This window comes from Xyrauchen texanus, chromosome 41, assembly GCF_025860055.1.
Source record: "Xyrauchen texanus isolate HMW12.3.18 chromosome 41, RBS_HiC_50CHRs, whole genome shotgun sequence".
NCBI classification, from domain to species: domain Eukaryota; kingdom Metazoa; phylum Chordata; class Actinopteri; order Cypriniformes; family Catostomidae; genus Xyrauchen; species Xyrauchen texanus.
In genome coordinates, this window is record NC_068316.1 from 34,312,543 (window position 1) to 34,456,721 (window position 144,179).

The following is a 144,179-nucleotide window of genomic DNA, read 5'->3' on the forward strand; positions in this document are numbered from 1 at the left end:
CCTCTCTTGCAGGAATAACAGCACTGACCTAACTGCGCACCTCTGTGGGTCTTCAGCAGGGAAGAACACCAATCTGCGAACAAGCGCCACTTCGGGGACATGTCTGGTCCCGTCCAGGGACCAGACATGAAGTTTCCAGAGGTCTAGATGCAGATGCCAGAGCGTGCCCTGCCCCTGAGAAAGAAGGTCCTTCCTCAGGGGAATGTTCCAGGGAGGGGCTGCCGCAAGGAGCACGAGGTCCGAGAACCAGGCCCGGTTGGGCCAATAGGGAGCCATTAGTGTGACTTGTTCCTCGTCCTCCCTGACCTTGCACAGCACCTGTGCAAGAAGGCTCACTGGGGGAAATGCATACTTGCATAGCCCCGCGGGCCAGCTGTGTGCCAGCGCGTCTGCCCCAAGGGGGAGCCTCTGTTCGGGCATACCAGAGCGGGCAATGGAAGGTCTCTCGGGAGGCAAGCAGGTCTACCTGGGGTCTGCCGAATCGTTCCCAAATCAGCTGGACCGACTGGGGGTGAAACCTCCACTCTCTGCTGGGCAAGCGTTGTTGTGACAGTGCGTCCGCTATCACATTGACATTGCCAGGGATGTGAGTGGCACCTGGCCAGTCGCTGCTGGCTTCAAAGGAGGAGACGACGGGCGAGTCGTGACATGTGGCGGGAGCGTACGCCGCCTTGGCGATTTATGTACGCTACCGCAGTGGTGCTGTCTGACCTGATTAGGACATATTTGTCTCGAATTAACGGGAGAAACTTCTGCAGGGCAAAGAAAACAGTCAACAACTCTAGGCAATTGATATGCCAGTGCAGTGGGGCCCCAACTTAATCTGGAGGTGTCGGTAGTGACCAGGACACGTTGGGACACCTGCTGCAGGGGCACTCCTGCCCGTAGAAAGCAGAGGTCTGTCCAGGGTTTTAGTGTTTTTTGGCAGGCGGGGGTGATTGTCACATGGTGCGTGTCGTTGCGCCATGGTCATCTCGGGACTTGAGTCTGAAGCCAGTGCTGAAGCGGTCTCATATGCATCAACCCCAGCGGCGTGGTTGCGGCAGAGGATGCTATATGCCCCAGGAGCCTCTGGAAGAGTTTTATAGGGACCGTTGTGCCCGGCCTGAATTTGGCGAGGCATCTCAGCACCGACTGCGCACGCTCGTTGGTGAGACGTGCGGACATTGAGACTGAGTCTAACTCCATGCCAAGAAAGGAGATGAACCGGGGTGAGCTTGCTCTTTTCTCGGTTGACCTGAAGCCCCAAGCAGCTGAGGTGCCTGAGCACCTGGTCTCTATGAGCGCATAGTAACTCTCGGGAGTGGGCCAGTATGAGCCAGTCGTCGAGGTAATTGAGTATGCGGGGGGCAGCTGAAGTGGCTTTCTCTCATGACAAAAGAAGCCGCGACCGCAATGCTGCCTCAGCTATGTTCTAGCACTGAGAACATAACCCGCTCATCTCGCTCATCCCGAGCTCGGACGGAAGCCAGCGAGCGTGCCGGAGAGGCGGGTGGTACGCGGGGATTTACCCATCGAACACAGCCCCTCATTGTCCCCAGATCGCCTTCATTTTCCGCGGCGCCTGCCCCAATCCCTTGGGAAAGAGGCGAGGTGCGGGGGGCGGCTGAAGTGGCTTTCTTTCTCTCAAAAGAAAGCCTGCGACCGCAATGCTGTCATAGCTATGTAAAAGCCCTGAAAACATAGACCATTCATAAAAACGCTGCCTGCGTGTAATCGCAACCCAGGTACGCCAGGCAGTTTTTATGACCATCAGAGGTGGGGAGAAATCAACCGCATCCAGAAACTACACAGAGGCGGAAACACGTTTTTAAAAAGATGCGTCCTGAAAAGGACGTTCAATGCCGCTGTGTATTGCTCTTTTAGAGAAAATCACTCTTTTAACTCTCTTAGAGTTTGGGTTTCTGCACTGTCGAAGCGCCCAGGGGCAATTTTCACTGCCGTGCAAGAAGGAGAAATTGCCGCTGTAATGCGCCCTCAATCCAACAGCATGCAGAGCGTCAGAGGAATACTGGAACTGGTGTGATTTCACACGAACAGCATCCAAAACCAACAGCTCAAACTCTAGTGTTTGCCTCGCCTTTGTACCCGTATGTCCGGAGGCGGGGTATGCAAATACTGACTGCCAACTTCTCATTGGCCTTTTTTCATTGATCAGAGGTATATTCGGTGCTCAAGAGAGACCCCTAGTGTCGCTTCTCCGACACAACGTCGAAGAGAGCGACAGACGGGGAACTTTATTTTGTATTTAATAAAATCCCTTTTATTTCTTCAACTCTGCATCTGAGTTCTGGATCTCTGACATCAGCTCCCTGTGGTATGAATAAGTTATGCAAATGACTACTTACTGTTTGCAGATTTTATTGTAAAATCTGCTGTTATTGTATCTGTTGTAACTTTTGTGATTATTCAGAGCTCATCTTATACTTAATATGTTGTCTTTGGTTGTCACCATTATTGTGATTTGTATGTCAAATAATGAGCAGATTTCCACAAAATAAAAACTGTCGCAAAGGCTTTACCTAACAGAGTTCCAATTCTGTTCAATTCAGTTGCACTCCATCTGTCGTGTGGGAATGTGGACATGGTTGTTGTACTTAAAGCTTAAATTTCTGTAATCTTAGGAAAATTCCTAATTATGAAAGATTGCATGACAAATTGCATTATTTATTTATACAGTAATGTGATGAATAAGAACATAATGAGAACAATACAGTTCTGAGAGTAAAAGTGTGACATTAGGGGACCTCACATAGATCAAATTCTATGACCTTTGTGTCGGTTACACTTGATTTATTTTACGTTCCTCGTCCTTCCTTCACACACATTCCAGACACATCAGTTGCTGATATCTCATACTATGGAATAAAGATGAACCTGTTGTTATGCAGACGTTCTTAGCAATTAAACAGCTTCTTTGGGCTAGCATTCCATCTGCTAGCATTCCTTCTACGGTTCATTGCTGAGGACAAATCAACAGTTCCATCAGTGCGACAGTTTCCTCTGAAAATAGCGTCTGATCAGATGTACGCTGTGAGAAATGTCAAACATCCTGTTTGTCATAGTCATGTTATCTTCAAATTGCCGGATTCATGAATCTTCACAAATCCTTCTCTAAGTTCTGCGTTTAACAGCACTTGTCTATAGCAGGGTTGTACATCACCATTCTTGTATGGATATTTTCTGTCGCTAAACTTTCAGTCTGCTAAACCGCAGAGGTGCATCGGCATCAAGGCTCTGTTTTTTGCTTGCACACAAGTGTCTGTAAAGAATTTGTGTACGTTTGTGAGAGTTTGGGTGAGATTGAGAGCGAGGGTGCTTTCTGCAAATATTTAAATATAGTTGTTTGTCATTCTTATCCAATGTAGTTTGCCGGTTTTATTTAGTTATTTTGCTGGAACTACTTAAGCCGTGTTTTTACTGAAAAATAATTGCACACCTTAGAATGTCCGTCAGCCAATCAGAATCAAGCATTTAACAGCCCTTAGTATAATTCATGTTATTTCATAATACAGTGACCCTTCTGTTTTAGGAGAAAATTCCAAACAACCATTTTGTTCATGTCAAAAACTACCTGGTAGAGCACAGTAGATACACCCTCCTGAGACCAAGACGAGATTTCTGCATGCATTCCAATTCCCTTTAAAATTTGTAACTAGTAGCACCTGATAACCAAACAATCAAAGCTATTTCAAATTGATCTTCTCATATGGGGACAACCGGTCTATGATTTGGAATTTTTAATACCAAGCTCTTGAAAGCCAGTTATGTATCAAATTGTTTAATGCAAAGTTTTCTTTATATTGCCAACAAAATATAAATTTTTTCCCTCTGCATTGTCAAACAAACAATTGGTAGCCATGGCGTTAGCATTTGAACAATCACAAATTAATTTCATCAGTCCTGAATGAAAGTAATGCTCCCCTTCTGTCACTCACTCGATGTTGTGTCGATTGTAGTGACACAAGGGGTCTCTTCTGAGAGCCTTGCGTACCTCTGAACTTGAGAAAAGGCCAATGTCAAGTTGGCAGACAGAATTTGCATGCCCCGCCCCCGGACATACGGGTATAAAGGGAGCGGGCAAGTGAATGCCAGACAGATTTTTTCTTCGGAACCGAACGGTTGTGTGATCAGCGAACTGTGTGTCATGACTGCTTCACCCACCTATGCAAGAGAGCTTTCTCCTCTCTGCACACTGTGCAGACTCTGTCCCTGGGCGCTTCGACAACGCTTCTCTCCTAAAAGAGTTTAACTTCTCTGAAAGAGTTTTATTTTCCTCTAAAATAGTTTGTTTTCTGGTAAAAGAGCAACATACACAAGCAAGCATTTAACATCCTTTTCAGGACACGTCTTTGTAAAGATGCCCTTCCGCAACTTTGTAGTTCCTGGATGTGGCTGGTATCTCTCCAGATCCGACGGTCATTGATGCTGCCTCGTGTGCCTGGGTAGCGATCACACCGAGGCAGCATTTGTGGATGATATACGTTCTTACTGCGAGGACATGACCATGGCAACGTTGTGGTCGCGGCTTTCATTTCCCAAAACGAACGCCACTCCAGTCTCCCCCCGTGTCGCTCCTTCTTCTCATGTGATTGAGAACAATCCGGCTGGTGATGGAGGCGATTTGGGGATAGCTGCGGGCTCTGTTTCACCGGGCACAGCCCCACGAACCACCCGCCCCCCAGCATGCTCATTTGCTTCCGTCCGTGTGAGGAATGATGGCGGCTCACTTCACAGCCAGTTTGCCTCATCCCTGGAGCCAGGTCTGGATGATTGCATCAGAGAGCGTTCAGGCATCTGAAGACCTGACCGGACTCCCAGTCAGAGTCTGAAGCGCAGATGGCCGACATAGTTTCCCGGCTGCTGTGAGCGTGGGGTTGGACTGGAACCCTCTCGGCTTGATGATTGGTACCTCAGCTCCGGGTGCCACTCTCAGCCATGCCCCCCCCCCACCTTGTAGTGCCCGAAACTGACCTTCTCGCTCATCCAATCTCGCTACCCTAGACGGCGGGGTACACGGAGGTCCCTCAGGTGGACAGGGCGGTTGCAATCCACCTGTGTCCCGAGAACGCCGCCACCTGGCGGGACCGCCCGGTACTCCCCTCCAAGGCCTGTAGGACAACGTCGCCGCAGTTTTGGCAGTGAGGAAACAGACGGAGGCCATCTCACACATCATACCGCACCGTTGCAGCGCAGGCAGCTCGCCGCGGGTGTCCCCCTGCGAAGAAACCTTCACCAGCTCTGCCTCAACCTAGGCCCAGCTCTAAGCCCCAGCAGACGACGCACCCAGGAAGCCAGACGTTTGCTCCGGAGATGGTAGCAAGATCACTCCATCCCCGGTGGAGGGCCGGGAGGAGAATCTTCAGTTCTCTATTTTCTTTCACTGCACCCCCTTTGGGCTGCGGTACACAAATTTTCAATAAAACTTCCTGGGTCATCAGACCCTGCGCCTTTCTCACGGCACCCCAGCACCAAAACCTTGCAGTCCCGGCTCACCAGACGTGGCCATCTCGCCTCTGGACCTACGACTACCCAGCCCCAGCAGGCCAGCGCTGATGAGTCTCAAGGACGTCCTTACAGGACCCCCTCCTCTGTCTACAAACCGCCCCCTGCCGGGTGCGCTGAGCAAGGTAAGTGTTTTGAGTTTTTTCTCAGCACCCAAGCCTCGGGACAAGTGTTTGCCTCCCGATGCACTATTACCTGCTCCCCCCCCACCGTGAGGCCCCACCCGGTACGTTCAAAACGATTAGTGCCCCTTGCACGGAGCTTAGACGCATGGCTTGCACTTCCCAGCCTGTTGAGTTGGCTGGCTAAGACGAGTTGCCAGGCTCCCGCCTCCCACTTTAAGAGCAGAGATTGCCACTCTGCTTCTCAAGGACGCAATAGAGCCTGTCCCTCCAGCCGAGATGAAGAAGGGTTTCTACAGCCCTTACTTCATCGTACCCAAAAAAGGTGGTGGGTTGAGGCCAATCTTGGACCTGCGAGTTCTCAACCGGACCTTACACAAACTCCCTTTCAAAATACTCATGCAGAGGTGAATTTTAACCTGCGTTCGGCATCAAGATTGGTTCGTGGCTGTAGACCTGAAGGACGCGTACTTCCACGTCTCCTTTCTGCCTCGACACCGACCCTTCTTATGGTTCACATTCGACGGCCAGATGTATCAGTACAAAGTCCTCCCCTTCGGCCTGTCCCTGTCCCCTCGCGTCTTAACCAAGGTCGCAGAGGCAGCCCTTGCCCCGCTGCGGGAAAGGGGCATCCGCATACTCAATTACCTCGATGACTGGGTCATCCTAGCACACTCTTGAGAGATACTATGCGCCCACAGGGACCAGGTGCTTGCGCACCTCAGCCGTTTAGTGCTTCAGGTCAACTGGGAAAAGAGCAAGCTCTCTCCGGTTCAGAGCATCAAAGGTCTTAATGGCAGTCAGTGCTTGCGTGCCTTTCTCGCTTCAAGCCAGGCACCGCGGTTCCACTTAAGCAGTTCCAGAGGCTCCTGGGCATATGGCATCCTTGGCCACGGTCGCACCACTCAAGTTGATGCATGTGAGACCGCTCCAGCACTGGCTTCAGACTCGAGTCCCGAGATGGGCATGGCGCCACAGCATATACCGTGTGTTTATCACCCCCTCCTGCCGTCAGACTCTCAACCCTTGGACAGACTTCTGTTTTATGCTGACAGGAGTCCCCCTACAGCAGGTTTCCAGATGTGTCGTGGTCACCACAGAAGCCTCTCAACTGGGTTGGGGCTTCGTGTACTATGAGCACGCAGCCTCTGGCTCCTGAACGGGGCCCCGCATGCATTGGCACATCATCTGCCTCGAGTTATTGGCTGTAATCCTTGCCCTGCGGAGGTTTCTTCCGCTGATTCGGGGCAAGCATGTCTTGATCCGTTCAGACAGCACCGCCATGGTAGCATACATAAATCGCCAAGGCAGCGTACGCTCCCATCACATATCACAACTCGCCCGCCATCTCCTCCTTTGGAGTCAGCTGCGACTCAGGTCGCTGCTCGACACTCACATCCCTGGTGACCGCAACACGACAGTGGACATGCTGTCACGACAGGTCTTGCTCAGTGGAGATTGGAGGCTCCACCCTCAGGTGGTCCAGCTGATTTGGGGCCGCTTCAGCAGGGCACAGATAGACCTCTTTGCTTCCCAAGACAACTCCCACTGCCCGGTCTGGTACTCCCTAACGGAGGCCCCTCTCGGCACAGATGCGCTGGCACACAGCTTGCCCCGGGGGCTGCGCAAATATGCATTTCCCCCAGTGAGCCTTCTTGCAGCGGTGCTGTGCAAGGTCAGGGAGGACGAGGAACAGGTTACTTTGGTGGCTTCTTATTGGCCCACCCAGACCTGGTTCTCGGATCTCACGCTCCTCGTGACAGCACCTCCCTGGCAAATTCCCCTGAGAATGGACCTTCTTTCTCAGGGACAGGGCACACTCTGGCACCCACCCCAGATCTCTGGAATCTCCACGTCTGGCCTCTGGACGGGACGTGGAAGACTTAAGCGGTCTACCACCTGCAGTTGTAGACACGATCAACCAAGCCAGAGCTCCTTCTACCAGGTAACTTTACACCCTAGAGTGGCGTCTGTTCCCAAATTGGTGTTCTTCCAGATCTTAAGACCCACAGAGATGTGCAGTTCAGTCAGTGCTTTCATTCCTGCAGGAGAGGCTGGAGGGGAGGCTGTCCCCCTCCACCTTGAAGGTGTATGTCGCTGCTATCGCAGCCCACCACGACGCAGTAGACGGCAAGACCCTAGGTAAGTATGACTTGATTATCAGGTTCCTTAGAGGCGCCCGGAGGTTCAACCCTTCCTGGCCAAGCCTGTTCCCCTCCTGGGATCTCTCAGTGGTCCTCTCAGGCCTTCAGATACCCCCCTTTGAGCCGCTTGAGTCAGTCGAGCTCAAAGCCCTCTCCTTGAAGATGGCCCTCCTGATCGCGCTTGCTTCCATCAAGAGGGTTGGGGACCTGCAAGCGTTCTCTGTCAGCGACACTTGTCTGGAGTTCGGTCCGGCTGATGCTCACGTCATCCTAAGACCACGACCGGGCTAGCATGCTTGAGTGTGCAAGCTCTCGCTCCACTGTGAAATATTATGCTGGTTTTCTGAAAACACTTTGAGTTTTGCGATGGGTTGACTTGTCCTAAATAGTGTTCACATGAAATTTACGCCACTGAGAGTAATGTAAATTTTCAAAAGCATCGTGCACTTTCAAAAATGGCCAAGAGAACAGTTCAAGAAAGTAGTTTGTCTTTCTTTAAAAAGAAGAGAACAGATGGTGAGATATTGCTATGATGCGTGTACAGTTTATGAAAAAATGTTCAGGGTTTCGCCCATAAAATAATTTTGTGTGTAGAAAATTTTTTTTTTACGCAACTGTTTTAGCATCCTTCAATGAAACAACCCAATCTTCCTTTACTAGATCAGTTATTGGAGTAGTGAAAAAATGTGTCAGTGGGTTAGCGATCTACAAAAAAACTTTATCATGATAATAACGTGGATTATTTACACAAGATTCATCATAAAATAGAATAAAAGAGGGTAACTGGTGCATATTATTGCCATGTGTCCTAAGGGTCAATGAAGTGATGATAATTTGTGTCCTGATCTATTACATTAAAAATACATAAAAAATACAGTTCACACAAACCCTTTACTTGAATACACCTCTTCTATGATGAGCATATTTTACATTTCTGAGTTTAAAGTCATATTGATATTTTTTTCTGGGGCTTTAAGTAAAAAAAATAAATGTTGGCACGACTTGTGCAGAATAATATTTTATTGTTAGTTCTTAAAAATGTTTTGTAGTGAAACAATTGTTTTAAAATATGATTCATATTTAAAAGTACTTAGTCCACCAAATCATAGTCATTGGGTGTAACCAACATGTAGGTAGCCATTTTGTTGTTTGTGTTGACCATAAAAACCATAAAACAAGACTGAGCGTGACATTTCACATTGTACGAAAAGGCACAATTTGGTCAAGTCATGTGGTGTAACCTGAGAAAACTTCTTGAACATTTTGCCTCATATTATTAATTCATAATTCATAATATTTATAAAATATATTTTTTACCTTGAAAAATATGTTTGAATTTTTTTTGGAAATGAATAATTAAGTTGTTTAAAATCATGTATTCAAGGTGACAGGAAAGTATTATAATACTTTTTACTTGATGGTTACACCACATGACAATTTTTACATTTGAATTTAATAGAAAATGCTATTAAGGGTTTTGTATGAAATGTATGAAACCAAATTGGACATAAATATTACATTTCTGAGAACATGACACAAGTGTTTTAAACTAGATTTTTTTTTTCTCAGTTTAACACCTTGGACAACTTTATTTGTCAATGACCCATAAGTATTAACTTGTTTTACTTATTCATTTATTTATTGTTGTGAAGAATCCAAAGGCATTTTGACCAAATAGATTTTTTTAATGATAAATTAAAATATTAAAATTAAAATGAATGTTTTTTTCTCTTAAATGGGTCAAAAATAACAGGAGGATAAATTAATGTAAACATACAGAATAACACTTTTAAAGTATATATTATATAATATATATATATATATATATATATATATATATATATATATATATATATATATATATATATATATATATTATACATTAACCAAGATGAATACATGCTGTAAAAGTATTCAGTTCATGTTATCTATTGCATATACTAATGTTATAACATGCTTTATACAAGCTCATTATAAAGTGTTAACAACAAAGGCAACTGATTTTAATTATTTGATTATCTTTGGAAATTAGATTTTCTGCAAACTGTTTGCACAATTAAAATTTTCATAACATGTATCAGAGAAAAGTTTCAAGAGCTTCTTAGATGTTTCACAAAACCCCTTCACTTTGCATATTGAGTATTTTACCAATGCTTTTCCCTTTTAATGTACTCCTATTTTAGAAACTTGCAAAGAGACTTTACCTCACTTTATAAGGTCAAAGAGACATAGATGCACTTTCAAAGGGTTTTACAGCACACAGTAGCACTCCAGCCGCTGGTCTGATTGACACGCTGAACAAAAAGAGTTGCTGCTGCTCTCAGTACTGCAGGTGGAGAGCATGAAGAGCAGCAGAGCTAATGGCTTCAATACAGGAACAATGGAGACAGTAAGAGGTCATTACTCAGACTGTCACAGCACACACCACCTGCGCTCTCTCCTGCTAATGCTTCACACAGACCGACAGAGAGACATATAAGACCACTTGTACATGTAAGACCCCTGTTGGGACTCTCAGATTTCATGGTAAATTAAAATTATATTGAACTCATCTCTTTAAATTTGCAACTTCATACTCATTTCTACTGTATCTGTGTAGATGATTTCAACAGTCCATGTGAATTTTAGTTGAAGCAACGTTAACCATTGGTAGGTAAAGGAAATGGAAGGACAATGGCACATACATGTATTGTCATAGATCTTTACAAAGAACCAGAGCATTCAGATTATTGTTAAATTATTGTCTACAACTAATCCATGTCTTCTAAAGCGATATGATTGCTTTAAGTCCTTATTCAATATATCTTGAGTAATGAGTAAATGGTGAGAGAATTATTATTTTGGACGAGCTATTATTTTAAAGTGTAAAAAAATGTTTAATTCGGCTGCCGGCACATTGCAGGAGTCTGTTTGTTTGTTTGTAGCTTGCTAGCCTGCTTAGCATTGCTTATTCCTCTACGCTCATCAATTTATTTGACCATATCTACCCCCGTATCTTTCTATTCTATATCTACATCTCGCTTTTCGACTGCATGCATTAATTTTCTCCTCTGTGTTTTACACTGATTATTGTATCAGTCTCAAACATCCACTGATCAGGAACTAATAAAACAACAGCAAACAATTGCATGAGGGATTCACATCGATCTAAAACCCTCACCGCTCAAGAACAACCTACAATCAACTACAAACAATTGCGGTAAGTCATGGCATCCGCTCATATTTGTTATGACGTTGTGGAAGTAGACACAGGACGAGGATCTAAACGCAGCAAGGTTTATTAAAATAAAAGGGTTCAAAATAACATGAACATCCACGATGGGACAAGGTAAACAAAACACGAAAGGCAAACAAAGGGTTAACATAACACGGAAGGTATACAGGGGGGTAACTGTGGCGAAAACAACGATGGAAACATGGGAAACCGGCATCTACATACAACAAAGACCAACAGGGGAAAGGAGAAACAGACAGGGTTAAATACACCAACACAATGAAGACTAAATGAGACACAGGTGAGAACAATGAAGAGTGCAGGCAGTGAGAGAGGCCAGGAATTGTGGGAATTGTAGTTTACACACGGACAGTGAGACTCAGGGCGGACAACAGGGAAAACGTGACATGGAACGGGATCGGTGACGGGTGAAACGGAAAACACGGAGCAGACAACACGGAAACATGACACAAACGTGATGGGTGAAACAGAGAACATATGGCAGACAACACAGGAACGTGACATAGCCCCCCCTCAAAATGACCGGATTCCAGACGGTCCTAAGAAAAGGAATAGAAAAAATAAACAAAGCTTCAAGGAGAGGGGGGCTGGACAAGGGGGAAAACAGACAGACCAAAGGGGCCACAAGGGACACAAAGACAGACTAAGGAGGCACAAGGGACACGGAGACAGACCAAGGAGGCACAAGGGACACGGAGACAGACCAAGGAGGCACAAGGAACAATTAGGCAGCCCATGGGGGAAAAAGGGGCAGTTAGGCAGTCCACGGGGGCACAAGGGGCAATTAGGCAGTCCACAGGGGAAAAGGGGGCAATTAGGTAGTCCACGGGGGCACAAGGGGCAATTAGGCAGTCCACGGGGGCACAAGGGGCAATTAGGCAGTCCCCGGGGCACAAGGCATTAGGCACACCAGGGAGGCCGAGAGGGCAAGCAAGCAGTCTCTGGGGATGTGTGAAGGGAACCGGGTCAGGTGGCCTGGGGGGCGTCCACCGGGTAGGGAAAGGTTTAGGAGGCCAGGGAGGTATCGACCGGGCAAGGTTTATATGGCCCGGGAGCTGGCCCCAAGGCAAGGGCCAGTTCTGGGGGCCTGGGAGGTGGCCACGGGACAGAGGCCGGTTTAGGTGGCCTGGGAGGCGACCACGCTATGGGGACAGGTTTGGGTGGCCCGGGAGCTGGCCACAAGGCAAGGGCCGGTTCAGGGGGCCTGGGAGGTGGCCACAGGACAGAGGCCGGTTTAGATGGCCCGGGAGCTGGCCACTTGACAAGGGCCGGCTCAGGGGACCTGGGAGGTGGCCACAGGACAGAGGCTGGTTGAGGTGGCCTAGGAGGTGGCCATAGGGCAAGGACCGGTTCGGGGTGCCTGGGAGGAGGCCATCGGACAGGGACAGATCCCGGAGGCGGAGCTGAGAGGGGCTCTGAAAGCTCAGGAGGCGGAGCTGAGGAAGGCCGGGCCGAGGCAGGGTCAGGAGGCGGAGCCGAGGAAGGCGGCGCCGTAGGAGGCTCTAGAGGCGGAGCCCTGGGTGGCTCGAGAGGCGGAGCCCAGGAAGGCTCGGGAGGCGGAGCCCTGGAAGGTTCGGGAGGCGGAGCCCTGGAAGGCTCGAGAGGTTTGAGAGGCGGAGCCCAGGAAGGCTCGAGAGGCTTGATAGGCGGACCCCTGGAAGACTCGAGAGGTTTGAGAGGCGGAGTCCTGGAGGGCTCGAGAGGTTTGAGAGGCGGAGCCCTGGAAGACTCGAGTGACTTGAGGGGCGGAGCCCTGGGAGGCTCGAGATGCTTGAAAGGCAGGGCCCTGGAAGGCTCAAGAGGCGGAGCCCTGGGAGGCTCGAGAGGCTTGAGGGGCGGAGCCCTGGGAGGCTCGAGATTCTTGAAAGGCGGGGCCCTGGAAGGCTCGAGAGGCGGAGCCTTGGAAGGCTCAAGAGGCTTGAGGGGCGGAGCCCTGGGAGGCTCGAGAGGCTTGAGGGGCGGAGCCCTGGAAGACTCGAGAGACCAGAGAGGTGGAGCCCTAGGAGGCTCGAGAGGCGGAGCCCTGGAAGGCTCGAGAGGCTTGATAGGCGGAGCCCTGGAAGGCTCGAGGGGTGCAGGCTCTTGGACGGTCCTGGCTACTGGCGCTGGCCCTTGGACGGTCATGGCTGCTGGCGCTGGCTCTGGGACGGTCATGGCTGCTGGCGCTAGCTCTGGGATGGTCATGGCTGCTGGCGCTGGCTCTTGGACAGTCATGGCTGTTGGCGCTGGCTCTGGGAAGGTCGAGGCTACAGGCGCTGGCTCAGGGACGGTCGAGGCTACACGGTCGAGGCTACAGGTGCTGGCTCAGGGATGGTCGAGGCTACAGGCGCTGGCTCAGGGACGGTTGAGGCTACAGGTGCTGGCTCAGGGACGGTCGAGGCTGGCAACGCTGGCTTGCTGACCGTGGCAGACGTGGGCGCTGGATCGCTGACTGTGGGAGGCGTAGGCGCTGGCTCGCTGACCGTGGCAGACGTGAGCTGGAGAGCAGAGGCTTTCCTTCTCCTCCTCCGGGCGGAAGTTGGCAGCGCTGGCTCATCGATCCGGGTAGGCAGGGGCTCAGGCTCGACAGCCGGAATCACGAGGGGTGGTTCCTCGGGCGCGAGGTTCCTCAGAACGATGCTCACTTACTCCCTCCATGGGAGCTCTCCAGGTATCGCCGCCACTCTCCACCGGGATGACGGTAACCCGACCCAGTAGATGGACTTCAGGGCGTCGTCGTTGAGCCCGGTGTGGATGGCGACCGTGGAGAAGAGTCGTGAGTACTTGCGGACGGGAAGATTTGCCCGGGACAGTTCGAGGAAAACCGCTGCTAGATCCATTTGGCGGTTGGTCTTTCTGTTATGACGTTGTGGAAGTAGACACAGGACGAGGATCTAATCGCAGCAAGGTTTATTAAAATAAAAGGGCAACACAAAATAACATGAACAAAAGGAAACATCCACGATGGGAAAAGGTAAACAAAACACGAAAGGCAAACAAAGGGTTAACATAACACGGAAGGTATACACGGGGATAACTGTGGCGAAAACAACGATGGAAACATGGGAAACCAGCATCTACATACAACAAAGTCCAACAGGGGAAAGGAGAAACAGACAGGGTTAAATACACCAACACAATGAAGACTAAACGAGACACAGGTGAGAACAATGAAGAGTGCAGGCAGTGAGAGAGGCCAGGATTTGTGGGAATTGTAGTTTACACACGGACAGTGAGACTCAGGGCGGACAACAGGGAAAACGTGACATGGAACGGGATCGGTGACGGGTGAAACGGAAAACACGGAGCAGACAACACGGAAACATGACACAAACATGATGGGTGAAACAGAGAACATAGGGCAGACAACACAGGAACGTGACAATATTATTGCTTCCTGCATTGCATGACACATGTTTACTATAGATTCTTCTGTAAGCAGTGAGGGGTTTCCATGTGATAAATATAAGGAATTAGTCAGGCTGATGGAAAAGTTTAATGAGTTAGAGGCAAACATCTGAATGCTAGTGTAGGTCACTGAGAAAGAGAATCCAGTTGATACTGTGGGATGCGGACAGTACAGTGAGCAACATACATTTGGTTCCGGCTGTAGAGCCTCCGCAGCAGGCCGTTTCTGTGACGTTTCGGCTGCATACTCGCTCAGCAAAGTGATACCACTCTCCCATTCCTGTTAGGGTTTCCAGTCGATTCTCCCCACTCAGTGATGCACCCACTGAGAATCATGTTGAAAGAGCCTTGGTTTTAGGTCTATTGTAGAGTCTATTGTAAGGAACATGGAAATAGGGACTCTAGCCACTATTGTTAAATGCTTTTCCGGTGCCAGTGCATCTAATATCAGATCAAATTTACAAATGTTGGCTAATGCTAAAACGTAGATTTTTTTAAATTGTTATTCATGTTGACACAACTGGCTTTGCCAGTTGGAGATCACTAAAGATAATATTAAAGAGGTGTGTTGCAAAAGGGATGTCAGACACTGTAATTTGCTCTGGTCCCCTCCGTGCACGTGGCATTGACGAGGTTTAAAGTATATTAGTATCACTGAATGGCTGGATGTCTGAGTAATGTCTGGAGAATAGAATGGGATTTATAGACAATTGGAAGAGTTTTTGGGGTAGACCTGACCTGCTAAAGAGAGACCCTCTATCCCTCTGGGAAAGTTGCCATTCTAGTAATTTAACTCGTAGTCTTAATAGTGATAGTATTTGATAGTCTGCTTCCCTGGTCAGGAAGCAGACAAACTGGCTAATCCGAACATCTGCAAACTGCCTTGAGATGTCCATCCATCCATCCATCTTCAACCGCTTATCCGAAGTTGGGTCGCGGGGGCAGTTGCTCCAGCAGGGGGCCCCAAACTTCCCTATCCCGAGCCACATTAACCAGCTCTGACTGGGGGACCCCGAGGCGTTCCCAGGCCAGTGTGGAGATGTAATCTCTCCACCTAATCCTGGGTCTCCGAGGCCTCCTCCAAGCTGGACATGCCTGAAACACCTCCCTTGGACATCTTACCAGATGCCCAAACCACATTAACTGATTCCTTTCGACGCAAAGAACAGCAGCTGTACTCCGAGATCCACATGGATGACTGAGCTCCTCACCCTATCTCTAAGGAAGAAGCCCGACACCCTTCTGAGGAAGCACATTTCGGCCGCTTGTACTCGCGACCCAGTCCTTTCGGTCATGACCCAGCCTTCATGACCATAGGTGAGTGCAAAATTTGACCGGTAGATCGAGAGCTTTGCCTTCCGGCTCAGCTCTCTTTTCTTGACAACGGTGCGTTGCCCCGATTCTCCGGCCAACCTACCACTCCATTGTCCCCTCACTCGTGAACAAGACCCTGAGGTACTTAAACTCCTTCACTTGGGGAAATACGTCCTTCCCTACCTGGAGTATGCACTCCATCGGTTTCCTGCTGAGAACCATGAGATGAGATGTCACACAGGTCAAATAAAAAACAACACATAGAGACTGTATCAACTAGATATCACACATAGACTGTGTCTGTTTCCCTAACTACCAAACACAAACTCCTCCCTAAATTATTTTGAAAATATTTTATTAAGGTAAAACTTGAAAAAAATAAATAAAATAGAAGATAAACATCATATAAAGGTAGGGCTACTAAAAATGAGATCTCTTTCAACCAAAGCACTAAATGTAAATGAAATTATTACAGATCATTGTTTGGATGCATTCTGTTTGACCGAAACTTGGCTTAAACTGGATGAATACATTGGGTTTAGCATTTATAGATAACTCTCTTGGAGTCAGACAAAATGTGACAGGCCATAATCATACGCTAGATTTAATTCTGTCATATGGAGTTGAGATTTAAACTATAGAATCACAGCATATTTTAGCAAACTCTTAAAAAATAACCACAACAATCCTAGGTGTTTATTCAGTACTGTGGCTAAATTGATTAGGAATAAAGCCTCGACTGAACCAGATATTCCGTCACTGCACAAGAGTAATGAATAAAATTTAAATGGTCAGAAATAAAATTCGAACTATGCAATCATCTGTCACAGCACCACAGAAAACAGTATTTCATAATTTTCCTCACTAGCTACCTCAATCCTTCGCTGTCATAGATCATGAAGAGCAAACAAAACTTTTCGAAACATCAAAAGTCACAACATTATGTTAGATCCAATACCAACTAAGCACCTAAGAGGTATTTCCTGTAATTTCAGAACCTCCTCTTAATATTAATAACTCTTGTCTATCCTTAGGACATGTCCCAAGAAACTTAAAAATGGTAGTTATCAAATCGTTTATTAAGAAGCCACAGCTTGATCCTGGAAAATTGGCTAATTATAGGCTAATTTTAAATCTCTCGTTTATGTCGAAAATACTACAAAAGGTTGTATCCTCCCAACTATGTTCATTTATACAGAGAAATAGTATATATGAACAATTTCAGTCAGGATTTAGGCCCCATCACCCTACAGAGACTGCACTTTTTTTTTACAAATTACTTGCTCTTATCATCTGATCGTGGCTGCATTTCTCTTCTAGAGCTTTTAGATCTTAGTGCTGCCTTCGACACCATAGATCGCAACATTCTCTTGAATAGGCCCTATATGTTGGCATTTGTGGACTTGCATTAGCATGGTTTAGGTCCTATTTAGCAGACTGCTACCACTTTGTCTGTGTAAACAAGGAATTGTCAAATCAAACAAAAGTTAAATATGGTGTGCCATATTTCTTAGAATATTATGAAATTTCACAATTATTCAAATTAGCAGAGTGTATCAGTGAAATCAAAGATTGGATGGCCAGAATTTTCCTTCTACTCAATTTTGACAAAACAGAGGTACTAATTATTGGACAAAAAATAAGCCACTAAAATAGAATTTGACTCTCTATGGATGTACTGTGACATCGTCTTCAAAAGCAAAGAACTTAGGTGTTATATTTTATTCCAATATGTCCTATGAATATCAAATTTCCAGTGTTTGTAGAACAGCGTTATTCCACCTCAGAAATATTGCTTAGTTTTGACACATGCTCTCTGTTGCTGATGCCAAAAAACATATTCATGCGTTCATGACCTTAAGACTATATTATTCTAATGCATTACTGGGAGGATGTCCAGCAAGTTCAATAAATAAACATCAGTTGGTTCAAAATGCAGCTGCCAGAGTGCTGACTAGAACCAAGAAATATGATCATATTACCCCGTTTTATCATTGTTACATTGGCTACCTGCTAAATTTTGCATGCATTTTTGCATTTTGTTAACTAAGTACAAAGCTTTGAATAGTCTAGCTCCGCAGTACTTAAGTGAGATTCGACCACGTTATATTCCATCATGTTCATTACGATAACAAAATTCTGGCCTAATAATTCCTAGAATATCAAAATCCACAAAAGGAGGTAGATCATTTTCCTATTTGGCTCCTAAACTATGGAATAGTCTTCCTAACACTGTTCGAGATGCAGACACATTCACTCAGTTTAAGTCTAGAATAAAGGCTCATCTGTTTAGCCAGGCTTACACCTAATTTATCCTTCAACTCACAATTATGCTGCTTTAGTTAGGTCTGCTGGAACCAGAAATATTTATCATGATCTATAACTTTGCAAAAAATTGAATGGCATCTACACTTATATTATTCTATTTGTTTCCCTGTCTCAAACTCAGAATCATACCAGAGCCTGTGAGATCCACCTCCGTTCCTGCTTTGTTTCGGACTCCACTGCTATCTGTCTCTGAGTGATGACGACTAAATGCTGCCAGTGCCAGCCAGACATCACTTCAGTCTATTTCGATGGACTTCAGGGGATGAACTGATGCCAACTCCAACCCTAAGACAAGGGACACTTCATATGCCACTGCCTGAACATTGGACTTAGGATAGACCTCACCGAAATGACCTGCTGGTTGAACTGCAATGCACCTCACTGATCTCTGCCTGCATTACCTCGGCCTAATGATGGACTACTCTCTTGAAATGGAATACATAGACTATCAATTATTTGTCAACAAAAGCCTTCATTTGCCAATTAACAAAGGACAGTGCATCAATGTGAACTTCTGCAGTTAATCCAGGCTGAACTTTATAGACATTAATCATTAATCTTACAGTTCATACAAAATCTTTGTTTAAACACTGGCCCTTAACACTTAATAAGTTTACACATTTTAAACCATGACCTGCAATTCACATAAATAACTAACATTGGCATTATATTCATGCTGGTTAGCCAGAGGGGAACTGGCCCCCACAGTGAGTCTGGTTTCTCCCAAGGTTATTTTTCTCCATTAACCAACATCTTATGGAGTTTTATGTTCCTTGCCACAGTCGCCTTCAACTTGCTCAATGGGGTTATAAATACAATTATTATTGAATTACTTATTTTTAAACACAATTCACAATCATATTTTATCAAACTACACAATGATGACTCTGAGACTTAATAGATATAGTTTAAATTTTCTGATAATGCATGATTTGCTTTGAAACGATGTGTGTTGTAAAAAGTGCTATACAAAGGAAAATTACTTGACTTGAATTTAAATTTGTATGTAAGAAAGTAGAATTAAAATAGAATGAAATTCAAATAAATTCATAAAACAACCCTACATAGGACAAGCGGCAATAGAAGATGGATGGATGGATGGATGAATTACTCAGAAGCAATAACACAATATATGGGTTATAAAATGGGGCTAAACAACATGAAATAGCTTACAAGATGGAAATCTTAAAAATAAATACATAGTAAAAATAGTTTTTGTAATTTTGAAAATGAAAATGAAAAATGTATACAGTTCAAAACAGTTCAGCTGTGCAGCTGCATTATGTCATTAAAAAAACAATAAATGTAATTTTACAGTTCTCGTGTGCACTGTCTATACATAATTATTCAAATGTATTGACCATTGCTTCTGGAAGGAACACTCGTGATGTAATTTAAGTCATCATGTGGCCTTTTGTTTTACCACCTATGTTACTAGTGTGATATGGTGACTTTTAGATGGTAACTAAAAATGCTAAGTTGATTACAGTATGTAATTTAATGATATACTGTATACAGTAGTGAATTGTAAAATGTACAGGCACCAATATAACATCTTTAATGCCTGAAACATGGTCACTGTACAGTATATTTTACAGTTAATTTCTGTCTACCACAGCAGCCTATTTTTTGTTTTGTTTTTTACTGTAAATTTAACAGGAATTTTTAACAATGCAGAACACCTAAGAAATGTTCTGTTGTTGCCACTGATCTATATATATATAGACCAATTACATTTCTCTGTTGACTAAGTTGAATTTATTTGAATCCACTTCCTGTCATAGCTATTTTAAATCCAAGTTAACATCCAGTAGGGTGTGGTCAATTCTATTGAATCCCCAACTCATATATATAAACGGCGACAATTCTTAAACTCTGATTTTTATTTATTTATTTTTGCCCAAACTTGATTAAGTTTCATACATTTACTGAAGTGTGTATCTCAAAAGGACCAAAGCAGATATGAAGTCCAGGCCTGTATCAAGCCCAGCGTGTCTCTGATCACTCATGGGTGTAGTGCCGCTCATGAAGGTGTCTTTGAAGTGCTCTATACCGCCACAGATTATCATGCAGCTGCCTTTGAGTCTGGCCCATCTCTATCTCACTGTTTACAAACATCTCTGCTTGAAGTTAGCTGCATATCATGAGGGCTACAGCAGAAATATAGAGGTGACAGAGATAGAGTGGCATCAGCCATACATTCACACATATTAGTGCAGCTAAACAGAAGGAAGAGTAGACAAAGAAGGTATCATCACCAACATTATTTGCCACTCCTGACAATGCTATGTAAATTTACAAAATGTACTAATAAATGTCACATTTCAAATTTCACATTGTCGCAATTCGAAGATAATTCCCATACTTCCATTTGTGTGTTTAGATTATACTATTCTAAAATGGGAAAATAGTAATGTTAAAGAATGAGTAGTTGAGTCTAAACTTTTGATAAGTGTATTTCCTATCAGCCATTTAGCCATTTTGCAATATAGTAAAAGATGTTTAAAAAATAACATCATGTATAATTCATAAACACATGAGATTAATAAAAAAGTTTAACTTAATCTTAATCCGATTATTAATGCATTTACCATTAATAGAGCATAATACAGCATAAACAGTGGTGTGAAGTGCGGAACCTTTGTAATGTGTCCACCCGGAGTCATTACACTGTAGCACAAGCCAAAAACTCACACTACAGTGCCAGAGCCCTAATAATGTGACTTGAATTGGTGATATTTTAGTGCATCTCTATGTTTATAATGTGGAAGTACTTGTTTGGAAAATGTTAATAATGCATTATATTGCTACATATTATTTTGTTTTCTTTCTTAAGATAGAAATAAATTTATTTTGACAAAAAAAAATATATATATATATATATATATAGTGTTAAATTTCAGCACTATCAAAATCTGCGATTAATTGCGATTAAAGACAAAATAATTATGCAATTAATTGCGATTAAACATTTCAAATCAACATTTTAACAGCCATTAAATTGTTGATAGCTTCCTATCCAAAAAAAGGCTACATCAATAAACAAATTTGGTTAATCATTCCATATTTATTAATTCAAGACAAATTTCAGTCATCTTAATTCATCAACCTGTAGGTAATACAGTCCCTTTGTGTTGTTCCAAACCTATATTTTCTTTCGTACTTTCTTTTAACACAAAAGTTATTTTGGTTTTATTTTCACATACTGTAAGTGAATAAGAACTGGGACTGTCTATAAATATTCCACTATGAAAGACAGTATGGATATATTCACAGTATTGAGCACAATAGCAACTGTCCACTATTTCAGCGGCCTGTGTTCTGAACGTATTCTTCACATTCACCAATAGGGTTGCCACCCGTCCCATAAAATACTGGATCAACCCGTATTTAAAGATAAAATGATGCGTCCCCCTATTGAATCAATGCGGTGCACGATTTGTCCCATATTTAAGTTGGTCAGATGCGTCACGGTGAAATTGTTCTAGATCGCCAATTTAACACTGATATAAATTTGAATAATATGCCTACGTGGGTAAGGGACAGTCTTAAAAGTCCACACATTGTGCTAAAACGTGCTAATACTCTGGAGGATGTGGTAAGGGACCGTCTGAAAAGTCCACAAATGGTGGTAAAACTGTATAGTTTTTTCAATATAAATGTTCAATAAGATCAAACAATGTATGAATACAATCATAAAGACAAGTAGGCCTACAGGTGAAGGAAAACATTTAAAATTAAATAAATACTATTATTAACTATATATATATATATATATATATATATATATATATATATACACTCACCTAAAGGATTATTAGGAACACCTGTTCAATTTCTCATTAATGCAATTATCTAATCAACCAATCACATGGCAGTTTCTTCAATGCATTTAGGGGTGTGGTCCTGGTCAAGACAATCTCCTGAACTCCAAACTGAATATCAGAATGGGAAAGACAGGTGATTTAAGCAATTTTGAGCGTGGCATGGTTGTTGGTGCCAGACGGGCCGGTCTGAGTATTTCACAATCTGCTCAGTTACTGGGATTTTCACGCACAACCATTTCTAGGGTTTACAAAGAATGGTGTGAAAAGGAAAAACATCCAGTATGCGGCAGTCCTGTGGGCTGAAAATGCCTTGTTGATGCTAGAGGTCAGAGGAGAATGGGCCGACTGTTTCAAGCTGATAGAAGAGCAACTTTGCCTGAAATAACCACTCGTTACAACCGAAGTATGCAGCAAAGCATTTGTGAAGCCACAACACGCACAACCTTGAGGCGGATGGGCTACAACAGCAGAAGACCCCACCGGGTACCACTCATCTCCACTAGAAATAGGAAAAAGAGGCTACAATTTGCAAGAGCTCACCAAAATTGGACAGTTGAAGACTGGAAAAATGTTGCCTGGTCTGATGAGTCTCGATTTCTGTTGAGACATTCAGATGGTAGAGTCAGAATTTGGCATAAACAGAATGAGAACATGGATCCATCATGCCTTGTGATGGATCCAGCACTGTGCAGGCTGGTGGTGGTGGTGTAATGGTGTGGGGGATGTTTTCTTGGCACACTTTAGGCCCCTTAGTGCCAATTGGGCATCGTTTAAATGCCACGGCCTACCTGAGCATTGTTTCTGACCATGTCCATCCCTTTATGGCCACCATGTACCCATCCTCTGATGGCTACTTCCAGCAGGATAATGCACCATGTCACAAAGCTTGAATCATTTCAAATTGGTTTCTTGAACATGACAATGAGTTCACTGTACTAAAATGGCCCCCACAGTCACCAGATCTCAACCCAATAGAGCATCTTTGGGATGTGGTGGAACGGGAACTTCGTGCCCTGGATGTGCATCCCACAAATCTCCATCAACTGCAAGATGCTATCCTATCAATATGGGCCAACATTTCTAAAGAATGCTTTCAGCACCTTGTTGAATCAATGCCATGTAGAATTAAGGCAGTTCTGAAGGTGAAAGGGGGTCAAACACAGTATTAGTATGGTGTTCCTAATAATCCTTTAGGTGAGTGTATATATATGTATAAACCATCCAAAATGTATGATGAAATCAAATAATAGAAACAAATTAAATAAATATATTTTTAACATATAAAAAAAAAAGACATCATTAGTAAGTCATGGGTCAGGAAAGTTCTAATTTTAGCATATAAGAAAGGATATCAAATTTTTATTAATAACGCATATTAACGCATTTATTGCTTAAACTTTGGAGGATGTGGTTAGGGGCCGTGATTCCTTTATTACATTATGTGCTGTTACATAATGTAATAATTATTAAGTTTTAAGAAAATTATTACATTATGAACATTTATTTCATTATGCTTTGTTATTACATTATGAGTGTTAGTGTTAATTTTGGACCTAGTGAAAGCTTGTGGATCAGCAAAAGCAAGAGAAATGATAAAAAGTATTTGAGTGTCTTTGTGTTGACTGCATGTCTGGAAACGTTTCGTGCGTTCTCATATAAGCTATTTCTTGGCAGACACTTTCATCCAAAGTGACATACAGTGCTCTTATTTCAGGGACAATCTCCCTGGAGCAACATGACATTGTGTCAAGGACACAATGGTGGTGGCTGTGGGGATCGAACCAGCAACCTTCTGCTTATAAGTTCTGTGCTTTAGCCCACTATGCCACCACCACCCCAGGCACACACAATAATGAATTGTGCTTGTTCGTTCATTCCTGTTTGTTTTTTTTTTTTTCAGTTATAAAGTGGCTGTGATGAGAGATGCTGTCAGAAATAGGTATTACAGTGTCTCTCTCTCTCAGTGTCTTACTGTGTTTTCACAGTCTCCTTCCTTTTGCATGTCTGTTTTCTCTTGTTGCTTGTTGTCTCTTGTGATGTCAGATATTTTATGTGTGTTTAATTGTATCTCTTTCTGTCTGTCAAGTGGTTGAAGTTCTATAGCCTGTTCGGCACCTCTCTCAGGCAGTATGATGACAGGTCCGCCGATTAATTGACTGTGATTATTCTTGATCCCGTCTGACAGCAGAATATTCTTCGTTGGACTGTGTAGGCTTGAAAAGCATGTCTCGCTTTCTCTCTGATGTCTTAAAAGCTCTCAGTCATAAAGCCCATGATTATATGCTTTTATGTCATGTTTTGTACTTCCTATTAGGCCATGCTAAACAAACAGAGAGTTTTTTGAAAAGAAGTCTACATGTCAAAGCTAAAGATATTTTAGGACTTTTTTGTTTTGTTAATCCCACATGTAATAATGTTTTATGACTGAAGTGTTATTCTTAATTCTCCTCTTAAAAATGACTAATATGAGCAGTGACTCGATCTGTTATCAATGACAATATGTCTGTTGTAGAATAATATCACACTTTAAATGTTCTCAGTTATGAAGAGATACCATTTTTAATGAACAGAACAAAGAAACAATTCTTACATGAATTCTCATTTGACATACTTTTCTTTATTTATTTCTAAGACAACAGCAATTAACCAAACTAGAAATATACTCAACACTGATTTAACTGTATTTCATCAATACATGTCAAAGATTTACACAAAAATCACTTTAAAACTAAAGACATCTGAACAAATCAAATACTGAATATAAATAACAACACATTTCTATGGCTTGAACCATACTTTACAAAATATATTAACACAGACGCAAATGCTTGGTTATCATATTGTAAGCTTGCAGTCCCATTGTAAATTGTGCTCTTGCGCTGATGTAATGTGACAAACTTAAGTACTCAAGGGGGCTTCAAAAGTCTGCACTATTAAACTGGATGTTTTAATATTAGGTAGTTAGTTAAAAACATTTAGAAATTTTAACTAATATGGTGGGTATTTTGATTGAACTGGAGCCTTTTGAATCCATTCACCAAAAATCATAATTCGCTCACTGATTCTTTCAATTAATATTTCTGCAAATTATGCCTTTGCACCAGTAGGAGGAGACAAATGAGCATCATTTATGTGTTTTGAGTGAGTCATTGCATACCAAAGAGTCATTCTCCACCAAAACAAGTCTAAATGCATAGTCACTTTTGCCTTTACACAAAAAAGCCGTGTGAGGATGTTGAGTGGGTATGAAACCAGCAAAATTTAATATATTTAATATAGCACTTTATACTCTGTGAGAGTGGTGTTAAAAAGATACTTGCTGATAAAATATTATCCTTGTCCATTGTGAAAATTCAGTGTAGCTCTGTACAAAGCACTGCCCAAACAGAGGTCACTGCCAAACCAAGCAACCTCCTATTGGTCAACACGGCAAATTTGCCTGTCAAAGTTCACCAAAAATGAATCACGCAATCCGCAAGGGGAAATTCTTCGCCTTCTCGTGTAGATTACAATTGAAATTACTGTAGTATTTCGAGCAAAGATAAATGTGACCGTGCCTTAAACAATCTACTTAGAAATTTCAGCTGAGTGTTTAAGAACCATAAGAAATTTCCCACACAAATGACAACGAAGCATAGGCCTATCTATCATTTTGCAAATGTGTCAATAACATCCTTATGTCACTGTAATGTTTGGTGATTAATCATGTTTATAATTCATCCTCTTTTTCAGTCGGTCAACAGATCCTTGTTCATGAACAAGAGGCATGTCGTACTTTCAGTTTGGAAATCTCTGATTCATTTATTAGGTCATTCACCAATGATATGTCTAATTTAATTGAGTCTCAAATCACTGGCTGTTTTCAGCCCCCTCTCACAGTTTCTACACTTAAAGTGAGCAGCGTGACAAAACAACGGAGCTGTGTAGACCGCAAGCACTCAGGGCATAGATAGCACTGATCTTTCAGAGCTGTATCCTCAAATATTTGTCTCTAGTACCAAACACGCTTCATTTATACTCTTTCCCGGTCCACACCCATTGCCCGTTTGAAAAAAATAAAGTGAACAGAAATATAGATGGATATTTTGGGGCATTTTTTGTTAAAACATACGGCAGAAAATTAGATTGAAAGTTAATTGATCTTCATTTGTCTGATCAGACTCAGTTCAGCTGAGCCAGGTTTGTGATAGGACAACATGCTTCCAGAGCACCTTTAGACTATAAAGCTTTATTTGTCGTTTGTTTGTTTTGATCCTTTTATAAAGACAAATAGATCTAACAATTTTTAAATAAATCAAATATGTCATGCCTGGTATGGATGGCAAGGCAAAGCAACAAAAACTTTTACTAGATAGTAGCATAGTGGAGTTCCAATGAGAACTTTTCCATAATTCGATAGTCAGACCATTGTTCGTTTTTTGTTGGTAGATTCTCACTTTAAGGAAAATAGAAAAATGGTTCATTCTGACTTTTACATTTTCAAAAATGTTTATTGGGAGATACCCCTAAACCTCTACACAGTATCTTTCCTCAGTCACAAAATAATCTTTTGGAAGAAGATCCACCAGACCCAATTACTTGGGCTTTTTCTCTGGGCCCCCAATGTCCTAATCCTTGCCAAGTTTTGAAAAGACTTCTTTGACTGTTTTTTTTCTTGCACTTTTACAAAGTACTACTGCTACCACCTTGGAAATTTATAATAACTATTCCAAAAATTAGCTAATTCTTATGTCATTTCATAGCCATACTGAATATTGACACCAATATTGTTTTAAGTTACTGTCCAGCCCTTTGCTGGGAAGGAAATTTAGAGACTGGACCTCTTGGAACATTAATTGAATACCTCTGGTTTAGAGGGTCAACAAATTATATCCTTCACAGCTCACACTCAATTGCTATTGTCTTTTCTCTACAGGCAAGAAAAGTCACCAAAGCAAACCTATTAATTAATTATAAATGAACTAACTTGCTCGCTCAGCAAGATTCTCTTCAAAATGTTGCACCACCTTCACAGTGGTTGACCTAAAGTGGAAAATTGACCACAGAACAAAACAAAGAAGTTTTCCCTAATGCTACTCTTTGAGGCAATGCTGAAAATTCAACTCGTTCTTGCATTGCATTATGAGTTGCACACGTGAAAATGCAATGATTTACGAAATCAAGCTCTCTTTTGAGTCCCTCAGTATTCTCCGCTGTCATACCTGAATGGATGTGACATCCGTTCAGGGTAACTATTTGAGCTGTAACTGCTGTAGCGATAGCCCTCAAAGTTTTCGGCCCTCTCAATTTTAGCTGGAAGCGTGTCCTGGTACGACAGGGCAGATTTTATCACTCCGGAATCTTCAGGAATCTTCAGGTCAGAGTAGGTAGAGTTAGGAGAGGCCTCTTCTAAGAGCGAGTTACAGTTAGACAGGCCCTTTACATCATAAATATTCTCTCCGTACTTGACAACAGATGGCTTGGGGCACGGCTGGTAGGACACTTTTGTGGTTGTGGTTATTATGGTTTGGAGCGCAGCCGGGGTAGCGGGAGCAGGTCCTGTGTACCTACATGGGTAGTCGTTGTTGTAGTAGTGGTGGTTGCCATTGGTCTGCAGCTGAGGGTAGTCTCCTCGCTCCCCATAAGCACCTTTACCAAGAATCTGCTTCCAGCTGTGATGTTTTCCCGTGGTGTCTGCGTAGTTTCGCTCATGGCTGGCTAATGTACTTGTGCCGTGAGACACTCCGCTCAGACAGGGACCAGATTTATTAGGTTCGTTCTCAGATTGTGGGCTAGCAGGGTCCTTGTACAGTGACGTTGGATAAGGGCTTGAGCCGAGGTATCCTGGAACTGTGAAATCATAGCCACATGGGGGGCGAGTCATATACAGACAGTGGTTGGCAGGCTTCTGCAGTGCGCTTGGGGCATCAGCCATGGCCACGGCGGTGTGCGTGTCGTAGGGGAACTTGTAGGGCTCTGGGTTTTGGAACGGAGGGTAGTGTTGGGTTTGGATTGGCAAGTTGGACTCTGCAATGATGCTGAAGCGGTCTGGACCCTCCATGGTGAGCTGGTGGATATTTGGGAAGGCCATATCGTAGTAGCGCCCAGGCTGATGACAACAGAAAACAAAGATTTATTGATTTGCAAATTATTCTCAGAATAGAGATTAACTGTGATGAAATTCATTCCAATTGTCAGAGAGGTCAATGTCTCCAAGCAGCCCAGCTATGGTAATCTTCTCCAAATCACTTAGGACCAAATAGAATATTTTTAGCTATTGTATACAATAAAAGGTTCAATATAGAATTATCAAAAAACCCTAAATGTTTCATTGAGTCAGGTAGAAAGTTTCTATATAGAACCTTTTAGGGGTTCCCAACATGCAAATGTAACATTTGTGTTTTGTTTTTACATTTATTTTTTGTTTTATTTGTATTTATTTGTATTATAACGTTTAATGGAAATGCGAATAGTTCATATACTATATAACTAAGAAAGTGAAATACATTCTTAAGCAACAAATAATGACATTTAAGCATTATTAAGTAAAGCAGTTTTAATTGTTTGTATTTACAAAAACACAAGCAATAATAAACACAATTCATAATGCATTAGTCATGAGAATTGATTTAATAAATCCACAGGTTTGTAATAATAAGCTAAAAGTTAAATAGTATGAATATTATTTATGTAAAAATCATACACATGAAATCATTTAACATTAACTATCAGTTAACATTAGTATAACCATAAATAAGATTAATAGACCAGTAAAAAAAAACGAAATCAATGACCAATGAAAAGCTGTCAACATTTTTAGCAATGGGGCAGACTCATAATATTTTTGTTTCTACTGGTCTGACAAACTGAGTGAGGAATTTTGGACACAACAAATAAAAACAAACAAAAGATCACTTCACTACAACCATCTCCATATCATCTGTCTGATGCCAACTCTCTGCACTCTCTGAGGGGTCTGGACACCATATGAGAGATCAGGTTGATGATGGATGTGTTGATCCCTGTAAGTATGTGAAACATTTTATAGACCTGCTGTCAGAATTCAGAATAATTCAAAACAAAGTAATTTGTATAAATTGCATCTTGAAACATATGAATAAGAGTGTTGTTTTTTATCTGTATAAGGATGGTCATACAAGTAATGCTACACTCCAGAGCCACTGTAAATAGAAATAAAATATTATTTAGTATCATAAAAACCTTGATGCAATGCAAAATAATGAGAAATAATAGAAAATATGCACCTTTTATGCCATTGTTCATGCCATTGTTTTGAAGTAAAATGTCCCCTTTGACTTCCTCTTGTTATCTTGTCACTTTGGCTTTGATGATGTTGATGGCCAGAACTTCAGAAGTCTCTGAGTTAGCTGAAGGTCTTTGCCAAAACCCATGTTAAGTTATTATGACATATTCAATAAGTAAATAAAAAGTATCATATTTTTGTACATGACAACAACATATACTCACAAGTTTAGAAATTGAAACATGTCCATCACTTCCTCTCTTTGACTATGGACATTTGACATACTCACACTCTTGAAAAGAGCTTTATTAATTTCTTTATATCAGTGCAGTTTGATTAATTCAATGCTGTGATGTGCTCCCATGTTTTCTAGATGCAAAGAAAATTTAATTATAACATAATCTGGTATCAGGATTACTAGTCAACCCACAACAGAGATTTTAGTGATACGTGTGAAATTAATTACCTCCTGATAGAGAGTAATGCAGGCCTGGATGAAACAGTTTTGTCGACATTGCTTCTTTGTGCTTGCTGAAATAAATGTGTAAGTCATAAATTACAAGAAGTTGGGTCAAAATTACAAAATACAAATAACATTAATGTAATAAAAAAAATTAACTGATTTCTCTTACTTACCAGGGTGTAATGTCGCCCTCAATTTTTCAGCCCAACCGACCTTCCGTGACCATTAAAAGAGTTACGCATCTGCGAGCGCACGGCTTTAGTGCACCTTAGAATTTATGTAGTTAGGAGGGAAAAACAGCACTACACACTCAAGTTGTTTGCTGACCATTTTTTTGCATCTTTTGTTGAATTATGTTTCAAGAATAGACTAGACTGTATATTAATACTAAGATAAACCTGCCATCTAAAAGAGAAAGACATTGGATCTGATTATCTGTCATTTATCCATTTCTAATCAAACCCAAAGCTGAAGAAGTACACTGGGAAAGTTGTATTTTTCTGCAGTATGACATGCAAATGCAGAAGTAATGTAGTGCAGTGCTCAAAACTATTTATAAACAAAACTTTCAATCATGTAATTTATGCAAATACATACATACATACATAAAAACATACTCTCATTAAGCAATTGTCAGGATTTCTTTGGACACATACTTACTCTTTATTATTGGAGTTTTCCAGATTTTATAATAATAGTAAAGTCATCAAAACTATTAAATAACACAAATGAAAGTATGGGAATTATGTAGTGTGGAGTTCCCATGTTTGCTGGACACTTGTTGACTGCTTTTCCTTTATCTAATCCAGATTATTATTATTATTTAAGAGTTTCATTCATTTTCACAATTCATTTATGTCTATAAAATTTCAGGCATGTAAGCATAGGCCTTTAAATGTTTTTTTCAAGGTCATTAGAAATATTTCAGTCGTGTTGGTCTAACTGTTAGTGTATGAAATAATAATCATACTGTCTTGATTTAGAAGTATAACTCTGTCTTTACCAACCTGCGATTTTGTTTGTTGTGACTATAAGTATCAAAATGTTTGTACGTGTGTGCGTATGTGTGTGTGTGTGTGTGTGTGTGTGTGTGTGTGTGTGTGTGTGTGTGTGTGTGTGTGTGTGTGTGTGTGTGTGTGTGTGTGTGAGCGTGTATTTATCACTTTGCGGGGAACAAATGTCCCCATAAGGATAGTAAAACCCTAATTTTTGACCTTGTGGGGGACATTTTGTCGGTCCCCATGAGGAAAACAGCTTATAAATCATACTAAATTATGTTTTTTGAAAATGTAAAAATGCAGAAAGTTTTCTGTGAGGGTTAGGTTTAGGGGTAGGGTTAGGTTTAGGGGATAGAATATAAAGTTTGTACAGTATAAAAACCATTATGTCTATGGAAAGTCCCCATAAAACATGGAAACACTACGTGTGTGTGTGTGTGTGTGTGTGTGTGTGTGTGTGTGTGTGTGTGTGTGTGTGTGTGTGTGTGAGCGTGTATTTATCACTTTGTGGGGACCAAATGTCCCCATAAGGATAGTAAAACCCGAAATTTTTGACCTTGTGGGGACATTTTGTTGGTCCCCATGAGGAAAACAGCTTATAAATCATACTAAATTATGTTTTTTGAAAATGTAAAAATGCAGAAAGTTTTCTGTGAGGGTTAGGTTTAGGGGTAGGGTTAGGTTTAGGGGATAGAATATAAAGTTTGTACAGTATAAAAACCATTATGTCTATGGAAAGTCCCCATAAAACATGGAAACACAACGTGTGTGTGTGTGTGTGTGTGTGTGTGTGTGTGTGCGTTACCTCTGGCTCCACCAGTCTTCTTTTCTGTGAGAAGTGAGGTGAAGACATCCGTCTCTTCACTGCGCTCCTTCTTGCCTCTGTATCAGACTTACTCTCTGGTCTAGGGTGATCATGGACTCCTTTAGCCTTAAAAATATACATTACAGAGAGAATTAAAATTATCTAAAAATGCCATAAAACCCATAAATCATAACTGTTTTAATACACAACTCTATTTATAAATAAGTATACACAGTTCTATTGTACAGTAACATCTGTGCAATTCATTTTAAATCTGTGCTTTATTTTTATGATGCTTCTGTAGGGTTATAAATATTAGTCGCTACTTTAAGGCAGTGGTGTAGTGTCTGAAGAGGTGGGCATACTGGGAATTTATGAAGGACTTCTCCCCCCCAAAATAATAAAAGAAATATATTTTGTCCATTGGCTGTTGTTTCAAAATGTATATCAGATTAAGTTTATTGCTGGCATGGTACTGTACACTACTAAGAACATGGTATAGTAAAATTATGTTAAATATGTATTTAAATTAAATATTAAAATGACTATAATAACAAACATATGCGTAATATGCAATAAAGTGTTAATCATAATATGAATGTAGTAATGTTCACGTTATCTTGTATAACCATAAATAGCCTATAGGTAAGAATTAATGGTTATTTGTTGTGTACTATAATGTGTTTTTCTGTGTATAGTGAAATAATTTTCCTTCTTTGAAATATAAATTGAAATGATTTGATATCACGAGAGAAAGGCACCATGACAGCAGTAAAAGGCACAACAAAAATAAAAAAGACATTTGATATAATTACGGGAAACAGTTGTCCAGCATCTGCAAAGAGTATCAAAAACTAGCACGGGTGCAATAACATGCAGGATTTTCACCAAGTTTAATTGCATAAGTTACATTTAAATGTAAGTCATTAAATGACTGCGATGGACTGGCGACCTGTCCAGGGTGTCCCCCGCCTTTCGCCCAATGTTAGCTGGGATAGGCTCCAGCCCCCCGCGACCCTGTACACAGGATAAGCGGTTGACGATGGATGGATGGATGGATGGACATTTAAATGTGTATGTATTCACTCTACGGTGCTGCAGCATCATGTTATTAGATTGAAAACGTTCTGGTCAAAAGGCTTTACTCGTTGTACTGGTGGCTATATGCATCTTAGGTGGGCATACGCAAAATCCTAAGAAAGATAGGTGGGCATACGGCGTAAGCCTTAGACTACACTACTGCTTTAAGGAAATATTTCTATGGGATCTAAAATGTAGTCAGGTTGAATTGGTCATATGATACATCTGACGAAGACAAAATCATTTAATATAGATGTTTCAGTATCTTTTTATTAATTATATATATAATATTTATTCTTTTTTGGTATTTGTTTTGGAGCATTTGAAGTTATCACTGTGATAAAAATGTTATTTGCAGCAGTATACTAAACCAATAACCTCACCTACTGTATTAATCAGTACTCAATGTCTTCAATACAATTACACACACCTGGAAAAAAATTGCCTTTCCGTCAACTCTCCAAAAATTGGTGACTGGATAACCACTGTGACCTCGGCACAAAATCAACTCTAGAGCTGAGTTACAGTTCGGGCAAAGCTTTTCTGTAAAACAAAGCAGAAAGTTCAATATTTCTGTTGAAGAGGCACATCATTTACACATGCTTTTACATTTTACAAAGCTTGTTGTTTAAATCTGCTTTTTCAAGAAATGCAATAGGACGTTACACTTCACAACTTCAAACAAAAGGTCAAGTGTTCTCTAACTGAGACAAAGACTCAAGAGTTAGAGGGTCAGACTCTCCTGACAGAATAGGGTAATTCAGTGACCCGCAGTGGATGTGTTTTGTGAGCATTTTGGACATTCCTATACAGTTAGGCCCATTAACAGTTCACCACGCTTAAAAATGAAGGTACCTAAAAGCATTTTAGACAATGACGAAGTTGCTATGGTGCTGGAGGACAACCTTTTTAGGTAGAACCCTGTACAGCGAAAAACGTAATAAGAAAAGGGTCTTTAGTGTAACAAAAACCCTTTATTTTTAAGAATGTATGTTAAGATATTTGAAAGGTGTCTAGCAGGCACCTACTTGCCATACCATAATAGCGCAAGCCTGTTTTGTAAGATCAGATTTTTCTTATCAGATCTGTTTCTTACTAGATGAACTTGTTTGGTAGATGCTGCTTGTTTGAAAGAAAAGTTGGTGAACTCACTTTGTTGTTTCTGTCGTGCTTTATCACAGATGGCCGGTCTCAGCTGGAGTTTGGCCCCGTCTGGGAGAGAGCAGTTCCGTGAACATACCACCACTCCAAGACAAGACTTCTTCAGGATTTGACAGTTGTGATTGTTTGTGTTTCTCATGGCCCATCCGCTCAGGTGTCTCTGTGCATTTTTATCCTCACAGCTGTAGATATAACGCACATATCCGTCCGTCCACTCCTGGAACACGTCATACTGCTTCATTACCTGGAAAAAAATTTAAGATGTTTTGTTTGCTATATGTAATTCAAGCCTGCCAAAATATTGAATATTGGAGCAATGCTGACAATATACTGTATATATTATTCTCTTTTAATATAATGTACTTTAGCTATAGGCTATATTATGATATTTTAGAAGCATTCAAGTAAGAAAGGTTAAAAGAAAGCAAGTAAAAGCTAAAAAATTTTAATGATTTGAATATATTGTCCATTGCATTACATAGACTTTTTTTTTATTTGGTTTGATTTAACTCAAAAATATTATATCTGAATCAAACTGACTACATTTAATGGATTAAATTTAAACCAACATCATTTTTAAGGGACAGAGAAGGTAGCGCAAACAGAATTCTGATATATATATATATATATATATATATATATATATATATATATATAGCCATATATGAACATTTAAATAAAAGTACAGTTCATACATTTAAGCATAGCTTATATGTACATATTGAAATTACACTATATGAAAACTGGCATTTAATATATATATATATATATATATATATATATATATATATATATATATATATATATATATATATATATATATATATATATATATATGTGCGTGTGTGTGCTTCATTTATATAGGCTACGAGTATGTACATTTTTATAGTAGTGAAAACCATATATGAACCTATATCAAATAAGGAGAAATAGCTCCTTAAGGTTAAATATTTTATTCATATTCATTTATACTCATAAATGCGTTAGAGATTTGACTTATTGCATATGTGCTCGAGTTAAATATTTACCTGCGGAAGTTTGGGGTCGTTAATATCCCAAGTCAGCTTCATCCCTATAGAACACACGCAGTCCGAGCTGTCAAACTGATCTGAAGATTTTGACATGTTTCTCAGATCCGGATAATATCAACCATCAGAAGAAAAAATCAAGACACTAAATCAGTTCATAAAATGGATCATACTTCTTCCAGTCACGTCTTATACTTGCAAAACTGTCGATCTTGTCTCCTGTTAAATCCACGTTCGTGTGAGCCCGTCCAGGTGCGCATCACACAGGTAATGGTTTCAGGTAAACGCTGCTGTGTTTATGTAAAGAAGGAGGCTGGGCTTCACACACACACACACACACACTCTCTCTCTCTCTCTCTCTCTCTCTCTCTCTCTCTCTCTCTCTCTCTCTCTCTCTCTCTCTCTCTCTCTCTCTCTCTCTCTCTCTCTCTACACACACACACACACACACACACACACACACACAACAATGACTAGCTCAAACACTGCGTTCTTTCACTTAAAATAATTGGTGCGATTCACCTTTATTAACGGCGAGTGATTTTAACACAACCGCGGGACGACAGCTCAGTGTTTGACTAGAGACAGCAGAGATGAGGCACAGACTGACATCGCTTCGGGTAAATACATTTTCCTTACGCATCCCAGATTTTATCTTTGCGTTTGCAGTTTTCGGGGAAAATGTCAGTCTCTGTTCTAACTGAACCCGACGGTGTGATATTTCACGTGTCGTCAGCGAAATTTATGCGAGCAACTTTGAATGGGACTGAACCGCAGTTGCTGGTCACAGAACAGGACTGGTCCAGTCGGTGGAGTAATGTGATCTACAGCAGGTCATTACTTGTTGTGTGTAAACGAAAAGCCGCACAGCTGACACAACACGGACTGGTCGTTAACACAACAAACACAACACAGTTCATAAACACACGCACCTTTTTTACAGTGTGTATCCATTGACGATCACTGATGTCATTGGAAATGACAAATATTAGTGATTTTCAGGCGACATTCACCCTGAACACATGCTCAACTGTACAGTTAAAAGATTTACGGCAAGGCAACAAAATAATACAAATGCTGACATTATCTGAATCGCAAAATCAATGGATCTGTTTTTTATAAAGGGGCCTACGAGAACTGGTCAGAAAAAAATAACAATAAAACAATAATAACTGATAATAATAATTTTAATAAGTTTTTAATGCAACATGTATCCATGTATATGTGCATTGGTTTCAGTCCTCACATTACAAACTCACAATAATCTCAATAACATTATTTAACATAAATCAAAATGTATGTATGTTGCTGGTTAAATTCATCATGAACGGCTCATATTATTGTAGTTCATAGCGAGCAGCTAAATACATTTTTCGTGGCTGTACTAGTCTTGTTAGAACAAAACATATTTTAATTAAAGTAGCCTATAATCTACGTTAATTGAGTCTTGAATATATTCTTAATAAAACATAATAATTTGTTGTGAGTGCATTCCCTGTCTAATGTTCAACTTTACAGGCTACAAGATATTTGATGTGTGCTTTTATTTTAAATTGACTCGTTTTTCTCCAATCCATTATGGTGTTGTCAGTCTCAATGAAATCATATAGGCCTATTCACACACACACACACACACATATGTGTGTGTGTGTGTGTGTGTGTGTGTGTGTGTGTGTGTGTGTGTGTGTGTGTGTTGTGAATAGGCCTATATGATTTCATTGTGACTGACAACACCATGGATCTATATATCTCACTGCAAATGCGTATATCAACCTACTAAAATATTTTAAAGAATATACATTCGTCATACTAGCCTTTTAATAATTTTTCAGAAAAGAGAAAGCATTGCGTTCATCTTTGAACTTCGAACATGTGCTATTAACAGACACTCATCAAAAAGTGCCACTGTTGCTTATTGGTTGGAATACTGTATCTTTCTGGGTTGCATTCTTTTATTTTACCATTGTTATTTTCTTCAAAACATCACTCCCTTTATGTCTTCATGGTTACAGTAAACACAAACAGCTACTCACATTTTGTGTGTGTGTGTGTGTGTGTGTGCGCGCGCTTCGTATTGACTGTCTGTAAAATGCATGTCATTTGCTCAAATCTGGATGAATTATATTCGTCTCACTTTAGTTTTTCATACTCTATTACCTTAAGATGTTATGCAAGTGATAGGATGAAGATGTGCATCTATTACACCTTCTTAAACCCAAACTATACTGTAGGACTAACCTTGATTAATCTCCTAATGTCATTAAAAGTATTTGGTGATATTGAGAATGAACAGCAGCAGTTCAGCGTTCAGAGCTCTTCCTGTTTAGCGCGGAATTAAGTCGTTTGATAACAAATGTCTCTGTTGCACAGGTAAATTCATTTTTCCCCGATTAAGAAAGGACAGACGTCTTATCCGAGCATTGACATAACTGATCAACCCCCTGGAGAGTCAGAAGGATTTTTGTAAAAATAAATAAAGTTAACGAGTGTGCGCTGGTTAACTCATTGCCAAATTCTGACAGATGTAGATAAGGATAAAGTTATCAAATAAAATTGGTCACAATAAAATAAAATAGCTAAGCTCAAATATGAGCACCGGAATATATTGCTTAGCTAAAAATAAAATGCCACTTGAATTTAGTAAAAATAATGTTTGCGCAAACAAATACGAGTTTACAAATATTAAATTAAAAATTACATAAATAGTCATGAATGAGCCATTCTTTGAGCTAATTCTTTTTGAACAATCTTATTTTTTTTTAACATGTAATTCTAATGCAATTTGACCGTGATTTGAATTATTTATCACCTTTGAAGTAGGCTAGATTAACATATTTGAGCAAATGAAAAGTGGTAGGCCTATAGGCTACGTAATAATAATTATTATTGTATTTGTCTAAAGGCCATAGATGGTGACGTGAATATATGCTTCCTGGGTAAATGCTTGGCTCATAAATATTAATTACGTTTCTGTACCATTACCCCAGTGAGCCTACTTTTACTGAAAGGCAGGCGTTGGTCAGGCTAATTAATATATCTGGTTTGGTGAATAAATATTAAGTAATCACGACACTGGACCTTCCAGCATCTTAATTTGAAAATCGTGTTATTCTGGAGTAGGCTATGCCAGTCATATGATGCAGTCACCTTCAGGACGACAGCACAAATACAACCAAATTTAAGGTTGTAGTTGAAGTTACGGTGCTGTCGTTGTAACCTATAACACAGCAATGTTGGTTAATATAACTTTATCAGGCTTATTTTAATTATACATAATAAACGTGTTTAAATCTGAAGTTAACACATTGTCCACCACAATTAACAAATTCGAACATAAAAAGTCGACCCGTTCTTTGACAGTGGCAAAGAAATCCCTCAAATGTTTAGGCAGATGATTCAATTGTAAGTTTTGGAGACGGAATGCATAGTATAACACTCAATCTCTGGTAATGTTAAAACGTTAAACATTTGTCAGGTAAATTACAAGTAGGACAGAATTTGCAGCTACAACAAATGTTCTCTAAACAAAACCCAACATAGAAATGTATCCACTACACGCCTACTGAAAGTGAGTAAAGTTCATTGTCCACAGATCATTGCGTTCTTAATTAAAACACCTGTATTTAATTAGTCATTCAGTGTGAGGAGTTCACTGGCCTGTTCATCATGAGTGTGAGTTCCTCTGGAGGTTTTTATTATTATTATTATTATCAGGCCTATTTACAAGATGCACATTCATAAATCATTATGGTATGATTTTAGATTGCTGTCTAACAGCCTTACATGAACACTTTCAATCTTAGACTATTACCTGCAGCTCAAGCACATACACTGAACCATGCTAAGTTTCTTTCTATTTTTTTTTTATTTTTTCTCTTAATATTGCATTCTTTTAATCTAATTCTGTTCCTAATTCCAGTTTGCAAGCAGACTCCAGGATGCCTTTATCCAAAATAACGTTAATCAGATTTTTTTGATTGTTATTGAGGAAAAATCTTCCGTTTCCTTGGTCGATCGATTGGATGAGGTTGTTATCAAGGCATGTTTCACTTTCTCTGAATTCATGTTTTAATGCATCCTCAACAGTTCTAAATAGCATGATGATAAAAGGCATATTTTTTTTTTTATTTAATTATTTAAAATATTAAACCGGTTACGTTATTTTCAATAGTCTCGTAATGTTTTCCACTGCAAGGGTGGAAACTCTATTATTTCTTACCGATGTATACCTAACCTTATTTCTCTTCAGGAGCTGCATAAAAACGAACACAAGAATGTCGCCTTAATATTACGAGCCATTGACCATGTGATCAGTAAAGATGAAGACTGTATCCAAAAACTTGTTCATCGCGGCTTAGTTGTGAAGATAAGCATTTTAACTCATTCTGATTAACATTTGAAAGATCGAGTGTGCATGCTGATCAGTATAATCATATGTAATGTGCTGTGCTTTTACATGTTGAATTGGTTTGAGATGGTGTCACAGAATCTTAAAGAACCGCACAAACGATCCAAGGTCGCCATGAAACTCATCGAAGTTTTCTACGAAGTTTCCATGGTAATAGCCATGAATTAGTCTCTGCCGACAAGGCGATTTTCTGTTTACTTTAAAATGTATTTACGAATGTCTTTTTTATTTTATATTTTTATACAGAGTCTGTGTCAGATCACCACTGCAGGTGACCCAGATTTAATTATCTATAAAGTCAATTATGTACGTGTTTATATATGTGTGTACATATAATTCTTGATGTATACACATTAAAATATTTTATTTTATATAATTAAAATAAAAACGACATACTTTCTGTGCGTATTTAAGGCAGTAATAAGATCCTGGATATTTTTCTGCTGCGGGTTGGGGCTGTTGTCCTGGATCATGAAGTGCCTTTCTGTTTGCGTATAGAGGTAGCCTATTAACGTGTCTATATTAGTAAAATGACTGGCTAAAACACTTGTGCTGTGAAATGGCTTCTGACATAATTTCGTACTTGTAGGCTATCAGAACCATAAACTCCATATTGGACAGCAGTCCCAAAGACATAAGGAAGAAGCTCTGCCATTCAGATGACCATATCGGGCTCTTGTGAGTGATCTTTTACCTATCATTACTTTTCTTTAATTAGAGATATCTATAGATATCTATAGACATAGCGAGAATCCATACTCGTCTACACTTCGAGCACCGATAAGACAAAGTTGAGTGATATATTGAAGCTGAACGCAAGCCCGCGCATAGACGCATTCATTGATCGATCTGTGAGCGCTCTTGTTTGTAGTCCGTGTCCAAAACTGTCACTGTCTCTTAAATCGCATCCCTTCAATCATCCGGCTCCAAATAGCTGTGTAAAAACATCAATGGCGGCACCTGATTGGTTCACCGTGCAGAACGCAGCGATAATGCACGCCTTTAAAGAAAGTTCACGAATCCCTTCACATGCTGCGCTCTAGTGGATATTTAATTGCACTACAACAACACATGCGTTAATGTTGGGATTTTAATTTCTTGGCAAAACTCTTTCCCTTGTGATTTTTATTTTTATTTATTTTTATTTTTTTAACAGAGAAGACTTGGCAAAAGCACTGATTGACATTGGTGGTAGGTCATCATTTATTGTTGACAACAGTGTTAATCTTCACATATTGGGTATAATTCATGTTTAAAGTTGAAGTGTGTAAATTCTGTGCCATTAGTTTCATTAAATTAAATCGAAAATTCAAACAGAATCAAACGAATTTCATCGTCTACCATTGGTTGTACAAACAGACAGCCCCCAAACACCATGGTCATTTCACGAAATCTGTCCCTTTTGTGTCCCTAACATATGTTTAAATGATGACTTTGCCCATAACAAACGTAAGAGACGTTCATAGTTTAGTTTTCTTTTCTAAGCAAAAATTTGCTAACTTTATTTTCATCTTTATTATGAGGAGATGAAAATAAATCATCTCCTCATAATAATCACTTATTTTGTTAGGTTTGTCAGTAGGGGGCAACTTAAATTGTCAACCCTGTTACCATGATTTTGTAGAGGAAATAAAAATGACAGAAAACCATAATGGAAAGTAATTTTCTTTCTAATAAACACCTTGTGGTATTAAATGAACTGTAAAACTGTCAACCCTGTTAGCATAGCTTTATATATTCTTTAAATCACTGTTTTGAACAGTGGAGCACAACCCAACATTGGTCGAGCCGATTTTGTCATGTTGGATGGGTTGCTCAAAACAAACAGAGCAAAGTTTTGATGGTGCCACAGTGCTACACTTTTAGAAGAAATCAACGTACAAATTGCTTCCTTCTAGTTGGCCGCATATTATGCTTAGATTTAGAGAACGTTAACAGAAAAATTACACACATCAGCTTTAATTCATAAGAAGTTGTGTATTGACACAATGTTCATATTGTAATATTTGATACTGTCACCAGATTATGAAATGCAGGTGGCAATTTCTGAGGCACTCTGTAGGATGACGCCAAAGAAAATGAGAGAAGACTTTGCTGGCAAATGGTTCAGTTTCAGAAGCTTTGCTTCAGCTTTTACTTCAATTTGTGACAAAGATTTTGAAACTGTATGTTAAAGTTTTTCCAGATTCGCACATTATGGTTTGTAAACTGTATATTTCTGGTATTAGTTTTATCTTTCTTTCTATGCCCCATGTTTTAAGGACTGCAGGACATTTCTGAATGAACTCAACAGCTATTTTGGGAACTCAAGAAGGTATATTTGAGTTTTTGATGGGTCTTTATAATGCTGGCTTTACGTAGTCAACTGTGTAACAAAAATAGTTCTGGTATGTTTGCTTTTCCCTGTACCTCTGTCCTATAGAGTCTTCTCATTCCCTTGCATTAGGGTATTTCTTGACTCAACTGAAGTAAGCATGACACCTTTATTTTCTTAAAAACTGTTCTAGATTAAGACTGATTATGTAGTGCTAAATCTTATCACCCAGTTTTTGAATTCTCTTTTTTAGCTCTTCAAGCCCGAGGATGAGTCTCTAAAGGATTTTTGGGTGGATTTCAACATTGGAACATCAACTATTAGTTTCTTTGTTAACGACCCACAGGTGCATTCAAAGAATCTCAAGTTTTTGTTTTAACAGGTTTGTAATTTAACTAAAACTGCAGTTCCCTGCTCTGTAGAACACGCTGTGGGAGCTGATTCACCTGCCTAAAAATGCCATCAAATTGTATGATCTACAAGGTGGGATTAAAGACTACATAATTGCTCCAAACTTGATAAAACATGTTTATTACAGCTTTCTTAAATAGCCTGTTCCAAACACAAATTTTTAATACTGTTACATGTCCAACAAATATTCTGAGGTCATGTTTTTGTTAATTACAATGTCTTGAATGAGATGTTTCCTTTTCGTTGATTTAGAGCATGATGATCATAAGATATTGACCATTCACATGATCATCCCTGTCTGTCATGGAGAGATCACTGGCAAAATAGTCAAGATCATCTTTGGCTTGGAGCACAACATCCAAACTGCCCTGACAAGAGTGTTTGAAGAGAAACCACAGACTGCCTCTGACTCAAAGGTTTTGCCATTGTGTTTTCATACACTCATGGTCCTACGTGTAAATATGCTTCACATACAAACTATCTAGTCTTCGTGATAAATGTGTTTTCTTTCCCCCATGTGTGTGTTTTTATATCTCCTTTTTTAGGATTCTGTGCCATTAGAAGAGGACTTGACCATGACAGAAGGCGCACACACACACACACTTTACACTACAGATAAGAAATGTTAAATTATACATTGTTGCACATTTAAAAAGGACTTTTTCATAAATATATTAAATGTTATCTCATTCAGGGACCCAGCATGGGCAAACTGAGATGCCACAGACATTTACCAGGCATGTTGTCACAACTGTTGAAATGTAACCATTGTATTTATTTGGCAAGAGCACAAGTCATCGTGATAACTATATTTGATTCCATAAGGCAAATTAGTAATATATTTGGGGGAAAGATCTTCTAAGGTCACTGACGCATTTTTTTTTTCTCCCCTAGTTCACCTGCTGAAGAGACCAAAGACATCAGTAAGGTAACAAGTTTAAATAAAAGAATCAACATCATCTTTTTTTTATGGACCTCCAATTTCACAGCTGCCAATCATTCTTCAGGTTCCATTCCATCTGAGTGGACCAAGCAGATATCCTAGACCAAAGTAAGCATGTTCATTTCTCCCTTTTTTTAAGTAGAATGTACTGTGTTTTGATCATTTTCTTTTTTGGTGAGTGAAGGGTCAAAGGTTCCCCTGGTGAAGATATCTTCTACTTAAAAGATCATTCAGATTCAGAGGTGTGTATGAGTGCATCTCTCTGGGTGTTTAACCTCACTTGTGTTTTGCTAACATGCTGATTTTTCTGACATCATCTGGTGACCAAAGTGTTAACCCTTAAATGCATGGGTGTTTTGCCACATTACATACTTTTTGTGTTTAGCGATCCGGCACATATGGTATATCTATCACAAATGAGTCTACAAGATGCCCAGATAGTGTCAAATGTTCAAATAAATTAAGGCAATTGGTCAATAACAGGTTAGAATACATTTTTATTTTTCACATACAGTGAGGAAAATAAGTATTTGAACACCCTGCTATTTTGCAAGTTCTCCCACTTAGAAATCATGGAGGGGTCTGAAATTGTCATCGTAGGTGCATGTCCACTGTGAGAGACATAATCTAAAAAATAAAATCCAGAAATCACAATTTATGATTTTTTAACTATTTATTTGTATGATACAGCTGCAAATAAGTATTTGAACACCTGAGAAAATCAATGTTAATATTTGGTACAGTAGCCTTTGTTTGCAATTACAGAGGTCAAACGTTTCCTGTAGTTTTTCACCAGGTTTGCACACACTGCAGGAGGGATTTTGGCCCACTCCTCCACACAGATCTTCTCTAGATCAGTCAGGTTTCTGGGCTGTCGCTGAGAAACACGGAGTTTGAGCTCCCTCCAAAGATTCTCTATTGGGTTTAGGTCTGGAGACTGGCTAGGCCATGCCAGAACCTTGATATGCTTCTTACAGAGCCACTCCTTGGTTATCCTGGCTGTGTGCTTCGGGTCATTGTCATGCTGGAAGACCCAGCCTCGACCCATCTTCAATGCTCTATCTGAGGGAAGGAGGTTGTTCCCCAAAATCTCGCAATACATGGCCCCAGTCATCCTCTCCTTAATACAGTGCAGTCGCCCTGTCCCATGTACAGAAAAACACACCCAAAGCATGATGCTACCACCCCCATGCTTCACAGTAGGGATGGTGTTCTTGGGATGGTACTCATCATTCTTCTTCCTCCAAACACGGTTAGTGGAATTATGACCAAAAAGTTCTATTTTGGTCTCATCTGACCACATGACTTTCTCCCATGACTCCTCTGGATCATCCAAATGGTCATTGGCAAACTTAAGACGGGCCTTGACATGTGCTGGTTTAAGCAGGGGAACCTTCCGTGCCATGCATGATTTCAAACCATGACGTCTTAGTGTATTACCAACAGTAACCTTGGAAACGGTGGTCCCAGCTCTTTTCAGGTCATTAACCAGCTCCTCCCGTGTAGTTCTGGGCTGATTTCTCACCTTTCTTAGGATCATTGAGACCCCACGAGGTGAGATCTTGCATGGAGCCCCAGTCCGAGGGAGATTGACAGTCATGTTTAGCTTCCATTTTCTAATGATTGCTCCAACAGTGGACCTTTTTTCACCAAGCTGCTTGGCAATTTCCCCGTAGCCCTTTCCAGCCTTGTGGAGGTGTACAGTTTTGTCTCTAGTGTCTTTGGACAGCTCTTTGGTCTTGGCCATGTTAGTAGTTGGATTCTTACTGATTGTATGGGGTGGACAGGTGTCTTTTTGCATCTAACGACCTCAAACAGGTGCATCTAATTATAATAAATAAGGATAATAAATGGAGTGGCGGTGGACATTTTAAAGGTAGACTAACAGGTCTTTGAGGGTCAGAATTCTAGCTGATAGACAGGTGTTCAAATACTTATTTGCAGCTGTATCATACAAATAAATAGTAAAAAAATCATATATTGTGATTTCTGGATTTTTTTTTTTAGATTATGTCTCTTACAGTGGACATGCACCTACGATGACAATTTAAGACCCCTCCATGATTTCCAAGTGGGAGAACTTGCAAAATAGCAGGGTGTTCAAATACTTATTTTCCTCACTGTATCAAAGAGATGATGATATTCATCTTTTCTACATGTAGTACTCATTTGTCTTGTAATAAAGAATTCTGTGATGGTAGACTTAAAAAAAAAAAAAAAAAAGATATATGTAAGTAGAAATATATATTGTGGCGCTATTACATATCTCAAGTCAATGTTATTTGTATAGCGCCTTTCAAAACACACAATTTCAAAGCAGCTTTACAGAAGATTCTGTAGTCAGTAATGCAGTATACACTTTTGGTAATTCAGCTATTTGTAATTTTGTCATTTGTATTTTTTTGCTACGCTAGACAAAGGTGGGGGCATAACTTGAAAAAAGTCTATGGGGTGGAATTAGGTCCTGGGTCACTAAATACCTTAGGTGTGCATTTAAAGGTTAATGCATTGTTTTATGAATCCTATGATTCATTTAATGAATGTGATCTTTCCCAAGAAACATCTCTCATTAAGCGTAAATAACCAAAATTTTTTTTGTTGCACATGCAGTTTTTATTTCAATTAAGCAAAATTAGTGAATTGTTAATTTTTTTTAAAGCAATCAGTTTGCTTGCTTTAATAAGGTCAACTAATGTGATTTTACAGTATATGATCCACTTTTAATTTGAACTGAACTGCATAGTACATTTTAGATGCAAACTTGCAGAGTGGCCCTTTTGAAGGGTGATTAATTAAGTGTTCCCAGTTCTGTGATTATGTGTGGGTGTGTATATGACTGCCCCAGGTGATGCTTGAGGTGTCCCAATGTCTGAGTGAAACTTTTGAAACCGACCGTTCAGGGAAGTCACATGACAGGAAGCCAGAGACTATAACATTCATGAACGCCTTATGGCGCTACCAGGTCAGTGGTATGCAGAGACACTGATATGAGAAACAAAATGTGTTTCAGTCCATGTGCATTGTAATTGGCTATTGTAGCATGACATTTCTTGAATAACAGTCCTCAAAGTATGTGGGCTTCATGATTTGTTCATTTCAGTGTGTTCTGACCACTCTGCCACTCAACTGAATGCTCCAAATCAAAATTTACTGTTTTCTCAGCATCTTGGGGCAAAAAAAAATAATCTCACTTCCACAAAATTATTTGTCATGCTGAGCTGAGCAAGATTAAGCACTTTTTATGAATGGGGTACTAATTGTTTACCTATTGCTTTTTTTGTTTTAAAGTAATAAAGACACAAACGACATGTTCATCAGAGCAATATTAGATGTAGATAATATCTAACATGGATGTATCTTGAAGATTAGGTAGTTTAAATGTTGTGACGAGAGAGAATGAGGCACGAAACAAGGGTTTTCTTTTAACCCGGAGGGAACTTTTAACACTTTAGTTAGTGATTGTGAACTGTGTGTAGGGGAGTGTCAGTTCCTCCGGTTGTGCCAGGTGTGTGGGGTGAGGATTTTGGTGTTCGGGAAGTCTTTGGTGGGCTGATGAGGGATATGGCTCAGTGGGATTCTGAAAAAGTCTAGATGACCACAAAAATGTTGTTTTTGTTATTCTGCTCAATGAATTCAAATTGTCTTTCCTCGTTCATTTGTCATTGTTCCTTCAGGTGTCACAGAAACATGTAAATGTAGTATGAACGTGATTCATGTTTTAAATGTGTTCTAAACAAATGATCTTAGAAATGCGTAGCCCAAATAATTCATGTTAAAGTCCGTACTATACTGGGTTCCTAAATAACCAAGGTATTAATTTAAGGGTTAATGTATTGTTTCATGAATCACGTGACTCGTTGTATGAAAGTTTGGACTACAAACTGTAATCTGATTACAAGAATTTAAATGAGTTACACTACTTAACTCTCAAAGTAATTCAATTACAACTAATTACTTTTTAATCAGATTACACCCAATACTGGTCAACAGTCATAATTCTGACAATTAATTTTATTATTTTATTGTAAAAATGTAAATGATCAACTAAATGTCGTTTAGTTGCCCTGCTGTCTACCCTATTTGTGGAAAGTGCCATTAGTTTGTATAGTGTTGAGTTACTGCTGTATTGTTCAGTTTTGAAGTTGTTTTTTTTATTTATTTATTTTTGTATGTATTTTATTGTAGGTTGTTCTAGCCAAGACCATGTTGTTCTGTCAGAAGCCATCTTCTAATGGGTAAGTTTCATTTTCCATTAGGCCTGTGTGCTCAAAAGATGCTACAATCAGCATTTCAAGGTACTTTCTCAAAATGTACTGCTGAGCAAACATCTTGTCAGTTCCTTTTAAATGACTTGAATAGAATAGTAATGACAATTAATAGAATGAATATGAATTACCCTTATGCTATTCTAAACACCCATGTGTTTCTTTATTACCTGGGAAACAAAAGATGTTTAAAAGAATTGCAGCCACCGTCACCATTCGCTTACTGTTCAATGTACAGTATGGAAAAAAGAGATGCAATTAAAGTGAATGGTGACTGACAAACACACTGCCTAACATCATCTTTTATGTTCCAAGGAAGAAAGTCATATGGGTTTAAAACATCATTGGGGTGTGTAACTTATGACCATTTTGTTTGAAAATTTTTTAACATGCTTACGAATAAAGTTACATTGTTATACATTATTTAGGTTTAGTATTAAGTATCTTTCTTCATCAGGTCCACAAAATCCCTCCCTGACACTCTGAGCAAAACATCTGTGAAGGTTAGCCAGAATATGTGATGGCCTTTCTATGTGCATAAATTGGGAATTATACATATATTAGACAGCACGCACAGTGTCAGAATAATGTGTCCTATAACCGTATTATTCACAGAAGAGGACGCGTGTGCTGCGTTCAGATGAAGGGTTCCTCCGCAGAGAAACTCCATGCATTGACTACAGCAGGAGGAAGCCCAGAGCCAAGAGCAAATTCAGGGGTATCATCCATCAGTTTATTAACCTGCTGGATGGCATCACTTTACAAATCCTCCAGAAATGCTGCTAACAACTTAATTTTCCTACTTTTTTGTTTTTCTTTCACAGTTCTCCCTCTGTCCTCACCCAGCAGCAATGAGGAATTCTCCAAGGTACAGTGTTGATTATATGTTGTCTAAGAACCACAATAAAAGAAAAGATTGCTGTGAAAAACTGTTGCGGCCTTTTGCCAAAAATATTTGCAGCCAAAAGTTTCATTATGCGTGAATTCTTCTGTTTCTTATGATCTATAGACATTTTGTAGACTAATATATATTTTGCTAAAGGATTATTTTGGTTTCTATACAAGTTGAGCTCAATTAACATTATTTGCTACATAATGTTGATTTCAACAAGTCATTTCAACTAATTTAAGTGGTTTCGAAGTGGATGGGGCAGTTCAAAAACGAACATTTCAAAAGTAGTTCCATATTATGCTTGTTTACATGATTTTAGTGTGATTGAATCACTTGCTAACCTTTTCTATGTAAAGTTATATCCAGTACTATTATAGTTTATTATAAATTGTAATACTGGATATAACTTTACACAGAAAATGTTGGCAAGCGTTATCGCACTAATCACTTTCATTATAAGTGCCTTACTGTAACCACAAATGTAGTGTTTTTTTAAATATATTTTACAAAGAATGAGTCAATTATTTTGTGTAAATCAACATTATGCTGTTATTTGAGCTTAACTTGTATTGAACTCAGAATTTTCCTTAAATTTCTCTACAAACTGATTTGATTTAATGCTAGAGTTGGAGTTGATGAAGTAAAAGTAGTCAACAAGTATACAGCATAAATTGGATTTTTTTTTCAGTAGTGTTCAAAAAGCATCCCAGGATGCACCTCAGGAATTTTTAATTAACTTTTTTTAGTCACTACATAATTCCCATACTTTTGTGTTTACTAATTTTGGAGAATTTACTGTTATTCTAAAATATGCATAATAAAGAATGTGTAAGTGTGTCCAGACTTGAGAGGTAGTTAACATTTTGTTCTGAAAGTGTGGTTCTTGTTTAATTCTATTTTCCTAGTTTTCAACACCCAAACACAGACTTCATGAAAGGAAACGAAGAAAAAGTGATGAATGGCAGCCTCAAGTCAAATTATTGAGAATACTGAATGTCGAGTCATCCCTTTTCACTTCTGATTCAGGTCAGTTAACGCATCTTCCTGAATAACAACATGTTATTCAATTGCTAGTCATATCAGATCAAATTAAATTGTTGAAACTGTTATAAATTATCTAGCAGGCAAATGGACCAAGGTAGTAACTGGTTTAGAGATTAGCATTGTTACCAGCATAAGGAAACTTTTTTCCATTGTTCTTCCTTACTCAGAAATGATTAATTAAAATAATTGCAGTATCACAATCCATAATAAAATGCCCCATTTGAGTGGCTAATGCTACCTAAAAAAACTACCGCACTATGAGAGCTACCTAGCTCACTATTGGTCCAATAAAATATCTTGCCTGTCCAGCAAGAAGAACTCCATCTCTGGGTCGGTTTTAAATCCTTTAAGATCCCGGAGTTGTCGCCACCTCTGAAAAGCCAGTCCATTGTTTCATGGTTTATTACAGGCTCTGTCGCTTTTTGTTTGCAGACTCTTTTTGGTTCGACATGATTCTCAAGAGGGATGACTTTTTGAATGATCCATGGTCAATGTCGCTCATTTGTTGTGGCAACAAGGTTTCAGCTTCAAACTGCTATCACACCTAACTATTGCACATGGATGAATGACAGTAGTATGCAATATCCCACCAAATCTGTCCTGACAGCTCTAAAATATAAATCATTATTATGGCTTACCATAGTGAATCGGGGTAACATGGGTTGGAAGATGGATTGTGTACTTGCTCAATGAAATTAATTTCTAACAGAAATCTTAGTGTAGCTTTAAGTGGTGTCCGATAGAATCAGCATAACTTTAATCTCCCCAAAACACCTCAAAAATACAGTGTTGTAAAGTATTTTTGATGCAGCACTTTGACTGTTACTTTCTGTAATGGCAGTGGTGCATTAATGGACTAAAAGTTTTGCAGAGGTTACGGTGTTAACTATTCACTTAAAGCACAACAAGCCATCATGCAAAAACAGTCCAAGAAGTTGTGTTTCCCATTAAAATCCACCACCACTAAAGAATTTTGTCATCCTGACTAAGTGATTGTTGGACGACTAGTCGATTAATCGACCACCAAAGCGCATCCCTATTTTATACAGCCCAAGCCTTCATTGCTAGTTTGAAAATGTCACTTTGGAACTGGCAGACTTGCACTGCTTTTAATGCTTGCGCGTTTTAATATTTTAGATACATTTCAGTCTGGTTTCAGATCTTTGCACAGTACTGAAACTGCACTGATGAAGGTAAGTAATGACCTATTACTAGCACTGGATACTGGATTGCACGTTGTGCTTGTCTTGTTGGATCTCAGCGCTGCATTCAATAAAATTGATTATAACATTGTTACATAGTTTAGATGGTGTGGTGGGCATTCAGGGTGTCGCCTTACAGTTGGCCTCCTACCTCAAAGACAGAACTTTCACGGTGAGCATAGGGAAGTATTCCCCTTCATCGGCTCCCTTATGCGGTGTGCCTCGGGTCCATTTTGAGCCTTCTATTTTCGCTATACATGCTCCCCCTGGGTGTTATTTATTTATTTATTTATTTATTTATTTTTTTAACAATCTTTTTATTAAATTTTAAACAAAGAAAAAAAAAAAAAAAAAACCCAAAACAACATTTCCCTCCACATACAAAAAAAATAAAAATTATACAAAAACATAAACACCAAGAATCAACGTAAAAAAAAAAAAAAAAACCCTAATAGCTGTGAGTGACAGTCCAAGGATCACTGCCCAGTCATTTGCCGCAAAAAAAAAAAACGAAACCAAACAAAACGTGGGACACTAAGTTTACTCAGGATTGTCTGGGAAGGTAAACTTCCCAACATATTCAAAAAAGGGGTCCCACGTCTTTGAAAATTTAGCCTGGGAGCCCCTTAACAAATGCCTTATTTTTTCCAGTTTAGCAAAGTAAAGGACATCCCTAATCCAATGAATGTGCGATGGAGGTGTTGAAGACTTCCATTTCAAAAGTATCAAACGCCTTGCTAACAAACTAACAAAGGCTATGAACCTCTTGAGCTCTGTAGACAACAACAATATCACCGGAGTTACCCCAAAAACTGCTGTAACAGCTTCAGGAACTATTCTCTTCCCTAAGACCTCACTCAGAGAATCAAAAATATTTTGCCAATAAGTTGTTAGGACAGGACAAGACCAAAACATATGTATATGTGTTGCTGCTGCCTGGTGACAGCGGTCACAAGTCGGGTCAATGTTATTAAACATCTTAGAAAGCCTGGTCTTAGTCAAATGAGTACGGTGTAAAATTTTACACTGGATCAATCCATGCCTGGTGCAGATTGAAGAGTGGTGTACATTGTCAAGAACATTCCCCCACAAATCTTCAGTGAATGTAATCCCCAGATCTTCCTCCCATAACGCCTTAATTGACGACAAAGAAACCGATTTTAGTGAGTAGATCTGAGCGTAAATGAATGAAATCATACCCTTCAAAGCAGGAGCGGGTTTTAAGAAAATATCAAGAGGTATAGAAGGAAACTGAGGAAACCTATGTAAAGCAAAATTACGGATCTGCAAGTACCTAAAAAAGTGTTGATTTGAGAGGGAGAATTTTTTGGACAGCTGTTCAAATGAAGCGAAAGTGTTGTCAATATAGAGATCCTTAAATGCTTTAATACCTTTATAAGACCAAACCTCAAATGCACGATCAATTAACGATGGAGGAAATGAGTGATTAGCTGTTATTGGTGCCAAAATAGAATATTTTTGAAAACCAAAGCAGCGTCTAAACTGATTCCAAATCTTCACCGTTGTCTTAATAATGATATTTTTGGTATAACTAGTGATAGATGATTTGAGCTGTGAATGAGCTAAAGCTGCAAGTGAAACAGGCTTACAAGAAGATTGTTCCATTCCCAACCAAATTGATGATAATAACCGTGAACCAGGATGTAACCAAAACTGAATTATTTTAAGATGAGCCGCCCAGTAGTAAAACTTAAAGTTAGGTAAGGCCATTCCTCCCTGCTTCTTCGGGCTCTGCAAATACTGTTTACATAATTTCGGTGGCTTCCCGTCCCAAACAAAATTAGAAATAGCAGTGTCTAGTTTAAGAATAAAAATTGATTATAACATTGTTACATAGTTTAGATGGTGTGGTGGGCATTCAGGGTGTCGCCTTACAGTTGGCCTCCTACCTCAAAGACAGAACTTTCACGGTGAGCATGGGGAAGTATTCCCCTTCATCGGCTCCCTTATGCGGTGTGCCTCGGGTCCATTTTGAGCCTTCTATTTTCGCTATACATGCTCCCCCTGGGTGTTATTTTTAAGAAATACAAGATTTCTTACCATTGCTACGCTGATGACACAATTTTATCTACCGGTTAAAGCTGACAGTGGTTGTCCTTTTTGAGGTGCTCTGTGATTTGTTTTGAGGATTTTAAATCACAGGTGAGAATTCTTGGGGTTATTTTTCATTCATCATTAATTTTTGATAAACAAATTAGTGCAGTGGTAAAGGGAAGTTTCTTTCATCTAAGATCTGTTGCTAAATTAAAACAGTTTCTTTCTCCAAAAGATCTGGAGACTGTAATCCATGTTCTTATAACATCATGTTTGGATTACTGTAATTCACTGTACATCGGTCTGCCTCAAACTGCTATTTCTCATCTTCAAATTTCTAAATGCAGCAGCTAGACTTCTTACTGGTACAAAAAAAGAGGGATCATATTTCTTTACATTGGCTTCCAGTCAATTTTAAAATTGCTGTCTATGTGTACAAGGCTTTATCTTTAACTTTGGAAAAGCCTGCTCCTTCACTAGCTAGTTTTAAATCCGTTCTTAAATCTTATCTGTATTCTCTATCTTTTGGAAATTCTTAAGTGTTTTATGGTTTCGTTACACGGACTGTGTTCTGTTTATTGCGCGATTATATTTTGTATGCCGCATGTTGTTTATTAATGTTGTCACTTGCGTATTTGCTCCTGGAATTTTTTTCTTTGTTTTATATTTTAATGTGCAACTCCGCTTTTAAATATGCTCTAGAAATAAATCTTGACTTGACTGCGCACGTGCGCTAGAGAGAGAAGCCGAGATCGTGTTTGGGATTACCTTGTTACTGCAGTAAGTGCTTGAATTGCTTTTTGAAAAAGACTGCGTGGTGAAAGTAGTTCCACTCAAAAGAGCATTTTTGGGATGAAAACCATAAAGGTTTGAGAGAACCCTGAACAATGTCTTGAGGTGTGGTAACAGTGGTAGAACTAGAATAATTGAATTCGGCCCGTTAAATTATTGAAAAATAATGTCGTGACCGCATTACCACCTTGAGGTGTGAATTATTTTTCAATTCAAAGGTCTGTCGTCAATTATTCCTTATGATATTTAGAAAACAGTGAATTTTATTTATAGATATTAGGGATGACAATTTTCAGACATTTTCATAATCAATCATCGTGGAAATTAACGATCAATTAATCATTAACGTTAATATTGCAAAACACATGTGGAGGACTCCAAATAATATGTGCTTGTAGCCTACTGTTAATATATCATATAAATCAGTGGTTCCCAACCCTGTTCCTGGAGGACCCCCAAAACTGCACATTTTGTGTATCTCCATTTTCTGACACACTCAGTTCAGGTCTTAGAGTCTCTACTAACGAGCTGATGAGTTGAGTCAGGTGTGTTTGACTAGGACAATATCTAAAATGTTTAGTGTTGGGGGGGCCTCCAGGGACAGGGTTGGGATGGGATATACATGAATAAACTTAAGAAATGCAAGTATTGGCACTTTCCTCTAAAAATATTCTTAGCTCAGTGTATTTTATTACATTTAGACTGTTAAGTACAAATTTGTGAATTGTTTAATTTCTGTTAAAAATAACTGAAGATATATAACTTGTATGCATGTTTGAGTTTATTAAAAACTTCACATTGTGGATCATGGAATATTTCAGACCTTTTTTGATTATTTATTTTTTAATGTAAATTCAGTGAAAATAATAACATGCTGTGAAAGCACAGTGCGTAACATACCGCTACTCCAGATTTAGCTTTCCTGGCGATCGCTGATATAGTGGTAGTTTGGGATGAAACCAGGAGATCCACCGTGTTTGTTGTCATGTTGTACTTCAACTCACTATCACAGTGTGTGCAGAAAACAAATGTTTATTTATAGAGAAATGCTCCAACACTGTTTGTCCTGAAATTAATTATTCAATGACGATTTTTGATTAATCATTAACATCCCTAATAGATATCTATAATTCATATCCTGTACATGAATAAATATCAAAAGGGCTTGCAGTACTGTCATCAAATGAAATGTAATCTCTTGTCTTCCATTGGTTAGTAAAACTGATAGTCCTGCCTCAAACCCACAACATTGGTTAAGCCAACTTTGTTTGAAACTAGTTATCATAATTGAATTGTATTTTAGTTATCTATTTTTAATCTAGCATTTGTATTGTCTTTCCCAGGTTTTCAAGACAAGACTGTTGTTTCTGAATCCAGTTTACCGGTAGAGGAACCTGATAATCTTATTGAAGAGGTACAATCTAAAATCAGTGTGTTCAGTGCTTTTTCCTGCCGCACATTTGATTTCTTTTGATTAAATTTTTTTTTGCTACTTTAGGAACCCAGTTTAGATAAAAAAGCATCACCCCCTCCCCAAAGAAGTGAACCACTTGAATCATTAGGTGAGTTTTCCATCCAAACCAAAAACTTAAGTCCAGTATCTATGGTACCTTCAGCCAATCAGTGATGAGATTGTAGTGGGATTAACAGTGGCTCTATGTGGCACACAGGGCAAGATGTGAGTTTAAAAATTGACCAGCAGAATCTGCACAAACACCTGACAATCAAACCCAGAAAACTGTTCCTGTCCAGCTCCCTAGAGGACACTGCAGGTAAATTATCTTCTTTAAAGACTGAACAAACATGTTTTATATGTTCACGTTGAACAAGCTTTCTTACAGACGTTTTTCAATAGATGTGGTGTCTAATCTAATTCTACTAGTGTGTTTTAATTTAGTTGTGCAAAATGCATCTGTATATCTGATGAGATCTCAAAATCCTATGTTTTGTAATAGCCTATTTTGGCTGCATTTTTCAACTGTGCTTGATGGGGGATTTTTCTGCTTGAAAGAAGGCTGAAAAGTGCCTGTTGTGTGCAGCTGCTCTCTGGCAGACAATGCGAGTGATCTGAATGCCAATGAGGGTGCTTGCATACTTGGTTCGATTGCTTGGTCCGAACCAGAGTTTGTTTCCCCTGTCTCTGCTGGTCTGTTAATATCATATTATTTAAGTCCAAAACTTAGTCTGATTGCATCAACAAATGACTACAAGCAGCAGCTGTTTACCACTGTAGCTTGGTAATGTCTCATGGCATCAGCTTCACTGAGTTATTGAAGTATTCGTCTATTTGGATTTACCACCAAAACTTTACATGCACAGAACTACACTTGTTTGTCTGCCACAAATGCAATGAATGTGCAATGAAGTTAAGAATGTTAGCACTTGCCTGCCATTAGCCTGCGGATATGTTGCAAGAGATTGTGAGCCTGCAAATGACATTAATTATACATCAACAGTGGTTCAATTCACCTATTTAGGATGCTTTCACACTGGCAGTTTGGTGCAAGTTTGTGAAGATGCAAGTTGATGACGGACCAACACTGCAGGGGGCGCTGGGAACACTCAGTCTGATTCTTACTGCAGCAAATGCGCCCAGTGTGAAAATTACTTTTTAAGATGATTGTGTTCATATCAGCAGCCACTCGTATCAGAGTTCACATGAACCGTACCCCAGACGACCGTTTTAAGCAGACTCCGGCATGGTTCACATGTGCGCGCCAGAGTTCAGAAAAAAACTTTGTTCACATACCGAAAACAAACCGAACATTGCCGTCAAACGCACCCGGGTGCGCACCAAAATTGCTAGTGTAAAAGCACCCTGAGAATAACTGTGTGTGTGTGTTTGTGTAGACCAAGTAACTCAAGTATTGTTGGAGGATGAGGAGTCGGAGGAAGATTTGGGTTCTGGCGTCAGAGCTGCTTTTAACTCATTTAAGACTCAACTGAGGGCACACTTCTCTGTGAGTACAAGACAAAAGCAAATTAAACACCCCGTTTAACCTGGATTAAGATTACTTTGTAAAATTTATTTGTTTTCTGTTTGTTAGGTTTTTCCACGTTAAATCAAATGTCATTTTTGATTGTAATACTTAATTGTAATACCCCTGTGGCATTACAATAACACCATGAAAAAATTTAAATGTCATTAGTGCATACAATATATGCTTCTGAAGTCATACAACTATGAAATTAAGTCATTATTTACAGTAAATCTTTCGCTCCTGCAGCTCTCAAATCTCATTTGGACTTCGATATATTCAAACCTAACTTTAGGCCTGATTATATAAACGTTGTGTACGCATAAAATGGGCTATAAATTGCACGTATGCAATTTCCCACGCACATCCAAATATATATATATATATATATATATAAAAAGAAACCTGTATCTTGACTGAGAGTTTGCACTCTTACTGGTGTGTGTAAATTGGTGACTGCAACTGGACAAGTAATGAAGTAATTTGACTGCTACAGCTTTTCATTAAATTAGCCACATTTAGAATAAAGTATGGAGTTAAGCATTCAAATCTGTTATGCAGCCGATATAAGGCTATATAATAATTATTTCAATGATTTTAATTGAAAATGCATTCAAATATAGGCTATTAAAAGGAAATATTGGTAATGGATGCATTGCTTTTGGAAGACTTACCCGTGGCATAACAAGCTGCCAATTAAACTGCGATGCACACCATTGATCTCTGCCTGCATCACCTTGGTCTATTGATGGACTATACTCTTGATATGGAATACATAGACAATAAATTAATTGCCAACTTAAGCCTTCATTGGCCAATTAACAAGGACAATTGCATCTATGTGAACTTCTGCAATTAATACAGGATGAACTTCAAAGATATTAGTCATTAATCTTTTTTTAGTCATTAAACATTCTTAAAGTTCATACAAAATCTTTGTTTAAACACAGTCCCTTAACACTTAGTTTAATGATTTTAGACCATGACTTGCACTATACATAAGTAATATTGTCATTATATTCATGATGTTAGTCAGAGGGGAACTGGCCCCCACAATGATTCTGGTTTCTCCCAAGGTTTTTTTTTCTCCATTAACCAACATCTTATTGAGTGTTGTGTTGCTTGCCACTGTCACCTTCAGCTTGCTCACTGGGGTTATAAATAGAAATATTATCTACTCATTTATATTTATTTATTTTAAAGCACAATTTATGACCACGATTCTATCAAGACATTAACAAATAATAAAGCTGTTATCTCTGTAATGCATCATTTTCTGTAAAGCTGCTTTGGAACTATGCGTGTTGTGGAAAGCACTACACAAAAATTACTTAACTTGATCAAGGGGACGGACTTCTTTTCATGACTGAGGATTTCTTGGCTCGTGATGTTTTTTTTTTACTCCTGAAGGTCATCCGCATGAAATTGTGTTCCGTTACAGAAATCATGTTCTGAGGTAAAAGACATTCAAATAAAAATAAACAGTGATGTGCACTTGACCTGATTAATTCAAAAGTCGAAAGGACCATTGCAAAGACTGGTGGGTTGCTGTCTGGATATGAATTATCAGAAGCCTGGTACTGTACAGCCATACACATGTGCAGCTCAGCATAACATGAGCATAAAATTAGCTGCCTGACCCATTTATCATAATCCCATCCTGAAACGCAATGATAACCCCATTCATGGTACTGAAAAACAAAATGAAACATTGCCATTCAGCAGTGTTATGGTATAAAGTCTAATATAAAACAAAATACAGAGTAAGCTTACACATTAGGTTAGTTTAACGCTTTATACACAAATAATTTCCAAATGTTGTGAGACTTATAAGAATCTATCTTATATTAAGATATATTCTCTGTTAAATCTTAAGATTAAATGGAAAATATATACAAGGCTTTTTAAAATTATTTTTGTAAAGCAATATTAAGAAATAATTTTTAGCTACAGCGTCCGTTTACATGCAACGTGTGGCTTCAGTCGGTTTTATCGTCTATTTTCCTGGTTTCTTGTATCATTAAATGCAGTATGTCTGGATGGCAATATGCAAATAGAAATTATATGTACAAGAGGTAATGTATAGTAAAAACAGGCAGTGTATGCTCCATGTATGGTTATTTAGTGTAGAACACTGGTGGGGAATAAAGCACGGGCATGTATGCAGAATCTTCAAGTTCATAAACATTAACTTTGTGCCCTGATCCTCACACACTGCCATCCATTTATGACATATGAAACCTTCTACTATAGTGCATGAATTCTAAGGCACCTTTTTTCTTTTTTTATGTTTGCATTACGTAACCAACTACAGTACTGTGCAAAAGTCTTTGGCACAAAAAATGCTTCACTGTGGTTGTAATGGCTTTAGTATCGAAATGTTTAGACACTCAAACATTCCTTTTGCAAATAGAATAGAAGAACAGGGAGACCTGCAACAGATGGCATGGCCACCACTGAACATCGAGTCAGTCTGGGATTACATGAAGAGACAGAAGCAATTGTAAAAAAAAAAATAATAATAATAATAATTCAAAAAATTTGTCTACCTAGGAGAATATTGACTTTACTGTAACTTTTTCTTTTACTGGACTTTGTATGATGTTAATTTATAAATGAATGAAAACTATATGGCATTTTTGAAGAAATACTCATTATGAAACATGTTTCTAAAACTTTTGCATAATACTGCACATTTACAAGCTGTACAAATACATTTACTCAGCTGTGATCAAATTGTGCGGTAGCTCAACTCAAAGTGTTGCACTTGCGATGCAAAGGACTGGGGTACAAGTCCTGAAGAGCCCATGAGTAGACACGTTAGCTGAAAGCATTGTAGAACCACCACAAAATGACATGGTTGCTTCACCAATTGTGTTTTCATTTACTTTTATGATTCTATTGGTTGGGTTTAGGGTAGGGAGTATGTGTGACATAATACAACCCATGTAATTTGGCATCATTGATAAACTTGGCTCAAAGCATCTTCATGGTTTATTTGAATATGCACCCATTAATGAGATTTGAAAACATTGTTGGGGGGAAAACTTTCAGTGAATACTGACAAAATACTGTCGTATGACTTTATTATATGACTTTGTATGACTTTAATAAAAATATTTTTTTATTATTATTTTGGCAGTAAAAACAACTTGCACTGTATGGAAAATAGACATTAGATCATTCTTGACAATATATATTATTTTATTGAACTCTGGGTTCGGTAAATAGTCCCACCTGTTTGTGATGCCAAGAGGGATTGTGTAACTGGCTGGGTTGTTTTTTTGTGTTTGTGATCTAGAGCAGGTATAAAAAGATTGAAGCCAGATCACTGCAGTCTTTAATGGACTGTCAAAGGAATGTGACCTCCCTCTTGGGAACGGTTCACAATCAGAGGTAAAGCACACCATTCAGTTAACATTCAGTTGCAGCTTTTGTTTCATCCTGTTTTTGCCTTTTGGTTATTATACATTGTACAACCAGTCAAATAACAAAAACACCACAAATAAAGTACAGATTAAAATAACACTACTAATTTTAATCTATTTGCCGATTACATTAAGGTGCATAAAATGAATGATTATGCTTTGCGTGTAGGCTGGTGCATTTGGAGCAGTTCCAGAACTCTGTGGTGCAGCAGTTGGCGTGTTTGGAGCAGGACTGTCTTTCTCTCAAAACTATTGAGAGAGATACTGTGGTCTGTTTTCACATTTTCATAAAGCAAATTTCACCAAAAATGTATTGTCAACATTTACTTGCACTCATGTTATTCCAAACTTTTACGATGTTCCTAATCTTCCGCAGAATACAAAAGATGTTAGGCAGAATGTTAGACTCCTATACACAATGGAAGTAAATGGTGACTGAGGCTATCAATTTCTAATATTTGCCAAACATCTCATTTTGTGTTCTATGAAAGGAAGCATACAGATTTGGAACAAAATGAAAAAAAAAAAAAAATCCTGTTTAATTTACAGGAAAAAAAAAATACAATAACCATGTTTAAGGCATTATGATGTAATTATGGGAATGCAAGAAACGAAAAGAAAATAAATGGTTGGGTTGGTGTACTGTTATCAAAAGAAGAAACCAATATTTCAGTACAATATAATGAAATGTGATAGGACACGCAGGGACATTTGGAAACACCCAATTATTGTTTATCTCTGTAATTTAACTATATATATATATATATATATATATATATATATTAGTCTTTTTACAGGATTTTCAAAACAAAACTGAATTTATGTATGTCCTGAACTAAATGTATTTGAAAACTCAGTGCTGTTCTCTTATGTTTCAGAATTTCTGGCAGTCGGAGTCTAACACAGTTCGGGCTTTCTGTGATAGACAGCAGAAGAGGTAGAAAACTCCAAACATGTTGTATGATGTTTGTATCATTTGCTCTTCAATGTATGTTCTTGTGTTTTGGAAAGGGCAGTATGGTGTTTGACTCATTTGTCTGTATATGTTCAGAATTGAAAACTATTACTAAATTGAATATGCAGTATATACTGTACAGTGTAACTGACAGTAGTTCAGCTATTTTCACAATAGTGTAGCTTTTCCAGTAACAAGCTACATTTTCCAACAAGTAGTGCTGTTTCAAAATGCTACATTTCTTACATTGTATTGTGAGCACTGCAATGGAGTAATTAAATGCCCTCCCCTAATAATTCTGTGTGTATTACACACACACACACACACACACACACACACACACACACACACACACAGTATATACACATACATGTTCGATTTAATGTAACCCTAATTAAATGTATCTGGTGATGTTATTTAATTCTGCAATCAGAACATGTATCATTTGGTTGTTCTAGATTTAAAAATATTTTCTTTTTTAGATAATTTTAATGTAGTTGGCTACTTTTTGTTAGTAGCCAACTACATTAAAGCCAACCTCATATCCAAAAAGACTGACGTTTTCCTCCGCCAAAAACAGAGCATTTCAAAGATGGTCTTCATTACCACATCCTTTGGAAAATACTTTTTATAATAATAAAAATAAAATATATAAATGTGTGTGTATATGTGTGTGTGTATATATATATATATATATATATATATATTAAAAAATAAATAAATTTATTTTCAAAGAATAGCTTGACTAGTTAAACTGTTTTAAGTAGCTTGGAAAGCTACAGTTATAAATACTGTATACTGCCTACTACGGTATTTAAAAAAAATTGTATTTGAGAATGCATAGCACAATAAAACTTGTTTCAAACAGTAGTATGCTGCATTGTCACATGACATCACGTGGCATATCGTTTTTTTTGGAAAAAATTTCTCAATTTTTGACAGTCCAATCAAATATCTTGAAAATCACTACTGATAAGTTCATACATCACCCATCGCAATGGAAGGTTGAGTGTGTTGCATTGTTCGATACATTATTCCAAACAGTGTGATCTGTTGTATACTGCACACTTTGGCAAATTTCTATGGTATTCTGGGTATCCATGCACATAATTAGCATAAATTGCACCATATATAAATTGCAGAAATGGTCAGAGTAGTTTGTTGGTGTGCTATTCATAATACTAAACATTGCCTCTGTCTACCATGGCAGGCTGGATTCTCTGAAACTCCCCCGTAAGAGCACAGATACTTCACTTGGTCTTTTAGAGAGCAGAGAGGCCAAAATAAGTGTGGTAAGTGCTTTATTCTTTAGAGCTCCTAAAATTGTGTGTATACACACAAGTTATAAAACCATACATACGCCAGAACCAGTGCAAAGTTCACTTTATGAATCCCAATTAGCGGAACATTGTGTTCCTTCATGTACTTTATTCACCACCCATTCGTCTCACAGAAATGAGCATATATGTAGTTTTAAAACCCCTATGTTTTCTAAAATGACAAATCAGGTTATGCAATTTTAAGCACATTGTTTTGGAAATGAAAATGGGCCACGAGACAAATTCTTACTGTCATTAAAAAGCACGCTCCCTCTATAAGATGCCACGGGAAAGTCTTCAGGGTTCTCGCTCTTTTCAAGGCACAATTTTCCAGGACATTTTATATGCCCAACAAGTGTAATATTTAAGCAAAAATACATGCGTCCATTTAAATCTAGATATTACCAGTCGCATTTCCTTAGTGAATTCTCCCATAGTCTTTGAGTACTCTGCCCTGTCATCTCGCACACTAGCGAGTGTGATCATGATGAGGCATTTTCAGTGTATCAGTGGCCAGTTTCACACGTTCGTTTTTAAGCGCATTGCGTGCAGGTTATATGCTGGCAGCCAGATGTTAGGAATAATGTACAGGTTTTGGTAGGAAATTGGTACTTTGTGATCAGTTGAATACCACTTTGGTGAATTAAAAGTACAGTCAGGACATTACTGATGTAAAAAAACAGCACCATCACTATTTGAAAGTCATTTTTGATCAAATCTAGACAGGCCCCATTTCCAGCAGCCATCTCCAACACCTTATCCTTGAGTAATCATGCTAAATTGATTGGTTGGTACTAGAAAATAATTAAAACATCAGTTTTCACTTAAATGTCATTGTGATTTATAGATGATGCTAATTTAACATTACGACTTGATTTTGTGATCACTATGTTTTTGTACATGCACCAAACTTTTTATTTTCCAGAAAATATTTGTTGATGGTCTTGTAGGAACAAACTTAAAGGGTGTCTAGGGGGTTCTTCAGAGGGTTCCACCAGTGTGACATCTGAGGCCACGTCGACTAAATTAGTTCGCTCTTGAAAACTCAATTTTGCATTGTCTCAAGACCCCAATATATGACCATGAAAATAATCTACTTCTAAATTGTGCTTTTTACAAAACCAAAGGAAAAGTTTACTTTTAAATAATTCACATTATTTAATCACCCTTGCTGTGTCAAACTCGTATGACTTTTTCTTTTGCAGAACCTAAACAAAGATATTTTAATGGAGATATTATGTGAAATATCCAAACAATACAAGTCAACAGGGACCAATGCCTCATTACCAATTGCAAGTTCCAAAAAGTACATGAAGGCAGCATAAAAATAATCCATATGACTCCAAATGGTTTAAACCATTTCATCTGAAGCAATATGATTGGTTTTGGGTGAGAAATGGACTGAAATGTTGACATCTGCAGTCTTCTAGGCGCTATCATGATTTGAAGCTTGATTACACTACCTTACACCTGACGCATTACTCATGTACACGCACAAATGCTTTAAGCGCATGCATGTGTAATCAAGCTTCAAATCATGATCATAATTTATTCAAATTCAGTGTCTTGAATGTGATGTCTCCTCGGCTCCCGTGGCATTGTGGGTTAGTAAAGGTCCAGTTGATGTGCATTTTAGAATCCTCTTGGATGTAGTAGGACATCCGATTCCGGATATTTCTTGGCTACTCTTTATGCATTCAGGCTTACTGAATAGTAGAGAAGTGTGCATAATCGGATGCAGCATAATTCTTTTGAATTCAGATGTTTCATATTCTCCAGCCTGCAGATATCGTGACATCCCAGTCTTCTGCAGAGCACTCATCCATGGGTGACCCGTCAGAAACCACTACAGCAGACCCCTCATAAGAGATCATCACTGTGATGCTTTCCTTTTCATCTTACATTTTTCTTTGTCTGTCTGAAGTAACTATGTAATTATAATAACTGAATATTGTGTGTAATGTTAATTTTACACCTGTAAGAATTGTAGCTGTAGACCTGCTCAAATAAAACATCACAGATCAATGGGTTTCTCTGTTTTTTCAAGTGCTTGTTAATACTGTATGTTCAAATTAATTTGTAGATTTGCGCCTTTTTAGAGCCCAAAAATAAGGACTTGGGATGTGCGTGCTATAAATGTGATTTCAGAAACATTCAGAATCCAAAAACTGATTTTATGCAGCATTTTTCATGATTTTTGGTTTCTGTAAGTTTCTGTCCCAAATCAAGGTTTCAACACACTTTGTCTAATGACTCTTCCAGCATGACCCTTCCAGTTGTCTCATTACTTGATGTGGAATTTTAAAAATGATATAGAAATTGCACTCTCATAGTGCAATTAAATATTTAAAAGGCTAGGGCTATATTTAGAAAAATTTTATCGACTATCATGACTTTTCCAGGCCTGGAAATCCCAAATTACTTTCATGTTTTATGTTTCCCCATGACCTTATACGAGCATGCCATAATGAAGGCTTGGCGTTGTTATTAGTAATGTGACGTGCTATTAGAGCCTCATCCTGACACATTCAACCACACTGCACAGTTTTCCAGCATTTTAGTTAAAGGATTGAACTCTTAAGGCATTTTGTTTTTGTTGAAGAGTGAATATGGTGATTTGAAGATAGATACGGATACTTCTGTTGTGTAATAGAGTAGATCCAGTACTCTATAGAGCAGTTTTTGAATAACAGTTGAATGTCAAATGTTTGAAACACAATTAAATGCCTCTGCATAAAATTATTGAGACTTCTGATGAATGTATGTAAAACAAAATACAAAAGTTACAAAGTCCTATGCTATTTTAAAAAAAAATGCAGTTTAGTTAGCAGGGATAATAGTCTGTTACACTAGTGTTCAACATAACTGTATTAAGAAGAGCATAGTCCTTATTACTGTAGCTTGTTTTTGGAGTTGCCGTTGAGCAAGGACACATGGCCGTTTGAATGATTGTTCTTAAGATCTTCAATCTTCATCATACTGTCACCATCCAGTCTCCTTTTTTTGTATGTCTGCAGAGAAATGCCATATATTAATGACCGATAAGATTGAAAGCAGTTAACTACATTTAAGCTATTTAAAAAGAACATATGCTTTGAAATGAAGCAATCAGTTCCGATTGCACAATTCAATAAAATCACCTGATGGCTAAATGTTTAAGGTGACATTTTCTGACACAAATTTGTCAGGATGTAACTATAGTTTACCCATGATATTTGTAATTAAACTTTGGTAACCACAAAATGAATCCTGGTAAATTCAATATCAGTTACTATAGTAAAACCATGGATAATTTAAGGGTAAGGGTTTAAAAAAAAAAAAAGTGAGAATAAATTTAAGAAATCTGTACTTAATATGCACTAATTAAACTAGAATGGAATTGAATATAGTGATTAGCAGCAATTAACTAAATGCCTATAATAATAAAAAAAAAGCAGTGACTCTGGCAAAGTCCCTTTCTGGCTACGTGGAACTGAAGTTAACCAGTTAATCATTTATGTGTAGTTCATTTACACGAACCGTTCAAAAGAACCAGTTGACTTATTTTGTTTACCCACCGGTACAGAGAGAGAACAGTTTAGGTGAGCATGTTTATTACTCCCTTGGATTCACTGCTGCAGCGTTCAATACAATGTTATAAATGTAATGTTTTGTGACGATACAGCGTTACTCGCTGGAAAATGTAGCTTGTTAATGGAAAAGCTACACTATTGTGAAAATGGCTGTACTACTGTCGCGCTACTGAAATCTTCCTTTTCAAGCTGCTCATTTCAATTCCACGTCATAGCTGATGCTATGGGGTTATCTCCACAGGTATAACTGATCTTTGAACTTTAAAATCACGCCAATTTTAAATATCTTATATATTGCTAACTTGAAGGAGAAAATCTTCGTTCTGTACACGGCATTAGATTCTCAACCTTGGATTTGCCAATGGACACTTGGACACTTTGCCAATGTGACTGCACTGCCACCATGTCCTGCGTGTATTTGAGAAAGTTTGTAACAATGATGCCCACAAAGTTGTTTCAATTTGCAAAGATATAGGCTCACTTGCTGTTTGTTTTCATCCACAACTTTGTTGTTTATTGGAGAATGGAGTCATTTTATATATATATATATATATATATATATATATATATATATATATATATATATACAGTGAGGAAAATAAGTATTTGAACACCCTGCTATTTTGCAAGTTCTCCCACTTGGAAATCACGGAGGGGTCTGAAATTGTCATCGTAGGTGCATGTCCACTGTGAGAGACATAATCTAAAAAAAAATCCAGAAATCACAATGTATGATTTTTTAACTATTTATTTGCATGATACAGCTGCAAATAAGTATTTGAACACCTGTCTATCATCTAGAATTCTGACCCTCAAAGACCTGTTAGTCTGCCTTTAAAATGTCCAGCTCCACTCCATTTATTATCCTAAATTAGATGCACCTGTTTGAGGTCGTTAGCTGCATAAAGACACCTGTCCACCCCATACAATCAGTAAGAATCCAACTACTAACATGGCCAAGACCAAAGAGCTGTCCAAAGACACTAGAGACAAAATTGTACACCTCCACAAGGCTGGAAAGGGCTACGGGGAAATTGCCAAGCAGCTTAGTGAAAAAAGGTCCACTGTTGAAGCAATCATTAGAAAATGGAAGAAGCTAAACATGACTGTCAATCTCCCTCGGACTGGGGCTCCATGCAAGATCTCACCTCGTGGGGTCTCAATGATCCTAAGAAAGGTGAGAAATCAGCCCAGAACTACACGGGAGGAGCTGGTCAATGACCTGAAAAGAGCTGGGACCACCGTTTCCAAGGTTACTGTTGGTAATACACTAAGACGTCATGGTTTGAAATCATGCATGGCACGGAAGGTTCCTCTGCTTAAACCAGCACATGTCAAGGCCCGTCTTAAGTTTGCCAATGACCATTTGGATGATCCAGAGGAGTCATGGGAGAAAGTCATGTGGTCAGATGAGACCAAAATAGAACTTTTTGGTCATAATTCCACTAACCGTGTTTGGAGGAAGAAGAATGATGAGTACCATCCCAAGAACACCATCCCTACTGTGAAGCATGGGGGTGGTAGCATCATGCTTTGGGGGTGTTTTTCTGCACATGGGACAGGGCGACTGCACTGTATTAAGGAGAGGATGACCGGGGCCATGTATTGCGAGATTTTGGGGAACAACCTCCTTCCCTCAGTTAGAGCATTGAAGATGGGTCGAGGCTGGGTCTTCCAACATGACAATGACCCGAAGCACACAGCCAGGATAACCAAGGAGTGGCTCTGTAAGAAGCATATCAAGGTTCTGGCGTGGCCTAGCCAGTCTCCAGACCTAAACCCAGTAGAGAATCTTTGGAGGGAGCACAAACTCCGTGTTTCTCAGCGACAGCCCAGAAACCTGACTGATCTAGAGAAGATCTGTGTGGAGGAGTGGGCCAAAATCCCTCCTGCAGTGTGTGTCAAACCTGGTGAAAAACTACAGGAAACGTTTGACCTCTGTAATTGCAAACAAAGGCTACTGTACCAAATATTAACATTGATTTTCTCAGGTGTTCAAATACTTATTTGCAGCTGTATCATACAAATAAATAGTTAAAAAATCATACATTGTGATTTCTGGATTTTTTTTTAGATTATGTCTCTCACAGTGGACATACACCTACGATGACAATTTCAGACCCCTCCATGATTTCTAAGTGGGAGAACTTGCAAAATAGCAGGGTGTTCAAATACTTATTTTCTTCACTGTATATATATATATATATATATATATATATATATATATATATATATATATATATATTATATATATATAATTTTGTTTTTTTCTTAATCCCCTACAATCTTGTTGGCAAGTCTTTGTCTGGAAGATTGGACAAAATTTGTAGGTGTAGCAAAAATTATTCTGATTTAAATAAATGATGGTATAAACATAAGTGCAATTTTGAACTTTTGTGGCACTAGAGGAATTATCAGACCCTCCGCAATCAGTGTGGTAAATACTTTTTATCACACAGTTGTATGGGCTGCCAAAGAATACAAGCCAGAATAATAATCCAATATAAAATATTAACACATTCAATAGGTACTTGTGCAGCTTTAGTGTTTGAATCCTCATAACCCCTGTGAAAATTGCCCTTGTGAAAATTCTTGTACATTTTATATTGTACATCAGAAATAATGCTGCATTTTATTTAACCCGTAAAGTCTGATTTTCCGACTTCGGCACTTGAAGTAGGAAACTCTGATTTCGCTGAGATGTAGGCGTGTGTGATGTTGCACAAACATGTCAGCACCCAGAGAGCTATACAAAGTAATTGATAAACATTCTCTTTTATTAAAGCAATATCACACTCAGCACTTTTGCTCATATGCTGTATGGCCCTACATTAGCACGGCTGTGATTCTGCCACAGGCACGGGGCCACACAGCACAATTGCAAGTATAGTGTTGGTTATATACAACAGTTCAACGAAAAAGTAAATAAAACAAGGAAAAACTAAGGACTGTCACAAAAAAATGGCCTTTGTTCATGGAACTACTTAAGCCATAGATCAGAATCTGCCATTGCTTGTTCAAAAGATGCACCCCCAATCCTCCTCAATTTCACTTTAGAACTAGTAACAATGGCTTGGGCATATTTCTAATAAGTAATTGGAGAAACAAGTGTGTGCGTGTGTGAGAGAGAGAGAGAGAGAGAGAGAGAGAGAGAAAGCGACTGTGCAATTACCTGTGTCTGTCACGCCTCCTAAGCAGAAATGAACCGTAAAGCTATAGCTGTTTAAGTCTTCCTCATCTTTACTGTTATTCAGCTTGCAGTATAATGTCATTTTGGTCAAATGCATCCTATTTTCTCTGTGTAAAATATGGCCATCCTAGCAGGGTCCTCCCTGAGTATTCTCTCCTCCGCCATGTTGAATGTTTACTTGAATATGTTCACCTGTGATGAGACTTGATGCTGAAGCTGTTAGTTTAACTGTATTTCCGTAGTCTAGTAGTAGTACTAGAGATTATGGATTTAGAGGCAATTGCAAATGACTTAAAAGAAACAGCTTGCTGACTCAAATGAACATCATCTCATCTCGCTCATAACATACACAAAAGGTCTTTTGTCACCAAATCTTTAATGGCACAGGGATAAATGAAGAGAGACTAACCTAGAGCTCTTACACTAGTTTAGAATGCCATGAACACAAGCGGAGTGATACTAACAGTAAAGTGTCTGAGACATCAGCACTCATGGAAAGTCTCTTGTCCAATCAGATTCGAGGACCAGAACTAACTGTTGTGTATTAAATGATATTGATAATGAGTCAAAGTGCCTACATTACATGACATTAAAACTTGTTTAAAAAAACACCTGCAACCGAAACCGGTACAGAAACAACAAAATACAAACAAAAATACAGAAACCGGTGTATGGAATTAAACTCTCATTAGATAATCGTAAACCTGTAGCACAAATGCTAGAGCTGCAGCACTGTTTATCAATTGGGTTGCTAGGGGATGTCTCTAGTGACAGTAAAACCCCTGCTAAGTTAATGGGAGCATTGCCCATCATCATCATCTGGAATCTGGCAATGGAATACATTTATGGTCTGAGATCAGGGATATCAAGTAGGAATATCCCAATTCCGACTTGAATGGAACATAGCATAACTAATCTGGGCCCGCATTCACAAGGATTTTTATCTTAAAAATAGGAGTTCTCCAAAAAGTTCCTAGCTAAGAGTTTTTGTTTAAAATCTATTTACAAAACTGCTAAGAGCAATTTTAAGGTAATAGTAAAGGCAGAGTTAACCTCATTGCTATGGGTAACTTCACATTTTATGAAAATTGCCTTTCGGTAATTTCTATAAAATATTTTAATGTAGACAGAGAACCGCTACTTGTCTGCAGATTCATTATAGATAGACAGCTGGAAATACATGCACACACAGTCCTCAGGACAACTTCTAAATTGTCGTGAGTTTAGGAGCTACTTTTAGAATTAAAATACTCCATGAAATAAGATTTATGAGTCCTAAAATTAGGAGTAACACCCTTCATTTTTAAGAGTTGCTCCAAAATTTTCGAGTAGGAGCTATTTTTAGCCATAAGATTTTTTTCTGAATAAGAGACTTGTTCCAAAATCTTCAGAATTTCCTCAGTTTTGTGTTTATTTTTCTATTTTGTTTCTCTTTTTATTTCTTTTTTCGTCTCAAAAGTGTTTTACACTTTTTCTAACACTTTAACTTTAATAAAACTGCTTTTATATATCCTTGTTTCAAAGAGGAAACTGCATGAAACGGACTACATGACATTTAAATAAATTCAAAATGTGAAAACTAACAATGTGCATTACTCACCTTCATGTAGAAGTTGACAAACAGGAGGACGAGTGTGACCATATAGGAGGTTTGAAATTTCAGACAGCCTAGAGGGAAACCACAAGGAACGACCCATGCACTTACGGTGTGCGTTATAGTCAAAACAAACTGAACCTGAAAGACAAAAGAGAAAATTAAACACAATCCTCTTTTAAAAAGTTGGATTCTACATAATAGAATCCAACTAAAGTAGAATATAATAGAAAATATTGAAATAAAACATAATACAAAAGAAGGGAATTGAATAGAACTGAATACAACAGAATTAGAAATAATTAAAAGAGCAGGATAGAATTGAACAGAATATAACAGAACACAAGATACAGTAGCAACATCGAACAGAAATGGATAAAGCAGAACAAAATAGAGCACAGTAATAATAAGGTGCAATGAGGAGTGTAGCGTGTTCTGAAGATGGTAAACGTGCATTGTAGTTGGATACAGAGTTTGTGCACTAACCAGCTGAGCCTGTGTGAGGTAGCGTTTCCACCACAGATATTTGTGCATGGATGGGATGGCTGACAGACCGTAGTAAGAATACATGAGGATGTGAATGAAACTGTTTAGCGTCGGCCCAAAGAAACCTGGACAAACATGTTGCATCATGTCACAAACCATCATGCCATCTGTTTACATGCTTGTTTATACAGTGGGTTCCAAAAGACATTGAGTTTTTTTTTTCTGCTTCATATTATCCTGGAACTAAAAGTTGTCTTAAAATGAAGAAATTTTAAATTCTGTACTATTTCTAGATCACTAATCAAATATAAGCAAATTTGTGACATGTTAACTCCTTTGTACTAAAGGTCACATTTCCTTCTATTGATGCATACCATTTTAGAAACATTACATGTTTAATTTTGTGGTTACTATGATTTTACTACAAAATATCACGGTGATACTATGGTTGCTGTAGTAACACCATGATTAATTTAGTAAGAGAAGGTTATGTTTACTGTGGAGGATGATTTAATGCTCATTGCAATGAATAATCAACCTATGGGGACTAGTTCTTTTCAATTAGTTCTTCCCACTTAGACTTTGGGAAACATTTAATGTTGATTTTGTGCTATTTTAGTGCAATAATATTATGTTTTATAAGCTTTTTCCAAACAAAGCCTTCCAATGTTACACATTGTTTTCTTTCCTAAGAATGGACTTTATGCATTTTCACAGAAAAAGTATATACAGTCAAATTTAAGCACTTTCAAAATCTGTGATTTGACATTTTGTTGCCTAGTTATGGTTATGGTCATGTAAGCCAGATCTGTGCAGATGCTGTGCAAATCTGCTGAGATTTGGCTTAGCTAAAAAAAATTCAGGTTGCAGCCACCGATGTTGTCTGTCTGAGAGATGGTTTGCCTAGTCCTTAATGCAATTTTTACTCTCATAATCTGCCAAATTGCAAGTTAACATCGCCATGGTAATATTAATGGGTGTTAATTTCAAACCCTTTAATATCAATCTGAACTACTAGTGTAATGCCATCTACACTATTAGTAGTAGTCATTGACTGATGTAACATTATTACATTGGCTATTTTGGAAACATCATCTTAAAACAGACCTTCTGCTGTAAACCACTATTCCTCATGGCAGTACTGTCCATGACCTTTCCCCTGCTGTAAGTGTGTCCTATAGAATAGATGGACTTACTCTGTCCACAGGGTATCCAGTTGAGAACACACCACCAGATGTTGAACATAGATGTGTGATGATACACATGTAGGAAACTGATCTGGCTGTTTTTCTTCCTCAGCACAATGAAGATGGTGTCAAGGAATTCAATCAGCTTGGAGAAATAGTACCACCACAGGACTTTTGCTACCTATCCATTTACAAACATGTTAATTTTCCAATTTCAATGTAATAGATAGTATGACACAATGACTTAATGCCTACAGTAGTTTTAATTTAACTGACCATGAACTACTGTTTCATATTCATTACTTCCAACTGTGCATTTAGAGGTATAATAAATCGTCAAGGCATATCTGTTAAAATTAATAGACAACATTAACTTTTTAAGGTGTAAGTTAAATTCAGTGAGTGGCATACAGTTATCATCTAAGAAATAGAAAATTGATAAATAAAAAAAAAACTTTAACTTTAGTAAACAAGAGTTTCTTGTTGAGGAAATTACTGGAAGGAAAAAGTTCTCCATAGGAAGCTTGATAATTATATCACATCAGAAAGTAAGATGCAGGTAAATGGGAAAGGGTTACAGAGGCTGTCTCCGCTGTGCCCAACTCCAATAGGGATGTGGATGGGGGGTGAAAAAGAAAGTCAGCTTTCTAATGTTATAATTATTATGTGTCTATTTACATGGTTTACAAGCTGGAAATAATAATATATTTAAACACAAAACAGTTAAAAATATTTTTCAGTCTAAAATAAAATTTCTACGTAAACGGCCCAAATACGACGATATTTAAGAAAAAAAAATGCAAGAATTTGAATGCTGTTTAAGTTTTTCTTAAGAACAATCTTTCTTTAGAAGTTTAATTGGGAATACAAAATATAATAACTCTCCTCAAGTCTCAGTTGCCTCTGCTTCTGAGACAGTCAATCCGAACATCTCATCATGTGGCTCATTGTGCATGACACCGTGGAGAGACACAGCATGTGGAGGCTCATGCTACTCTCAGTGATCCACGTACATCTTACCATGCACCCCATTGAGAGCAAGAACCCCTAAATTGCAACCACGAGGAGGTTACCCCATGTGACTCTACCCTCCCTAGCAACCGGGACAATTTGGTTGCTTAGGAGATTTGGCTGGAGTCACTCGGCACACCCTGGATTCGAACTCGCGACTCCAGATTGGTAGTCAGCGTTAATACTCGCTGAGCTACCAAGGCCCCCCTGCCCTAATTTTAATGATCTTACAAGAGAGTAAAAAAATTATCATCTAATGCAAATTGTCTTAATATAATTTATTTTATTCATGCATGATAATAGGTGCATGTAAAAGGGCTAGAAATAGCATTTTAGCTTAGCTTAAAGCTAAGACTCCAGGGTGGTAGTCAGTGTCAATACTCACTGAGCTACCCAGGCCCGAATACAAAATATTCGTAACTTTTTTCTTAAGTTACAAACTAAAAATAAAATGGTTGTTAAGAAGAAATTTCTTCTGCCTTTTCGTGAAGTCCCTGGTGCATGTAGTCCCAAAGTACCCAACCTGAATGCTGCCATCTTTGGACATTTTATTAGCCAATTACATGAGCCATAAACGTTACGCAATATTACGCACTTTTCTGCAGACCGGTAATAAATATAAGTCTTTCAAGCTGTTAAATGCCCTCCAAAAAACTACACATTTCACTAGTGAATCATCAAACTAATATATTATAAATTGTATTTTAGGTTATGTATAAACCTGTTTTTTTTTATGTCTAAACCCAAAAGTCCCTAAAATAATTGTTTCCTGTAATTTCAGAATCTCTTCTTAATATTATTATTATTATGGTTAATTAATGTCCCTAGAAACAACGAACTGACTAGTCGATTATGACAATTGGTAGTTTTGCACATCCCTAAATCCAACCAGCACTGAGGAGAATCGCAACATTACAAACTTTAATTTGAAGCAAAAAAGTATTTAACGCCAGACAAAATGACAAAGTTACAAGACTGTGTATTTAACATCTTTAATGAGGAAATGAACTACAATCCCATGAAGCACCGTAAATGACGTCATCTAATTAAAACTACAGGAAAAGGGGGGCCTGGGTAGCTCATCGAGTATTGATGCTGACTACCACGCCTGGAGTCATGAGTTCGAATCCAGTATGTGCTGAGTGACTCCAGCCAGGTCTCAATCAAATTGGCCAGATGCTAGGGAGGGTAGAGTCACATGGGATAACCTCCTCATGGTTGTGATTATTGGATCTCGCTCTCAATGGGGCGTGTGGTAAGTTGTGAGTGTAGCATGAGCCTCCACATGCAGAGTCTCCGCAGTGTCATGCACAAAGAGCCATGTGATAAGATGTGCGGATTGACTGTCTCAGAAGTGGAGGGAACTGAGACTTGTCCAAGTAGTGGAAATTGGCCATTCCAAATAGGGGAGAAAAGGTGTTAAAAAATAAATAAACTACAGAAAATTATAAGAATATTAATTTGTTGGTTATAAATATAGAAACAATAGATTTTGATTTGATTGCAAAATATTCAGATGTGTGTGTGTGTGTGTGTGTATATATATATATATATGTGTGTGTGTATGTATGTATGTATGTATGTGTATATATACAGTGAGGAAAATAAGTATTTGAACCCCCTGCTATTTTGCAAGTTCTCCCACTTAGAAATCATGGAGGGTCTGAAATTGTCATCGTAGGTGCATGTCCACTGTGAGAGACATAATCTAAATAAAAAAAATCCAGAAATCACAATGTATGATTTTTTAACTATTTATTTGTATGATACAGCTGCAAATAAGTATTTGAACACCTGAGAAAATCAATGTTAATATTTGGTACAGTAGCCTTTGTTTGCAATTACAGAGGTCAACCGTTTCCTGTAGTTTTTCACCAGGTTTGCACACACTGCAGGAGGGATTTTGGCCCACTCCTCCACACAGATCTTCTCTAGATCAGTCAGGTTTCTGGGCTGTCGCTGAGAAACACGGAGTTTGAGCTCCCTCCAAAGATTCTCTATTGGATTTAGGTCTGGAGACTGGCTAGGCCACGCCAGAACCTTGATATGCTTCTTACAGAGCCACTCCTTGGTTATCCTGGCTGTGTGCTTCGGGTCATTGTCATGTTGGAAGACCCAGCCTCGACCCATCTTCAATGCTCTAACTGAGGGAAGGAGGTTGTTCCCCAAAATCTCGCAATACATGGCCCCGGTCATCTTCTCCTTAATACAGTGCAGTCGCCCTGTCCCATGTGCAGAAAAACACCTCCAAAGCATGATGCTACCACCCCCATGCTTCACAGTAGGGATGGTGTTCTTGGGATGGTACTCATCATTCTTCTTCCTCCAAACACGGTTAGTGGACTAGAGATGACTCCACTGGATCATCCAAATGGTCATTGGCAAACTTAAGACGGGCCTTGACATGTGCTGGTTTAAGCAGGGGAACCTTCCGTGCCATGCATGATTTCAAACCATGACGTCTTAGTGTATTACCAACAGTAACCTTGGAAACGGTGGTCCCAGCTCTTTTCAGGTCATTGGCCAGCTCCTCCCGCGTAGTTCTGGGCTGAATTCTCACCTTTCTTAGGATAATTGAGACCCCACGAGGTGAGATCTTGCATGGAGCCCCAGTCCGAGGGAGATTGACAGTCATGTTTAGCTTCTTCCATTTTCTAATGATTGCTCCAACAGTGGACCTTTTTTCACCAAGCTGCTTGGCAATTTCCCCGTAGCCCTTTCCAGCCTTGTGGAGGTGTACAATTTTGTCTCTAGTGTCTTTGGACAGCTCTTTGGTCTTGGCCATGTTAGTAGTTGGATTCTTACTGATTGTATGGGGTGGACAGGTGTCTTTATGCAGCTAACGACCTCAAACAGGTGCATCTAATTTAGGATAATAAATGGAGTGGAGGTGGACATTTTAAAGGCAGACTAACAGGTCTTTGAGGGTCAGAATTCTAGCTGATAGACAGGTGTTCAAATACTTATTTGCAGTTGTATCATACAAATAAATAGTTAAAAAATCATATGTCTCTCACAGTGGACATGCACCTACGATGTCAATTTCAGACCCCTCCATGATTTCCAAGTGGGAGAACTTGCAAAATAGCGGGGTGTTCAAATACTTATTTTCCTCACTGTATATGTACACACACACACACACACACACATATATATATATAATATTATATAATATTTAAAGATAACTATGTATAATTATATATTGATATAAATGTGTATAATCTTTATATATTGAATTATTGTTATATGAGGGGCTTTCTCAGCAAATATTTGTATATGCCATTAATCACGATTAATTAATCGGGACACCATGTAATTAATTTGATTAAAAAATGTAATCGATTGATAGCCCTAATATATATATATATATATATATATATATATATATATATATATATATATATATGTAGTTTTAGGGAGAGTGAACTTATGTGTGTGATGGTAGTGGTCACTGCACAGTATTTTTGTTTGACAAGATTCTCTGATTGGTAGATTTTACCCTTTTTTTCACCCTTCCCTTTTTTTAAAAATGCAGTTGAAATAATTAAGGCTAATGGCTTAAACAGAAGCATTTACTATTGATTACACCCCTGTTGTGCTCTATTGAGATGAACAGGAATGCTAATTGATAGAGAACCCCAGTTACTCTAGACCTACAAACAATCAAATAATCACATCTTATATTTCTTCCACTTTATTTAACACTGGAAATGGAAGGTATGGTAGCACTTCTTGCATTTTTCCTTTTGATTGATCTCTAAATTCTTCTCAATTTTAAGTCAGTTTGGATAAAATTCTGTTAAATGAATAAATAAAAATTGAAATGCAAATCAGTTCTACACATTGAACTGCACACTTGGCGTACTAGGTAATCTGTGTATTACAATCATACAGAAATGTAGCGTACTGGACTTGTATTGTATGATATTCCATACATAGCCTTATTTTCTCACCTTAATTCTTTTCACCAACTGCATTTGGCATCACAAATGAGCCTAATACATGAGAAACAAGATCTGTTGGAGCAGTAGAAAAGAATGATGGTAAATACAGTCACTCACCCTAATATCTGCATCACCCGCTTCATGCAATCCCTGACACTGTAGACGATAACCTGCAGACCACACTGCTGATATCAGCTACCAACCCAGATGCACACACAGACACAAAACATTAGGTAAAAACTGCTTTAAACACACTTTACATCAACACAGCAACAGATGAGCACTTGTGTTGCTACTGGGGAGAAACAATCATGCAGTGTCCTCAACTAATATTGGCACTCTTTAATATGAGCAAAGAATCCTGAAAGGTTTTTATTGTTTATCCTTTTGATCTTTTATTCAAAATATTCACAAAAATCAAACCTGAAGTAAAATAATTGAAAGGGGTAAAAAAATCTCTTAATTAAATATTTTTCTCCAAAACATATTTGCCACAATTATTGATACCACTAGAAATTCTTATGTGTAAAATATATCTGAATTATATTCCCATTCAAATTGGGTTTTTTTTTTAGTGCACCTGGGTGACTAGGAACATTAAATTGTTCAGCCATGACTTCCTGTTTCACAGGAATAAATATGAGGTAACACACAAGCAAAATTCCTAAATTCATCCATCACAATGGGCAAGACCAAAGAATATAGTTCTGATGTGCAGCAAAAGGTTGTTGAGCTTCACAAAATGGGAAATGGCTTTAAAAAAATAGCTAAAGCATTGAAAATGCCCAATATATTCACCCTCAGGGCAATAATTAGAAGTTACAGTCAACTGGAGATATTACGAATATTACCCTGGAAGAGGATGTTTGTCTATATTGTCTCCACACACGATGAGGAGGATGGTTCAATTGGCTAAAAATTATCCAAGGATCAGTGCTGGATAATTGCAGGAATTAGTTGGGTCTTGAGGTCAGAAAGTCTCAAACTACAATCATATGTCACCTACATCACCCCAAGTTGTTAGGGAGGTTTTCAAGAAAAAAAACCCTTCTCTCATCCAACCAGTTTGCCAGACACTACTAGAACTTCAAATGGGACCAGGTTCTATGGTCAGATGAAACAAAAATAGAGCATTTTGGCTTTGGTGAGATGGGTTTGGTGTACACAGAGAGTTAGACATATAAAAACGTACCCCATGCCCATGGTTAAATATGGTGGTGGATCTTTAACATTGTGGGGCTGTTTTTATGCCAGAGGTCCTGGACATTTTGTTCAGATACATGACATCATGGACTATATCAAATACCAACAGATAAAAAATCAAAACCTGACTGCCTCTGCCAGAAAGCTTAAAATGGTCATGTTGGATCTTCCAGCAGGACAATTATCCAAAACAAACATAAAAATCAAAACAAAAATGGTTCAGTGACCACAAAATCAAGGTTCGGACATGGCCATCCTAGTCCCCTGAAATGAACCCCATAGAAAAGATGTGGGGTGAAGTGGAGAGTCCACCAGCATGGAAATCAGAATCTGAAGGATCTGGAGAGATTCTGTATGGAGGAATGGTCTCGGATACCTTGCCATGTGTTCTTCAACCTCATTTACAGCCATTATAGGAGAAGACACTGTGCAATCTTTCTGTGCCAAGATAACTGCTCTAAGTATTGAATAAAATTGTGCCAATAATTGTGCTACACATATATTTGACAACAAAAAAAAAAACTTTGTAAAACTTGCGTTGTGCTTGCAATTGTTTGATATCCATTAGATGATAGATTTTTGTGAATATTTTTAATGAAAGATAAAAGGATAAACAATAAAGACATATTTTTAACAGCCTTCTTTGCACAATATTGTGCCAATATTAGTGGAGAGCACTGTAGATTCTAATGTACGCTCTCTTACCTCAACCAGCATATAGAATGACAACATAGTGAGAGAGAAGTTGTAGAGCAGTAAGATGTTTTTTAGTGAGTATGCTGGTCTGTTTCTCATGTACTTTGGTCCCAGGTAGACTATAAGGAGGTAGACGACAGAGAGGAAGAAGGTTGGTGTGTAGGAATCCAGTAGCAGCCATCCTCTTACGCGAGTGTCTAAAACAAACACGCATTTTTATAGTAATTTATAAAGGATTTTAAGTGTTTATTATATATTATATATCAAATTCAATTATTTTCATTTAATAGGTAGTCATTTATTATATTATATGGTTTAAACTCATTAGCAAAATGGGTTAATTCCAATTAAGTGAGCGGGCATGCCATTATACGACAATCATCTACAACATTAAAACCACCAGCCTAAAATTGTGTAGGTCCCCCTCGTGGCGCCAAAACCGCGCCAACCTGCATCTCAGAATAGCATTCTGAGATGATATTCTTCTCACCACAGTTGTACAGAATGGTTATTTGAGTTACCGTAGACTTCGTCCTTTTGAACCAGTCTGGCCATTCTCTGTTGACCTCTCTCATCAACCAGGCATTTTCATCCACAGAACTGCCGCTCACTGGATGTTTTTTTTGTTTTTGGCACCATTCTGAGAAGATTCTAGAGACTGTTATGCGTGAAAATCCCCGGAGATCAGCAGTTACAGAAATACTCAGACCAGCCCGTCTGGCACCAACATTCATGCCATTCATACTGAAGCTCATGACCAGTATCTGCACGATTTTATGCACTGAACTGCTGCCACACAATTGGGTGATTAAATAATCATATGGATGATTATTTGAGTATTGGTTGGTTTGAGTATTTCTGTAACTGCTTATCTCCTGGGATTTTCACACACAACAGTCTCTAGAATTTACTCTAGAATGGTGCCAAAACAAAAAACATCCAGTGAGCGGAAGTGCTGTTGACAGAAACACCTTGTTGATGAGAGAGGTCTTAGTTAGAGATGCATGCTCCCGCAAATTGAAACAACCCAATTACACCAGTGATTACGGGTTTGACAACTCTGCGCTCCCTGGTCACAGGCAAAATTCAACTGTGTATTGTGCGTGAATGGGGAATTTTTGTCATCTATCAGTAGAATCATCTAACTATACAGTATATGCCCTCTCCACACATCGTCCGACAATGCATAGCGTATTTTTTTCCTGTGGAAGCGCACTCGCTGCAGAGAACAAAATTTGACATTCACGGCCATCGTGGGGCTACCCGATGCTGTTGACGGGATGCATGGTTGTTTCATAGCCGTCCAAAATATACCACAGTTAAATTGGCTTTGAAATACAAACAAGACTTTATTGCTAATCTTAAACATCAAACTAACTAACACATAACACTGTGGCAAGGAGGGTGTGGCCGGGCCGAGAGGATTCACGCCTGGTGCTGAGTTGCCCAATCAGCAGGAGAGAGATAAAAGGAGGAGACGGAGACACCACAGAGCAAGAGAGAGAAATGCACGCAGCAGTGTTTGTGTGTGCGCTTTTGCTATGTTTCATTTCAGTGTTTTATGTTGAACTTGAAATCTTGGTAATTGAGCTGTAAAAGAAGGATAATGGACATTGTCTGTAGAGAGAAATGTACACTTCTTGGAATCTAAAGAGGAGAACCACTGATACGTCATTGTGGCAAGGCGGGGCCGGGTCGTGATTATATACACCTGGACTCTTATCAGGCTAATTAAGCCTCCGAGAGGGATAAAGGCCGATGGCAGACGGTGGTGCGACGAGAGAGAGAGAGTTTACGGACATGTCCGTCATGTGTGTTTGTGTCTTTTAATTTATTCATTAAAATATGATTTATATTATCAAGCCGGTTCTCGCCATTTACAGTCATTTAGTCTAAATCGATTTGCAATTGGGTTACTCAAATTATATTAAAGGGACACCAGCACTTTCAGTGAAAGTTTGGAGATGTACTTGTGTTTCCTTGTGTTGCTTTGGCTCTTTGTAGAAAGTTCTGGTTGTTCCGGCTATGTTTTGGACCTCTGTTAAGATCGTGGATAGTTTGTTGCTGGAATGATGAGGAGGGGCTTTGAGGTGAGGCCTTCAGCAAGGAAGACTCACAACTCCCGTCACGTGTGCGAGTCGTAGAGCACAGAGGGAGAAGAGCTTCCTCTGAACTTTGCATTCCGAGATTTCCTGGACTCATTGTGCAAACCTGGGCAGAGCCAAAGAAGGCTAAGAGCCACAAGGGTAAGAGAGGAAGACTGGAGGAGAAAAGAGCTCGAAGAGAAGAGAGGAAGAAGAGAGAGTTTGTTGAGGATGGCTGCACCCCAAAGGTGAAATGCAGAAAGAATCTCAATGATAGTAAACATGATGTGCTTCATCATGAATGGTTACCATTCTAGTAAAATGACAAGATTAAAAAATATAATAATTAATTGGTTAGTTATAAAAGAATACCAATCAATATCCAAATTTTAAATGTTACATCAGGCTATGATCATTTGTGTAAGATAAAATATTACTATCAAAAATAGACTGTGCGTTGTGCAGTGTAGAACAAATACAGTGAAGTCTTCTGATAATGTTATAGCGCAGGAATTTGATATACTCCTCCCAGGAAGTCATGCCAAGACACTGACGATTCTAAATTGCAAATGGATTTTTGATATATCGACTGGTGTTGCCATGGCGACATGATAAAATAACATAAAAAAATGGAATAAGGAAATGTCTCTTATCTTCTGTTTGCAGAAAATTAAAAAACATCAAAATTGAGCCAAATGTTCGTCCTTGCAGGCTCATATGGATATTGTGGGACACGGTCATAGTACCACCAGCTGTCGGAAGAAAGTGTGTCACTTTTAACAGACTTTGAAGTATCCCTATTATGTTAACCTGAATTGTTTAAAAAAATTACAAATAATGTCAAGACAGTGCAGATTTTAAATTCTGAAGCAATTCTTGATATCTTAAATACTGTTGCCATGGCAATGCATTAAATGTCATCATTCATTTTTCTGCATGTTCAAATGTTTTGAGGTATGCTTGGTCATGCTTGATTTTAAAATTTTATGGTTAATAAACCTGTTTTAATTTTTATATAAAGAAAATATAAAAAATGTCAACAAAGATGTAAAAATAATAGTGTAATAATGAGTGGCAATTACTAGAAATATCCAATAGAGGGCAGCCAAGCTCCATGAATGATTCCCAAAATAACACAGAGAAGATTTTTTGTGTCCTGTCTAGAAGGGATCCCTCTTTCATACGTTATGTATATGAAGTATGTGTAAATATGTTCATCAGTTAATTATATTTATAATTTCATGTGTTAAACATCTCCAGTTCTTGAGTTGGAGTTTCTGTTTAATCTGATCTGTGTATGTTTTGATTGCCAATTCAGCGCTGGAATGTGTTATTTTGAATTTATGACAAATGTTTGTTCTGGCTGTTAAGTGTCAGCAGTTTTTTCTGCAGCACACGCTCTTTTCCAGGAAATAGAAAAGAGAAATACACTCATCTAAAGGATTATTAGGAACACCATACTAATACTGTGTTTGACCCCCTTTCGCCTTCAGAACTGCCTTAATTCTACGTGGCATTGATTCAACAAGGTGCTGAAAGCGTTCTTTAGAAATGTTGGCCCATATTGATAGGATAGCATCTTGCAGTTGATGGAGATTTGTGGGATGCACATCCAGGGCACGAAGCTCCCGTTCCACCACATCCCAAAGATGCTCTATTGGGTTGAGCTCTGGTGACTGTGGGGGCCATTTTAGTACATTGAACTCATTGTCATGTTCAAGAAACCAATTTGAAATGATTCAAGCTTTGTGACATGGTGCATTATCCTGCTGGAAGTAGCCATCAGAGGATGGCTACATGGTGGCCATAAAGGGATGGACATGGTCAGAAACAATGCTCAGGTAGGCCGTGGCATTTAAACGATGCCCAATTGGCACTAAGGGGCCTAAAGTGTGCCAAGAAAACATCCCCCACACTATTACACCACCACCACCAGCCTGCACAGTGGTAACAAGTCATGATGGATCCATGTTCTCATTCTGTTTATGCCAAATTCTGACTCTACCATCTGAATGTCTCAACAGAAGAGACTCATCAGACCAGGCAACATTTTTCCAGTCTTCAACTGTCCAATTTTGGTGAGCTCTTGCAAATTGTAGCCTCTTTTTCCTATTTGTAGTGGAGATGAGTGGTACCAGGTAGGGTCTTCTGCTGTTGTAGCCCATCCGCCTCAAGGTTGTGCGTGTTGTGGCTTCACAAATGCTTTGCTGCATACCTCGGTTGTAACGAGTGGTTATTTCAGTCAAAGTTGCTCTTCTATCAGCTTGAATCAGTCGGCCCATTCTCCTCTGACCTCTAGCATCAACAAGGCATTTTCGCCCACAGGACTACCGCATACTGGATGTTTTTCCCTTTTCACACCATTCTTTGTAAACCCTAGAAATGGTTGTGCGTGAAAATCCCAGTAACTGAGCAGATTGTGAAATACTCAGACCGGCCCGTCTGGCACCAACAACCATGCCACGCTCAAAATTGCTTAAATCACCTTTCTTTCCCATTCTGACATTCAGTTTGGAGTAAAGAGATTGTCTTGACCAGGACCACACCCCTAAATGCATTGAAGCAACTGCCATGTGATTGGTTGATTAGATAATTGCATTAATGAGAAATTGAACAGGTGTTCCTAATAATCCTTTAGGTGAGTGTATGTTCCCCATTGTGATTGCCTGCTCTGCTGTATTGTTTGTGTATGTAGAGCATGTGTTTTGTCTTTCTTTCTTTCTCTCTCTCTCTCTTAATCGCTCTCAGGTGATCTGATTGTTAATGGGGAGGACCTGCACACAGTGTGTTTCCTTCCTGTTTCATGGCTTAGTTGAGAGATGGGTATTTGTGAGCTGTGCAATCTTGATCACTGAAGTTTTCAAGCAAATTCCAGCTGCTGAAGCGGAGAGTTTGTGGTCGTCACTGTCTGAACTTCGGAGGTCGCTGGGTTTATTTATTTTTTTAAATATCGAACGGTCAATAAATGTGTCTGTGTTTCCACTACTCTCATCTCCCCGCATCTTTTATTGCATTTTAAGTGTAAAACCCATGCACTGATATTTCTTTGTATTTAGCTTTTGGGAGCCGTGAAATAATTACACAAATTTCAATTTGCGGGGGGGTGCAGTGGGCAGACTGTTCCAAAGTTTAGGCAGCAGCAGAGAAGGCCCGACAACCCTTAGTTTTACAGTGATAACGTGGGACTGTTAAGAGAAGCGGATTACTAGACCTAAGTGCCCTTTGGGGAGAGTAAGGAAACAGAAGGTCACTAATGTATTTTGGTTCGACACCAGATAAAGCCTTGAACACAAAAACAGCCATTTTAAAATCAATTCTAAACTTTACAGGAAGCCAATGTAAAGTCGCTAATATTGGAGAAATGTGATCCCTCTTTTTAGTTCCGGATAAGAAGTCTCGCTGCAGCATTTTGGACAATTTGCAGGTGAGAGATTGCAGTTTGAGGCAGGCCACAGAGTAGGGAATTACAGTAGTCCAGGCGTGATGTTATGAGAGCATGGATTACAGTCTCCAAATCTTATTTTGTTTTAATTTCGCAACCGATCTCAGATGAAAGAAACTGCCCTTTCCCACTGTACTGATTTGTTTTTCAAAATTTAGTGACGAATCAAATTTAACTCCAAGATTTCTTACATGAGGTTAAACACTGGCAGAATGTGAACCTAAATTAAAAACAGACAGAGACCTGGAGGGGCCTAAAATTTGAATTTCGCTTTTGCTTTTTTTAATTGCAAAATATTATTAGCCATCCAAGATTTTATCTCCTCAAAACAGTCGTAAAGCACGTTTATGATAACTATGATAACCAAATGATAACTACTGTCAGTTTTAGCTGGTAGATAAAATTGTGTATCGTCAGCATAGCAATGGTAGGAGATCTTATATTTCTCAAAAATGGCACCCAAGGGGAGCATATAAAGTGAAAAGAGAAGAGGGCCCAAAATGGACCCTTGGGGCACACCGCATAATAGGAGTGCATAACTTCCCAGTGCTCACTCAAAAGGCCAACCACTGCAGGGCAACACCCTGAATACCCACAACCTTTGCTGACCTTTGGTCTTCTTCTCTTGGCTCTCAACGAAGGCGGTCGCATTTTCTCACCCTCTCCCTACCCTTATCTTCCCTGCTTTGCTCCTCTCGTCATATCTAGTCTACTGTCTTGTACTTGAGAGACTCTCTCAGCACTGCTCTTCGAACTAAGACATCATGGATTTGATCAACTGGTCTCTCAACGCAATTGACACCATCTTCTCGACGAGAAGCTTGGGTTCAGGGGAACCTGTCTGCCCTGACGGAACGTTCGCAGCTGGCTACACGATGGACGCGTGGGAGAGGTGGCGGGTCGTGTGTCTGGCGGCTCTTTCCGTGGAGGACGTTGAAGATATCTACCTATTCGGTACCATGATAACAGGTCTTCTGCTGATTGGATTAGGCATTTCCCTGGTTTATCGAGGAGTTAAGAAGACGGTGACAGCTTTCCAAAGCCCCACAAGGCTGCCCGTCATGATTGAACAGTGGGCAGAGCTGTCTGCACTCAGACTGGGTCTATGAACCAAAATACGGATAACATCATGGAGAAGCTCACAGCTTTGCAAAGGCAAATGGATCGTTTCAGAGACCAAAATGGACCAGGAGAATAGCCGTGTAAATTAGAATGCGGCTACTCTCCTTAAGACCAAACAATCCCAATCTTATCTGTTCCGGCCGCCCTCAACCAGCACTGGCCTTGGCCAAGGCCGCTGTTGGAACAACAACTCCCCCGGAAGAGCACTGCAGTGAGCCACTCTCGCGTTCCTTCCCCGACTCCCCAGACACCTGGTGATTGTTGACTATGTCTGGGACCTGATCAAGGTTGTCTCCATGGCAACTTGCTGTGTATCGCTATGACAACCCTGCAGACTGAGGCACCTAGATTAGATGCTGGCATAGCGACTCTCCAGGCCTACACACACATGAACTCTTACACATATATACAGATATGCAATCATCTGCCCGATACCCTATCCCTCGCCAGCGCTTTGTACCCCCAGTCTGACAGGCGGGTCTGTGACCAGCGCCGAACATGGCTGCAGGTCCGGATGGCTGCTTGCCTGTGCTGGGCCACCTCCACCCCCAATCCCTCCCCTGTTGCAAGTCTTGTTTATGTTGTAGAGTGTACTGATTATGTGCTAATGTTGCTGAGGTGTTTTTTTCCTGTTCCCACACTGTACTTCTTAAGGAGCATAGTCTGGGGGCTGCCTTTTTTCTCCTCTCCTCTCCTCATGTCATGCTGTATTTCTTTCTAAATTCCCTGTCTTCCTGTCCTGTATACCCCCTTGTCATATGTATGTTTGTATGGACAGGTCGATGGCCAATTTCACTGGTTTACTATGTGACAATAAAGGACTACTACTACTACTACCTTCAACAGTGCAGTTTTGTACTGTGCATTGATCTAAAACCCGACTGAAAAGTATCTAAAAGTTTGGACGTACTGATATAGGAATTCAACTGAGGATACACAACTCTAAGAGCTTTGAAATGAAAGGTCATTTGGAGATAGGTCTGAAATTGCTAAGAATAGATGGGTCAAGATGTGGTTTCTTAAGCAGAGAGTGAACCACAGCATGTTTAAAACTAGCAGATACAACTCCATTTGCTAGAGAACTGTTAATAATGGCTGTTACAGCCAGGCTCAAGGTTACAAACCCTTCCTTGGAAAGACAAGTTGAGATGATTTCACAGCTGGAGCATTTAGCCTTGGAAACAATATCTGCTAGCTGTGCAGAGGTAACTGGATGAAAACAAGTTAGCAAATCTGTTGGTTAAAAATGTAAAAGTTCTCACAGGTTTCCCGAGATGGAATAAGAGAAGGAGCTGGGGTAAGGGATTTAGCACTGAGTCTTAAACAACATTTTCAGCCGGTTTCGAAAGATTTCTTATATTTTGAACGGTGTCACCATGGCAAAGCAATACATTTATGATGAAAAATGACAAACAGGAAGTTCCTTATATCTTCTGCGTGTATTGTGTGATTTAGATAAAAATTGAGCTGTATGTTTAGTAATGGAGGCTGATAACATGGATATGGCTACTGTGAGTATTATTTCATTATTATTCTGTGTAGGATATTTGGTAAGGGACATTAAGAAGGTAACTTTAAAGTGCCCTCATTCTCACACCATTATATGTAAGGATATACATAATTTAAGAATTTAGGGTCTCGAAATATGTGAGCTATGAGCTAAATTAAACTGTCCTGTTTCTACATTACTAGGTAATGAAATGTATAATGGAATTAGTCGCGTTCGACAACCATTATAAATTAGATAAATTACAAATAACTAGATTATTTGTCTGAATAAATTCTCCACCATTAAATCGTAATGCAATGTCAAGTTGTATCCACTCACAATTTCTCCTGTAAGGAATTAGCTTTAATAAGTTCATTATGTTTAATTCGCAAAAAGGGAAGAGATTATTTTATCAAAATATACCACAGCTATTCATCTTTGAATACAGACAAACTTTATTGCTATTCTAAACATAAATCTAATCTAACACATTTGACAAGTTGGTGAGAAGAGTCACAGAATATGAAATAAATGATCAATACAGTGAAAACGAACTTTATGGAGTCTGTTGACAATACCTGAATAACCATTTACCCTTCTTTGAGTCTACATCGATTTGCTATCAGATTACCCAACGTATCTAATAAATACAGCAGCGCTTTGAGCACAATATTGGAGATGTACATGCGTGTAGTGGTGTTTCCATAAGTTTTTTGTGTTGCTTGGTTCTTGGTCGAAAGTTCGTTCCGTCAATGTTTTGGACTGCTGTAAGATCAGAGTTATTGTCTGTATGAATGATGAGGTTGTCTATGAAGCGAGGCCTTCTCATGGGTGTGTGAGCCGTAGAGAGTGACGAGCTTCCTTGGATCTCACATGACATGGATCGGTTTCCGACAAGATCCAGAGATGACCACAAGGGAAGAGTCAGAGCGAAGTCTGAGCAGTCAGACGAGTAGAAGATGAACCGTGTGAAGACGGCAAGAGAAGAGACTGAAGAGAAGAGAGGAAGAGAGGAAGAGCGTGTTCTTCTTGTTTGGAAAAATTTGAAGTGAAATTAGCTGCATCCCCAAAGGTGTCCTGCACCAATCAGAAGTGACTTTTCAGAGTCAGATGGTCAACTGGGCTGTCTTTTCCGACAGTTGATTTATGGTCCTTTGTTTCAGATTCGTACAAATCTCCCACTCAAAAATAGTGCATATTTAATCATGAACTATTATATCTTGAGAATGGTGCAAGAGACATGATATTCATTGTCATCAGCTTTCTCTGCATATGCTAGCGAACGCTTACATACTAAACATGACATGTTTTCCATGGATAAAGAATGGTAACAAAACATGAAAGTCCCTGGTTACAAATCATACTGGTTAATTCCTTAGTTTTACCACATGGATAAAACATTACACACATTTTAAAGAGGAATGTCAGGCTATAATCATTAATTTGTCAGTTACACCACAGTTCAAAGAAATTTTCAGAATTACATAGCAAGACTAGGCATTGTGTGTGGGGTCCATGCGGTCTTGTATATTTTATAGGATTGATTCAGCAAAGTACTGTGACTTTGTGAGATGGTTCTGGATTAAGGAATGTCCCTTTAAGATGCTGTTTGCTGAACAATGATCACGATATCATGCGATCTGATGAGCCTAAGTGTAGCAAACTGTCTTTTATTGCTTTGACCTTTGAACTTAGGGCCTCTTTGCAGAGAAGTTTTCAAGTCATCTGGGATCTAGACAATTCTCTTTGTTAGTTTTATTGGCCAGATGTGAGATTTATTGGCACCTGAAGTTTTTCATTTATGGCGTTGTGGAATTCCAGGATTAAGATTGTGTAATTCCTAGATTCCAATCATGTCATAATGTATAATACTACATATTCTGTATAGTTCTATTTCACAGACTTTGAAATAGTCCTCTTATGTTTACCCAAATAGCAATAATGTCCGGACATCGCTGATGTAAAATTGTGAATGTATTCTTGATATATTGAAGTGTTGTCATGGCAACAGACCAAATTGCATGATGTTGACAAACTCAGCCATATGTTTAATAACTCTGATGACATGGGCAATGCTGACGGCATGCTGCACGAGACTGTGTTCATAGTGTGCTAGCTTGCTTTGTATTGTTTATTCCTCTTATAATTTAATTTTATCCTTTATTATTTTACCACGTGCTTCAGTTTTTTCCCTTTTTATAATTTTTTTTCCCACTTGTCTACACCTCGCATCTCAACTACATGAATTCATTTTATCCTCCTCAGTTTTACACTGATTATTTCATCAATCTTAAACCTCTGCTGATCATTAACAACATAGAACCACATAGATCCCAAACCTTCGCCGCTCAAGAACAACCATAACAACAAACAATTGCGTGAAGTCATGGCATCCGCTGATGTTATTTCTTCCTGCATTGCATGCCACGTGTTTACTATAGCTTCTTCCATCAGCAGTGAGGCATTTACATGTGATAAATTTAAAGAATTAGTCAGGCTGATGGAGGTTAATGAGTTAGAGACACGCATTCGAATGCTAGTGGAGGTCAGTGAGAAAGAGAAGCCTGTAGATACTATTTTGGATGCGGGCAGAACAGTGAGCAGCATTCACACTTTGTTCCGGCTGTGAAGCCCCCGCAGCAGGGTATTTGGGTGACATTTCAGCAGCATACTCAATCAGCAAAGCAACACAACTCTCCTGTCCCTGTTAAAAGTTTCTAATCCGATTCTACACACTCTACTTATTCTCCGAATAATTTTGAATGAGCTTTGGTCATAGGTGATTCTATTATAAGGAATGTGGAAATAGAGACTTTAGTCACCATTGTAAAATGCATTTCCGAGGCTTGACATCAGATCAAATTTACAAATGCTGTCTAATGCTTGACTTTCTAAAATTGATATTCATATTGGCAACGGTGTGCAGCTTCACCAGTCAGAGATCACTAGAGATAATGTTAAATAGGTGTGTGATCTTGCAAAAACTATGTCAGACACTGTAATATGCTCTGACCCCCTACCTGCTCATCGTGGTGATGAGGTTTTTAGTAGATTAGTGTCACTGAATGGCTGGATGTCTGAGTGGTGTCCGGAGAATAGCATAGGATTTACAGACAATTGGAAGAGTTTTAGGGGTAGATCTTACATCTGTTAAAGAGAGACAGACTCCATCCCTCCAGGGAAGGTGCCACTCTCCTCTCTAGTAATTTGGCTCATAGTCTTAATAATGATAGTATTTGACTAAGTGAGGTCCAGGTCATGAAGCAGACAAACTGGTTATTCAGAATGTCTGCTAGCTGCCTTGAGATGTCACACAAGTCACATAAACTACAACACATAGAGACTGAATCACCTAGATATCTCATAGAGTCTGTGTCTGTTCCCCAAACTACCAAACATAAAACCCTCACAAAATCATTTATAAAAAAAATTCTTAGATTTCTTTCAACCAAAGCACTAATTGTAAATCACATTAATACAGATCATAATCTGGATGTGCTCTGCTTGACTGTAACCTAGCTTAAACTGGATGAATATATTAGTTTAAATGAATCAACTCCTCCAGGTTATTGTTATAAACATGAGCCTCATCTGAAGGGTCGAGGAGAAGTTGCTACAATTTACAGTGAAGTTTTTGGTGTTACTCAGAGGACAGGATATATGTTTGAGTCTTTTGAACTAATAATGCTTAATGTGACACCATCAGATACAAATAAAAAATCTCTGTAGTCTTTTGCCCTTGCTACATATAAAGATCAACTGGGCCGTATTCTATAATTCTGAATCAGATCTAATAGATACTGTAGATATAGCTTTAATTGTTGGTGACTTCAACATTCACATAGATAATGAAAATGACACATTGGGATTGGCATTTATCGTTATTCTCAACTCTCTTTGAGTCAGACAAAATGTGACAGGACTCATCACCATAGATTTAATTCTGTTATATGTAGATGATGTTGATACTATAGAAATTCTACCGCAGAGCGATGACTTCTCAGATTATTACCTCGTCTCTTGTTTGCTGTGATCTGCTAATGTCACTCAATCTACAGCGGGCGGCAGGGAGGGCTGTGGCTCAGGTGGTAGAGCAGGTCGGCCACTAATCGCAGGGTTGGTGGTTTGATTCCTGGCTCACACGACTCCACATGCTGAAGTGTCCTTGGGCAAGACACAGAACCCCAAGTTGCTCCCAATGTCCTCCCAATGGCCTTGCATGGCAGCTCTGCCGCCATTGGTGTATGAATGTGTGTGTGAATGGGTGAATGAGTCACAGTGTAAAGCGCTTTGAATACCGTGCTATACAAGTGCAGACCTATTTACCTTACCATTTACACCATGCATTGCTCAGGTAGAACTATTCTTTTGACCACTAAAGACAGCTTCAGAAATATCTCACATACTCAGGAAGTCAAAATGTCTAGAAGAACTTGATGTAATATCAGAAAATATAAATACAGTCTTCTCTAGCACTCTTGATAGTGTCGCCCCCATAGATGAAAGAAAATGTGTGCAATAGTGCAATGTTACACTCACACTCTCAAGAGAGCAGCTCGGAAAATGAAGCGCAAGTGGAAGAATAAAAAATGTGAGGCATTTCAAGGTGCATGGAAGGATAGTGTAGGGTGCACTGGTTGTTTAGATCAGTTTTATTATCAGATATAATGTTTATTAATTCATTAAATTCTATCCTCGGGGCACCACTCTTTGACAATGAAAAATTATAGTAAGTGACTGATCAATTCTCATAAAATTCTACCCTGAAGATTGAGTATTTTGATTGATAATCAAAATAATCAAAAAGGGAAGATGCTAGTCGACACATATCACTGAGAGTTGTTATCAGAAGGACAATGCGTGCCCTAGCATTGTGTCAATGGCCGTAGAGCTCTCTCAGTGGGAGGGGAAAGGCAAGCTGTGCCCACAGGCTTTGGTGGTAGAGGGGCCAGACATTTTTTGGTTGGTATCTGGTGGCTTGCAGAAAAAGAGTGGGAGAGCTTTGTTCCAGCATACACTAGTTCCTACATTTTCTCAGAGAAGCTCAGAGGTGGGGATGTTGGTGAGAGGGAGAAAGTGTGAGATGAGAGGGGCTGAAGCTCTGGTGTTCCTGGAGGCCGAAGTATGTTATATTGGCTTCCTTGGCTTTTTTACAACAAGTAATCATTGGGTGCTGAATCGTGAAGCAGTACTAAGTTGTTACAGTCCAACTGTAGTATGCTCTGTGAGTGGGGCTAAGCCTGTATTGTTTCCATTCCAGCAGTGGATGTCGTGGCTGTACTGTGGTATCATTTTTCTTGTGGGATGAGTGAACCAAATGTCCATCCAGGTGCTGAAGTGTGATAATATGGTCATCCTGACACTGCGGAGTTGTTTGTGTGCCATCCAGGTTGAGTGGATTTGTGCATGTTAGAGATGGATGAAGGAGGGAGAAGTAAATATTGTCCTTTAGCTCTCTTGCACCAAGTTTGTTTGGGTTGAGACCATCTGATTTAAACAATTCTGTCTGACTCCATAAAAGATTAAAGTTGTCAGTGTAATTCAGTCCTTTCATGTTGCAGATTTTGTGCAGCTAAGGGTTTAGACTGAGCAACCAAACAATATTTGTTCCTTGGGCTGGGAGTGGTCCAAAGATGAATGACTGACTGTACAATGTTCTGAGTGTTTCAGAGAGTTCATTGAAATCCCTCTTTGGGAGTTTGACTGTTCTTTCAGAATATAATTTTTCCCAGCATTTATAATATCCCAATTATACATTATTGTTCCAAAGTTCCTTGTTTACATCACAAACCGTTGTTTGAGGAAGGCAGCAAGTAGTGGTGGCCCTGCTATCAATGTTTCTGATAATGGAGTCACCCGCTATCAGAGCTCTGGGCTCGGCTGTGATCTCAGCAGAAAGCCGTGTCTGCTCAATGTTGAGCGCCTGCCAGCTGCAGTGTTAGCTGCTGACTGATGTGATCAATGTACGGTCCAGGACGCCTTCAAAACAGCGCAGCTGAATGAAACACAATGGGGGGTCTCCATTTTAGGGTTATAACCTAACATTGGGTCTTTTAAAAGCGGGTACAATGATAGAAAAATAGGTGTTGCATGTGCAGATGTATTTGGTCCTTGTGACGTCACAAGTTCCAGGAATTCCAAACGAGCCATTTTTGCAGCTTGGTTTAAATAAATAATCCGTTTTAATTTCTGAAACTTACAGTATGTTTTTAGAATACAATGACCTCTTATATGTCAAAATATCAAGGAAAATGTTATTCCTCATGTCACGACCCCTTTAATGTTTCAAATCTAGTATATCAAGATGTATGAGGGGTGAAAGAATGCCAGTATTGGCAGCATTTGTCCAGCAAGTTTAATGTGAACCCAAAGGAAGAATTTTCTTTCTTTTCTTCTGTTTAAAGGCAGATGGAAAATTTTAATTTCCAGCAGTAGGAGGCTGATACACTGCTTTGACAGAAAATTCCCTTTTTGAAGTAATATTTCAGTCCCAACAGTCGCTAGATTTTCTAAGCAAGGGACCATAGCACGGAGCCGTAACCTGAAGCATCCAAACAGTAGCGAAGCATCAATTGAATTCAAGCATTTTAATTCAGTGGCTGCACCACGTGGATCTCGCCTTTAGACACACATTAAATGGAACGAGTCAAACGAAACTTTTACCCTCAACACGCAGTGAAAAGATCTCGTGGCTGAACTTCACCACTATACAGACAAAAACACTGGTGAGTTACCAGCCAAAGGCTATTTTTAGTTGCATAGCGCAAACTTTGATAACACATTACTAATACTCACTTTGAGTGAAAGATCAGCCTTGGGATTTAAGAACTGATATTGAGATTGTTAAGAAAAAAAAACAAAAAACATAATGCATGGGAAAATCAATATTTTTACCAGTCTATTTTTTCCTAAATGGTCAGTGTTAGCCATTTAGCCTCTGCTAATGGGGGGTTCATCTATCTCCATTGACTGCTATTCAATAGTACTTGTGTATACTGGGGTAATCAATGTTTTATGAGCAACACAAAGTATATTGCAAATATTTCATTATATTGTAATAGTTCAGTAGCCTGTGAGCAACTTTTTTAGAAAGCTCTTAAAAGCGTGAAATGGACATACAGTATAATTCCCTGTCAGCTGCTTTTGACGTCACTGCTCAGCAAAGTCACTAGTGAAATGTTACGGATTGTGCATGTTCTTGTGATGCCATCAGCCAATCAGTAGCAGTGTTTTCTGGACAAAGAAAACGATTCCAGCAAAACAAATCACAAATCCTTTATTAGTTTAAGTTTAATCTGTGCCTGTATTTAAATTTTATTATTATTATTATTAAGGCTCATAAAAGTGTGAAATAGACTTGATCTGACCACTGAATATAGAGTAGAGTGATCACTACATAGCACTCGCGGCTCAGGTAAATGGTCAGAAGTGAGAGTGCTTTTGAAGCAAATATGGTAGCAATGCATGTTGTGTGCTTTCAGAGCTGCATGCGCAAGCCAAGCATCTGCCATTGATATGAATGGGAATGCTAATGGTTAGAGGATTCCAGGTACCTATATTAGAACTCATCAGTGGCTTGTAGGGCATAAACCCCTTACCCCTTCAACTAATTTACATTCATGCGCAAGCATGAGCTGTGAAAGTGTAGACTGCTGACGGCCAACTCCTAAGGTGAAAATAACACATTTGATTGGCCAGATTTTCTGTCACTCTGCTTATACAATGAATACAGAACTACAAAATCTCCTGTGAAAGGAGACGCAGTAACGTAGAGCTACAGTGCGATAAGTCGTTTTGATTGGCTGTCACCCACTGCTTACTCCGTCAAACAGGAGAAACAATGTGAAGATTTTTGAGGTAGTCTACAGTTATTTTAAGTTGTTTTTAAAGTTGTATATTATTGTATTTTACTGCATTTATTTCTTAAGTGCATATACATTTTTCTTTTTAATGGGGGAAATAATTTTATGCCACCCCTTCTCTGTAGGATTTGAAGTGGCTGACTGCATGCCACTGGAACTCTTTGGTTAATTTTAAGTAAATTTAGCACTGTTTGAATGTGGATTGTTTGTTATAGGCTAGCTGCTTAACTGCAGAAAATAAAGAGGAAAATAAACTTTTTAAACTTCAATGTTTTTGGAATTTAATGCCACTCTCAAATACAAAAAAGGGGTTAAGGGGTTAATGCTCTGTACTGGATGAAAGGACATTTGTATTCCTGAAGCTCTGCTATCTGCCAGTGCTGGCATGCCAACGGCAACCAGGCTAGGAGTGTGAGATGATTGTGGGTAGGAATTCCAATGTGTTCATCACAAAAGAGAAGTCTAAACTGCCATGGGACAAGCACTGGCAGAGTACATGTAATTCTCAGCTAAATTGACCGCTCATGAGACTGAATGGCATTTTGTAATTGCATAAACAACAGCAGAAGTGTGATTTATCTGTCAACCCATTCTTATTGTAATCTAGGTCATATTGGGGTTTTTTCTTTGCATGGTTTTGTTCAGGCTTTTTGAGGACGGGGCATTTAATTTAGTGACAGATAAATTTGTGCTCAAAACATTGTTGATTTTGATGTGATGCACAGACTTTGACATCAACATCATTTATATTACATTTACATTTATTAATTTAGCAATGTTTTTATACAAAGTGACTTACAAAACTATGGAGACAACATAAGTGATTCTTCTTAAGGAGACAGAAACATGAAAAGGGCTGCATTTCAAAGTATCATTTACATCAGAAAAGTACTAGCCAAGACAGAGATTAGAGTGCAGCAATCATTTATTATGTATTTTATGTGTGTATGGTCAAGTGCTCACAATAATATATGGGAAGCATTTTCACCTCTCTTTTTAAAGTAGATTAGCTTGTTTATTTTTCTATCCCATCGCTGCATGAACAGTGGCTTAAACTTTACAATAGCTTACAGTCTTCTCAAGTCTTGAGATGTGTTAAGGAACACAACAGAAACAAGCTATTTTCAGGTTCTTCACAGAAGAGTTGATGGGCCTCTGAGAGGATTTATATTACTTGTATGGCTAAAGGAGATTAGATACTCTGTCCTGGTTCAGATTGACTTTGAGCCCCAACAAATCTGAAAGATAAATTCTCTCAGCATAGCCCAGTGTCACATACATGGTGACGTTCTAGTTGCACATGGGTATTTGATGCACAATATATCAATGGAATTTTAATACATTTTTTAGGTTAATTGATATGAATGCATAAGAGAATATGTATATCTTAGGTCTTGTAACTTTGTCACAGTTTACTATCACTTTTAATCAACTTTTTGTCTTCGCTTGCCAAATGAATTTTTAAAAAGGTACAAATATTCAAAGTACAGTAGGATGAAGACCCCTTGAAATCGCTTCCCAAGGAGTTTTTTTATTTTGACATATTTCCTATTTAGTTAGGGCATATCAGTCCTTTTTTCTTTAATTAAAAAAAAGTCATGATGATGAGTCAATAATATTTTGGTCCATTTTCCTAGTAGAACAATACTGTACATTTTAAATGCTTATATTTAATAAAAGTTATTTTATCATGAGAACAACTGGAGAACAATCGTATATATCTGCCTCAACGCAAACCGTCATGTTCTAAAACAACTGGATCGCACAGGAAGTTGGCATGTTGCTACCGAATGTTACAGTACCCTGACATCAGCCCCATTATGCAGTTAGTGACAAGCATCGTCTCACATCAGACACCTTTGCATCAGGTTCAAGCATGTTCATTTTCATCTGTAATGCAAATGATACTGCATTGAGTCAGTATGGTTGGAGACCTGGGTTCTCGTCCAGTGTTGAACGCAGGAAATAATCATGTTCACAGAATCAGTAATGATCACGATTCTAAGGTTCCATTTTCCCTCTAAAGCCAGCAGCACACTAGCCAATTTTTTGAGTGATTTTCAGGTGAGTTTCATTGAAATTATCGTCAACCAGATCGAGGAAGACAAAGCGTGCATCTGCCAGCGGGACCTCCTTAATCACTTGACCCTGCTGAGTTAAAAGTGCAGTATGTAACAATTTTTATTTTCTTTTTTTGCCAATGTGTGACCGGCTTGTAACACAATTTAAGAAATTAGTCCTTCCCGGACTTACTAGGTTGCCTATTAAAGCCTGTATACTGATTTTCATGCGAAGGGAGAGGGTTGGCTTTGCCGGGAAAATCCAAAGTATGTGATGTTTATGCGCACTCCCTTGCCTCAGTGCTTCTCTTTCTCTATTCAACACCGACAACAAACTGCAACACTAGGTAACGTTAACTTAAGAGATGGAATCCAGCACAACACCGACTCCTACACAAACTCAGAGTAAGCCAAAAAAAAAAATCATCTACTGAATCCTGTGTGGCTAAGCGGGAACGTGATCGTGGTTGAGCGAAAACTAGAGTGAACATCGGCAGGGCATTTGATTCCTGGAGGGAATCCTGGGTTTTGGGGGATCAAAACAGACCCTGAATTTGCATTCTTCTTATTGGACAGGTAAGCTTAAATAACTGCAAAGCATGTGAAATATAGTGCCATAAGGATTGATCGGTGTAATTTTAGCTAACTTGATCTTGCCTTCTAAAGATGACAAAGTGCAAGCTACCTTGCTTCATAACTTTCAAATAAATGCAACAGTCTCCTCTTTATACTAAATGTCAGGTATGCTGATTCACAGTAACTGACAATGTTAATCTGTAATTTGTCAACAAGGTAAACTATAATAACACATGAAATGAATGCTAGACAATGTTCAAAATAATGCAAAAATCTCCATTCATTAGTGTAACATAACTTGGTTATACAGAAAATATATACATTCTATTGTTATAAAACAATAGTGCATCAATATATCAAAATGACAGTTGTGATGGAATCACATCAATACTGAATTGTCAACATATTTATAATGTACAGTCTATTTTATAAACAGTATAAAACAGTATAACTAGCTAACGCTGACATAGGCTATCATATAAATGAACTCAATGTATCATGCAATGAAAAGTGATTACCGTATATACCCGAATATAAGACAAGGTTTTTGTCCTAAAAATAGGCTGAAAAATGGGTGGTCGTCTTATATTCGCGATATAGACAAAATCATGGGGGGAAAGGGAGAAAGCAGGGGGAAACAGTAGAGGGCGCCAATACTACCCCACAAGGTAGTGTGGGGCAGGCGCCACGGTGCGCTTCATAAGAAGAGAAATATGCTCGTTTTGGATGCATTCCGCGGACACTTGACGGAGCCCGTCAAAACTCAGTTGCGGAAAATTAACGGCGATCTAGTGATCATACCGGGAGGGATGACAAGCCAGCTACAGGTATTGGATATAGTCGTCGACAAGCCATTCAAGGATAATCTGCGCAAGAGGTACACTGAGTGGCTCCTGTCAGGCGATCACTCACTGACGCCTACTGGAATACTTAAGAAGCCAGCAGTGCATCTGCTCTGTACTTGGATCCTCCAAGCATGGGATGCCATAAGCCAGGAGAGCATCATTCATGGATTTAAGAAATGCTGCATATCAAATGCCCTTGATGGGAGCGAGGATGACATTCTGTGGGAGGGGCTCGTGGAGCATCATGATCGTGATGACAGCGAGAGTGAGCATAGCGAGGCAGGGGATCTCTGTGAGGAATAGGCCTAGTTTAATGTGCAGCATAAAGGCCCATTTGCACTGCTGTTCTTATTGCAACCCCACAGTTTGGTTTGTTTCAAGACTTTAATGTCAGATGTGTTTGATTAAAAGCAGATGGTTATTTTCTATTTATCTTCACAGTACGACAATTACATACATACATAGGCCTACATAATTATTGCATTTTTGTGAAACGGTTATTTATTTTTGTCGCTCATTCATTAATTTCTGAACTCATTGACAGAGTGCACTTTATTTTGTGACAAATTAATCCAAATATTTAATGAATGGTGTTAAAATGTTTTTTCCAATGAATTATCACTACAATTTTCAAATAAAATTATTTTCTGTTGAAAACCAGATTTTTTCCACAAAAATCTATTTTTTTCCCCAAAATAAGTCTGGAAAATGGGGGGGTCGTCTTATATTCAGTGTCGTCTTATATTCGGGTATATACGGTACTCACATAGCCAGACCTATATCCACACTTTGTTTTAGCCCTGTTCCAGCACTGGAGAGTAAAATATAAAATACAGTCTCAAAGTTTGTAGTAAAACAATCATAACTGTGTAATTTTAATTATGCTACCTCATCTGTCAGAATGATGCTGGTAAATCACGCTCGGTCTCTTTGTACGTTACGTCATTGTTTTGGATGTTCGCTCGCATCCCTATGGAGTGTGTGCACGAGCAACAGGTATCTGGCTGCAGTTCACTTAATGGCCACAGGTGTCATTAATAACAAGGCTTTCTGAATCTTACATACTGCAACTTTAATGGTTCCAGCTATGGAAAAGAGGATTGCTCTGTCGCCAAGGTGTCTTGTTGTTCTATCAGTGTCTTTTAGATTAGATTATATTCCTTTACTGTGATTGTAGCATGTACAACAAAACTTTGTGTGGCTCAGTCCAACCAGTAAGTTTAAGAACAAGATTCTAAATACATTGATATGTAAATTCAATAATCATACAATCCAATACCAATATAAATACGCATGCACATACTCATAAAACACACACACACACACACACACACACACACACACACACACACACACACACACACACACACACACACACACACACAGGTGGCCAAAAGTTTGGAATAATGTACAGATTTCATCACGCTGTCTCCGTGTTTATATCCGCATCTCTCCAGGGCTTGACATTTACTTTTTGGCTCACCGGCCACTGTGGCTAGTTATATTCTGAAGTCACTAGCCACTCAGCATTTTCACAAGTGAAAATCCCCCGTCCCACAAAAAGTGATAAAAACAACTGGAGACTGTAACTGCATGAATTTGTTTGGACATTTTATTTGAAAAATAATAATAAAAAGTTCAGCAGGACAGACCTAATGATTTAAGTCTCCTTCTAGACAGGAGGCGAATCATGCTCCCCCTCGGAAAGACTGGGGGCCGGTTCGTCGCCCTCAGCAGCCACCAAAGCAAGACCCCAGGGCAGTTATTTAAAAAAGAAAAAAAAAAACCCTGACGGTTTTGCACCCAGCTTTGTGGGGGTAGCCCCCCCCCCTTGGGACGGGTCACGTGAAACATCCACCTGTACCCTCCCGATACCCCCACTACCGTGAAACCGGAGCAAGCATGTTTACTGTGGAAAGAACTGCAAAATCTCTTGGTTAAATGGGCCATAGAACATGTTCCCCTTCCAGAGAGAGAGTCAGGTTACTACAGCAGATACTTCCTGGTTCCCAAGAAGGATGGGGGGTTGCGTCCGATTTTTGACCTTCAAGGCTTGAATCGCTCCGAGGGCGTTCAAGTTCAAGATGCTAACCGTCAAGACGCTCGTGTCTCAAATCTAACATCGCAATTGGTTGGTCACGATCGATCTCATGGACGCGTACTTTCATATAGAAAGTCTGCCACAACACAGGAAGTTCCGGTGGTTCACTTTCGGCGGCGAAGCTTTCCAATATCGGGTTCTTCCATTCAGTCTTGCCTTATCACCCTGCACATTAACGGAATGCATGGATGCAACACTGGCTCCTTTGCGACTCCGGAGCATCCGCATTATGAATTACGTAGACGACTGGCTGATACTGGCACAGTCAGAAGAACTGGCATTACAGCACAGGGATATCGTCTTAGCTCATCTGGTTTCTTTGGGGTTGAGGCTTAACACCAAGAAAAGCATCCTCTCTCCAACTCAGAAAACTACCTATATGGGGATTGTATGGAATTCGATCACAATGCGGGCACAATTGTCTCCCTCTCTAATAGAGTTCATTCAGAACACCCTGAGCAAAGTCAGGCTAGGCCAAGTTTGCACTGTTCGTCAGTATCAACGACTACTAGGTCTCATGGCAACTGCATCCTCAGTGATCCCTTTGGGCCTTTTTGCACATAAGACCATTTCAGTCTTATGCTTGCTCACTTCATTCGTGGAGCTATGCAGCTGAGGTCTCCTGCTAGGACCAGGACCCCTTCATGGGACTTAGCAATTGTCCTTGAGGGTCTGGTCCCCCTTCAAACCTCTACAGTCAGCGTCTGATAAACTTCTGACTAAAGATGGTTTTTCTTATGGCGATTACCTCTCCAGAGAGAATTGGGGATCTACAGGCTCTGTCAGTCTTGCCAGTCTGCTTAGATTTTGCCCCAGGAATGGCTAAAGCAATTTTGCATCCTCATCCTGACTACCTGCCTAAGGTGCCTTTCTCGACCTTACATCCTCGAAGCCTTCTGCAATGCTTACAATGCCGGAGCAGGAAAGACTTCACAGACGTTGTCCAGTCTGTGCCCTTCAGACTTATGTCCACCTCACTAGCCAGTGGCGTAAGTCAGGGCAACTATTCGTTTGCCATGGGGGCCGCAACAGGGGGGGGCGGCCGCCACCAAGCAGACTATGCCGCATTGGGTGAGGGACGCTATTGCCCTGGCCTACGAGGTGCACGGTCAAGCTTCGCCAGTAGGTATCTGGGCTCACTCTACCAGAAAGGTTTCGCCTCCTCTAAAGCCTTGGCTGCAGCATGTTTGTGATGGGGCAGGCTGGTCCACTCCGCACACATTCATTAGATTTTATAGTTTGGATGTTCATGCCACTCCTGGCTCTTACGTCCTTGAGTCGACATCACAAGCTCATGTCTAAGACCTCTCGCGCTCTTGTGAGCACACTACACAACCGTAAGGGGAACGCGGCATGGGTATTCTCGTTCCCAAAGTGCTAATTCAGCGCAGCATCATAAGTGTAGCTTTTTGAAAAAGAACGTCTCGGGTTACTTGACTGTAACCCTTGTTCCCTGATTAAAGCGTAACGAGATGCTGCGCTTCATTGATGCACTGGGATGCCCCAGGAAGCTCTTCAGACAAAATACCTGACGATGCACCTGTGACGCATCTATTTATAGCCCTGCTACAGGTGCATCCAATGATGTCACTGTCAGAGGCTTTAAATTCCGTTAAATTTTAATTTACGTGTTGCACACATATTCACAGCTGGGCATACCTAAAGTTGTTCCCAAAGCGCCAATTCAGCGCAGCATCTGGTTCCGCTTTTATCAGGGAACAAGGGTTACAGTCAAGTAACCCGAGACATTATCAGTATCGGAAAAACCCACTAATGGTCGACCTCTAATTCACTGTAAGATGTTGATAGCAGATTGTGGTTTTATTTCACTACATTAAAACACAAATATTATTATGACAAACAAAGGCTATAAAACTATGTGTAATGGAGCAATTGACAATATAAACAGAAAAAGTCCAAACCTCTTTCTCCAAACAGACTATCCACTATAGAGTTCAACAGCCTGTCGATGGTTTTAAAGTGGTCCTGAAACACAAGAAAAGAAAAGCAGAAATACAAAATGAGTTTTTTTTTTCATTAGAGAGAATGCAGGCTTTGTGTCTGCTCTGGGTCTAAATGACCTTCCATTCCCCGCTGATCTATTTGCCCCAAGTCCCAACATAGCAACACACTCAATCAGATTACAAAGTATGCTTGCTTCAAGAAAAATGATCTGCCATCCATACAGACAGATCAATTAACATTTTTGAAGCGACTCACCCATTCAGAGAATAGTATGATGCATCACAGCACTAGATTTTCAACACTTACATAAATAATGCATGTAGTTTACAGATATCAAATGGGATGTGAACCAATCAAACATTGTTCATTTGGAGAGCTTGTTTTGTTTTTCACCGCCATTATTCAACCCAAAAACAAACAGCAAAACAAACCAATGCATTAGAACGAATCCTCTGAAATAGTTCAAATTTCTCCATGATCAGCAGAAACGGCTGAAAATGAAATGCTGTGCTAAAAAGACAAAAGTGTCCTCTCTCGTTTTGCAGGTCATCGCTCCCTCCCTCTCTTTTGTATCAGTCTAAGAGATAATTTGTATAGTAGGTCAAATTTTAGCAACTAACTCAAAACACCTTGATGCTTTGCCCTCACATTTCCAAAACCTTTCATGTTCATTGACTGAACGTAACAAGAGAGAAACAAACAAGTCAGAACGCGAATAAGCATTCTGAAATTCCACTATTTCCGGAAGATGCATCAGAAGTTATTACCTTAAAAGCCTTTTTGAATCTCACAAAACCTCCAGCTTAGATTACATTAAAAAAGCACAAATTTGAACATACAGTAGAAAAAACATGTTTACATGACTTGAATTTACAAAAAATTACTTGTCATATACTAAACACTAGGCTTAAAGAGAATACAATATTTCCCCAAACTGAAAATATATATATTTTTTAATTTTTAACAAATATGTACAAATATGGGTACAAATATGTAGCCAAAACAAGGGTGCCTTACCCAGTGATGGCCATTGAACCTTAAACAGTACAATTTGTTCTTAGAGTGAACCATTCCTAGTGATCACTCTCAAAGGACTAAATAAAATAAAATAAATAAAAATAACACCATTAAAAAAAAAAAAAAAAGAGTATTTTTAATGCATTATATTCCAAGTCTACTGAAGACAGATGATAGCTTTTTGTGACGACAAGTTGTTGAAAATCGTCCCTTATTATCCAAAAATAATGACTTAAATTTTGGTCTGTTCATCACAAATTTGTATTCTTATAGTTCTTTTCATTAATCAAATAGTTTCAATAAAGCTTTACAGAAAATTATGCTGTAACAGAAAAAGATGCTTGACAAGCAGCATGAAGATTATTTTTTCTCCCCAATTCAAATGCCCAATTCCCAAGTTCCCGTGGTGGTGTAGTGACTCGCCTCAATCCGGGTGACAGAGGACGACTCTACCCTCTCTAGCAACCGGGCCAATTTGGTTGTTTAGGAGACCTGGCTGGAGTCACTAAGCACGCCTTGGATTCAAAATCACGACTACAGGTGTGATAGTCAGCGTCAATACTTGCTGAGTTACCAAGGCCCCCCCGCATGAAGATTCTTTAAAAAATAAATCCTTTTTCTTCCAAAGAAAAAAGAACATTATACAGGTTTAAAACAACATAAGGGTGTTTAAAAAATGTATATTTCTCTTCATTTAAACAGATAATGTTAAGTGTCTAAAAAGATCAATAATCTCCTCTTAATTTCCAACAATGTAAAAAAAAAGGTGTGCAGACAACCTAAAAAAACTAAATATTATTCAAGTAAATTGTTAATAGTCTGACTCAGGTGCAGGTCAGCCAGAAAAACAAAAATAAGTTTATTAAGGAAAGATTTACAACAAAAAAAATCCCCGGCAAAACAGACACTGCAACAGGAATCTAACAAGACCATAATAAAAGCAGTGAACAAGTCAACAAACCGACTGGGAACAAGATTTCATATAAAGAAGAAAAAAAAAATCAGGGAGCTAACGAGAAGGGCAGGTGACAGGAATAACCAGGAGAAGACAGAGCAAATTAATGAAGCACATGGTGACGAGAAACAGAAATCAGAAGCCAAGTTCTCAAACAAAAACATATAAAAGACATAAGCAAGACATATCCAAATTGCAAACTGAGATTACAGAATTCTGCCACTAAAATGTACTGTAAAACAAACAGAGTTGGCAGGATCCTAACATTATCACATGGTGTCCCAACCTGATCAAAATAAAATGAAGCAGAACAGAACCAACAAAAGAAAAAGTCTATCATCCGTCAGAAACCAACAAAAGAGTCCAGTAGGGCTCTGGTGAGGCAGGACATCATAAGGGTGCTGCCGGAACAGAGCATTGGGGTGTCTCAGGGCCCCATGCTCTGGTGCATAACTGGAGTCTGGCATTTCTGGAACAGGGGAGGACTAGGGTACTCCAGAGCAGGAATGGGGTTAGGGGCATAACTGGAGTTTGGTTGTCTGTGGGGCCTATGACATATTTTGCAGAGTGCCCTGTTTTATATTCCATTCTATTCTATTTGCAAAAGAAATGTTTGGGAGTGTAAAATGTATTTTTTCTATTCGCACTCTAAAGCTGAAGATATAAATAACTTGTATTTTTTTGTCTTAATCTTAAAACAAATGCAAATGGTGAAACATCTTAAGTGCCTAATACTTTTGCATAGTACTGTATATTTATATGTTAGGGCTGTGTTCAAATGATCAACGATATACTGTCATGGTCGGCTTGCTGATGCGCATATCGATGTAGCTGTGTCTCTTCCGATTCTTTTCTGATATTCAAGCATTTTTCCTTAATCCAATATAGTTTTTGTAATAACGAATCACTGATAAATGGCAGCATCTGATGGGTTTTGTTCAGAAATTGTATGCAAGACCACCGTTACAGCAGTGTGTGTGTGAGAGGAAACAATACTGTAGCACAGGTAAAGTAATTTGCTTTTGCAATGTGTTGCATGAATTAATAAACTTTATTCAACGTAACAGGCTTTCATGCTCAAGTGAGATATGAGATAAAAAAATTAATTACTAAACTGGACGCCTAAGTCATCAAATCACAGAATTGCGTGATTTAGGTTGCTGTTTAGAAACAAGATAGAAAGTCTTAGAAAAGGAAAACTGCTGATAATAACCCATTAATCTGAGGTTTTTGTCTCAAATGCTCACACCCTTTCTTATTTTATACAAATTCAAGGGATAAAATATTTTTTTATTTAGTACTGCCCTTCAGAATCTACATACAGACATAAAGTATAGTATGCATACAGTAGTGTGTTGCTTTCTTGAGCATCAAAAAATGTTTGCATCTTGTGTAATAGTTATGTACAAGTCCCGGATCTCATATATATATATATATATATATATATATATATATATATATATATATATATATATATATATATATATATATACACACACAGTGCATCCGGAAAGTATTCACAGCACTTAACTTTTTCAACATTTTGTTATGTTACAACCTTATTCCAAAATTTATTAAATTAATTATTTCCTCAAAAATCTACAAACAATACTCCATAATGACACCGTGAAAGAAGTTTATTTGAAATCTTTGCAAATTTACTAAAAATACTAAATGAAAAAAAAAAAAAAAAAAAAAATCACATGTACATAAGTATTCACAGCCTTTGCTCAATACTTTGTTGAAGCAACTTTGGCACCAATTACAGCCTCAAGTCTTTGAGTTTTGATGCTTCAAGCTTGGCACACCTATTTTTGGGCAGTTTCTCCCATTCTACTTTTTCAGCACCCCTCAAGCTCCATCAGGTTGGATGGGGAGCATCGGTGCACAGCCATTTTCAGATATCTCGAGAGATGTTCAATCGGGTTCAAGTCTGGGCTTGCCATTCAGGCCAAAGAGTTCAATCTTTGTTTCTCATGGTCTGAGAGTTCTTCAGGTGCCTTTTGGCAAACTCCAGGCAGGCTGTCATGTGCCTTTTACTGAGGAGTGGCTTTCGTCTGGCCATTATACCATACAGGCCTGATTGGTGGAGTGCTGCAGAGATGGTTGTTCTTCTGGAAGCTTCTCCTCTCTCCACAGAGAAATGCTGGAGCTCTGTCAGAATGACCATCGGTTTCTTGGTCACCTCCCTGACTAAGGCCTTTCTCCCCCGATCGCTGAGTTTGGCTGGGCGGCCAGCTCAAGGAAGAGTCCTAGTGGTTCCAAACTTCTTCCATTTAAGGATGATGGAGCCCACTGTGCTCATTGGGACCTTCAATGCTGCAGAAATGTTTCTGTACCCCAGATCTGTGCCTCGATACAATCCTGTCTCAGAGGTCTACAGACAATTCCTTGGCTTGGTTTGTGCTCTGACATGCACTGTTAACTGTGGGACCTTATATAGACATCATCCAAATCATGTAAAATCAACTGACTCCAATCAAGTTGTAGAAACATCTCAAGGATGATCAGTGGAAACAGGATGCACCTGAGCTCAATTTTGAGTGTCATGGCAAAGGCTGTGAATACTTATGTACATGTGATTTTTTTATTTTTAGTACATTTCCAAAGATTTCAAACAAACTTCTTTCACGTTGTCATTATGGGGTATTATTTGTAGTTATACTACATATATATATACACTGTATATATATATATATATATATATATATATATATATATATATATATATATATCACACACACACACACACACACACACACACACACACACACACAGTATGGGAAAATTACCTTTTAATGCTATTTGTTGTATGAAGCAAGACCAGATGTGATAAACAAAATGTTTTGCACAGTAAGGCACAGTTTAATTTCCACAGAAGCAAATCAGATATTAACCATCATGAAAATGCAGAATGAGACATTTGCAAATACTTTTCATATGTAGTTCAAAGCGCCACTCAACGCTGGCGTTTGAGATTTAAAGTGCATTGTAATGAATATGCAACCTACGGGGGAACTAGTTATTCAATTAGTCAACCTTCCACTTAGACTTAGCAAAATGTTTAACGTTACTTGAATTGGTGATATTTTAGTGCATTTCTATCTTTATATTGTGGAAGGCTTTGTTTGTAAAATGTTAATAAAACATTATTGACAAATATTGTTTTTTATTTTAAGTGCATTTTGACAGGAAAATAAATATATAGAGTAAAAGTTCATCACATACAAAATCTGCAATTAATTGCTATTAACTATGAAAATTACGTGATTAATCACGATTAAAAAAAATGAATCAACTGACAGCACAAAAATAGATACATAGTATTATAGTTTTTCGATTTATTTCGATTTATTTTTAATTTTACATGTTAGTTAAAAAAAAGTGTTAGCTAAGACAAATACAGATTTATTTTTTGTGCATAATTTCACTTGAGACTAGCATGCATTGCGGCTGGGTAAAGATTGACCGTTCAAACTGAATTACTCAGACATTCGTGTGCAAAACGGGAGTGTTTTTTGTTGATTGCACGATCAAGTGTGTTGTATTTACATTCTCTTGTTTGGGTCTCACCATTATGCAACTTTGTAGTCCCCAGAGGGTAATACTGTAGATCTGCCATTGTTATGGATGTGTGTATATGATTCAGGCTCAGCCAATGTCCCAAATGACATCAAAAGGAAACTTGGTTGAATTCTGAAGACTGTGTGATGTTGCAATTGGTGTCAGCAATGGGAAGACCGAGATCTGACTAGGATAGTGAGACCTGTGCAGTCTCATCGAAGAGCTCCACCGCAATCTGCCACACCTAGACAAAGCTGTTCCCAGTGGGGTGAAAACACCAGAAGATGGCGGCGATGTACCTGACAGAAGGGAGGTTGCTGGAGCCAGCGCAAAGCCCTCCCAGCTCCTGGAAGAGGGGGCTCGTCCCCACGGTAGCTAGATCGCCACTCTGGAGGCACAAGCCCGGAGTCCAGGCTGCTCAGACTCCACAGAGGAAGACGCCCAGTCGGATGGAAGCAAGTATGCCGGGATCAAGCTCCTCAGGAGGCAGCGACGGTCCTCAGTGGTGAACGACGGCATGCTTGTGGCAAATACAGGCCTAGGTGGTCCTGCAAATGTCCTGGTGAAGCTGCCCGAATACAATGGGTCATGCCGCCTGAGTCATACCTCGCCCAGGTCCAGATGGCTGCCCGGCATGCAGGGTGGAGATAAAGAGGACACAACGGCCTTCTCGACTTGACAACCACAGAGGTGCCACAGTTCGAGACCCTCGAGGCGGCATTGGAGTGCCACTGCAGGGAGCATCATATGGCGGAGCAGCAATGGGACCAGTTGGCCAACCACCAGAGGAAAGAAGGGGAGAGCCTGGGTCCCTTGCGGCAGACATTCAATTCTATTTCCAGCAAGGATACCCACTGTGTGATGCGGCCACACAGGGGGAGTTGGCCCTTTATGCTTTCCTGGGAATTGCGTTCCTGGGGCTAGCGTTCCTGGGGCTAGCAAACAAGGAGGCAGAGCATGTGGAGGCCGTCTTTAGTACAGCACAGGTTAGCAGTGGGGAAACCGAGGGCATCTGCTGGGTCGACATTGTGACGCAACTAACAGAGTCACAACCCACTTCCCCAGGGCTGACAATGCAAGATGCTCGATGGGAGCCTTGCTATATTTGTGGTGAGCTAGGACATGTAACATGGAACTTGATGGCACCTCACCCCTCTCTTCCATCGAAATCAAAGGAGAGCTGCAGGAAAGAGGGTCTGCTACTCACCAGAGCAAATGTCAGAAGAGCAAAAGATATGGGAGATGGATCAGGTGGGGTCATTGAACCCTCAAACAGTCTGTGGACAGCACCTGCCATGCTAGTCAAGAAGAAAGCCTCATGCCAGTTTTGCATGGATTATTGCAGCCTCAACATGTCACAAAGGACTCGTACCTGCTACCCAAGATCGATGACACTTTGGATTATTTCACTGGGTCTAGCTGGATTAGCTCCCTGGATTTCCGCAGCACCTATTGGCAGGTGGAGTTGTCACCGGAAGCCAAGGCCAAGACTGTGTTTACCATCAGACAAGAACTAGGTCAATTCTGGGTTATGCAATGCCCCAGCCACGTTCAAGCACCTGAAGGACTTTGACAGGGTGCAGAATATTTTCAGACACAAACCTTTCATTGTGGACATAGATGCAAGCAACGAAGCCATTGAAGCCATGTTGTCCCAGGACTGGAGGACTAGGGCAAAGGTTGTCATGTACTACAGCCAGACACTCAACCTACTAACAAGCCAGGAGCTGCTTGTGGTGGTGCAAACGCTCCGACAGTACCTATATGGACAGTGATTTCTTTAGCAGACAGACCATGACTCGCTGACATGGCTCCTCAATTTTAAAGACCCACAGGGCCAGGTGGTTGGAGGCACTATTGGATTATAATTCTGAGATCCAGCATCAACCCAAACAGCAGCAAAGCAATACGCGCTGTCTCGTTGCACCTGTGAGGCTGGGGAATACCAGTACAGCTAGCGACAGGAGGAATGGAAGCGGGCAGTACAGACATTGGCGGCATTTGCCAGCCCCACCACCGGGGTGAATCAACCGACCTTTAATCACCAACAACTGCAGCAACACCAAGAAAGGGACCCCATACTGACTCAGGTACAGGCTTGGTTGAACGACGGACAATGACCAGGGTAGGAGGCAATATCACGGCTGGACCCTGAGACAAAGGCCTACCATTCACAGTGGAACACTCTAGCTCTGCGGGAAGGTATGGTTTACTGCCATTGGCATGCCAGATGTTCTGTCGGTTTGGGGTTCCCAAGGAGCTCCATTGCGATCAAGGCCGGAACTTCGAGGCAGAGGTATTACACTCACCTAAAGGATTATTAGGAACACCATACTAATACTGTGTTTGACCCCCTTTCGCCTTCAGAACTGCCTTAATTCTACGTGGCATTGATTCAACAAGGTGCTGAAAGCATTCTTTAGAAATGTTGGCCCATATTGATAGGATAGCATCTTGCAGTTGATGGAGATTTGTGGGATGCACATCCAGGGCACGAAGCTCCCGTTCCACCACATCCCAAAGATGCTCTACTGGGTTGAGACTGTGGGGGCCATGTTAGGACAGTGAACTCATTGTCATGTTCAAGAAACCAATTTGAAATGATTCGAGCTTTGTGACATGGTGCATTATCCTGCTGGAAGTAGCCATCAGAGGATGGCTACATGGTGGCCATAAAGGGATGGACATGGTCAGAAGCAATGCTCAGGAAGGCCGTGGCATTTAAACGATGCCCAATTGGCACTAAGGGGCCTAAAGTGTGCCAAGAAAACATCCCCCACACCATTACACCACCACCACCAGCCTGCACAGTGGTAACAATGATGGATCCATGTTCTCATTCTGTTTACACCAAATTCTGACTCTACCATCTGAATGTCTCAACAGAAATCGAGACACATCAGACCAAGCAACATTTTTCCAGTCTTCAACTGTCCAATTTCGGTGAGCTCTTGCAAATTGTAGCCTCTTTTTCCTATTTGTAGTGGAGATGAGTGGTACCCGGTGGGGTCTTCTGCTGTTGTAGCCCATCCGCATCAAGGTTGTGCGTGTTGTGGCTTCACAAATGCTTTGCTGCATACCTCGGTTGTAACGAGTGGTTATTTCAGTCAAAGTTGCTCTTCTATTCTCCTCTGACCTCTAGCATCAACAAGGCATTTTTGCCCACAGGACTGTTTTTCCCTTTTCACACCATTCTTTGTAAACCCTAGAAATGGTTGTGCGTGAAAATCCCAGTAACTGAGCAGATTGTGAAATACTCAGACCGGCCCGTCTGGCACCAACAACCATGCCACGCTCAAAATTGCTTAAATCACCTTTCTTTCCCATTCTGACATTCAGTTTGGAGTTCAGGAGATTGTCTTGACCAGGACCACACCCCTAAATGCACTGAAGCAACTGCCATGTGATTCGTTGATTAGATAATTGCATTAATGAGAAATTGAACAGGTGTTCCTAATAATCCTTTAGGTGAGTGTATATATATATATACACACACATATACATATATATATATATACACATATACATATATATATATATATACACATTTATATATACATATACACATATATACATATATACATACATACACATATATATATATTCTCAGCAAATATTTGTATGTGCGATTAATCGCGATTAATTAATCAGGACACCATGTAATTAATTTGATTACAATTTTTTATCGATTGACAGCCTAATATATATATATATATATATATATACATATATATATATATATATATATATATATATATATATATATATATATATACATATACATACACACACACACACACACACACACACACACACACACACACACTCATTCACTGAGCACTTTATCAGGAACACTATGGTCCTAATAACATTTCTGACATGGTCTTCTGCTGTTGTAGCCCATCCGCCTCAAGGTTTGAAATTTTGTGCATTCTGAGATTATATTTTTCTCACCACAATTGTACAGAGCGGTTATCTGAGTTACCGTAGACTTTATCAGTTCAAACCCGTCTGTCCATCCATTGACCTCTCTCATCAACAAGACATTTCCATCCACAGAACTGCCTCTCACTTGAAGTTTTGGCACCATTCTGAGTAAATTCTAGAGACTGTTGTGAGTGAAAATCCCAGGAAATCAATAGATAATTATATTTTTTACTTGAAAACGAATTATTTTATTTAGATCGTATCATGTAAAACATGTTTATAGATTACATTGTAAAAAAAAGTTGTAACCTGCAATTATTACATTGAAGATGTCTATTTCTACCCGATCTAACCCTTAAAGTTGTGTTAGTGTAACCTGTATTCAAGTTGATTCAGACGTTGATATTAAATAATATTTATTTAACAATCCAGGCACCATTGGTAATACTTTACAATAGCATTCATTAAAAACACTAACAAACATTCCTAATTTTATATAATGCTTAAATCATAAGTTAGAAAGTTAGCAATTATGTCATGAAAATGAAGAAGAAAAAAAAAAGGAAAATAAAAATAGATGAGCAGGTAAAACTCACGGAGTAGAAATCGTCTTATCAATGTACCCTTTAAATTAGCTTCAGCCATAATTAACAGATAGTCTATTCATATTTATTAAAATGCAACAAGTGGTGCATGTCTCCATTAAATGTTTTGAGATGTTTCAACTTGATTTTACTAAAATACACGATGCATCACCATAACGAAAAACATGATGAACTGATCAAACATGATGAACGGATCATGGGGGTGCTTACCATAACTACTGATTCCGGCAAATAACACAGGACAGCTGGGAAACTCTTGACTGATCGAAGGATCTTCTCCAGCAGCAGCAGCAGGCGTGCGCTCGGATTCTCGCTCCTCCTCTGTGAATAAATGAATGAGTCCGACCGCGAGAGCTCTGGAGAATGACGCAAGGTGGCGTGGTGATGCCAAAAGAGTAACGGAAGTGATGGTGACCAATCGGGGCTCACGTCTTGGCTGTTACGATGGCATGGTCATGGAATATCAGATGACAGGGTCACAGTTTGAACCAAGGCAACACTGCATACGCTTTATATATGTGTTAATCATGTAATATAATATTTTAAAAGAATGGCATGAAATGCATAAGCAAAGTTCTACTTCAAGTGCATTAGTTTGTCCGTTTTGGGTATTCACTCACAATACTTACTCTCTTTGTCATCCACTAAAACGGCAAACCCCCAGTGTGCTTTTGTGGCATATGCTATTTATACATTGCCACATGATTTGCAAAGTCTTTAAAATTAATCAAAACAACTGGCCGAAAGCTTAGATATAATTCAGTAGTATCCCAAACCCACACTGTTAAACAAATTTGTGAATTGTGAAACACTGTGTATTTTAACGTTTACAGATTGGCCCCATTCACTTTCATTGTTAGTGCCTCAAATTAACACAGATTCATGGTTTTTCTTTTCTTTCTTTTTTTTAAGAAAAGGAGGGACAAGTTGAAATAAATGTTCCCTTTACAAAAAGCTACACTCGGATGCTGCGCTGAAGAGCACTTTGGGAACACGTCTCAGTTGTGACCAGCTGTGAATATGTATGCAACACGTCAATGAACTTTGACTGGAATTTATAGCCTCTGCCGATGTAATCATTGGACTCACATGGCACAGTGGCTATAAATTGATGAGCCACCTGTGCATCATCACACATTTCGTCTTCAGAGACATTCTGTGTGCTATCACAAACTGTCAAACTTTCTTTCCTCTGTTAGGAGTTAGATTCTGTTAGGCAGTGTGCAGTGAACCTTTTCTCCTTTCTGTTTCCTCTGAAAAGAAAAAAAAAGAAAATAATCTATCTGTCGTTTTAAGAAAAAATGACGATGCGAAAATCAAGGCAAACGATGCGTGTTTCCCTGTCTCCACTCTATGACCGAGACGGACACGCATCAGTTTTGTTTTGTTTGTTTGGGGGAAGAGCATGCTGCTCTCGCGTTGGGGTGGGGCTGGTGCGAGCATTGTGATTTGCTTTCGGCCAAAATGCTTCGTGCTCGCCTTGCTCACTTCCGGGAGTCAGCGCCCACACTTCACTCGTGGGGCTCTCGCATGGATCAGGCTGAGGAGCGAGAGACGGGTTCGTCCCTTTGCTCTCTCTCTCCCCAGATCCAGCTGGTCCTTCCTGTGATCTCGAAGCGCGCTATGGCACCTCTTCAGTTCATGAGGAGGACCGTGACTCTTTTGGTTCAGGTGATATAACAGAGTTATCCACCTCTGAGCATTCCAGGTTTGATAATAAATCAACAGAGGAATTGCTCGACGTGGTTACTTGTGCTGTGGCCAGGCTTAAGATAGACTGGCCACGGCAACAAGAGACCCCCAAACGCTCCAAATTGGAGGATAGATTTTTCTCTGGTGGCCGGGGGAAGGGAATACCTCATCAGTCCCTTCCCTTCTTTAATGACCTCCATGACGAGCTTTCTCGTTCATGGAGGAAACCCTATACTTCCCGCGTTCACGTGCCCTCGACGTCGATATATTAGACTATCGTGGGTGCTGAGGCACGGGGGTATTCGATGATGCCGCCGGTTGAAGAGACACTTGTGGGTGATCTCTCACCGGGCTCGGCATCATCGCTGAAAAGACCTTCCCTCCCCACGAAGACATGCAGGACCACCTCCACACTAGTGGGGAAGGCGTATCAAGCGGCAGGTCAGGCTGTTGCTGCCCTGCACACCATGGCGGTCTTGCAGGCATACCAGGCTGATCTGCTTAAGGTTCCTCGACGAGGAAGCGTTTTCTAAGCTTCGTCGAGCCACGGACCTATCTCTACGCGGGACCAAACAGACAGCCCATGCTATTGGCCGGTCTACGTCTGCTTTGGTCAGCACGTAGAGACACTTGTGGCTCAACCTATCGGGCATCAAGGACAAAGATAAGACCTTTCTCCTTGATGCCCCAATTTCGTCTTCTGGGCTTTTTGGAGACGATATGACTATGGTTATCTCCAGGTTCCAGTAGGCAAAAAGCCATGAGGAAGCGTTTGGACAATTCTTCCCTCGCCGCACTCAGGGGGCGGGGCCATCGGCCACCCAGTCCCACCCCGATCCTATTAGAAGAGAGGCTCAAAAACAGAGCGTGGCGAGTCGTACTCCCCCTCGTAAGGACTGGGGAAAGGCTCGTAGCCCCCGACAGCCTCCAAAGCAAGACCTCAGGGCGGTTATTTCAAAGAGGAAAAAACCCTGAGGGTCTTGCACTCAACCCGGTGGGGGTAGCTCCCCTCGGGACGGGGTGCGTGTTTTATTCACTACGCCCATCCTGGTACCCTTACAAATCCTCTCCTTTCCCGCCGCCTCTGGTGTTTCGGGAAGCAGAGGCTTCTAACTAAAAGTTGTGTGTACCTCTGTTTCCTGCCTTATTCCAGGACTCGGAACACCTGACATCCCCTCAACAGGAAGTTCTGAAATTAGTATCCATCCTAGAAAACCTGGCAGCGTGGAAACTTCTGCCCGGTATTTCTATGTGGGCTCTAAGAACAGTAGAAAGTGGCTACAGAATTTAATTATCTTGCCTTTTTCCACGTTTCAACGTCATTGTCGCCACCTCCGTGAAACCGGATCAGTCATGTCGACTAAAAAACAAAAAAAACAAAAAAACTGCAAATCTCCTGGTTAAAAGGGGCCATAGAACATGTTTCCCTTCCAGAGAGAGAGTCAGGTTATTACACATATACTTCCTGGTTCCCGTGGAGGGTGAGTGATGGCATTTGATCTTAAATATTGAACTACCCAGTCTGGGTGTTCAAGTCCAAGATGCTGCCTATCAAGACGATCGTGTCACATGCCCAACATCACGCTTGGCTGGTCACCATTGGTCTTATGACGCACTTCTTCACTGAGAAGTTCTGCCGCAACACAGGAAGCTCCTGAGGTTCGCTTTCGGCCTAGCCCTCTTAACCCGCACATTCACAAATGCATGATGCAGCGCCGGCTCCTTTGTGACTCCGGAGCATCCGCATTCTGAATTACATAGATGACTAGCTGATCCTAGCACAGTCCCAGCAACTGGCAGTTCAGCACAGGGATACCGTCTTAGCTCATCTAGTTTCTCTGGGGTTGAGGCTCAACACCATGAAAAGCATCCTCTCTCCCACTCAGAACACTGTCCATTGGGTATGGAGTTCGATCACTATGCGGGCACAATTGTCTCCCGCTAGAATCTAGTCCATTCAGTATACCCTGAGCAAAGTCAGGCTAGGTCAACGTTCTACAAGGTCTCATGACAACTGTGTCCTCAGTAATCCCTCTGGACCGTCTGCACATGAGGCCGTTTTTGTTATGGCTCAAAGCCAGGGGATTTCTTCCAAGGGCCAAACCCCCTAGGCCAATAAGGGTTAAGCGCCTCGGGCTTCGTTCTCTTTCTATGTGGTTTAAACACCGGTTTTCTACCTTGGGTCCCACTCTAGGTGTGTCTTGTTGTCGCAGTCTGCTAATGACAGACGCCTCCCTGACGGGCTGGGTAGCGGCCTTAAGTGGTCAGCCAGCTTAAGGGTATAGGAGGGTTGTTGGCTCAGTTGTCACAGTCACTGTGTCGAGTTGGTGGCTGTATTTCTGGCCCTGAAATACTTCCTCCTGAGGCTGCCATGTCTTGGTGCGGGTAGACAATACAGCGGTAGCCTCTTACATAAAACATCAGGGAGATGCACTTTCTTGTCAACTGTATTTCTGACGCGTCGGATTCTCCTTGGGGTCCAGGGCAGCTCCTGTTACTCAGGGCAGCTTATATCCCTGGATGCCCGTATGTGGGAGCAGTTTTTCTGTCCAGATAGAAAATACCAACGGGGGTGTGGAAACTCCACCCTAAGGTAGTAGTTGACCAGAGTTCGCCAGCAAGGGTCTTGCCTCTTACTGATAGCACCGCGCTGGCCAAACAGGGTTTGGTTCGCAGAGTTAATTTCTTTCCTCGGCGGTTCGCCTTGGGCGATTCCGAACAGGAAGGATCTTCTTTCTCAGGCACAGGGGACAATATTTCATCCCTGCCCCGAATTGTGGAACCTTTCATGCTTGGCCCCTAATGGTACCAACTGAGGGACACAGGGCTTTCTCCTGAGATTATCGAGACCATTTTAAGTGCTAGGGCTCCCTCCACTTGGTACTGATCTGGGTAGATTTTACAGGGCAGAGGAGGACCTCTTCGCCTCTATTAATAGCGCAATGTCTCCTCTACTTCTCCCCGAGCTGGACCGAAGGACAATAAAATCTGGACCGAGCTCTGAAGCTTTGTGCTAGTTATCTTACACCTGGCTACGTGATAATGTAAGCATGCGTGTATTTGCTCACGGAGCGGGAATAAAAAGCGTTCAGCGCTAGAGAGAAATATTTCTCTCTAGAGCGGGAATAATGCACATTCAATGCTACTCACTTTATTCCCGCTATAGACATGAGGAGCTGCATAAAGCCTAATTTATTGTACTGTACGTACGAGTTGCAGGTGCAGTTATTTTAACAACAGTAGCGGAGACACCGCTACAGATACTGTCATCTTTCACTTAAACACACTGCAGAAAACAACAATTAAGTAAAGTGAAACTATCTTCATCTGTCTGATATGTGATTCAGCTTGTTCAGCTAAGCCAGGTTTGTGTCAGAAGTTAACCTGCCGCCATAAGACTATAAAAAAAATGTCCATCTAAATTGAGAGGCTGCTCACTGCAGAGCAAATGGGGAGAGGCTGCTCATATGCAGTGAGCACGGCACCACTTGGAAAGATGGGGGACAGTCACAGGCAATTCGACGTAATGGCAGTATGTAAACACTGAACTTTAAAGATAAACTGAACTTTGAGACGTGTGTAAAATGTTTCCTTAGACATATCTCGACATGAATATTAAATGTTAGCTATTTTAGAGTCCCTGAATGTTTAATTGTGCATATGTTATTGTTAGCATCACAAAGCATTTTTACGTTTTATCTCAGCTTATGTTAACACTGTCTATTATCACCGATTCATTTCATATTATTAGCATTAACATGTGGACACCACTTGTTGTCTTTGGCAACATTTAGCAAGTGTGGGCAGTGTGTGTATTATGATAAGTATAGATATAGATTTATATATCTGTATAATTAGTTATTTACTTTTTGCTGATATATGGTGTGTGTCTGTTTAACCCAGACGCGGCGTCAGCCGATTTTGCCGGGGCTTCAGCCCTGAATGTTTTGAGTGTAGCCCCGAATGTATTTTGAAAAGTTGACTGACAAATATGAAACCGGACAATAGCCTATGTAAACCCCCGAAATCATAAGTTGCCTTATTCCATTGTGCTTTAGCTTTGCACATACTGCATACAGCCTGTAAAAAGAGACATGGGTCTTAAAAATAATCTAGCCTATAGAATAAGCTTCTTTGCTGTCGGTAGTCTATGGGCTACTCCGTTTCTTCCTCTCTGTTGAATATGCAGCAGGTAGGGGAGGAGCTGACATCAACTAACGTTACTTAGTGGCGAGTTAACAGCAGTTAGCAGGAAAGACAGCAAAAATGAAGCAAATGAGGCTTTGGGGATTTTTCCGAAAGTCAGTGGGTAAGAATTTAGATTTTTTTTTTGGTCCTTAAAGTCTGTAGATCATCATCTGGCTGGCTTTCACCCACAGTAGTAGGGTGACCATACGTCCTCTTTTTCCCAGACATGTCCTCTTTTTTGGACCTTAAAAATGTGTCTGGCCGGGATTTCTACCTTTGCGAAAATGTCCGGGATTCGGCTGTAGTTGCATTATGATGTGTATCTGGTCTAATACTTTATTTTGAGTGTGCGCATGTTTGCATTGCTGTAACCCCTCTTTGTAAGTCCCGCCTTCTCGCACACCAATTGGTAGATTATAAGAGGCTTGCAGTAACTATTGGCCAAATTCCTGCCTGTCAATCTCAAAGCGCTGTTGTGTTCGGCATTAAACAGTTGCTTGACAGTAGCAGCAAATGACAGCTGAGTGGAAACAATGCCCAAAGAAAAGTGCAAATTTACAGAAAATTTGCACAAAAATTCCCATGCTTTCGTCCAGGTGGAGATCAGTGGGAAGCAGAATGTATGACATATAAAGCTGCACTTATGTGTCAGTTGCTAATAAAGGTGCAAGTGATTTAGAAGCACACATTAGCTCTGCCAAGCATAAAGCGTCAGCAAAAGGTGAAAGTTCACCAGGTAAATTAACTAACTTCTTTTTCTGACCAGGTAAAATTATCAGATTGCTTCATTTTCCATGGCCATTCAAAATAATAGTAATAGTAAATGAATCAAATATCATGGCATCAAATATTTTATTTTAGTACATGGACATTCAAAAGAATGTTGGAAATTGTTACTTATTTATATACATGTTACATGTCATATTATGCTAATTGAGTGTCTTTTTCACTGTATTAAAGTTTGCATTCATTGTAACACTGTTTATCAGGTGTTGTTTTCTCTAAGGATAACCAATAAGCATTAACATAAAATGTATGTGTGACTTGTTTTGTGATATTAGTTTGTAGTAAATATACACTTTGATTTGATTAAATGGTTTTGTAGAGGGTAGGAAAGATGAGCTACAGACTGAGGTGCCAGCAGCAGCAGCTGTGCCAGAATCAGGCATGGAAACTGGTAACAATTAATCAGTCACTTTACTTTAGAGAAAGTTAAAAGTGAAACATTGTTTATCCCAATGCTCCTAATGAAATGATTTTGATAGATGAACATTGAGAATTATATACAGTTCGATGCCATGGTGTGTCAATGAACTTAGACTACAGTAATTCATGTATTGCTTTAACTTAGGATCTTATACATCATTTTGACTATTTATGTCAAAAAATATAAATTATTTATATTAAATAATTTTTTTACCTCACTTTACTCACTATAATATAACTCTTTTGTGATGACTTTATGGTAAAGTACATGAAAATTCAAGAATCATGATAGATCTTAGGGCAATCCCACCGATCTGCTCTTCCCTATACATTTTCTTCAATGGTATTGGTCTAAAATTTGAAATATGTAGAACTTGATGAATTAGTTGTTTGAAGCTGATTTGCAATACGTTATGTGCTGTATCTGTTCTTTTGCATCACAGATGATTCAGGGAGGATGAGTTAGTCGAGGATAGTACTAGAGTGGAAGATTTAGGAACTGTAGAAACAGTCCCAGCCAGAGCAAAACTCAAAGTATACCCTCTCACCAGCTTTGGACTACAGAGAAGTGGTTGCTAGTGTGAAAATAAAATGGTCTGGGCTAAGCCCCGGATGTCCTTCAATGCAGGAAACGTCTCTGTTCATAGCCTAGCACCTTCCTATCTTCTCGATCTTCTTCATAAATATTCTCCTACCTGCACTCTTAGATCGTGTTCGTCTCTCTCTCTCGTGATACCTTCGGATCATCTGACTTCTATGGGGTCCAGATCCTTTAGCAGTGCGGCTCCACGACTTTTACATGTGATATTAGGCTTATTATCTTTTATGTTTTCTTATTGTAAACTTGATTGTGTCTGTAAGCTGTCCTTGAGAGTCTTTAAAGGTGCCTATAAATAAGTCTGGGGATGTTTTTCAGCGGCAGGAACTGGGAGACTAGTCAGGATCGAGGGAAAGATGAATGCAGCAATGTACAGAGACATCCTTGATGAAAACTTGCTCCAGAGCGCACTGGACCTCAGACTGGGGCAAAGGTTCATCTTCCAACAGGACATCGAGCCTAAGCACACAGCCAAGATAACAAAGGAGTGGCTACGGGACAACTCTGTGAATGTCCTTGAGTGGCCCAGCCAGAGTGATTGACTGTGACTTGAACCTGATTGAACATCTCTGAGAGATCTGAAAATGGCTGTGCTCCGACACTCCCCATCCAACCTAATGGAGCTTGAGAGGTCCTGCAAAGAAGAATTAGAGAAACTGCCCAAAAATAGGTGTCCCAAGCTTGTAGCATCATACACAAAAAGACTTGAGGCAGTAATTGGTGCCAAAGTTGCTTCAACAAAGTATTGCGCAAAGGCTGTGAATACATGTACATGTGATTTTTTTCCGTTTTTTATTTTTTATAAATTAGCAAAGATTTCAAACAAACTTCTTTCATGTTGTCATTATGGAGTATTGTTTGTAGAATTTTGAGGGAAACAATAAGGCTGTAACATAACAAAATGTGGAAAAAGTTAAGCGCTATGATAATGCACATTTTTATATGCGATATTAGGCTTTTTATCTTTTATGTTTTCTTATTGTAAACTTGATTGTGTCTGTAAGGTGTCCTTGAGAGTCTTGAAAGGCACCTATAAATAAATTTTATTATTATTTAAGTGGGTTCAAATGTTTGAATTGGTGAACCTGCAGCACTCTGCCTTTGAAAGACTTTCCCCTGATATCATAGAGAAGGAATGTTTGTTTAATGACAGCTAATATTTCTTGGCTTGTGATGTTTTCGTTTCCCAAAGGCCTTACATTCAGAATTGTGTTCTATTACAGAAATCACATCCTGAGGAAAAAGACATCATTGAATAAAGGTGAACTGTGATGCGCACTTGACTCTGCATGGTCTGCTAAAACACACAGTATAATAACAGACACAGCCGGACACTTTCAGTAGTCGAACGGGGGTGATTAGAGAGACTGGTGGGTGACTGTTTCCAAAGGTCTCATCAGAAACACAGTATTGTTCAACTGCAAACAGGCAGAGCACTGCACAACATGACCATAACACATAGCTGCCTGCCCCACTTCACCTTACCCAAATTGCAATGAAATGTATTTTTAAAAAGCACTTTTAGCAATGCAATGATATCAGACAACAGAGTAACACTGTAAAAATCTTTTTAATAATCTTTGTTTTGTTTCCAGTATTAAATATTTAAATTCTCAACATAAACACCCTTCTGAAATTCTGAGATGCTAAGTTTTTAGATTTATGCATACAACAATAATAATAAAAAATTGCCAAGGGATATTTAATATATATTCTCTGAAAGCAAGTTAATATTACTTTTAAAAAAATTATTTTAAAAAAATCGTATTTTTTCCAGTGAACAGATTACTTTTTTTAATTTTTTTAAAGGATGACAAAGATTAACAAATAATTTTTAACTTGACCTTTAGTCTCTAGTTACAGCAATAGTCGTAACTCCCTCTAACTTAAGTAAAATGTTTGATTTCATTTTGTGGATTTACACTGATTAGGGGTTTTCTTTAAAACGAACGAACAAACAATTTCATCCCAGTCAATCATCTACCGCAAAAGGTTACATGAGGGTGCACACCACTAGATGGCAACATATATTCAAGAGCTGTGTCTTTCTAATACTGCATTCTATTAAGGAGTTAGAAACAATATGACTAGTCAAAGCTAAGGTAGTTTTGATGATCGTTCTCTTCTACTAAATTTGTTTCTTGTACAAAACTAAACAAAATTGCCCTTAAATTCAAATGTTTATCCTTGCAGAAAGTGAACCCATATTTAGTTTAGTCTTGGACATATTTTCTTCTACATTGCATACTTTTGTAAATGGGTTTTTAGGATAAGCTCACATAATGCAACCAAACCATTTTGACATCTACTAAATTAGCTTCTACCAAGTGACAGGTGAATATGTGTCAAAATACCATAGACTTTGGATTGGAAGCACAGCCTTCAGCATCAACAACAAAACATATTTGAATCTTTTTCTCCTCCCTTTTGATAATTGATAAGACAATTCGTTGTACTATACTAACTATGCATGATTATATGGTTAGTTGTATTTTATTATTTGTTTATTATGGGAATGATACATTTCTTGGATATACTACTAAACCATAAAAATATTGAACGCACCAAAGATGATGAAATAAGAGCTGTTGTCCACCAGGGGGAGCCTCAGAACATTTCTCTAGAGTTTCCATTCTGGAATCAAATTGTGTGTCAGTACCCATCATTTGCATTAATTAGAGTCTATTCATGGCTTTGGAACCCTTTAAGATAAAATTTGCATGTCATTTTCATATTTTACAGAGGAACATCTTTCCATTGTTCCGGCAACGGTAGTGTTCTGCATATCCCATCATGGTGTGAGAAGAGAATTACCATCCAAACACAGATGGCATCCGCTTGTTTTGAACTATAAAGCAATACTATTTATTAACTATAAAGTTGGTTTTATTTTGGCTTAATTAATAGCGGGAAACCTTGCCAATGTTGCATTATGTTCATACAGCCCTTTACACTGGACTAATGCAACAGTATCGGCAATATTGAATACATCAAATAGTTTATTTAGATATTGAAATTCTTATGTAAATCTATTGCACTTACTTTAAGCTGCCTTTCCATTGTGATATAATTATTTTCTACATTTTAGTAGTATCCAATTTTACTATTTTTAGAGCTGTATACTGAACTTTTATTCTGTATACAGTGCTATGCAAACTTACTTTGCATGACATCCACCATATTTGCAATGCTGTATTTATTTCCCCAAGATGTAACTGTGTTTTGGTCTATTATCATAACCACAGACTGTCATCTGTTCTCTTTTGACCTTACATACAGTATATATGTAGCGAGACTGGAGATAGTTATCTCCATAACTAGGTTTTGAGTCAAACATCCAATTACACAAATGCTTGTTTTCTCTAGAAGTTGTTTTATATCACCTACCTACTGTAATTTTGTATCACCTATCTACAATTTTTGTTTCATGAAATCTTTTGTGTTTAAGTAATTGTTTTACTGTTTACATTTAGCAGAAAAGACATTACACAGCCTATAATACATTATAAACATGGATATGTTCAATGTTGATATCTACAAATGTAATCCATTAAAAATGACTTCTTTACATTTGTAATCAGATTTATTTACTGACTACTTAATTGAAAAAGTAATCACATTACAAATTACTTTTAAGTTACTTTCTAACAAACTTTTTTAAGATGCACTACGACTGCGTGCAATGTCTCATCCAATTGTTTTGGGAGTGCTAATTCTAAGAGCCATTTTCGTGCCACCGAAAAGGGCAAGTAGACAAAGACATTTCAAAAGCACTTCTGTTTGCAGCGCAAACTCCAAACTTAGTTCCTGCTCTTGCAGTTTGGAGATTCCATCAGCAGGTACTAATAAAGTTGTCCAAACTCAACATCAAGTTATGTCCAAGACATTCACTCTTGTAGCCGTTTTATTAAACAAATATTTATGAGCTATATTTAGATAATGGATAATTTTTCAATTATTATTTTAATGTTTACATTTACCGTTGTATTTATGATCTGTGTGTGTGTGTGCGCTTAGCTCACAGGGTGATGAGATGCGCCAAGTGCACCAGTGCAGTAGTTTGAGGATAGCTGTATGCATGCTTCCCGCTTGCTTGCTAACCTCTCGCTTACAGCCTGCTGACAAGGGATAGCCAACGGCAGCAGGCTGTAAGCGAGTGGTTAGCAAGAGGTTAGCAGGTAAGCAGCCTTGTGCATAAGTGCACAAGTTTCCCCCTGCCAGGACACAGCCTCTCCTTCACCAAGACTCCTGCCTCTCCGAGGCCACACACGGTAACTGGGTGCTTTGCGGCCCCAGGCTATCGTTGATGGGGGATCTCGGAGCTGGAGTGGTCCCCAGAGGTTGTTCATGGCCATGGCCTACCTTGTGGGTAAGTGTATTGAGACAAAGGCTGGGGGAGCTCACCCTGAGAGAAAAGCAGTGTGTTGGCAGCACACGTACTCCGGCAGCCTACTGCAGCCATGTTGGGGGACTGGTCATCCTGTGTTTCCCCTTTGCCACCGGGATTTATCTCATCATGTCGAAGATAGTGCTTACTGGGGACTGTGCACCCCCTGTGACACTCTAAAAAAACCTCTTTGCATAGGTTTCCACCTCTTACCATGGTGTACAATATCTGACCTTACATTAATTTGAAGTCTGGCAGTGATGGGGTGCCTGGCGACTGGAGTAGGGAAGAATGGCCTGGGAGCTCCTAGTTAGAACCCTGCACGTCAGCAGCATGGGATATATGGTTGCTAGCAACTGCTTTCGACAGATCCCCGTGCAACTGAGGAGCCCTACTGCTCACTCCCATCAGGGGAAGGGCCTAGAAAAAGGTGGCCTAAAAATTACAGGGACTTCCACCCTGCGGTCAAAATAAGAAAAGGATCCCCTTCAAATTGGCAACATGGAATGTCAGGACTTTCCTCTGCCGCTAACCGTTCCATTTGGCGGCAGATCTGCCACAATTGAGCAGCTGGAATAAGAGTGGAACAAGAACAAACAGCAAAAAAGACTAAGGAGACACACAGCCATGCCTGCCCCCACCAACCCAGACTTTGCATGCCCAACATGCAATAACATTTGTGGATCTAGGATTGGACTCTACAGCCATCAAAGAACAATTTGTTAATGAGGAGGAGCGTCATCATCGGATACGATGGACTACTATAAGCAGCAAGCAAGCATTTATGATCTAATTTGTATTTGTATTTTCCCACCTGTTGTCTTATGGTGCTTTTCCACTGCTTGGTACAACTTAACTCGACTCTACTCGCTTTTTTAGCGTTTTCCACTGTGGATAGTGCCTGGTATCTAGTATTTTTTTTAGTATCACCACAGTCGAGGTTTCAAGCGAGCCGAGCCGATACTAAATGTGATGTCAAAACCCTGCAGATCACTGATTGGATAGAGAGAATAGTCACTACCAGCGTCACTGGATTTGCGACATGGAATCAACCCTCTAGATTTATAGTTAGCTACAGCGATAGCAGAATCATTTGTTCACATGACTTTCAAATTGTGAAAAGAAATGGCTGTGCCCAAAACCACGCCATGGTCAATAAACTATGTGCAGACGTTCCTCTTGTTAGCGTCAAACTAAACGAAAGAAAAAGTCTTTCAGGAAGTGTCTCAGCTGTTGGCCGCATTTGGCTACCACCGGACCTAACAACAGTGTAGGGAAAAGTAAAAAAAAAACTAAACGTAAAAGTGACTACAGAAACATCAAGGAAAAGTGGAAGTGGTTCGACCAAATGGACGCTATACTCTGCTTGAAAGCACTTTATTTATTTGACCAGCTACTGGAAGTTTGCTTCTAAAACAATTAAACAATTTAACTGTTACACTTGTGTAAAATCACCATGCAACAACTGCTTTATGCAGCACAATGAGCTAGTAGCTAACAGCTAGCGATCATGTTATTGTTTATTGTTTTGTCTCGCGTTTAAGATGATGTCACGGCAGTAGAGATGGCGCAACTATGACGATCAGCCTATAATCCCACCCACGTTGAGGCGGCACTAAACTGCAGTGGAATATCAAGCTCAGAAATGTAAAGCCTGTGGAGACGAGTCGAACCGTAACGTTCTGTGGAAATGTGCCATAGATTGTTTTTAAGTCAGCAAAAGTAGCTGGTGTAAGAAGTTAGACAATGCAAAATGTTTGGATTTGGTATGATTTTTTATATCTCTTTGTTACTTTGATTATATTTTAGAAATAGTTTTGGTTTAATTTGTTTGTGTTTCAATAAATGATATATATTGTTTCTATCAAATCAACCGGTAGAACTGAAGTGTGTTCCGATACAATTACTGTTATTATTAGCCATGATATGTGTGTCAGTAGATGAAAATTATTAATTATACTTATATTCTCTATAATATCCAGATGAGAACCACATTTTCCATGCGTTTAAAAGGAGCGTTCCACTGTCATAGAAATATGTCTGACATTCAGCAGGGATGCAGTTAATGTACAAAAGTCCATATTTCTATTCTTCTAATTCATTATACACATTCCATATACAAAACCAACTTCTTATGAATGTGCTGTCTTTGTTTATATTGCTCAGGCTTGACAGGGAATGGACTATATATTAAGACGCAGACTGTACCAATGAAGAATTGCACTTGACCCAGCCATTAGTGTTTTGTGTTTGAAATTTTGCCAAACCAACTTGCACATGCTTATAGGCCAATAATTGACCAAATTAAAACCATTTGCATATTTGAATTTGCAATATGGCCTTACTAAACTTAAACACATTAAAACTGTGTTTTAAAATGTAGTATTCATTCAATGCTTCAGTTAGCACTGTATTAGCAAGCAGTGTTCTATAGTGGTCTGGATGGCATTATACATGATCTATTATACCACTGTAATACAGAATTTAAAAGGGGGGTTTGTTCTTTTGGTTAAAACTTTTTATTTTTCCATTATGGGGTTGACGTTTCCAAGGAATTGGCCAGCATATGCATAGTATGAATTTTATAATTTTCCATTTCTGTTTTAATGTTCTGTAGTAAACTCCAAAAACAGAAGTGCAAAATAACCTTTTTTTTTCATATCAATCATAATGTTATCATATTTAGTTATTTTTTAAATATTTTGTTATTTTTATCTTCTATTTGAATCTCTTAAAAAAAAAAAATCCTGTCGTGTTCAACAGATTCCAATTATTTACTGAAAACCGAGAAACATCCAAGGCACAGACGTAGTATGAATTAAAAGCGATTAAAAAATGGCTCATTGAAGTAGATGTTTTAATCTATTACCACCTCTTATTGAACATGGGATAGATTCTATTCCTGTCAATCGAAGGGAGCTATCACTGCAATGACCAGCTTCCTTTGGTACACCTTTGCCTTTGAGTGTACCAAATTGGAAGTACGAATGGCATATTTGTGTTCGGCCACTCTCATTTTGAGCTTCCTTTTTGTTCGACCAATGTAAAAATGGTCACATTCACACTCCAATTTATAGACAACATAGGAAGAATTACAACTGACTTGAATTTTGTTTGAGAAAACATCAGTAAAAGTTTTTGTTTTAACAATGTTACTGCAGTGATTGCAATCCCCACAACTATGATTGAGGGCCTTGACCATGTTCTCTTTTCAGGCGCAGGGAGATAGCTACGAACATCTTTATCACTAATAGTAGGTGCACGTCTGTGTGATTTTTACTGTTGTTTCTGTCAGGGTTATGGTTAGGGGATAGAAATTTTCGTTAGATCTGTATAAAATCCATAAATGCATGGAATTCTATGGAGAGTACACACAATGATACAAAAACATGGTATGTGATTGTGTGTGTGTGTGTGTGTGTGTGTGTGTGTGTGTGCGTGCGTGTGTCAGAGCAAGTGTGCATGCGCGCGCGTGTGTGTGTATGTGAGAGAGTGTGTGTGTGTGTATGTGAGAGAGAGAGCGAGTGTGTTTGTGTGTGTGTGTGTGTGTGTGTGTGTGTGTGTGTGTGTGTGTGTGTGTGTGTGTGTGAGTGCGTGCGTGTGTGGGGGGGGATTTTTGTTGTTGTTTCTGTTATTTTAAGTGTACTATCTGTTGGTTATTTTTACTTCATCTGAATATTTGGCATTCTTACAGCTAGTTTGTGAGTGTTACGTCCAGTGACATAATGTTATTTATACATGTTGCAGTGTTGTTCTTTTTGTTTCTCTCCCTGTTTTGTTCTCTCCCTCTCTCTTTTTCCTGTCTCCACTTTCCACAGGATTGGACCAGCCTGGATTGATCTCCACCTGTGATTGGTGTGGCCCAAGAGACAGAAGTATATAGGAGGAGAGCTGTTTTATTTGTGATTCCCTTTTGATACTATTGCTTGTTACTTGACTGTGTGACTGTTAGAAATAACATTGTGATTTTTGTGTTGATAGTTGATCAACATTATTTATTATTGTATATATTTGTGGAAAGATTTAAAATGGCCAGTTCACCTGTTGGAAGCTGTAGGGGGAGGGTGCCATTTTCTTTTATATCCCCTTTATCTCTTGTTTAGAATTAGTCAGGGAGTAAAGGTGTTTATTGTATTTTATTTACAATTTATGTATTTTAAAATACTCTTATTGTATTTTATTTAGTTATTTTTTTGTTTGTTTATGCTCACCCCTGAAGTTGTTGCTTCCACTGTGATGTTTTTAAATTAAATTGTAAAAAGACATTTACTTTGTGTTCCAGTTTTATGTTGCGGCCTCACCATAGACAGAGTCGTAACAGTGAGCAACACTTGTTGATCAGCTGTTGATGTTTTCACTGATGGCCAAAACTTTGTTATGGGGAATTGTACCCTGATGAAGGCTTTCTTAGGTGAAATGCGTTTCCTGTTTTAGATGTTGTAGCCTGGTTAAATAAGAGCTTTTTAATTCATACCACACGAGTGCCTTGGATTTTTCTCTTTTTTCAATACATTTTGTTACCCCTTTTTCCAATGAGTAACAGTGGCTATACTTTTTTGATACCTTTGTAGCGCACCTTTTTTTTTTTTTTTTTACTTATGCTTTTGAGAAAATTATTTATTGTTAGAACAGTGAAAAAGCTTTTGTACCTCTTTGTACATTTTTAAAGCATAATTCCAAAGTAAAATTGGATGAAAAAATAAGGTAAGTGGCAAAAAATCATTATCGGCATACATTATAGTTTTCGGTATCAGCCAAAAATGTAATATCGGTGCTTCCAATATATATATATATATATATATATATATATATATATATATATATATATATTTCCTTTTTGATCATTGTCTCAGGGCAATGCACCAAACATTTCTCCCTTACAATGACTCATTAAGGGATGTATGCTCTTTAGCTGTCACAGTACCACAAAAATACTAAATGTGTAATCCATGTAATGTCTTACTCCCTTTCAGGCAGATTTCGATCGTCATAGTTTACTACTGTATGTTTGTTTTACACTGTATGACTTAACAATATTTGTTTGCCTTGTACTTTTGTGCCATTGCCTGAAATAAATGAATAAAAAAAAAATAAAAAAAATGTACAGTACTTAAAAGTAATGACCTTAATTTAAAGTCACCAACTGTAATCTGATTACTAGCATTTATATTGTAATGTTTTACTCTACTTTTTAACTATTTGAATACCTTTGAAAGTAATTAGATTTAGTAACTAATTACTTTGTAATCAGATTACACCCAGCACTGAATATGTTGTGGCTTTTTAACTTTAGTGATTAATATATTTTTTTTAAGTATTCATCAATACCAATCAGTGTTAATTTTCAGCAGGTTCCTATTGTAACATCTTGCCCAGTGTGACAATATGCCCTGCTTTAGGGGTCAACATGGGTTAAATTAAATGTTGTTGTTTTTTTCTGCACAGTAATAGTGGAAATGTTCAGTAAAAAATAGACCTAACCTAAAATATTCACTGGTGTAAAATGTGTATGTATCAAGTTTTCTAATGCCATTGAACAAAGTAACTATAACACCATGTTGCTTTGTATTATGTTTTTGAACACATTAGTAACATCTAAAGACATTGCTTCAACAAAAATGGTAAGAACAAATTGCATTTTGACCTCATCACATGTTGTAAATGTGAATAAAAGTAGCTGGAGTGAGTGATTGTGTATTATGCTGCCTTTAATGTTGAATGATTGCATTAGCTTGATGAAATGATGTAGCGAGGATATGTGAAGCTGACCTGAGATCAGAAGGTTGAGTGTGGCGTGTCACTTCCTGTAAGCGCAGAGAGAGGCAGTGCTGAGTTAAAGACACACACACACTCACACACACACACACAAACAAAACAGCAACATAGCGAGAGGAAAGGGACGCAGACAGACACACAGTATCCGAGCTTCAGCTGCGCTCCACGGTGTATTGTCATACATTGATTATGAATAAATCGGAAGGATCGGACTGAATCTGTCGCTCGGGTTTGTCAAGGGTCAAAACGAAACCTTTTTTGTTTCGTGGCGCACGGATTTATCGCCCCATTTATCAGCCGGATACATTTCAAGTGATCATTACGGGAGATATTTGAGCGATTATTGTTTAGCTTGTGTTTGAAGAGAGAGAGAGGCCGTTAAAGATGGGCTGTTTGGGCAACAGCAAGACAGAAGACCAGCGCATCGACGAGAAGGCGCAGCGAGAGGCGAATAAAAAGATCGAGAAACAGTTACAGAAAGAAAGACAGGCGTATAAAGCCACACATCGTCTGCTCTTATTAGGTAAAACAGGAACGATACGTGTCTGTATGTGTCAGCATCATCCGATCAGAAATGTGGTTATGTGGTGTTCATCAAAGATGCATGGATAATTTATCATGGCCCTGGATCTGCTTGTATTAATGCATCATGTCTTGTTTTATATATATATATATAATTTTTAAAGGCGCTGGAGAATCCGGAAAGAGCACTATAGTCAAACAGATGCGAATCCTGCACGTCAACGGCTTTAACGCAGAGTGAGTGGGTGTATTTATATGTGATTATCAATTGTGTGTTTATCATATGCTGCATGCAAATATGTTGAAGATGTTCAAATGTTGACGGCTGCATTGGTGGTCAGATGTACTCCTCTGCGTCCAGTGGGTTTCACGGGCTGTGTCGCTAAATCTAGAGAGCTGCCCACCTAGACAGCATTGTTGGGCCTCATGTCGGCCTGTCTATCTAGATAGCATTGTGGGGTAGCATGGCGAATGCAGCTGTTTTTGGCAACTTTCGAGCTGCCTTCTCTAGACAGCGTTTTTGGGCCTAATTTTGGACTGCCTAATTTGACGTCGTCTTTGGACATCATCAACGTGTACAGCGTTTTGTGCCTCCCTACCTAGACAGCATTTTGGGCCTCATTTCGGCCTGCCTACCTAGAGAGCATAGTGCATGCTGCAGTTTTGGGCATCATTTTCGGGCTGTCTACTTAGACAGCTTTTTTTGCCTTTATGGGTGTGTGCATTGTTTTAGGGCTCCCTAAATATCATTTTTGAGTATCAAACTGTAGGCGCACAAAGTATTTTGGAGCTGCATAGCTAGAAATTGTTTTTCGGTATCATAGCCATGTTTAGGCGTTATTTCCTGCTGGCTATCTTCACAGATTTGTTTTTGTGTTAAACCCAAAATCATGTTGTCTAAGTAGGCAGCTCTCTAGATTTTAAGACACAATCCTATATGATTAGAGGCAGGGAAGAGGCCCAAAATACATGTAATAAAAATAACATGATTAATAACTGATGTACAGCTCAATTATTAAGACACCATGAGAGCAGATAGGTGAGAATAGGATACATTTTAGGGTTGAATATGTTACAGCTGTTTCAGGATTTATTGCACTGATTTACATGATTTATGTGTGTTGTGTAAAGATGCACCACTTCTGCAATAACTTGGCTTGGCTATACTGTAATATTTTAACTTTTAACTAAAACACACAGGATTTTTTTGTTTGTTATTATAATGTATCAAATAGAACTAAACTCAAGCGCAAAGTATCGTTATTTCCTCTCATGGCAGATGAAGCTGTTAGATAATAACTGGATTGATTATGTATCGGAGTGCAGTGCTGTAATTTCCATGTTCAGAATGGCCAGAACAGAAATAAGGTCACACTGTGTTCAAAAATGTTGTTGTGTAGAGGCATATGACTGCCTATAATCACAATTGGGCCTTTGATGAAACTTACCTTTGAGTAATATTACAGTCACTTTCATTATTTATAAAGAATTATAATAATGGCACTCCTAGTATTGGGATTATGTTATTAATTGTTTCATGAGATTTATTTTCTGTTCGTCTTGTTCTGCTAGAGAAAAGAAGCAGAAAATCTTGGATATCCGAAAAAATGTGAAGGATGCCATTGTGGTAAGTATTTTTTGTAAATGGGTAGTTGACAAATAACATATCCATGCATGTTCAAGTTTTAGGTAAAACTTTACATATATGTTTAAGGGATAGTTAGTGGGTCTCATCCACAACCTAGTTAGCTTCCTCCGGATGTGGTATTTTAAAGCATCATAGGCGCACGCTCCTGATGCAAAGGAAATTCAAAAAGGTTCTTACCTTAATTTTGCTGCCTTATAAGATTTTTGACAAATTGAAGAAGTTTTGGCAAAATTCTAAGGAAGCATCGTATCTAAACACTCATACTTGGTATCGGTGCCATCATTTCATACTTTGAGTACATTTACATAATGACTTGGTTGCACATGCTGTGCATTGCGCTTCTAAGACCAGTTAAAAAAATTATCATAAACATTTTGATTTCATTTTGAAATCTTCTGATTTCTGTTTAGTCATCGAATTTTTGTAATTTATTTGCACATGAAGAAATTGATAATATATTAGGAAGAAAGAAATAACAGTACACAGTAGTCTAGGAACCATGGATAGCATGTGTGCATTAGTAATTGATTTTTCTCTTACTCGATCAAGCTAATTGTACATACAGAGCATAGTGAATAAATAGCACACATGAAGCACTTTTAATTTGAAGTTGCACCTAAGCACACACGTGGATCCAGCGCGACCAGCAATCTACTGACAGTTTAAGTGGCCTGGATTACCTGTTTCGATTGTCATGGACAGACCGTCGTGATTTGTGAATCAGAGAACATTTTGATCCTGAAGTTTTGATTCTGGCTGATAGAATACGTGCTTCAGAGGAAAATATTATATGAGCGCTCGACGGAATGAACAGGCTGGATTTTTGTAAGGTTAATGAATTACAGCTGTTTAAATGAGACATTTGCAATTTTGCAGATAGTATATGATAGAAGTATGATGTTAGCCTTTTTATTATTAGACAAGATAGTTAAAAGTTACAGGGAACTGTTGAGGAGAGAGAGGGAGAGTGAAACCCGCGAGCACTTTAACATTATGTCCTCAGACACGTCCTTATGCAGATCTGATATGTGGACCATTTAAATGGCACTTTGTTGCTCACCAGTCTATTATTGTAACTCGATGGCACGTAACAAAAAAAGAACTGTGATTGGTCGTTTACATGTTTCAAATGGTTCACATGCATGCAGGCAATTTCCTGCACCCTTGCGGCCTTATAAAACAAATCGGCTTAATGGGAAAACGTATCTGACGAGAATAAAAAAATTATAAATATTATTCTGCCTCTGCGATATATTGGTCGACCACTACCCAACAACATCACAGGATAAAGTAATCAAAGGAACGCCAAACTCTGTCAGGCACAACCCAAAACAATCAATCAATACTAAGGCCATATTGCCAACTCCATGAATGCCCTTAATAATATGCATAAAACCTCACAGTTAAGCGATGAATAATATATAATTTGTGTTAGCTGAGTTTAGTTGTGTTTTTTTATTACGAAAAATGACATTATTGACCATGACAAGATATAAAATACTAATTGAATGGCATACGTATACAATACAAAACAACTACTGGTATTGATACTCAGTATCGACCAATACCTAAAACTAGGGAATTTGTAATTGTATTGGTCTTCAAAAACTGGTATCGGTGCATTTATAATATGAAGTCATGAAAACTGCATGTATACTGAGCAAAGAAGTTTCTTTTTTAAGGACACAGCTGAAACTGCTTGTCATGTAATGTCAACTGACCACATAAAAATTGCACTCGATTAAAAGTGTATTTTGTGGAAGTACATTAAATACAAATGTCTTTAATACAAAAAAGCATGTTGACTTGCACTAATTGAAAAAAAAAAAAAAAGCATTACATTGATAGTGCTTCAATTTAACACGGTTATACTGTATACAGTTGAAGTCAGATGTTTACATACACCTTATCCAAATACATATAATCTTAGTTTTTCACAATTCCTGACATTTAGTCGTTGAAATCATTTCATGTCTTAGGTCAGTTAGGATCACTACTTTATTTTAAGAATGTGAAATGTCAGAATAAAAGTAGAGAGAATTATTTATTTCAGCTTTTATTACTTTCATCACATTCCCAGTGGGTCAGAAGTTTACATACACTTTGTTAGTATTTTGTAGCATTGCCTTAAATTGTTTAACTTGGGTCAAACATTTTGGGTAGCCTTCCACAGGCTTCTCACAATAAGTTGCTGGAATTTTGACCCATTCCTCCAGACAGAACTTGTGGTCAGGTGTTTGTGATGGCCACTCCAATACCTTGACTTTGTTGTCCTTAAGCCATTTTGCCACAACTTTGGAGGTATGCTTGGGGTCATTTTCCATTTGGAAGGCCCATTTGTGACCAAGCTTTAACTTCCAGGCTGATGTCTTGAGATTTTGCTTCAATATATCCACAAATTGTTCTTTCCTCACAATGCCATCTATTTTGTGAAGTGCAGCAGTCCCTCCTGCCGCAAAGCACCCCCGCAACATGATGCTGTCACCCCCATGCTTCATGGTTGGGATGATGTTCTTCGGCTTGCAAGCCTCACCCTTTTTCCTCTAAACATAACGATGGTCATTATGGCCATACAGTTCAATTTTTGTTTCATCAGACCTGAGGACACTTCTCCAAAAAGTAAGAGATTTTTCCCCATGTGCACTTGCAAACTTGGCTGTTTTGGAGCAGTGGCTTCTTCCTTGCTTAGCAGCCTGTCTTGTTATGGCGATATAGGACTCATTTTACTGTGGATATAGATACTTGTCTACCTGTTTCCTCCAGCCTCTTCACAAGGTCCTTTGCTGTTGTTCTGAGATATGATGCTGCCGCCCCCATGCTTCACGGTTGGGATGATGTTCTTCGTCTTGCAAGCCTCACCCTTTTTCCTTTAAACATAACGATGGTCGTTATGGCCAAACAGTTAAATATTTGTTTCATCAGACCTGAGGACACTTCTCCAAAAAGTAAGATCATTTGCCCACGCGCACTTGCAAACTTGGCTGTTTTGGAGCAATGGCTTCTTCCTTGCTTAGCAGCCTGTCAGGTTATGGCGATATAGGACTAATTTTACTGTGGATATAGATACTTGTCTACCTGTTTCCTCCAGCCTCTTCACAAGGTCCTTTGCTGTTGTTCTGGGACTGATTTGCACTTTTCGCCCGAAACTTTGTTTATCTCTAGGAGCGGTATGATAGCTTTGTGGTCCCATGGTGTTTATACTTGCATACTATTTTATGTACAGATGAACGTGGTACATTCAGGCATTTGGAAATTGCTCCCAAGTATGAACTAGACTTGTGGAGGTCCAAAAAAAATTTCTGAAGTCTTGGCTGATTTCTTTTGATTTTCCCATGATGTCAAGCAAAGAGGTACTGAGTTTGAAGGTAGGCCTTAAAATACATCCACAGGTACACCTCCAGTTCAGTACACTTCCTATCAGAAGCTAATTGTCTAAAGGCTTGACATTATTTTCTGGAAACTTCCAAGCTGCTTAAAGGCACAGTTAACTTGGTGTGTGTTTACTTCTGACCAACAGGAATTGTGATATAGTCAATTAAAAGTGAAATAACCTGTCTTTAAACAATTGTTGGAAAAAGTACTCGTGTTATGCTCAAAGCAGATGTCCTTAACAGCTTGCCAAAACTATAGTTTGCTAATATGAACTCTTTGGAGTGGTTAAAAAATTAGTTTTAATGACTTCAACCTTAGTGTATGTAAACTTATGGCTTTACAAATTTGCCTTTAAAATTTCAGTGGTTCAAATTTGATTGGAAATTCAACCTTGCACATTAGGGCAATTGAACTGCACTTTGGAAGGTGAATATTTATTATTTAAAATGATTGAGGAATTTTTGTGTGAAAAGTTTTCAATTTAAATATTTACAGCTTAAACATACAACCATGTTAAATTGCAATGTGCATTTTTATTTTCATTTTTTCAATATGAATTTCGTTAATATACTTCTGTAGTCGTTTCACCCTATGATATTGTCTCTGTAGCTGATTTAGCTGATGTGTTGCTCAATCTTTTATTTTTTTCAGACGATAATATCTGCTATGAGCACTTTAACACCACCTGTGTCACTTGCCAACCCAGATAACCTGCCCAGAGCAGAGTACATCAAGAGTATAGCTCCACTCTCAGACTTTGACTATACAGAGGTAAGACATTGCGTCTCATTCTAGTACTGTGCTGAGCGGAAGAGATGAGAAGTTGATGGAGAGCTGGACCAGTGTATGTTGGTTCTTCTGTTGATTTGGTGGCAGTTCAAGTGTTGTTTCTACATAGTGGTTGAAGTGATACATGACTTACACTTTAGACAGAGTAACGTAACTTAAACGTGTCCTGCATGATGCATTCACTGTATTAACTGAAAACCTTTGACATCACAGACTCTTAGGTGGTTTTCTTACTGGGCATGTTTGCTGCAGTCTGAATCAGTGTGTGATTGGTCCCAGTGCCCCCAGCAGTGTTGGTCCTGTTTCAGACTTGCATAGGATTCTTTCAAACCCTGGTGCTTTTCCGTCATCAACTTTCGTCATCACAAACGTGCACATGATGAAGAACAAAACATAGAATGGATCATAATGGCACCTCACCTCTTCTATATACCACAACGTTCCCCTGCCACTCTTAGTGTGTGTGTATGTGTGTTTTTGAAACTGACGATGTCATCATGTTTAAATTGGCAAAAACGCATGCGCTAGTTATTTGACTTCCTGATCAAGTGCTGACCATAGTACAGGTTGCATTCTGCCGCAAACCACCATGCCACAATTCCACTGTAACCAAGCTCAGACCACCACCTACAGGTAGTCTTGGGTTTGGCCCCACGGTATGCTCCCCATTTCACAAAACTGCTTTTATATTACCAATTTGTCATTCAAACAACTCTGTTTCGGAATAAACTGACAGTGTGGTAGGCCCTGTACCTGTATCTGCTCACAGGAGTTGATGTAGATGTTGCCACTCTTGGTGGATCATTTGGATACTCACTGAGAAAGAAAATATTAACTAGGGCTGACAAATAGAAAAAAGTAGGAATTTTAAAATTTATGAAAGTGATAGTTGCAGTTTTGGATGCTGATTGGTCAATACAGCATTCTAGTTGCGATAAAATACCAATATAGTAACAACAATGAAGGGTGTTTTTTTTGTTTGTTTTTTTAGCATAAGAGCCGGGAACCACAATTTTATGGGCTGCATGCAAAAAAAGAGATCGGCAGAATTTGAGAGGCAATCAATTTAAAGTGTGAGATATTATTAGTACTATTGTAATCTCACATACGTATTTTTTTTAAAATTATTATCATTCTTCCGTACAAAACTTCGGCACCTTTGTCCCGCAAAGTTTGGTGTAAACACAGGAATGAGGTGTCAAATCGACCTGCCTATATTAAGGACACCTGTGCTATGGCTTTTCTAAGGGGTGGGGGGTATGGTGCATCCCTGGGGGGCAAAAAACAGCCCAAATAATTGTGACAAATTTTGACAGATCATATCTCTGGATCAGAATTTCATAAAGACTCATGGGTGGACTCATTTCATGTGGCCTAGCCAGTAGTTTTGGAGCATTACATGACTTTGGTGGTAAGATTTACCCCTGGGGGGTAAAACAGGCCCAAATATGCCCCATAGGCATACTATGGCAAGGGTCTTGCCCATGAAAACATTTGTTTTTTCCCTTCTATGACAAGACACTTTATTTTGTGGGATCATATCTCCCAATCAAAATGTCATAGAGACATGGGGGAGGGCTCATTTCACTCGGGCTACCAATCAGTCTTTAAGTATCACCTTGGAAATGAAGTAGCCACACCCTAGCAACCATTTACAGCACCCTAGCAACAGCCCCCATACACTTCCATTTAAAGTGGCTCAGATGGATATCTACAGAACAGAATATCATAGAAACTTGGGGATTGGCTCTTTTGAGTCAGGATAGTAAGCAACCAATAAGAATCACTCTGTTCACTGGATAGCCACGCCCTAGAGTACCCTAGCAACCAGCCTTATTGATTTCAATTACAGTAAGATATCTTCAGATCAGAATGTCCTAGAGACATGAGAATTGGTTTGTTTTAATTGGGTGAGTAATCAGTCTTCAGGTATCATCATGGGAACTACTTAGCCATGCCCTAGCAACCATTTAAAGCACCCTAGCAAGCAAAAACCATTGATATCCATTCAAAATCACTTAGATGTGTATCTCAGGATCAGAATGTAATAGAGACTTCCGGTTAACTTATTTCACTCAGGGTGGAAAGTAGCCTTGATAAGTATCACCCTGGTAACTGCCTAGCAACCAGATGGGTTTACCCTAGCAACCAAGTAAAAAATCATATATCTCTGCAACAGAAAATTTTAGAGACTTTCGGGTTGAATTATTTCAATCAGGATGGCAAGGAGCCTTGATAAATATCACCCTGGAAACTGCCTAGCAACCAGATGGGATTACCCTAGCAACCAAGTAACAAATCACATATCCCTGCATCAGCACATTTTACAAATTTCCTGTTTGGCTCATTTGAAAGTGTCATGCTAGCATCACCTAGTGAAGTGCTAAAAACATGCTAGCATCATGCTAACACATTCTAGCATCACCTAGCGAAGTGCTAAGAAATGCTAAAAATGTGCTAGCATCGCCTAGCGAAGTGCTAAATCATGCTAAATGTGTGCTAGCATCATGCTAACCGATGCAATCATTGCCTAGCGTAGTGCTAAAACATGCTAGCATCATGCTAACACATGCTAGCATCACCTAGCGAAGTGCTAAAACACACTAAAAACGTGTTAGCATTGCCTAGCGAAGTGCTAAAACATGCTAAAAACGTGTTAGCATCATGCTAACACATGCAAGAATCGCCTAGATAAGTGTTAAACATGCTAAAAACGTACTAGCATCATGCTAATACATGCTAGCATCGCCAGGCAAAGTGGTAAAACATGCTAAAAACATGCTAGCATCATGCTAACACATGCTAGCAATGCCTAATCAAGTGTTAAAACATATTACCTACAGGCTAGCATCATGCAAACACAAGCTAGCAACATTATAGGATTATAATATTAGTGCTTAGCAACATGCTATAACATGCTATATGACTAGTTTTGCCACGGCAAGCACCACTCACATTTTCTTCAGGAAATATACCTATCTAGTTCTGTTTGCTGTCTAAGTCTGAATATCTAGATACTTGACATCTTGAGGATGGGTTTTAAGATTGGTTTTGGCTTTTGACTCTAATAAAATATTCAAATTATCGGTCAGTGAATGTGGGTTTTTCAGTGGTCTATTTCAAAACCATTACAACTAATATGTTACTAATAACATTAAATTAAAGATATAAGTATTAGCTTTTTTTGTAATTACAAAGCAGGAAATTTAAAAAAAATAACCTACATTATTTTTATACATAACATGAATTTTACAATTGGCTATAATTTATCCTAACAGAATATTAATAGTGATAACAATATGTATTTATATATCTCAATGTGTTTTGGATATGGGTTTAATAAAAATAATTGATATTTATTTTGCACTTCCTTCTGTTTTAATGAACTTGTAAAACACTGAACAAGCCTAAGACAAGGAAGTTTCAAGGAGATTTAAATGTGCTCAATGCTAAAGGTTAGTTTGTCTCAGATAGCATGCCCCTAGAAAACCCACAGACCATTCACTACAAGCAAGATATATATTGTTGAGAAAATGACAAGAGCTGGCAGAAGATCCATTCTGATTGGCTAGCTGACCTTATTGCATGAATTAAAATGTTAATGAAAAACATTTACCAAATGTTATATTCCAAAATGGAATTTTACATTGTGTGATTTCTAAAGACTGGTCAATTTAACAGCAGCATCACACAATACACAAAGAACAATACCATAGCTGGACACCCCTTCATAAAAATATTAAGGAAACGAGGGTTCCCACAGATCCTTAAAAAGTCTAAGGCATTGAATTAATTCATCTAAAAATAAGGCCTTAATTGGTATTAAAATGTCTTCAAACAATCTTTCAAAAGTCTTAAACATTTTAAGATATGGGAAGTAGGATTTTATGAATATTTTTTCCTGACATTGCCAATTAAAATCTCAAAATAATTTTTAACATCTTTTTTTAATTATAATTTACCGAATGCCTCTCACATTAACATCATTCAGATCAGGACAGCGGAACCAACAACACTCATATTTTGTTTGCGGCCGGGATGCTCTGCTAACTAGCGATGACATGGGGATGTGCAAATTTAATGAAAATTGGCTATTCAACCAAGATTTCGTAGCGTGGCTGAAACCGATACCAGGCAATATATACGAGGGACTGTGTATCTTGTGCCGGAAGTGTTTCAAACTCAGCACGATGGGAATCAAGGTTCTGGAATCCCACATGCAGAGTGAGAAACACAAAACTGCCAAGTCAACCTGCCAAAAGACGGCAGGTATTTCCCAGTTCTGTTCTACCCTCGTCTCCACCATGCCTCCACCCCCATCTCTGATTCCAGCACCAGGGCAGGCAGCAACAGATCTCTGGATAACATTCAGGTGTACACCTGCACTGAAAGCAGAGGTACTGTGGTGTCTGAACACAGTGACAAAACACCAATCATTCAAGTCAAATGAGGGAGTTGGAGACTTATTCCAACACATTTAAGTGACACATTATTATTGGATTTTTAGTTGTGTATTTTGAATATGAATTAAATGCATACAGACATTAAAGCACATAACGAATATGAGAATTATAGTTCTCAGCCAATTGTGCATTTTTACTGATGATTCATGATTATGTTGTTTTATGTTATTGTTTTCCATGTGTTCCACTCTAAAAGTGTTATTTGTTTTTCAACATTTGATGTAGATCATCTAACTTCATTTAACTGGACCTAAAAAGTCATGTTTTATGTTACAATAAACATTTGGGCAAAATTGTCCCTAACCCTAAGTAATTGATGTAGTTTTGTTCTTAAATTTTGGTTATTGTAATGTTTGTCTTAAATTTAATTCTGAGTGGCATTTGAAAAGTCTTATATCTTACTTGCCTTAAACTGTAGGAACCTTGATTAAAACTGAATGCACATATCTATCTGTCACATCATCATCCCTTCATGCTCACAGAGTTTGACACTTTTATGGACTTTTATGTTGTAGTATTTCCCCACACTACAGTTGTCAGCGTGCACCTTCCTGATATCATCATAACATTCACCTGTTTCCCATCAGTGTTTCCAGCTGTTTCTTGTATTGATATTACCTGTGTATGTATATTTTCCCTCTTGTTTCCTCACTTTTGTCACATTTGTCTCATCATTGTATTTATTCTTGTACCTATCATCTTTGTAGGTGTGTGGGCGTGCGTGCGTGCGTGTGCACATTGGTTTTTTCGTTCATTAAACTCTGCATTTGGGTTCAAACTGCATCCCTCTCCATGTTCTTGCGTGATTATCCATCCAAGGCCCTACAGAGAACAAACTAATGCTTGCTTGACACTAACAATCTCACAATATGAGAACGCGTTCTTGCATTCAAACACAGCTGGATGGAGCCCAATACCGAATGCAGGGATCATGAATAGTCTGCCACAATAATGTAATGCATTTTAATTTTCTTAATTATATTTGTTTTGTATATATTTTTAATTATTTAAATATAATTATTTATACACGTGATTAATTAATCAGCATTTCATGTAATTAATTTGATTAACATTTTAATCGATTGACGCCCCTAATATATATACAGTTGAAGTCAGAAGTTTACATACATTTAGGTTGATGTCATTGAAACCAATTTTTTAACCACTCCACAGATTTATTATGAGCAAACTATAGTTTTGGCAAGACGTTTAGGACATCTACTCTCTGCATGACACAAGTAATTTTTCTAATAATTGTTTACAGACAGATTGACACTATCTCACAATTCCAGTGGGTCAGAAGTTTACATACATTAAGTTAATTGTGCCTTTAAGCAGCTTGGAAAATTCCAGAACATGATGTCAAGCCTGTAGGCAATTGGCAAATTAGCTTCTGATAGGTTAATTGGAGGTGTACCTGCGGATGTATTTTCAGGCCTACCTTCAAACTCAGTGCCTCTCTGCTTGACATCATGGGAAAATCAAAAGAAATCAGCCAAGACCTCAGAAAAATAATTGTGGACCTCCATAAGTCTGGTTCATCCTTGGAAGCAATTTTCAAACACCTAAAGGTACCATGTTCATCTGTACAAACAATAGTACGGAAGTATAAACACCAAGGGACCATGCATCCATCATACTGCTCAGGAAAGAGACGCATTCTGTCTCCTAGAGATGAACGTAGTTTTGTGCGAAAAATACAAATCAATCCCAGAACAACAGCAAAGGACCTTGTGAAGATACTGGAGGAAGCAGGTAGACAAGCATCTATATCCACAGTAAAACGAGTCCTATGTCGACATAATCTGAAAGGCTGCTCAGCAAGGAAGAAGCCACTTCTCCAAAACCACCATAAAAAGCCAGACTACAGTTTGCAAGTGCACATGGGGACAAAGATCTTACTTTTTGGAGAGATGTCCTCAGGTCTGATGAAACAAAAATTGAACTGTTTGGCCATAATGACCATCGTAATATTTGGAGGAAAAAGGGTGAGGCTTGCAAGTCAAAGAACACCATCCCAACCGTGAAGCATGGGGATGGCAGCATCATGTTGTGGGAGTGCTTTGCTGCAGGAGGGATTGGTGCACTTTACAAAATAGATGGTATCACGAGGAAGGAAAATTATGTGGATATATTAAAGCAACATATCAAGACATCAGCCAGGAAGTTAAAGCTTGGTTGCAAATGGGACATCCAAATGGACAGTGACCCCAACCATACCTCCAAAGTTGTGGAAAAGGCTACCCAAAATGTTTGACCCTAGTTAAACAATTCAAAGGCAATGCTATCAAATGTATACAAAGTGTATGTAAACTTCTGACCCACAGTGATGAAAGAAATAAAAGCTGAAATAAATCATTCTCTCTACTATTATTCTGACATTTCACATTCTTAAAATAAAGTACTGATCCTAACTGACCTAAGACAGGGAATGTTTTATACGATTAAATGTCAGGAATTGTGAAAAACTGAGTTTAAATGTATTTGGCTAAAGTGTATGTAAACGTCTGACTTCAACTGTATACACTCACTGGCCACTGTATTAGGTACACCTGTGCGAATAATTAATCATTCAATCGTGTGGCAGCAGTGCAGTGCATAAAATCATGCAGATATGGGTCAGGATCTTCATTTAATGTTCACATCAACCTTCAGAATGAGGAAAAAATTTGATCTCAGTGATGTTAAGTGTGGCATGATTTTTGGTCTCAGGCGGGATGGTTTGATTATATATAATATTCCAATGACTTCACGACAAGCAGCGTCGCCATATTATCTGGATACTCCGATCAAAAACTGTTAATCAGTCAGTGCAGTGGGAGAAAGAGTATTACTAAAACCACATAAAGTTTAGTGTAGTATTTCAAGTATGGTATAAACTATCCAGTTTAAATACTTTATAAACTGGTTGTTTTGATTTTTATTAAATGGAAACTAGATGTATATTTCTATAATCTGACCAACTGGTGAACTAACACAAAGGAGTGGACATCAGAGCACTTAGGAAGAAAAGAAGGGATACATAGACAAGATTAAAAGAAGAAAAAAAAAGCTTTCAGCTGGGTGTGTTCTGATCTCCTCTTTTGAGATGTAGCAGGTGACATCAAGGGAGTAAAGTTTTGAATCAAGAAAGAGCAACAAATGGGCTCCGTAGAGCTGTCTCAAAGATCCAAACACATCCACATGCGAACCTCTCGCATACGAATTGCGTGACTGTCAATCGATTTCCGCCGGCCAGAAACAAACGCACCTACTGTTCTCGTTCCTACCACTGCTCTTTATACTAGGCTAACCACACCCCCTTGATTCAAAACTTTACTCCCTTGATGTCACCTGCTACATTCATAAGTCTAGGAACTGTAAGGATATATATACCATTTTTACTGGAGCAAAGAT

The 144,179-nt window shown here is 39.2% G+C and overlaps 4 protein-coding genes across 5 annotated transcripts in view; 2 read left to right on the top strand and 2 right to left on the bottom strand.

The window, feature by feature from the left end:
- Positions 1–24,463: 24,463 nt before the first annotated feature.
- Positions 24,464–34,867, bottom strand: gcm2 (glial cells missing transcription factor 2). Its single transcript, XM_052114317.1, has 5 exons — positions 34,641–34,867; positions 33,604–33,856; positions 32,882–32,994; positions 31,372–31,497; positions 24,464–27,950 (listed from the first exon to the last, which is right to left on the bottom strand). Exons 1-5 carry the CDS (start codon positions 34,734–34,736, stop codon positions 27,042–27,044), a joined length of 1,497 nt encoding a protein of 498 aa, XP_051970277.1. The 5' UTR covers positions 34,737–34,867; the 3' UTR covers positions 24,464–27,041.
- A 4,229-nt stretch (positions 34,868–39,096) lies between these two features.
- On the top strand, positions 39,097–63,567 carry sycp2l (synaptonemal complex protein 2-like). Its single transcript, XM_052113924.1, has 30 exons — positions 39,097–39,198; positions 39,295–39,319; positions 39,463–39,548; positions 39,638–39,726; positions 40,205–40,239; positions 41,071–41,213; positions 41,310–41,362; positions 41,471–41,516; positions 41,616–41,708; positions 41,785–41,845; positions 42,026–42,189; positions 42,319–42,358; positions 42,468–42,510; positions 42,668–42,701; positions 42,781–42,824; positions 42,901–42,958; positions 46,902–46,951; positions 47,439–47,484; positions 47,597–47,699; positions 47,806–47,849; positions 48,779–48,899; positions 54,310–54,380; positions 54,465–54,528; positions 54,637–54,738; positions 55,817–55,926; positions 59,246–59,340; positions 59,542–59,641; positions 60,251–60,309; positions 61,538–61,619; positions 63,426–63,567. Exons 1-30 carry the CDS (start codon positions 39,097–39,099, stop codon positions 63,510–63,512), a joined length of 2,250 nt encoding a protein of 749 aa, XP_051969884.1. The 3' UTR covers positions 63,513–63,567.
- LOC127634679 (elongation of very long chain fatty acids protein 2-like) lies at positions 61,626–112,457 on the bottom strand. Its single transcript, XM_052114323.1, has 8 exons — positions 112,354–112,457; positions 102,033–102,096; positions 78,539–78,726; positions 76,748–76,825; positions 71,685–71,856; positions 70,489–70,613; positions 70,009–70,143; positions 61,626–64,657 (listed from the first exon to the last, which is right to left on the bottom strand). Exons 1-8 carry the CDS (start codon positions 112,354–112,356, stop codon positions 64,538–64,540), a joined length of 885 nt encoding a protein of 294 aa, XP_051970283.1. The 5' UTR covers positions 112,357–112,457; the 3' UTR covers positions 61,626–64,537.
- A 17,596-nt stretch (positions 112,458–130,053) lies between these two features.
- LOC127634678 (guanine nucleotide-binding protein G(olf) subunit alpha-like) overlaps positions 130,054–144,179 on the top strand; it is a 149,997-nt gene continuing 135,871 nt past the window's right edge. For both annotated transcript variants that reach the window (XM_052114321.1, XM_052114322.1), the window contains exons 1-4: positions 130,054–130,512; positions 130,676–130,748; positions 132,084–132,138; positions 136,183–136,302. In XM_052114321.1, coding sequence (XP_051970281.1) covers positions 130,374–130,512; positions 130,676–130,748; positions 132,084–132,138; positions 136,183–136,302 — 387 coding nt within the window. In that variant the 5' untranslated portion in view covers positions 130,054–130,373. The remainder of the gene's footprint in view (positions 130,513–130,675; positions 130,749–132,083; positions 132,139–136,182; positions 136,303–144,179) is intronic.

Bases quoted from the DNA above. Each gene is read 5' to 3' on its own strand.
- gcm2 (XM_052114317.1), bottom strand. From the start codon at position 34,736: ATGTCAAAATCTTCAGATCAGTTTGACAGCTCGGACTGCGTGTGTTCT. The intron at 32,995-33,603 runs GTGAGTTCACCA...TTTGTTTTACAG, and splicing joins AGCACGACAGAAACAACAAA to AAAAGCTTTGCCCGAACTGT. The intron at 27,951-31,371 runs GTAACGCACACA...TGTTGTCATCAG, and splicing joins GAAGACTGGTGGAGCCAGAG to CCTGGGCGCTACTACGATAT.
- sycp2l (XM_052113924.1), top strand. From the start codon at position 39,097: ATGTTGAATTGGTTTGAGATGGTGTCACAGAATCTTAAAGAACCGCAC. The intron at 39,320-39,462 runs GTGACCCAGATT...TGCGTATTTAAG, and splicing joins GTGTCAGATCACCACTGCAG to GCAGTAATAAGATCCTGGAT. The intron at 47,485-47,596 runs GTTAGCCAGAAT...TATTATTCACAG, and splicing joins TGAGCAAAACATCTGTGAAG to AAGAGGACGCGTGTGCTGCG.
- LOC127634679 (XM_052114323.1), bottom strand. The intron at 78,727-102,032 runs GTTTGGACTTTT...TGTTTGTTTTAG, and splicing joins TAGTCTGTTTGGAGAAAGAG to ACACTCGCGTAAGAGGATGG. The intron at 76,826-78,538 runs GTAAGAGAGCGT...CTGGGTTGGTAG, and splicing joins CATTCTATATGCTGGTTGAG to CTGATATCAGCAGTGTGGTC.